The sequence below is a fragment of the Cibotium barometz genome, chromosome 3 (assembly GCF_041138505.1).
Source record: "Cibotium barometz isolate CiBa-2024 chromosome 3, ASM4113850v1, whole genome shotgun sequence".
Lineage (NCBI taxonomy): Eukaryota > Viridiplantae > Streptophyta > Polypodiopsida > Cyatheales > Cibotiaceae > Cibotium > Cibotium barometz.
The window spans coordinates 9,767,739-9,911,917 of NC_141048.1; the positions used below are offsets into that span (position 1 = coordinate 9,767,739).

General features: G+C 43.0%; 2 protein-coding genes across 5 annotated transcripts; both read left to right on the plus strand.

The window, feature by feature from the left end:
* The first annotated feature begins 21,577 nt into the window (after positions 1-21,577).
* LOC147639692 (3-oxoacyl-[acyl-carrier-protein] reductase 4-like) lies at positions 21,578-117,896 on the plus strand. 2 transcript variants are annotated; one of them, XM_086772813.1, is made up of 5 exons: positions 21,578-22,460; positions 22,590-22,670; positions 22,836-22,881; positions 117,538-117,609; positions 117,691-117,896. In XM_086772813.1, exons 1-4 carry the CDS (start codon positions 22,458-22,460, stop codon positions 117,591-117,593), a joined length of 186 nt encoding a protein of 61 aa, XP_086628939.1. In that variant the 5' UTR covers positions 21,578-22,457; the 3' UTR covers positions 117,594-117,609; positions 117,691-117,896. The 2 variants fall into 2 exon arrangements, with proteins under 2 accessions (XP_086628939.1, XP_086628930.1); XM_086772804.1 differs by lacking the exons at positions 21,578-22,460; positions 22,590-22,670; positions 22,836-22,881 and adding an exon at positions 116,503-117,448.
* LOC147639693 (uncharacterized) lies at positions 41,044-61,393 on the plus strand. Of its 3 annotated transcripts, none has more exons than XM_086772786.1 (8): positions 41,044-41,123; positions 41,723-42,343; positions 42,448-43,026; positions 43,116-43,187; positions 43,269-43,337; positions 59,806-59,874; positions 59,964-60,004; positions 60,177-61,393. In XM_086772786.1, the coding sequence occupies exons 2-8, from the start codon at positions 41,915-41,917 to the stop codon at positions 60,178-60,180; spliced, it is 1,263 nt and encodes a 420-aa protein (XP_086628912.1). In that variant the 5' UTR covers positions 41,044-41,123; positions 41,723-41,914; the 3' UTR covers positions 60,181-61,393. The 3 variants fall into 3 exon arrangements, with proteins under 3 accessions (XP_086628912.1, XP_086628918.1, XP_086628905.1); XM_086772792.1 differs by lacking the exon at positions 41,044-41,123 and having other exon boundaries at positions 41,137-42,035; positions 42,153-42,343; positions 60,177-61,392; XM_086772779.1 differs by lacking the exon at positions 41,044-41,123 and having other exon boundaries at positions 41,137-42,343.
* Positions 117,897-144,179: the final 26,283 nt, after the last annotated feature.

Sequence of the window (144,179 nt, forward strand, 5' to 3'; positions counted from 1 at the left end):
GTTGAGCTGCATTGATTGTGCTACCTACAAGGAATCTATAATATCAAACACACACAAGGTGAGTGACACATCTTGACCACATTGCGTTGATATTTTCTATGGCTTATTAGTTTTTTAATTGAGCATTTTAATGCTCCCAACGATAGTTTAAGAAAGTCCCCATGATAAGTTAAAACTTATGTCTCTCTCATGGCATAAGGCATTCACATAAATGACTTCATTGTCAAAGATTTAGCTTCATTGCTAAGATCCATTTTGTATTGTGTGTTTGTATCTCATCTAAAATTATCATGTCATAACAAGGGTAGGACTAGGGGGAGTTGGGTGGTTCAGGGGAGTCCCGACTAATGTGTATGGCCAAGGCTATAGTTAGCCGGCTAGGGTCACGAGTCCCGACTAATGTGTATGGCCAAGGCTATAGTTAGCCGGCTAGGGTCACTATATCCGGTGGTTGGGTGGAGTGTTTCCCTATTCTCTTCTAGGAGGTTGCATGAGAGACCCCAGGTCTTACACTGCTATTAGAGCATGGTTCATCATCCTTCACTTTCTCTGCATAATCTCCAATAGGTTGTGTATATCGCCAACATGGATGAGAGTAATTACAGTCGCATACGACTGTTTTCAGTCTTTGCACAATTGTCACACACGAATTGTCACACACGGCTGAGAACAGTCGTTGCATGGCCGGCGGCCTTAAGCGCGCAACCACTACAGCCGCTCTGCAGAGCTGGGCGCCAAGACACAGGGGAAAAAGTAGGAACCCAAGTGCGGTCCGCTTGCATACCAGAGCGGACAGAGCCTATCCCAGCATCCACAGTAGCGCACACAAAACCGGCAAGCAGCCGTGCCATCAGCCGTGTAGTTGCCTTCAAAAAGCTATGCATAGGGCCGAGGGTTATAGATCTATCTTCTTTACGGTAGTTTGGAGATCTGTGGAAGCAGCGCGAGATTTTGTTCTTCCCTTCTTGTCGAAGCAACATCTCTCTCTCTCTCTCTCTCTCTCTCTCTCGTCGGTGGGAGGAGAGAAGCAACACCACAACTCCAGTAGCAGCAGAAGCACATCGAGGGGTGTCCACAAGAGCAACAGCAGTAATATCCCTCTTTTTCTGTATAGTTGACAAGAACAAGATGAGCCGGTTTTGGTTCGGTACTACTCATAATCTTATATACGAATTTGATTTGTTTATCACCTCTGAAGTTTTCAAGAACCCCGCGGGTCAGTAGCATGGAGGTCATCCATCTTTGGATACCAATATGGCTGGTCTGGATGTGGGTGATCATGGATTTGCACATTTACATGCACATACTTTATTAGAATCACACACATAACAAATTGAAAAAAATTTACTTGTTCTTTCTCAAAGTTTACAGACCATGCAAGAGACTCTTAAGCAGTTGGTCACTAGTTCAGGGTTTCGAAGTGTCCAAGTTGATACTCCAGGGGCATCTACTCCTGGTGGGTGAACTCAAGACATCGAAATGCTCGAGAATCAGGAAGTGGTAGCTATTCTCAAGAGCATAAAGCCTCCTGTGTTCCGTAGGAAAGAGAAGGAGCGTAATAAAGATGCAGTGAACACTTATTTACAAAAGTGGATGGACTTGCACCTTTGGAAGTGTTCTCCGGATGCTATTCGCGCGCTCAAGGCAAGTCTCACGCTTGAGGGCAAGGCCTACAAGTGGTGGATGAGCCTCGGCGAGAGTGATCGAACTGTCTAGCTGCTTTTGAGGTACTTTTTCGGAAAGAGTTCTTACCTGAGAACAAGAAGGATCGCAATTGGAATGCTTGGGACAACTGTAAGATGGAAGGTCTTACGTTGACCCAATATATTTCTAAGTATCGCGAGATAATTCTCAAGCTTGAGGGTTTGGATGATTTTCAGAAAGTATGAAGTTTTCTGGCGTGGTCTAGATAATAAATATAAGACTCATGCTAAAACTCAATATCCTAAAACTTTACAAGAGGCCATAAAGAGTATACAGATTTTCGATGATAATATTGAGAAGCAACGCACGGCCAAGACACCTTGGGTTGGAGCATCCGACTTCCATAGTTCTAAGGGAAATAAACTAAAGGGGGCCAAATAAGGTAGTGACACGGTTAAGAAGGCTAAGGGGCCAAAGGATCCCTTGTCTCTGCAAGATTATGAGCGAACTAAAAAAGAAAAATTATGTCTTATTTGCATGGCTGTTGATCACGATAAATATAATTGTCCAAAGAACCGTGACAAAGATGTCGATAAGGGCGGTAGTAAGGCAGTGCACATGGTGCAAGTCTTGCCACTTGAAGCTTCTCAAAAGTTTTCTGGAGTTCAAGTATACCACCATACCGATGCCACGCATGAGTGTTGTGTAACCTCTATGATGTGGGTACTCTCTTTCGAGCCTTATGATTTGGTTCAGATGCATGGACACATCAACGGATGAAGAGTTCGTGTTATGATTAACGATGGAGCTATACATAACTTTCTAAATTATCACTTGGTTAAAAATTTAAAATTACCACAAAGCCCCAGTGATCATAAATACATTAGGCGAAATATGGACTCTCATTTTTACCCTTGAGGATTTCCACACCTCCTCTCTCCAGAAAAATGGGCTCATGGTAAAATTTTTGTAAATCAACTCAGAAGTGAGTAGAGATTGCACATTTGGAATCTACTCGTCTCGAGACCTTTCCAATGATATATAGCATGATGGGTAATTTTGTATATTTTAGAAGTCCCCAAATTGGTGATGATGTGGCATGTTACAAACGGAGATTGCACATTTGGAATCTACTCTTCGAGACCTTTCCAATGATATATAACATGATGAGAAATTTTACATATTCAAGAAGTCCCGATATTGGTGGATGATGTGGCAACATTCATCACCAATTTAGGAACTTCTTGAATATTCAAAATTTGGTGGATGATGTGGCAACATTCATCACCAATTTAGGGACTTCTTGAATATTCAAAATTTTTCATCATGCTATATATCATTGGAAAGGTTTTGAAGAGTAGATTGTAACATGCCACATCATCACCAATTTGGAGGCTTCTTGAATATGAAAAATTACCATCATGCTTTATATCATTGAAAAGGTCTCGAAGAATAGATTCCAAATGTGTAATCTCCACTTTCTAAGTTGATTTGTAAAAATTTCACCATGAGCCCATTTTTCTAAAGAGGAAGTGTGGAAATCCTTAAGAAGGGGCAAAAATGAGAGGCCATATTTTGCCTAATGCATGGTATCTCTTGCTAATGGTCATGAAAAGGATATATAGGACACGATGGTTAAGTAAGTACCACTCATTATTAAGGGACATGAAATGCACTTAGATATTTAGGTTATGCCTATTACTAGAGTTGATGTTATTTTGGGTCATGATGAGTGAACGGTTGTTTCATTCAGGACCATCTCTTTCTCGTAGTTATCTAGATAATACTTTTGATTTTGAGGGCAATGGTAAATAAGTTCATTTGCAAGGTGAGTGTGATGTGCCCCCCATCTCCACTCATTTGTTCTGTTAATGAGAACCGCCTTGTACATGCTCATGAAATAGAAAATATCTTTTTGTGTTACATGTCTCCTTCAATTTTGTCTCATGATGATGCTAGTGGTGGTGATTTTAATTCCAGTTTGAGTATTAAATCTCTCAGTTCTATCATACGTGAACAACATATTAGTGCTATGCTTGATGATGAATAAACTTGAATTTTTCCTAAGCTCACTCAACAAGTTTCTACTTCTTTGCAAAGTCTTTTGCATAAATTTCATGATGTGTTTCCAAGTGACTTGCCGTTTGGTTTTTCCCCTGTGCACAATGTTCAGCATGCCATTGAAGTGCTTAAGGATGCTAAACCAGTCCGCAAGCCTCCGTATAGGCTTAGCGCTAGTGAAGCCAGTGAGGTAGAGCGTCAGCTTGCTGACTACCTTGCCAGGGGCTTCATTAGGCCTAGCAATTCGCCATGGGCATCACTAATTTTATTGGTGATGAAGAAGAAAGATGTGTCTATGCATTTATGCGTGGACTATCGTGGTTTGAATGCAATCACAATAACGAATAAGTATATGTTACCACGAGTTGATGAGCTTTTTGCAAGGTGCGCGATACTTTAGCAAGATTGACTAAAGATTGGACTATCATCAAGTTTGCATCCACATGGAGAATGTGCCTAAGACACCTTTTTATACCAGATTTGGGCATTATGAGTTTTTAGTTATGCCATTTGGTCTAACTAATTCTCTAGCTACGTTTATGACACTTATGGATAGCGTCTTACGCCCGTATCTTGGTCGATTTGTTGTGGTATTTCTTGATGATATTTTGATCTTTAGTCACACCGAGGAAGGGAATTTGCAACACTTACGATTAGTATTTGACTTGCTAAGGCAAAATGCACTTTACACGCTAAAGAGAGTAAGTGTGAGTTCTTTTCCTCGGAGATCCATTATTTGGGTCACATAATCTCGCCAGAGGGAATTCAGATGGATCCTGCGAAAGTAGAGGCAATCCTTAAGAGTGGCCTCATCTAGCCACTCTAGAGGAATTACAAATATTCCTTGGGTGGTAGGGTTCTATCATAAATTCATCCAGGATTATGCTAAGTTAGTGGTTCCAATGACGGACCAATTAAAATCTAAGGTTCACAACTTTGTTTGGGATGATGACCAACAATAAAGTTTTAATCGACTTAAGGTTGCCATAGCTACCGCACCTATGTTGGCAATAGTAGATCCTAATCAACTGTTTGTGGTTGAAATGGATGCTAGTGACCATGCAGTTGGTGTTGTGCTTCTTCAAGGAGAAAGACCGGTAGCTTTTGAGAGCAAGAAGTTGGATAGAGCTCAGCCGAATTATTCTGCGTATGAGCGTGAGCTTTATGCCATCATCTATGCTCTAGGAAAGTGGAGACATTATCTCTACGGTGCTAAGTTTGAGATTGTCTTTGATCATGAGATCATCAAATGGTTGACAACTCAAGTTGATTTGAAAGGTCATAAAGGTCAGTGGGTGGAAATCCTCCAAGAATTTGACTTTCAACTAAGGTATCGCAGGGTCGATACAATGTCATGGGTGGCTGACGCCTTAAGTCGCATGCCTCAAGTCGACTCGTTGAGTTTCTCGTAGTTAAAAAGTGAATTTTTAAATTCACTCAAAGGTAAGTGCGAACATGATCAACCATATACAAAGGTGTGGAAATTTGTTATATGTAGGGATCCCTACCACTCCACAATAGCGAGTGTAGATGATAGTTCCACACCCACCAGCACTTCTCTTTCTAGGGACAAGCTTAATCGTTGGAAGAATTTTTCCATTGATAATGGGTACTTGTTACATAAAGGGAGAGTATGTGTACCCTCAAACTCAGACACTAGGTGCCAAATACTTTATGAGTGTCATGATAGTCCAAATGAAGGTCATCCTAGAATTAGGATAACCTATGCCTTAGTCAGAAGGCAATTCTATTGGCCTAGACTTCATAGGGACATCCAAGAATATGTTTTGCATCGTCAAAAATGCCAGGTCAATAAGGCCGAGCGTCTTAAGATAGGTAGGCTATTACAACCCATAGAGATACCTGATGGTAAGTGGGAAAGCATCTCTATAGATTTTATTATAGGTCTACCTACAACTAGCAGAGGCCATGATGCCATTTGGGTTGTAGTGGATAGGTTGACCAAAATGTCTTGGTTTATTCTGACAAAAACCACGATGAAAACACCATAGTTAGCTCGACTTTTCATTGAGAATATCTATTGACTCTATGTGCTGCAAGGCCAATATAGTCAGTGATAGAGACCAGAAGTTTAATCGTCACTTTTGGTGAGTAGTGTTCAAAAGGTTGGACACAATGCTCAGTATGAGCACTGCTGTGAACACCCCCAGAGTGATGGCCAGACAGAAAAGGTCAACCAAGTACTCGAGGATATGCTAATGGCATATGTGAGTAAATGGCAAATGAATTAGGAAGATTACTTATGAATTCTAGAATTTGTCTATAATACTGCTAATCATGTCACTACAGGCTTTAGTCCTTTCATGCTTATGTATTCTAGGTTTCAGCCCCGATCTCTAGCAACTGTGGGGTTAGCTACTAAAAGAATTCAAAAGGTTAAATATTTTCTACAAGACCATCATGAGATGTTGAAGATCTCTAAGGAAAAGCTTAAATAGGCCCAAGATCGCTACAAGCATTATGCGGACGAAGATCGTAGAGTGGTCACGTTTGAAAAGGGTGACCAAGTATTTCTCAAGGCTCCCCCGAGTTCGAAAACTTTGAGGATCGAAAAAGTGCCAAAGTCACGTTGAGGTATTGTGGACCTTAGGCGTATATGTGAAGTTGCCTACAAGTTAGCTCTACCAAAACATTCCAAGGTTTACCCCATTTTTCATGTTAGTTGTCTGTGGAAACGACTAGGCGAAGATGCCAATGTGGTGGATATAGGTGTTCTTGTAGATTTGTAGATTTAATTAAACCTTTAATTTTACCACATCAGCCAGAGCGTATCTTGGATTTTCAAGAGAAGCTAACTCATCACAGAATTAGACAACACTGTCTAGTTAAGTGGAAGGATAGACTGGAAGAAGGTTCAACTTGGGAGGACGTTAGTACTCTCAAGATCCGATATCCTACCTTTGTTTTTTAGGACAAAAACTCTTCCAAAAGGGGGAAGTAATGTTAGGAAAAGGGTAGGACTAGGAGGAGTTGAGTGGTTCAGGGGAGTCCAAACTAGTGTGGACAACCAGGGTTATAGTTAGCCGGCTAGGGTCCCTATATTTGGTGGTTGGGTGGAGAGTTGCCCTATTCTCTGCATGAGAGGCCCTAGGTCTCACACATCCCACTTTAACTAATGAGGATGCTAAAAAGTAAGTGGAAAACTAACACCCACCCCCTTCCCCTCCCAAAAAAAACAATCATGTGTCTTTGTTAAAATTTGTAACAATTTTGTGTGTTTTTAAAAGCATTTGTTGTCTCTTGTCACCGTTGATCTTTGCAAAATTTTTGGCTTTCTTAATTAATTTTTCAAATTCAATTAATTAATGCACTCTTTATTTCTAGGAAAAAAGATCAAAACGCTCATTTGAGCCCCCAATTAGTGGAATTGGGTGAAACAACCATCATCATTACATCCATAGTGTACCAATTAATCTACCTCTTAGTGTGCGTGCGTGCGTGCGTGTGTGTGTGGAAAACTATAAAATTTGTACTTGATATTGGTGATTGGATTGAACAGGACACAAGCCTTGATTTTTTTGGTTTTTGCACAAAACCTTAAGCAATGTTGCTCATTTATGCCTAAAATTGTTGAAACTGGGACAAACAAACACCATCACTACATTTGGAGCATATCAATTAACTTATGTGTGAGTGCAAAACGATAAAATTTATGTTTAATTTAAGTGCTTGGATCAAACAGGGTTATAAGACTCAAAAAATATAGTGGTTGCATCGAAATCAAGAATTTTAGTTGCTCATGGAGCTCAAAGTCATTGCATTTTGTTGAAACCGACATTGCCATTATGTTGATAGCATGACATTGCCATTATGTTGATAGCATGTAAAATGGTCTATGTGGTCATGTGTGAGCACAAATCGCTATCATTTTTTCTTCAACTGGATGCTTGAATCAAAGAGGGCTATTCTTTAAAAAATCTACTTTTGTTATTCAGAAGAGATAAAAACACTCATTTAGGCCTCAACTTGGTATATTCATGCAAAACAAACACTGTTGTTGTATTTATAGGGGGGAAATTGATTATTTACTCGTGTGTGTGCAAAAATTAGTGAAGCTTTTGCATCTTCAAGGCATTACATAAGAAATTATAATTGGGGATTAGTTGAAGGATCTTTGCATTGAATAGAGAATTGAATTTGGTGGGAAGCCCATGTGAAAGGGTCAAATTGGTTGGAGTAAATGAAAAGGGTAAATAGAATGGTGAAAAGGCGATGTCTATTTTCTCTCTACTACTTCCACTTTCTCAAATTTTTCTCTATTCTCCTCTTTCTTTTTTATCTTTCTTTTTCTCTCTCTACTCTTTTTCTCCTCTCTTGAATTTCTCCCTCCTAATCAAAACAAAGGATTCTATTTTATTTTATTTTATCATTTCTCTCTCTTGTTTCTTTTTTCTTTTTTTTTCTTTCTTTCTTTTTGTCTCGCACACTCTCTCTCAGACAAATTCTATGAGATTTAGATGCCTCTATCTCTGTCACACTTTGGGGCAGATTTTTTGGTGACTTGCACTCAGTTTTGCAGGCTTCTTTGGCCTAGATTTAAAGTCATATTGTTGCAAGAATTTTGTGACAGTTTTGGGACTGTTTGTGCATTCAAAAGTTGAAGCTATCTTGGCTGTAATTTTTTCGTTGGTGGACAGATTTTACTTGCCCTTTTGTTTCTTCATTTTGGTCTTTTATTTGCTAAAATATGGCATCTAGTAGCAGTGAGGGTTCACTACTTAAGATCAGAAAGTTGGAGGGATCACATAATTTTACAGTTTGGCAAAAACAATGCTATAATGTGCTCCTCCAATTGCACCAAGCCCGTCCTATCAAGGAAAAGGGAGTAAAGCCAGCAAATATGACAGATGAGGATTGGGAAGATATGGATGAGTTGGCTAAATCCACTATTTAACTCTCTGTGTTGGATATTCTCTTGTCCAACATTGAAAATGAAAAGACAGCTTGGGCTATGTGGAAAAGGTTGGAAGAGTTGTATGCCCAACAAAGTGCAGCAAGTAAGGTTTATTGGCTCAAGAAGTTAATGGATCTTAGGATGAAGGAGGGCACAATCATGAATGTGCACCTCAATGAGTTCAATTCCATCGTCAAGTAGTTGGCCAATCAAAAGTTCAACATTGATGATGAGTTTAAAGCAACATTCTTGCTTTGTACACTTCCTGAGAGCTGGGATATATTCCAGACATCTTTGAGTAATTCAAATCTAGTTCATGTTTACTCAGATGTTGAGAGCCAATTGCTTATGGAAGAAATGAATAGAACAAACAATGCTGCGAATAAGTCTTCCACCACTTTGAATATAAGGGGAAGGACCTCTCAAAGGGGTAGTGACAACAGGAACAGATCCTGAAGTAAGTCATGTTCTAAAAAGGACATTGAGTGTTTTCATTGTCATAAAAAGGGCCATTTCAAGAAGGATTGCTTCAAATGGAAAAAACAACAGCAAAAGCTCAATCAAGAGGGTAGAAAGAACAAAGGAAAAGAACATGCTGAAAGAAGCAGTGGTGTGAAGTTTGAGGAAGTGAATGCAATCACTCAGGATGATAGTGGTGATGATGTTTTGTATGTTTCCTCTCACTTTGATGCACATGCTTTGGTCACTGAGGATGATGGTGACATGAATACTTGGATCATTGATTCAGGTGCTTCTTTTCATGTGACACCACATAGAGAGTGGTTTTCTTCTTACCATGGTGGTTCACAGGGATTTGTGCATCTTGGAAATAATTATGCATGCCCTATTGCAGGAATTGGAGATGTGAAACTTGTATTTTCTGATGGCACTCACTTTATGCTTCATAATGTGAGAGATGTGCGAAAGCTGAAAAAGAACTTGGTTAGTACAGGTCAATTGGATAATCAGGGCTATTACACCATCTTTGGTGATAACAAATGGAAGATAACCAAGCGAGCCATAGTTATTGCAAAGGGTCATAAATGTGATACATTGTATGCTTTGCATGTTTCTGATGTAAAAAATCATGTTGTTCCCGTGATTGAAGCGCCAAAGACTTCATTGTGGCATGGCCAGTTGGGACACATGAGTATTAAAGGAATGCAAGTACTCTCTAAGTTTGGTTATATTATGTCTCTTAAATTTTCTGAATTTAAGCATTATGAACATTGCATATTTGGGAAGCATTCCCAAACACCACATAGAGTGACACTTCCACGAAAGTTGGCACCATTAGAATTAGTACACACAGATGTTTGTGAGATGCCTGAGTTGTCTTATGGTGGCCATAAGTATTTTCTTACTTTCATTGATGATGCCACATGGAAGGTGTGGGTCTAATTTTTGAAAAAGAAAGATGAAGTCTTTAATGCATTTTAGAATTTCGTAGCCATGGTTGAAAACCAGATTGGTAGAAAGCTGAAATGTTTGCACTCTGACAATGGAGGAGAATATGTCTCCAATGCCTTCAAGGAATTTTGTGACAAGAAAGGTATAGGGAGGGAACTCACAACTCCTTATAATCCTTCACACAATGGAGTTTCAGAGCAAAGAAACCAGACCATTCAGGAAAGGGCCCGTAGTATGATGTCTCATGCTACATTACCCCATGGATTTTGGGTAGAGGCTATTCAAACAGCCGTACATATTATTAACAGGTCACCACATAAAAGGTTGGATGGTAAAGTACTTGAGGAAATATGGACTGGCAAGCCACCCTCATATAAACACTTGAAAGTGTTTAGCTGCGATGCATATGTGCACGTGCGAAAAAGTCAGCGCAACAAACTCCAACCAAAGTCAAATAGATGCATCTTTGTTGGTTATAGTGAAAGTGGTGAAATGGGGTATAAATTGTGGGATCTTGTTGCAAGGAAAATAATACGCAACAATGATGTGGTTTTTCATGAGGAATGCATGCACCTGCAGCCCACGCAAAGACCAGATGGTAGAAGGGTTGTATTTGATGAAGTCACAGTTTTTAGACATCAAAATATGCCCAATAATGTGCAGCCAAATGCAACTGCAAATGTTCCTAATGTAGAGGGAATATTGGCTGAAATCAGCCACATGATGTTGCCAATGATATGCCACAGAATGAACCACAAAATAATGGTAATGGATAGCAAGAGGAGGTATTACAACCACCACAAATGGTTGATTTGTAGGCTGGACAGCCAGCTAATATGGAGAATTGGGTGAGAAGATCTACCCGTGTCTCAAGACCTCCTGACAAGTTTGTTCCAGGACAAAACTATGTTGCTGATTTTGTCATGTTGACAGACTATGGTGAGCCTTCATGCTATCAGGAAGCAATGAGAAGGCAAGACAAAAGAAAGTGGGAGAAGGCCATGCAATCAGAGATGGATTCTCTCCACAAAAATCAGACATGGGAATTGGTGAACCTACCAACTAGAAAGAATGCCTTACAATGCAAATGGGTTTACAAGATCAAAGTCACTCCTAATGCGGAGAACAAATACAAGGCAAGGCTTGTTGCAAAAGGGTTCAAGCAACAGAAGGGCATTGACTTTGATGGAATATTTTCTCATGTGGTTAAAATGACCACTTTGAGGGTTGTTTTGGCATTAGTTGCACATGAGGACATGGCTTTAGTGCAGATGGATGTCAAGACTGCTTTTCTTCATGGTGATTTGCATGAGGAGATTTATATGGTACAGCTAGAAGGGTTTGTTGTTGAAGGCAAAGACAAGTTGGTATGTAAGCTCAAGAAGAGCTTATATGGTTTGAAGCAGGCTCCAAGGGAGTGGTACTTCAAGTTTCACACTTTCATGAATTCTCAGGGGTATAAGAGAAGTGATGTTGATCACTGTCTCTACACCAAGAAAGCCAAGGATGGTAGCCTTATTTTGCTCATCTTATATGTTGATGACATGCTTATTGCTGGCAAATCTCGGTATGAGATTGATGCATTGAAAACGGGATTGCATAAGAACTTTGATATGAAAGATCTTGGTGATGCAAATCACATTTTGGGGATGCGAATCATACGGGACATAAATCAGCATTTGCTTTATTTGTCTCGTAAGGAATATATTGGCAAAGTTTTGCAGTGTTTCAATATGGAGGGGGGGAATCATAAGTACTCCGTTGCCTCCATATGTGAAACTTAGTCAAGAAGACAGCCAAAGTCAGATGATGAGAGGGCTGAAATGGCCAAAGTTCCTTATGCAGCCGATGTTGGTAGTCTCATGTATGCTATGGTGGCTACACGTCCAGATATTGCCTTTGCAGTGGGCAGTTGTGAGTAGATACATGGCAACACGTCCAGATATTGCCTTTGCAGTGGGCAGTTGTGAGTAGATACATGGCAACACCGGGAAAGAAGCATTGGGAAGTCGTAAAAGGTATCATGAGATATCTTAATGGCACCATGAATTTGTGCATTTGTTTTGGAAAGAAAGACTTGGTCATTCTTGGGTATACATATGCAGATTTTGCAGGAAGTGTAGACAACCGAAAGTCTACTACAGGATATGTTTTCACCTTTGGTGGAGTTGCTATTTCATGGATCTCTCGGTTTTGCAGAAATGCATAGCAGTGTCTACCATAGAGGCAGAGTATGTTGTAGCCATAGAGGCTTGCAAGGAAGCCATATGGTTATCTCGTCTAGTGGGAGATATTGGTTTATCAGGAGAGGTTCCATTTTTGCATTGTGATAGTGAGAGTGCTATTTAGCTAGCACGTAATCCTGTGTTTCATGCCAAAATGAAATACATTGAGGTGAAATATCATTTTATCAGAGAGGTGCTTGATGATAAGCGCATTCAGCTTGTCAAAGTGTACACTGATGATAATCCTACTGATCTTTTGACCAAAAGTCTTGATCCACAACGCTTTGCACATTGTAGAGTATAGATGGGTGTTGGCTGAGTTTCTCATGCTGAGATTCTCATTTGTGTATGTATTTATGTACATATATCTCTTTGCTTATGGGCACATTTGCCTTTAAGTGGGAGATTGTTGGGGATAAAGGCATAATGTGCAATCCCTTGTAAAAGTGGTACAATGCCACATCATCACTCATTCTTTGGTTTATATATAAAAGGCAATAAGGGAAGTCTCATTTGGACTTTTGCTTCCCACTAAAACTTGTGTTCTCTCTTTCTCTCCTTATCCCTTCTTGCATTCCTGCTTCCGCTTGCCCCCTTTGCTCCCTCAGACATGCATTACATATCTACCCATACTAGGTGATCTTGTTGCAACACCTTGTTTGGTTTGGATGGTGGTAGGTAAGTGTTCCCCAACCATGGAGCGAGGACATCTATTAGATTCTATCACTTATGCATGGAAGGAAAAATGATTTAAGTTTTTATGGAAAATAATTTTACTTGAAGTTCTAAGAAGTTCTATATATGAAAATTTGAGGAGTCTTCATGTGTTGTGTTGGGGTTTGTAAATTTAAAACATGCAAACATAAGTGGAGCTACCTTCATGCTTCCTTTATTCTTTCAAATGTCCCCCCCCTCCCTCTCTCTCTCTCACACACACACACACACACACATCTTCCTATGTATGTTATGCCTAAATATGTATGCTTTGAATATATTTTCACCCTTTGCCCCTTTCTCTCTCTTTTGTAAGCAAGGATGTTTGCGATTGCACCATCTTCTAGTTTGTTTCTTGTCTCTGTCTTTTATTTTTGTCTCTCATCTAGTTGGTATTACACGCACGCATGGACGCACACACACACACACACACACACACACGACGGGTGTAATAAGTGACATACTTATAATTAGTTATGTGTGTGTGTGTGTAAGAAGTGCCATACTTATAATTACTTACGTGTGTGCGTGTGTGTGAAGTGTCATACTTATAGTTCAGTTGACTAATTATAAGTATGGCACTTCTTACACTCGTGTGTGTGTAAGAATTGCCATACGGATAATTACTTATGTGCATGTGCATGTGCATGTGCGTGTGTGTGTGCGCATGTATGTGTGTGAAGTGTCATACTTGTCGTTCAATTGTATGTGTGTGTGTGTGTGTGTCTTTCTTGCTCCCCTTTCACCCGTCTCCCTTTTCCACTCCCCTAAAGTATTGGCATGTAAAATTGCATTCATGCTAGGTTTTGGCAATGTATTATGAACATGTTGATAGCCTTCCAGCACCATTCCATCCTCCACCTCGATGTTACCTTACAAACATTGCACTACTTGGAGAGGTGGTTGGATCATATTGTCTCCTTTTGACCCCCTTTCTTTCCTTGACCTAGGTCTTTCCAAAGTGTATCTCTAATCCTTGTTATGTCCCATCTTTGTGATGCCATTCTAGGATAGTGTACCATTTTTTACCATGCTAGTGAGTTATTAAATAATTATCTTATTGCAACATTAGTGCACACATATTATCTCTAAGTGAAATAGGTTGACAAATTGATGGTTGTTATGCCAATGGGGTTATAGCCTAGTGGTAAAGCATGCACGTGTGAGTGAGGGTGTGTTGAGTTAAATCCCTAGCTATGCTCTAGATGCATTTAAAAAAAAGGACGTTGACGGTTTAGCTTTGTGAGGATGGAACGGAAGCGAAAGACAAGAGAGTGAGGAAGCAAGAGCGAGAGAGTAACATAGTTTTTAGTGGGTGCTAAATCACCCTTATCTTCTATGTATTTCATATATATACTTTGAGTATTGTGTACATGACCAGGGTTAGGGCACAGTGACCTTTAACCCTGACAACCTCCCACTTAAAGGGCAATGTGCCCTTAAGTGAGGAAACCTAGTGGACATACTAGCCTATGCCCATCAAAACAACAATACTCAAACCGCTGACTAGCTAAACTCTTAGTCAGCATATCTGCAGGGTTCTCATCTATATGAACCTTGACAAGCTCTAAACACTTGTCCTCAAGCACCTCCCTGATGAAATGGTACCTGATCTCAATGTGTTTGGTCTTAGCATGAAAGACTGGATTCCGTGCAAGATAGCACTCAACCAAAGACCCCTTCTGAATTTTCCAACTCTGAAAACTGAAAGTGGTATGAAAACCAACATCATCAAGCTGACCCACTGAAATGAGACTCTTAGTCAGCTTAGGAACATGTCTGACATTTTTCAAAACAAAAGCAGACCCATTTGCAAGAGAGAATTTAATGTCACCAATTGCTACTATGTCAGGCATAGTCATTTCCAAGATGCACATAACCTTTCTTTCCACTGTCATAAGTGGAAAACCATTCCCTACCCTATGGTGGGGAGTAACATGAAATGAAGCACCAGAATCCAGAATCCAATTCTGGGCATATGCATCATCAGCAGCGGGGTGAGTAATTCTATAGGTAAAGCGAAGGCAAAGAGAACATCATCATCACTGATCTGGGTGACAGCATTTATCTCTTCTATCTTTGCTTTTCCGTTGTCCTCCCTTGTATTCTGCTCATTCTTGTTTGCATTCTGATTGGCATTTCTCTTCTTTTCTCTCTGCTCTCTTTTCAATGATGCAAAACAATTCTTTTTAATGTGTCCCTTGTTGCCACAGTGATGGCACTCAATGTTGCGCATACTGGATTTGCTGTGGGACTTTCCTCTTTCTTGGGACTTTTCTTTGAACTGAGATCTGCCTCTCTGCACACTTAAAGCTACATCCTGTTTGTTGCTCTCCATAGGCTTCTGTCTAATTTCCTCAGCCAGCACGCTTCCAACAACATCATCATAATGCAGCACTCCACCAGGTGCGGAGTTGCTGATAGTTGTGCAAAAAGTATCCCAAGAAGGCGGTAATGAGCAGAGAAGAAATATCACCTTTGTCTTTGAATCAAAAGGCATCTTCTGTGCCTGAAGTTGGCTGAAAATGATACTGAAGTCATTCAAATGTTTACCAATAGAAATGCCTTCCTGCAATTACAACTGAAATAACCTCTTCATGAGGTATACCTTGTGGGAAGCTGTTTCCTTTTCATAGGTATCACAGAGCTTCCTCCAAAGAGCTCTAGTAGTCTTTTCTGAGACTACTCTAAAGTAGATTGTTTCAGCCAAATACAGTCTAATGGTAGATCTTGCCATTGCATCCAACTCTTCCCAGTCTGCATTTGACATTTCTTCAGGCTTGGCCTACAGCCCTCCCAAAGGCTTGAGCTACTTCTTCTGGATTAGCACATCTTGTATTTGCTCTTTCCACAAAGCAAAGTTTGTGCCATCAAACTTCCTGATGCTGTAAAACTATTTTTCTGAAGAGGAACCCATGATGCAGATACATCAAAAAAATCAGAAATCAGACCAAGTTCTGGTTACACCCAAAAGTGTATGCCACAGTAGCAACTGCAATGTGCATAAACTGCAATGTGTATTCAGAGAGCCTGCCTAGTATCCACTGCAGCCAAATGCCAGAAATGAGCAAACAAGGCTCAAACTGCAACACAGCAGTGACCTCAAAAAAACACCCAAAATGCGCTTGCACAGCGTCTCCCTTACACAGGTAATTTCTGCACAAATTGCGAAAGTGGTATGCTACCACTCAGAGTCACCTTCCGTGACTGTTTGGCATAAACTGACAGCATACACAAAACTGTCACTCCCAAAATCTCTGCGAAGTTACAGAAGACTGATTTTCTACAACCTGTGTGAGCCGAATCGCTAAACTCAGTCGCACTACCCAAAAACGGCACTTTTCGACAGCGCACTGTTGGGAACTTCGGACTGCGAAACGGGGCCCGAATCGAGCTCATATCAAAATTCTGAGAATACCAAGGGCTATGCCCTTGCCCCGAGCATACATGATGGCCTCTTGCCGCTCCACGAAGGGCGTCTCAAACAGAGATGGCGCACTGTTGCACCTTTGGCTGTGCTCTTGCAGAGATATATACCCAAAATCGAAAAAGAAAGCAAATGACGCTTCTCTTACCGAAGGCTCGTGCTCCACCCAAGTGCTTCACTGCATACCAAGCTCTGATACCAGTTGTGAGGATGGAACGGAAGCGAAAGACAAGAGAGTGAGGAAGCAAGAGCGAGAGAGTAACACAGTTTTTAGTGGGTGCTAAATCACCCTTATTTTCTATGTATTTCATATATATACTTTGAGCATTGTGTACATGACTAGGGTTAGGGCACACTGACCTTTAACCCTGACAAGCTTAAGGTCCCAAATTGACAAAATTTTAAATAAGAAACATAAGAGATAAATAATAGATTCATATTCTCCTTATGTCTCTTCCCCACCTTTCCTCCTGGAACTATGGGTGCATGGAGTGTCCCTCATGCTATTTATTGTATGATTCATATTCTCTATAGTGCATCGTCTCTTTGTATGATTTATTGTCTCTTTGTATGATTCATATTCTCGATAGTGCATCCTCTCTATGAGACCAAATTCATGACTAGTATGCAAATATTGTCAACAATGTTAGATCTCAAAATGAATAAAGTTGACATATTTATGGTTGTAAAGAATGGATGGTTGGGGTTTAGTCTATGGCCCCAAAATGACCAAATTTTAAACATGAAAACTAATACAAGCATATTCTCCTTATGTCACTTACTCTCTCATCCCCTTTGCCACCTTCCTCTACCTATGGGGATGTGCAATTTCCCTCTTGTTCTTTGTTGTTTTGTGTGTGTTTTTGTATGATTCCTCTCTTTCAAAATCTAAGGGTTTGTAGAGTTACATGATGTAGGGTGACTTATGATGCTTCCTCTCTCACTTTGTTCTTGATAGTGTATTCTCTTTGTAGGCTTGGGTTGGTGGAGCTACCTTGACAATGTACGATGATTTCTCATGTTGCAAAAAATGCATGGTTGTGTTGATGGGATTATAGCTTGGTGGTAAAGCGTGTGTGTGCCGAGTTCAATCCCCAACTATGCCCTGACAAATTGACACTTGCAGAAATGGATGGTTGGGGTTTAGTCTAAATCGACCAAATTTCAAATATGAAACACATAATAGATTCATATTCTCCTTATGTGACTTACCCCTTCTCTTTGTGTTGTTTTGTGTGTGTCTCTGTATGATGGATTCCGCTCGTAGGGTGATTCCTCTCTTGTTTTGTTCTGGATAGTGCATTCTCTTTGCAAGGTCGGGTTGGTAGAGAGCTTCCTCGAGGGATGGTGTAGGGCGATTTCTCATGTTCTCATGTTTCCTTTCTTATGTTCTTGTTGGGTAGTTTGGTAGTTGAGCTACCTTAGGGAGGTTTCTTCGTCAAACTTAGTTTTGTTTCATAGTGAGGGGCATTGTAATTGTCGTGGGGGACGATGTGGACCAGGAGTGAAGGGACAAGGCAAGGCTAACAACCAACAAGCATTCAAATGAGAGAAAAGAGCCTGATCGAGCAAAAACCCACAAAGCCAAGGGAAAGAAGAAGACCACCTCTCTGTGTGAAGAAGCTCTTGCTCTGAACCATGGCTATGGCTGCCTCCTCCCTCACCTCCCCCCCTCTACCTCCTTCCTCCTCCATGTAGCTGCTTCCTTTGCCTCTTCCTCTGCTTCCCGCCTCTCCTTCCTCTCCAAGCTCCACCCCCCCTCCCCCCTCTTCTCCTCCCGCCCCTCTCTGTCTCCCCAATTTCGGTACCCCCCCCCCCCCCGCCCTCAATTCGTTTTTGAATCATGGAATCCGTCATGGGTCCTACGTGTTTGCAAGCGTCGAGGCCACTTGCGTGAGAAAAGTATAGAACTGCAAGAGTGAGAGCATGATATATGTGTAAAAATATGGCGCATTTCAGTCAGTCACTTTGGTGAGAGCCTTACGCTGCATGAGTTCCCACTCCTCGCATGCACCTGTCACGAGCTTAGGAAGATCAGATATTGGTAGTATCGTGCTTATCTCTCACTGTAGGAATTAATGCTAGAATGCCCGCATGTGTGTGAACGCATGTGAGCAATGAACGGAAGAGGCACAACTCAATAACTATAAATAAATGTATTCTCTCATTAATAATTAATAACGATTCACAACTGTGAGCGCGTCTCTCTCCTTCTCCCTCTCGCTCTCGTGTATGCTGCAGCCATGGCAACACCAGCATGGCTGTAGCCTCCTCTTCGTTTCACTACATGGTATCTCGCACCCTCTTGCTTGTTGAAGGTCCTTCTTGAGCTGGTCTATCTTCTCTTGATTGAGCGTCAATTCTTGTGCTGGTTAGGGAGCTAATTCTGTAGGTCTTTCGCCGAATCTTTGATGGATCTCTCTCTCTTATACTGAACGCCGACTGCTAGGAGATTATACTACTGTTTTCGTCGCCGAAAGTCTTGTCTACCTAGTTGAGCATCGACTTTTTGCTTGCATGGGGGGATCTTTACCAGTTGGTCGTCGAAAATTGTTCACCTGTCATCTTCTAAGCTAATCGTTGACTTTCGGGCTGTCCTGGAAGTACATACTGCTGAATTATCGCCGAAAGTTGCTGCATGGTGTCTCTACATTGTTTGTTTAGAGGGTTGTAGGCTGATCGATGAAGGTTTGGTCTTTTTCTTGGTTGTGCGTTGACCTGCTGGCAATGGTAGACCCCTATTCTAAGTGCTCATCAATGGAAGGCACACCTATACGTGAGGGTAACTCAACTTGTTCAATTGGAATACCTAATCGTGTGGAGCCTTCCATTCCTTTAGCTGTAAAAAGATATGCTTTGGAATAGCTTCTCATGGCCAACCACCATGGCCTGGTGTTTGGGTGAAATGTGCCTTCAACCTTGTAAGGCTGCCATTGTGTACATCACCACCAAAATTGCACCATGGCACTGCCACCTGCTTGAACAAGAGCCTACAAACTTGCTTTCAAAGGTGACATTGCTCCACAATGAGTCTTGTGTGCGAGGCATCCCGTAAGAGCAGTTGCAACTTAGACTTGTTGGAACTTGGCAGGCTAGACCCTAGAGCAATCAATAGAAATAGGTGCATGCAGATGTCTATGACTCGTCAGCCTATTGATTGAGGCATATCTCCAAAAGGGGGTCTTGGAAATTGGAGGCTTAGTGTTAGTGAACTAGAGTCCTAGTGTTGAGTGAGTGACATGTGGCACTATGAGACTGGTACCACTTAGTGTCATATATCAATGTGTATGTAAGCTTATATAAGGTTGTACTTACATTGTGTCAAATCAATAAACATCAAGCATGCTTTGGGTCAAGTAAGTACTTTCTGACGATTGTCATTTCATTTTGGTTCCGTTGCTCTCTTTGGATTCTTGTGTGTCGTAGTGTAAAAAACAACATCTTTGTTAATGTAAGCCTCTCGCTCCTAGAAATCCAGTCCTACAAACAAGCACAAACAATCGATCATAGAACCATAAAGAAAGGGGTAGGCAAGCTCACCACCCAACCATGAGGCTCACAAGTCTAGGACTCTTAGAATCTGAGCATCCCTCCGAGCCATGGAATGAGCTATTGCACAACATCTATATCCAACTAGTCCACAACCATCCTGGCGTCCCGTACCACTAGGATGGCACTGGAAAGGCCTCAGGATTGTGTTGGGAATCTGGGCTAGCTAGATAATAGGTGTGCGTCCCCACTGGTCAAGGATCAGATCCTCTGGAGAGAGCAAAACTCTTGCTCCCACATAGCACTCTGCCACAATTAGACCCCTAGGCTCTCCTATATAGGCTAGAGTTCCACTGCACCCCCGAAATAGTGGAAAACCTTAAGTTACATGTGCTCCTGTAACTCAGTCTGAGAATCGCTTGCATACCTCCCCAAGCCTACTAAGCTAGTCATGTGTGTCTAAGCACACGTCAGCCTACTGTCCATGTGCACGTGACAATACCATTGTAGGTCCACACAACCATACTCAATCAGTTATGTATCCCATCCCATAGGCCCAACATTGTCATGTGTTGCCTGCATCCCTCTCTTCTATTTCTACTTTTCTCTAATAATTACCTTGTTGGCTTTGTATGCAGTCCACTTCCCCTCCTATCTTGTTGCCATCACCCGGATCATCCCCTTCCTCCAATGCTCTTGCTGTAGGAGCATGAGGTCATCATCTAAGTATGTCCTTGTCCTCCTTCAATGTTGCCCTCATACTCATGAAGGTGAATCTAGTCCATTGCTGTATGGAATCTCACTACCAATTGGGCTTGTTGGTGCATTGGCCTTACCCACTCCTTAGTGTGGCAATTTGGATCTCCAGAGGGATGGTGACTGTTTTTTGCATCCAATGTTTGGACCATTTCCTCTTGCTTCTTGCTTAGCTTAGATCCCAGGTGTACCTGTATGTCTACCTTCCACTTGTCCATCTCCTCTTGCCTAGAGCCACACAACCTACACATAAGGTCATCAGTATCCTTTATGTCCCTGAGCTGCTTTTGTAGGTGCTCGATGTCTGTGTCCTGTATTTTGCATACTTCTCTCCTAGTGGTCATGCATAGTTTGATATTGCTGTTGTGTATCTTCTGTGTGCTTGACCAAATTGAGTTGTATTTCCTCTCTTTCTCACCTCTAGTTCTTGTTCCTGGCAAGCTGTCCATGTTAGTCTGACCTATAAAACAGTCCAGGTTCAGGTCAGGCTCAGTTGGTCTACATTTCCATCTCCAGCTCATCGCCTACCGGCATCAGCCGCAGCACAAGTGCCAGCCAGCAGAGTCAACAGCGAGACCAGCAAAGGTCGAATAAGGGTCAAATCAAGGTCGAATCAGCAGGAGGAAGAAGGGGATCAAATCAGCAGGAAGGGGAGAAAGAAAGATATATTAACATCTTCGGGAGGCCTCACGGGCCTATGAGACAAAGTACAAATAACAAAATAACTCATACATGCCACTATGGGCTGAAGCATAGGGCTCACTAAGGCCCTAGCTGAGAAACTAAGCTATACTAATGAACTCATACGTTCAGAAATACAGAGAGTCATAAATCCCCCCCCCCCCCCCCCCCGTGAGCCCTATGCTGAGAAACTAAGCTATACTAATGAACTCATACGCTCAGAAATACAGAGACTCATAAATCATCTCCCCCCCCCCCCCCCCCCAAAAAAAAAAAAAACTATAAGAGAGTAGTCTCTCTGAAAAGATGAAGACACTCTAGTAGACAATGTGGTGTCCCTCCGGTAGGAAGCAAGGATGTTGCATATCTGTAGCTATCTAGTTGTCTCCCGACGCATCAGGCGGCGCGGTCTCCTGGATCTTTGCATGCGGCGAGCGACATCAAGAGTGACCCATCGAGTCGGGTGGTCCTCCCTGAGTAGGGTGTCGATGGGTTGGTTCTCTTTCGTGCGTGCTCTGACCATCCTCTGTGGTGGCTGTTCTGCTGCTCTACGCCGCCTGTGTCCACTAATCCATGCAGCCCTCATGTCGGCTATCTCCTCATCCTCCACTCCGATGTGTCTTGGCGCTGACTAGAAGGCATAGAAATCAGTGACGTGTGCCTAGGCATGGTCGGGATCCAGTGGTGATGTCTCCTCTTGCTGTCTAATTTGGTGTAGCAAAGTCTCTCTGTGTTGTTGCATCTCTTACTAAAGGCAAAGTGTCCTATGAGGCCCAAAAAATGATGCAACTAAAATCTGGTGCCTATCGCAGCCTCTAAGAAAGGAGGAAAAATCATCACGATTTAAGAGAAATCTAGAAGCTATTTGTGCACAGTGACCCCTTAGTGAGAAAGGATTAGGTATCTTGCTCCACTGGGATGAGCTGTAGCTTAACCTGACGACTCTTGTGGTCTCAAAGCGTATTGTCAATCCTTTGGATGACATTGGTGATGAGCCTTGATTTAACTGGACCTAGGTTTTTGTTAACTTATCATGTACAGCTCTTTTGCTTAAAATGAATGGGTTCTAAAAGTTTAAGAAGAGAGAGAAGCCTGAAAAGGCAGTTTGGAACTTGTATCTTGGATTTGCATAAACATGGTACTTCAAAGCCTTTACTTCAGATTGTTCCTTTTTTCACGCGCATGCATTATCTTATGTGTGTATGTGGAGATGCTAATTTAAGAGGAGTATTTCTTACGTTGTAACTGGATACATGGATTTCCTTAGATTGAGGACTTGGGTGGGGCAGCTCTTGTTTGCGGAGGCGATGTTTCAAAAGAGGAGGATGTCGAAGCTATTATGAAAGCTGTGAGTTGGAAATCTATGGAGTGAGCTCTTGATTATAATAAGGTTTTGTGACTTTTTTGTCTTCTTTGGTTCATTTCAACTTGTACAATCTGATGCGAGATTCTTGTTTGACAAGGCATTTTATTAATCTCATGTATTTTTTTCCCCTCTTGTTGTTCTATGCAGGCTGTTGATAAATGGGGCACAATTGATATTCTGGTGAACAATGCAGGTATATTGGTTTTCCATTGTCTGGGTGCTGTAATGGTGAGTCATGTGTGATGTAATAGTTTACCAGGTCTTGCTGACAAGATAGAAGTGTGAGATAAGGATTAGTATCATTGGTGACAACACCAGCAAGATTTGTGCTGTATAGCTACATAAATTTGATAGGCAACATAAATAAATGGTGATAAGCTCTGAGAGTCTTACAATTACTATGGTGGCCTTCCCCGGTTATGGGAACCTTGAGAGAGAATGGGGGACAGTGCACTTGAAGGATGGGGGTGAACTTTTGTTCTTTTTTCAATCCTGGGAAAGGTGTGCAGTTCTGGAAAGGTAGAAACAGCCTTTTGGATTTAGGGCTGTAATAACCTCTACATGCGGTGGAAGATATTGCGAAAGGTCCCCTAGATTGTCACTTTTTGTACAGCCAATCAAACACACTTAATTATCAGCAACATGGCAGCAGGCTAATGTAGAATTATGCAAGAGGTTCCAGCAACATGGTACCAAACTAATGTAGAAATATGGAAGTGGTTCCAGCAACAAGGGGAGAAAACGTATGTTCAAGGCTGACAAATGACCAAGTTAGGGATGTATACCATCACTCAAGTGGCATCAAAAGTCTGCTCCTGAAACTGCTCCATCAGGCTGAAGTTAGATGAAAGCTCTGTGTATGCCCTGATCTTGCAGGTTAAGTAGGGCAGAATCTGATCTTGATGCTGGGCTCCAAGGGGCCTGACACATGGCTGTTGGATGTGGAACTCGTGGGGGGAGGCTTTGACCCATCTTATAGGCCTTGAAGAGGCCTAGAAATTGGCTGGCCTGATGCTGTAACTGGCCAACCAGAAGCTTGCTACATCTGCACCCATTGGTTGGCTGGGCCTAAAGCTGGCCAAACAGCTTGAGTGTGTCATGCCTTTCTTGCATGGCTAAATAGACCCACATGTTTCACCCATTTGGTACCACTGCAGTGCTCTCAAACATGTCTTGTCTTGTTCTTTGGCTTCAATGGCCCTGAAGATTGGACTCAGTCATCACAGGTCCTAGTTGAATCATTTTTTTCGTTTACTGACTTTTGATCTCCTACGTGGTTCCCCAATGTGTCTTTGGTATTGAATGAGCAGACCTGTCTCTACCTGTCATGAATCCATGGTTGGGGACCTCCGACCTTTGCTTCTGAAATAAGTTTCCGTTATATGATTGCTCAAATGAATGAAAAGAAATCCATTTCCAAGGGATGCTAGGACACAATTATTTGAGATAGAATATACTATGAAAAAGGTTTCTAACTACTATTGAATCATGTGGCAAAGCAAGCTTTATAGATTTTATTAGTCGAAGAAAAGTAATGAAGAAAGTACACATAATCTTAGATAGGACTCTTTTCTCTATGGTGTTTCAGCCTTAGGTATGTTTAGAACGATTGAACAAAAGCTGAAAACAAAAAGAGGGGGGCTAAACAGCCTGCTTTTGTTTTAGCTTAGTTTAGTTTAGTTTAGAGAGAGAGAGAGAGAGAGAGAGAGAGAGAGAGAGAGAGAGAATTTCTGTTTTTTGCTCTCTTTTATTTCTTGATTTGTTTGTTTATTTATTGATTGATTGATTGGTTGATTTATTTATTATTTATTATTTTTTAAAAGTATTTCATTTTATTTTATATGTGCTTAGTCAAATTCTATCTTTTTTCTTCATCTCTTGTTTTCCTTTCCTTTTGTTTAGTTGACGTATTTTAGTGAGCACTAGGTTTGCCTAGGAGACTCTGTAGATCGAAACCTAGTATAGTTGGTTATGCGAGGGCACTGATGACGACATAAGCGTTTCTTTGCTTACTAAGTACGTCTACTTTATATATTTATTTACTCATTTAGCTCTCATTTTTCTTTTGTTTCTTTTTATGTTTTCATTGTAGAAATTTAGACTTTAGAACAACAAAAATCTGAATTTGTATGATTAGATAATTCTTGAATCCCGGGCTGCATACCAATATTGCCATACATAGGATTTTGCATTTGTGGCTGCATATGCATTCCAGGCATTTGTCCCATTCCTAACGGTGCTTGTGTTACCATAGCATGAAATACCGAACCACCACCAAAATATCCATGATGTGTACCCATCAAAGGGTAGGCCTGCTGGCCTTGCATCATTGTTGGAAAATTATTCGCTTGAGGAGTAAGAGTACCCATTCCAACACCTTGGATGGGATGTCCTCCATGAGCATCTTTAACCACAGGCATCACAGGAGATTGTACAGTAGTTGACTTGACCTATGATTCTTTAAGCGGGAGTTCCGCGTGAGAAGCATGTGCATGATCACTCTCTTGCTTCCGATGCTTTGCTGATTTCTTCTTCCCCCTCTTAGCTTCCTTTTGTGCTATTTCTGCCAAGTTCTGACTCAATTGATTTATAGCATTTGCTGCACTTGCAAGTTGTGCTTTAATCATTGAGGTTTCATCTGACTCAGTACTAGAATCATTCACAATATTAGGCTGAGTGGTTGCCTCCTTTGTGGGCTATACTGGAGACATTTGATATGCACCAATGGGCTGCTCTTGTGTCGGGTCTTGTGGCTCTTCTCCTTGGAGGAGGTACTGGGGGTGTAGAGGAGCTTTCTTACTCATGTAAACTCACCATTGTTCTGGCTGTAGTAAATGACTGTCAAGAATTACAGCAAAGGATATGCTTTCCTCAGATTACCAAGGCCCACCTCTTGAGAAAGAGTGTGTGGATCCCGGCAATGGAACCACTGAAACCGGCCTCTAATACACAAAAGGGCGGTAGATCTCAATCAAACACATCATTTATCCAAAAAGTATAGCCAATTACCTTCATTTATAGCCAATCATATTTTTTTTCTTTTTCTTTTTTCAAAAAATGGGCAGATATATTGATGAGAGAGAGAGAATCCGATGTTACAATGGGGGCCACGTGTCTGTCATACAAAAGACACGGCGCATGTGTTACAACTAGCACTATGCACGTGTCTGCATGTGCTTACGCGTGGGAGGGGAAGAGACTGTTGGACGTCTGTCTAATCCAACGCAGATCTGCATGTGTTCTTTCTCCTCTTTCGGCTTGCATCTGGCTATTCAGCCTTACCTTGATCAAAGGCGACCGGCAAGCTGGTTGGCTTCACAGCTAGCAGGTGCCTCCCCTTTGATAACGGGCGCCGACGCCAGCCTAATAGTTTTCTGCAGGTGCATGCAGTGGAGGATGGTGATACCTGAGGCCTCCGCTGAGCGGGATCTCTTCTGCTTCCTTCCTATTGTCTCCTAATTGCTTGTCTCCCTGAGGGATGGCGGGGGGAAGGGTGAGGAGTATCTTCTTGCATATTGGCGTATACCCTCTTCCTGCAACTCTTCCAGCGGCGGGTGTCCTTCATCACGGGCTTTCTGCTACTTCATGGCGACGTCCCCGGTCAGGAGGACCTGCATATTATGTTCAACCATTTGCCCTACAGAAATCAGATTTTTTGTGATATTCGGCACATGCAACACATCCTTTAGGCTCTTTGTCTTACCATCCTGCATAGACAAAGGCACACTGCCAATCTGCGCAATCTGATGCACAGTATCATCGCCAGTCTCAACCACTCATGGCCTATCTGGTTTCCTTGCATCTTGAAACCATTCTGCATGACCTGTCATATGATTCGAAGCACCCGAATCAACATACTAGACATCATCATGTGTCGCATTTCCTGTGCTGGCTGAATAAATCTGATGCTGCACCATAAACAAGTGCTCATTCCTGTCATCGCTTGTGGATGCATAATTGTTTTGCTACGACTTCCAATTATTCTGCCTTTGATAGCAGTCCTTTGCCATATGCCCTCTTTTCCCACAAGAGTAGCATTCAATGTCCTTACTGTAGTTTGCATTTTGGCCTCTCTGCTGCCATCCTCCACGACCTCTTTGGCTCCCCCGTCCTCTTTGGCCTCCTCGTCCTCCTGCATGGGACTGATTTTCCTGATTTTGCTGATTTTCTGCCTCGGCCACCAAATCGGCCTCCTCTTCCTCTGCCTCTTCCTCCACCTGCATCATTGTAGAAGACAAATTCCCTGGAAGTTCCTGAAGATGATGCACCACCTCCAGTTCTTTGCTCTTCAGCAAGCAATAACGTGATCAGCTCCTGAAAATCAGGAAAGTTTTCTCGGACACTAATGGACGTCCGAAACTGAGCATACTCCTTCCCAAGACCATTCAAGGTCACTGACACCAAATCATCATCTTCCACTGGTGATCCAATGGAAGCAAGTGAATCTGCAAGCTTTTTCACCTTGTTATGATACTCATTGATGTTCAAATTCTGCCTCTGCACATTGTGCAACTCTTGCTTAAGCTGCATCTTACGCGCCTGCGTATTTGTGTTGTACAGCCTATTCAGATTTTCCCATGCTTCCTTTGGTGTCTCGGCATGTTGAATATGCACCACGTAGGTGTCATTCATACTGATAGACAACTAGGACAAAATCTTACTGGACTTTTCATGCCAGCTCTTTCATGCGGCCAACCGTTCTTGTGTAGGAGCAGCCGGGGCAATGGGCAGCACTGGTTCTGCTTCATCTCCAGTGATGAATCCCCATAAACCTTTCCCCATGATGTAATTTGTCAATCTAAACTTCCATGCTGAGAAGTTAGTGCCATTGAGCTTATCAGCAACAATCTGTGACAGTCCATCTCCTGACATTGTGAAGCCTGCAAGTAAAAAACCCAAAAAATGTACTCGCACAGTTTCTGCCTCACACAGGCAATATCTGCAAAACTGGTGAAAGTGGTATGCTACCACACAGTCACCTTCCGTGACTCTTTTGCATAAACAGACTACAGGCAAGAATCTATCACTTCTGAGATCTCTGCAAAACATGAATACAACGCGTTTCTGCACAGCGTTGGCACCGAACAACAGAAGTTCGACACACAGCGGAAATCTTCCCTTTTCTGCGAGACCGCTCCGAGAACTTGCGGCTACAAAATGGGCCCCGAAATGGCCCCAAGGATATATCGACCTCTCGCCGCACCGCGAAGGGCGTTCCTTGATTCAACAGTGCACACCTGCACCTGTCAGCTGTGGTCCTACAGAGATATGCTTCCAAATCTGAAATGGAAAGTTGAAATAGCTCCTCTTACCGAAATCTCTTGCTCCCTTGAGCTCCTCAACGCGAACCGAGCTCTGATACCATGTGAAGATAGTGGGAGAGAGAAGAGGATGCTCTCAGGAAGCTTTCTCACTCATAAAACAAAAGGGGAAGGCACACACAAAGATGGAGGCTGAAACTGTTTCTCCTTCTTACTTCTTGAAAGCCAAAAGAACATAATACAAAGGAAAGATACCAAGCTATATCTTGGTTAACCAAACTCAAGTAAACTATACTAGTGGTATACTAACTAACCCACTAGCTGCATGTCAACATACATAGCTGTCAACCAACTGTTATTCTGATATGGTGTAACAACCATATCTTACCAACACGTCGGTGACATCAATGTACAACGGTCACTGTTGCATGCAAATGAAGATCAATACAAGGATGCCGAGGATGCAACAAAAAAAAGATACTTAGGGCTCTTGTAAAGAGTTCCACTTTGTAGATGTATGTGGGAGAGGGCTTCACAATAATCCCACATGGGGACTTATGGGAGTCCTAGAATTTTTGTATAAAAGGTGGCTCATTTGAGAGCTTAGACACACTTTGGGCTTAGTTCATGCAAGAGCTCCTTTGAGAGACCTACTCTCCCTCTTCTCCATAGAGGTGAAGACTCTTCTCTCACCCCATCTACATTATTGTATGAGGTAAATCTCTTCATTGAATCATTAGCAATGTCATGAGTCTTTCTCATCCTCTTCTCTAATCATTTTACTCTTATGCATGCTTTTAGTATTTCATTTTTGAGTACATGGATTGATTTGAAGCTTTCATGGAAGCTTGATGCTTGAATGTATGCATGCTTGTAGGAAGATAGGAGTGGAGTGAGGTCTTTCTCTTTGCTTGAGTGCATAGTGATTGTATTCCTCTTGCTTGTATTTGTGAATGAAGGGGTGTGTAGGAATGAGGACAAGTTGAGCTTGTGTGTGTGCTTAGTCTAGTGTCAAGTGGTGGTAGCCATGAGCATTCTCTCCATTTGTGGATAAGCTCTTGTGCACCGGTACGGGTCGAATCCCTAGCTCCGACAGGGATGCAAATCCCATTGGATTGAGCTACACGTGGATCGTGCTACTCTTACTACAAGTGAGAGAGTTTTCCGTCTCTCCATTGGCGCCGCTGCCGGGGAGAAGACTCAAATCCGGTTGAGAGTGTGTGGAAACCACCACTATTTCCTCTTTTGGTTGCAAAACCATTGAGTGATTAGATTAAGTTTGGGTGTGTGATCCCAGTGTGAGTGGATAAGGTTAACCATTAAGCGGTTGAGATTTCTCCCGTATTGTTTTTTTTTTATGTTTTATTGTTTTATTGCTTTTCAAGTACCGTCATTATGCTTACATTCATTGTTTTTTGTCATTTCATGCTTTCATGCTTTTCGCTAAACATGTAATTAGTAAAGAAATAAAAAAAAATAAAAATAAAATAAAAGAGGTGCATTGCTAAGCTTTTCCATAGCTTATGCAAGCCCCATAGACTCCCAAGCATGAAGTCCGCTTAAGGATGAGAGGAGAGAGGTAGGTTGAAAGCGTAGAAGGCGACCTTTCTTCTATTGTTTTGATTGTGTTGTTATGGTGTGGGGAGGCGCTTCCATCAAGCATAGCAAAGAAATCTATTTCATGTGGCTGTAAGGCGGCCAGTTGAAAAGCTAAAGTGTAGGCGGCCAAACACTAGATATATATATATATATATATATATATATATATATATATATATATATATACGTTGACGGCGGCAGAGGCGAAGGAATAGAAGACGTAGAAAGGTTTGCTTTGCGAGAGGAGGGGGTCCTTCTTGATGATCAGGATAAGGCGTCGACCCCACTCTACTATAAGCGCGCCTCCTTCTGCAAGTTACGCAGAGCTCTATCAAGAGTACCAGCGCCGGGATCGAGATGTATACGTAGCCCGTCATCTTTGATTATCAGAAACGGCTAATGATAATAATTAAACCTACCAAGCTACGTTGAGATACAAATAGCAGAGTTACCAGCTTTGGTGCAGCAAAGCTAGTGTGATTTGTAGTGGGGTTATCAAAATATATAAATATATATATACACTGAAGGAGGCGCTGTGGTCGGCGTCTGCATTGGGCACACTGCAGTAGAGGCGGTGAAGGCATCAGCGCCACCTGGCCGCCGCTGAAGGCAGCAGAGAAGAGTGGCCAGTGTGGAAACGTTGGTGTAGGCGTTGTGGAAGCGCAACAGCTGGGCGACGAATCCGGCAGAAGGCGATGGAGTATTAAGCGCCGGCAGAAGACGACTGACGTGGCCGGCTGCAAAGGCTGGTCGTCGGCACTGGACGTGGCCGGCTGCAGCTGTCGAGGAAGGAAGCGTAAGAAAGCGTGGAGAGTGGAAGGCGGCTGCAGGCGAAAGAGGCGGCTGCTCTGCGGGCTGGAAGAAGTGGCCGCGTGGAGGTAAGGCGAGTGCAGAAGAAAAAAAGAAGGCCAGCCGTGAAGTGGAGGCGATAAGGTGAAGGGGCACCTGGCCATTAAGGGAAGCAGAGGCGGTGGTGAGACTAGCGAGAAGGGCGCCTGACGAAGCACGTGAAGGCGGCTGCAGCGGCGTACAGTCCGGAGACGATAAGGAATACAAGGTTAGTTATTTTCTTTATATTTTTTTTATTTTTTTATTTTTGTTAATTGCCTTATTAATTGCATTTTTTTTAAAAAAAAATAATAATAAAAATAATAAAAAGAAAAAAAATTAAAAAAAAAGAACAATAATTATAAAAAAAACAATAAAGAGAAAAAGAGATTTTAAAAAAAAGAAGAAAAAAAAAGAGAATAGTGGAAAATTAAAAATATATATATATATATAGAGAGAGAAGAAAGAAAGAAAAAATTAAAAAAAAATAAAATTAAAAAAAAATTTTAATTTTATTTTTAGGAGTCCATATTGTGTGTATATTTTTTATTTTTTCATTTCTGTATTTTTTAGCATATTTAGAGTAATTTGCATTGTTTTAAATTTTTGTAATATATATTAAAAAAACAAACAAAACAAAACAAAAGGAAAAGAAAAAAACAGAAAAAGAAGAAAAAATAATTTTTATTTTTTGAATCCACTGTTCATTATTTAAATTTTTGTACAAAATTTTGCATAATTTAAGGTAGCCTGCATTTTTTATTTTTATTGCATGCATAATTAGTAGATTTATAATTTTTTATTTGGCACGAAATTTATTCATTTTATCAAAAAAAAAAAACAAACAAACAAACAACCAATAAAAACCAACAAAAGGAGAAAAAAACAAACAAAAGAAAATTTTTGATTTTTTTTAGGAGTCTATTATTTTTTGCAGTTCTTCATTTTTTTTAATTTTTTGCATAATTAGTTTAACTTGCATTTTTTAAATTTTTGTAACTGTGTGCATAGTTAGTTTTTTTTTTAGTGTGATTCATAATTTTTGTGTATATTATTAAAAGAGGAAAAAAGTACAAAAAATTATAAAATCATAAAATCATTAAAAAAAAAGATGACAAAAATATTATTAAAAAAAAAATAGGTTAGATAATTATGACACACATTTTCTTTTTAGTTGCCTTTAGTGGTTAGGTAGGGAGAAATATATATATATATACATATATATATATATATTTTTATCAAAAAAACAAAACACAAAAACCAAAACTAAAACAAAACACAAACACATAAAAAAAAAAACCAAAACAAAATTTTGACCTTATGCACTTACGGTCAGGACGTCTGATAGATTCTGCCATAGGGCCTAGGGCACCTTCTAGAGTACCTACGCAAGAAAGTGGGACCCAATCGATAGGAAATTTGGCAGATATTGCTGAAACCCTTTCTGAATCCCAATCCGATACCCTTTCCTCCAGAACAACTAGTTCATTGTCCATGGACAATCTAGGGCCATCAACTAGTTATCCCGGAGCCCAAAATAGGACACCCACACGATCCTTTAATCCATGTGAAGCTGACACCATGGGGTTAACACTCAATGTGAGACTCCAATATGTCTACACAAATGCTCAAGGAGCTGAGATCTTTAGGGATCCTCAACAACGGTATCTTGTTAAGATAGCCGACATATTCTCAGAACTTGATAGAGCACCTCTAGTCAATGACCAGGGTAACATGTACATGGGTGGAGATGGTGTTCGCTACAAAGTCACCTACCATCCAGAAAAGGTCGACAAATTAGGGGAGCTCTCTAAAACTGAGTTGCTAGACTATTCAAAACTTTCCAGAGCAAAAGAGTCTAGAGATGACTGGCTTATCGAGCCGGACATGCCTGGACCATCCAATGCCCAATCCTCAAAGCCATCCACCATAGATGATTTACTTCTTGTAGATCTAAATTTGGACAAGGATAGGAAAGGCAAGTGTAAAATGGATCAGGGGGATGAAAGCCAATGGGAGTTTGTACGACAAATTCCTGTGACTAAGGTCTTACAGGATAACCCACTTCAAGAGGTCTATAAGGACTCGTTAGAGGGATATTATGCCACGACTAAATTGCCAGAGCTGGATCTTCCTCTAGCTTATGTAGTGGTAGTTGAGAAGTGTGCAGGACACATGAACAGAATAGTTGATAAATGGGCTAATGAATATCGAACGTTAGATTGGAAAGAGATTAGGGAACTCACGTGGAAAGGACAACCATTATTTATGGAAGTGTTCTCAGCACATACAGCCAAACCAGGAGAGACAGCCTTTCTTGGAGAAACTGTTGCTCCTCCCCTACGAGAGTTCACTAGAGAGGGACCTTCAACATCTAAGTGGACCTCTGCTAGTAGCCCAACTCTAGCACCACGATATCGTCCTACACCAAATGTGCGACCACAGGTCACACCACCACAACAACATCTTTCCCACTATGACAATCGGATGAGAAGGGAGCCAACTCGGCCTCCTATAAGTGCACCTCCTGAAATGAGGGTGACAAGATCTTTGGAAGGGTTTGGTGAGGCTGGTAATAGGGTACCCACACCAATTTTGGAAACATGTGGACCATCTTTCCAAAGAGAGGAACAATTTCCACTAAGAGCGAGGGGCCGTAGGCCCTATGATGAGTATTCACGACAAGTAAGGCCATCAACTCTTCAGAAACTGGTAAAGAAATATGAAGGGTCGGGAGATCCATACGACCATGTAGCAGCTTTTAGGCAAGCAGTTCGAGCTGAGCAAGTAGCTGATAAGCATACTCAGATAGAAGGGTTTGGACTCACTCTTGAAGGAAAAGCCCTTGCGTGGTTTCAGGCATTAGAAGCTTCTGACAAAACTTCTTTACGAGTTTTGGAAGAGAGATTCATTGCTGCTTTTTCTTTGATGGGAATTCAACATGACACGGTAGCACACATCTACTCTTTCAAGCAAGGAGAGAATGAGAGTGTTAGAGACTGTGTAAATAGAATGAAGCAGTACATTAATCGTTGCCCAGAAGATGAGAAGCCCGCCCAAAGTCGATTAATTTCTCTCTTCTTAAAAGGCCTCAAAAATTCAACACTGCATACACATCTCTATGCGAAGAAACATACAAGTTTCAATGAGTGTTGCCATGATGCTATGGATTTCACCGATAATTTCAAGTTTCAAGATGGTTCTGGCCCTGAGGTGAAACCTAGAAATCAATGGGGTGATGATCAAAGTTCAGGGTCTAGCGCATTAGTAAATCCAGACCAGATAGCTAACCTAGTCCTACGGAGATTGGGACAGACTTATCGTCCACCCATGCAGCCACAACAACAGCAGCAGAGAATGAGGAGTATACTTCCTACAGGTCCTCCTCTTATCTTGCTCAAATTCCTCGACAATTGATAAAATTCCCACCCAAGAAGGACATACCTAAAACCAAAGATAAGGCATTAGCACTACAAATGAAGCTCTTTGGTAGATCAATGTTTGAATAGTGTGGTGCCTTACGCCTTTAAAGGATTATGTTCTTTTTGAGATAATCTCCACCACCAGCGCAAGGGTAAGATCAGTGAATCCACAATAAGATCGACAAGCCAGGGCACTTTTCTCCCATTGGGTTTTTTCCCCTTGGCTATATTTGGTGATTGGCACCACTAACAAATTTTATTCTTTTGTTTTTTCTTTGTTTGTTAATAAAACTTTTTGCAGAGATCTCAGCTTAAGAAGAGCATCAGATACGCCCCTACAGTCCACCTATCGTGCACACAAATTAGGAAGGGGGGAGATATGCTATGCCTACAGGGATCAAGGAGAAGCAATCTGCACAAAATCAGCAATTATTCAAGGCAAACGAACAACATCAACAGGGCACTACATCAGGTGTATGCACATCTTAATCTTTATTTCTTTAAGTGCTCTTATCTTTCGAATATATGGTTTGCATGTACACAATATTGGCTGGTTTGAGTTTTTGATTTGTAGTTAAAATATGGTGAGTGCATTCTAGAGTCTTAGAAGACTTAGTAAAAGATATGTCTATCCAAAGACAGTGTAGGATATATACCAAGGGAGTATGCCAAGTACTTATGTCTTCAAGGTATATTAGTTATCCCTAGTGGTAGTTATCTCTTAGATATGAGCTAGGTGCTACGAGTAATAAAAATTTATGAAAATATACCCTACAAAAATATATATACAAGGTGAATTGCGACATGAAGTGTCTACCGCCATGCGAAGTGCTTGGTAGGACCTGGGGATGTCTCAGCACCTTGGGGCCGATGCCTTGGTTTCCATGGGGTGAACACTGATGTCTAGAAGCTTCAATAGAGGACCTTTGAGGAATCTATCGCCTTGATAGATGTTGGTAGAACTCGGGGGTACACTATGGGCCCTCAAGACCGATGCCCTCATCTTCAAGGGGTACTCCTTAGGTCATAAAAGAAAGAAAAAGGGTCTGTCGCCCTTGAGATACTTAGCGGTCTTTAGATTCTCTTGGCGGAGGTCTCTTGGCCATTGCTTGGGTCTCATGGGGATAGAACCTTAATCTTTATCACCTTCTACACACATATCCAAAAAAAAAAAAAAACAACAAGAGAGAGCTCCAATCACCTTTGCTCATACTTAGGAGTAGGGTTGCCACTTAGAAGTAACTTACATACTGATAGGACATTGAGACTGCGGTCATAACCGGAGGTGTACAAAGGCACTTGCCTTTGCATAGCATTATCTACTACCTAAGTCTCACTTTGACTAGTTTTTACTCACCTATTTTAGTACTAATTAAAACTATAATCAGCCCTGCACTTGTATGCTCACGTGTGAAAATTATCATTGCTGATTTTTCTTTTCTTTTCTTTTCTTTTCAATAAAGGACTTTACTCGTATCAATTGTTTTTTTGTTGCAGCTCTTGCTACTACCGCGCTCGAGGACGTGCGCAAAATAGGAAGGGGGGAGTGTTGCATGCAAATGAAGATCAATACAAGGATGCCGAGGATGCAACAAAAAAAAGATACTTAGGGCTCTTGTAAAGAGTTCCACTTTGTAGATGTATGTGGGAGAGGGCTTCACAATAATCCCACATGGGGACTTATGGGAGTCCTAGAATTTTTGTATAAAAGGTGGCTCATTTGAGAGCTTAGACACACTTTGGGCTTAGTTCATGCAAGAGCTCCTTTGAGAGACCTACTCTCCCTCTTCTCCATAGAGGTGAAGACTCTTCTCTCACCCCATCTACATTATTGTATGAGGTAAATCTCTTCATTGAATCATTAGCAATGTCATGAGTCTTTCTCATCCTCTTCTCTAATCATTTTACTCTTATGCATGCTTTTAGTATTTCATTTTTGAGTACATGGATTGATTTGAAGCTTTCATGGAAGCTTGATGCTTGAATGTATGCATGCTTGTAGGAAGATAGGAGTGGAGTGAGGTCTTTCTCTTTGCTTGAGTGCATAGTGATTGTATTCCTCTTGCTTGTATTTGTGAATGAAGGGGTGTGTAGGAATGAGGACAAGTTGAGCTTGTGTGTGTGCTTAGTCTAGTGTCAAGTGGTGGTAGCCATGAGCATTCTCTCCATTTGTGGATAAGCTCTAGTGCACCGGTACGGGTCGAATCCCTAGCTCCGACAGGGATGCAAATCCCATTGGATTGAGCTACACGTGGATCGTGCTACTCTTACTACAAGTGAGAGAGTTTTCCGTCTCTCCCCTGGCATCTCATGATGCCCTGAGCTTGATATATCAACACTCAACTCATCTGGTATGTGTACATATGCAATGCATCCAAAAACTTTGAAATGGGAAATATGTGGTTTCTTACCAGTATACCTTTCTTCTGGAGTCATTCCATGAATTACTGTAGTGGGAGTCCTGTTAATAATGTACACAACAGTTGCTACTGCTTCAGCCCAATAATAATATGGTAAATTCTTTTCATTCAGCAAGGCACGACCAACTTCTGCAATGTGTCTGTTTTTCCTCTCAGCAAGGCCATTTTGCTGATGTATGACTGCATGAGTATTCCCGTTTGATCCCATGCTCTTCAAAAAATCAGAAAACTCATTTGAGAGGTACTCTCCCCCTCCATCTAACCTTAGGCATTTAATCTGCAGGCCTGTTTCTTTTTCAACTTTAGCCTTGAATGCAACAAAATTTCAAAACACATCACTTTTATTTTTCATAAAATAGAGCCACACTTTCCTAGTGTAGTCATCAATAAAAGTCACAAAATAATGATAGCCACCCATTGAGACTGTCTTGGTTTGCCACACATCTGTATGTATCAACTGAAGAGGTCTGGTAGTCTCACTTACATGACGTGGGAATGGTTGCCTTGCGTCTTTACCAAGTTGGCAAGCTTCACAAACCTTATGCATACCATCCACTTTAAATTTTGGCAAACCTGCAACAATGTTTTGTGACTGCATATTTTTCAGCCTTTGAATATTGACATGCCCAATCCTTTTATGCCAAATATCCATATCTGCAATCACTCCTTTTCCATGTGCAAACATTGCTGCATTCATTTGAGGCACACCTACATCCAATGTAAACATTCTGCCATTCCTTTTTCCCTTGGCAATCAAGCGATGACCATCTTTTATATCTTCCACAAAGCAACCCTGGGGGTTAAAGATGACCTGCATATTCTGTTCAACCATTTGCCCAACAGAAATCAGATTTTTTGTGATATTCGGCACATGCAACACATCCTTTAGGCTCTTTGTCTTACCATCCTGCATAGACAAAGGCACACTGCCAATCTGCGCAATCTGATGCACAGTATCATCGCCAGTCTCAACCACTCTTGGCCTATCTGGTTTCCTTGCATCTTGAAACCATTCTGCATGACCTGTCATATGATTCGAAGCACCCGAATCAACATACCAGACATCATCATGTGTTGCATTTCCTGTGCTGGCTGAATAAATCTGATGCTGCACCATAAACAAGTGCTCATTGCTGTCATCGCTTGTGGATGCATAATTGTTTTGCTGCGACTTCCAATTATTCTGCCTTTGATAGCAGTCCTTTGCCATATGCCCTCTTTTCCCACAAGAGTAGCATTCAATGTTCCTTACTGTAGTTTGCATTTTGGCCTCTCTGCTGCCATCCTCCACGACCTCTTTGGCTCCCCCTTCCTCTTTGGCCTCCTCGTCCTCCTGCATGGGATTGATTTTGCTGATTTTGCTGATTTTTGCCTCGGCCACCAAATCGGCCTCCTCTTCCTCTGCCTCTTCCTCTACCTGCATCATTGTAGAAGACAGATTCCTTAGAAGTTCCTAAAGATGATGCACCACCTCCAGTTCTTTGCTCTTCAGCAAGCAATAAGGCGATCAGCTCCTGAAAATTAGGAAAGTTTTCTCGGACACTAATGGACGTCCGAAACTGAGCATACTCCTTCCCAAGACCATTCAAGGTCACTGACACCAAATCATCATCTTCCACTGGTGATCCAATGGAAGAAAGTGAATCTGCAAGCTTTTTCACCTTGTTATGATACTCATTGATGTTCAAATTCTGCCTCTGCACATTGTGCAACTCTTGCTTAAGCTGCATCTTACGCGCCTGTGTATTTGTGTTGTACAGCCTATTCAAATTTTCCCACGCTTCCTTTGGTGTCTTGGCATGTTGAATATGCACCACGTAGGTGTCATTCATACTGATAGACAACCAGTACAAAATCTTACTGGACTTTTCATGCCAGCTCTTCCATGTGGCCAACCGTTCTTGTGTAGGAGCAGCCGGGGCAATGGGCAGTACCGGTTCTACTTCATCTCCAGTGACGAATCTCCATAAACCTTTCCCCATGATGTAATTTGTCAATCTAAACTTCCATGCTGGGAAGTTAGTGTCATTGAGCTTATCAGCAACAATCTGTGACAGTCCATCTCCTGACATTGTGAAGCCTGCAAGTCAAAAACCCAAAAATGTACTTGCACAGTTTCTACCTCACACAGGCAATATCTACAAAACTAGCGAAAGTGGTATGCTACCACATAGTCACCTTCCGTGACTCTTTTGCATAAACAGACTGCATGCAAGAATCTGTCACTTCTGAGATCTCTACGAAACAGGCATACAACGCGTTTCTGCACAGCATTGGCGCCGAACACCAGAACTTCGACACAACGGAAATCTGCCCTTTTTTGCGAGACCGCTCCGAGAACTTGCGGCTACGAAACGGGCCCTGAAATGGCCTCAGATCAAAAATCTGAGCGTACCAATGGCTTTTCCCTTTCCCCAAGGATATATCGACCTCTCGCCGCAACAGTGCACACCTGCACCTGTCGGCTGTGGTCCTGCAGAGATCTGCTTCCAAATCTGAAATGGAAAGCTGAAATAGCTCCTCTTATCGAAATCTTTTGCTCCCTTGAGCTCCTCAACGCGAACCGAGCTCTGATACCATGAGAAGATAGTGGGAGAGAGAAGAGGATGCTCACAGGAAGCTTTCTCACTCACAAAACAAAAGGGGAAGGCACACACAAAGGTGGAGGCTGAAAACTCTTTCTCCTTCTTACTTCTTGAAAGCCAAAAAGAACATAATACAAAGGAAAGATACCAAGCTATATCCTGGTTAACCAAACTCAAGTAAACTATACTAGTGGTATACTAATTAACCCACTAGCTGCATGTCGACATACATAGCTATCAACTAGCTGTTATTCTGATATGGTGTAACAACCACATCTCACCAACACATCGGTGACATCAATGTACAATGGTAACCCTGCCATCTCATGATGTGCTGAGCTTGATATCTCAACAATATTTACCCTCACCCTTTGAAGATTGACCCTTCTCATAAGGCATCTCACTAGCCTCTTCAAAATTGTCCTCATCTGAATTTTCATAAACATCAACTTTCCTTTTGCCTTTGCCTCAACATTCTTGAGTTCCTTTCCTATCCTTAATCTTCCACTCCAAAGGTTTACACTCCCAATGCTTTCCCTTGAAAGTGATGGACCTATCATAGGCTTGCTAATAGCCCTTTTTTGTTGTAAATTATCACTGCACTCATTTGCAACGTATTCATCTTCCAAGGTCAGTTGCTTGGGTGCATACCAAGCTTCATCTTCCATAAGATTCACATCCCTACTAATAAAAAAATGCCTTGTAGTAGGGTTGTATCATTTATAACCTTTATTTTCACTAGAGTAGCCCATAAATATGCACTTTTTTGCTCTTGCATCAAGCTTGCTTCTTGTCTTAGCTGGAATGTGCACATAAGCAACACTTTTATCCTTTTGCTACCACTTGCCTCACCTATTATCACTTCATCCACTCCTTCATCTTGCATCTTTGTCTTCCGCACCACATGTAATGCTGTGATTGCTAAACCTGGTTTGGCAACCAATATACAGTTTCCAAAGTTCTTATTTGAAGAGTCATACGTGAAAACAGCATTTAACAATCCCACCACCAGTATAAAACTTTTTGTATATTTCTTCATCTCACCTGGATTGGCAACCAATATACAGTTTCCGAAGCTCTTATTTGAAGAGTCGTCTGTGAAAACAGCATTTAACCATCCTTAACATTTCTGCCAACCTGTCTCTCTCTCTTCGGAGAGCTAGTTTTAATTTCACTGCGTCAACACAGGAGATTAGGGTGGGGGCCAAATTGCTTATGTCCAAATTTGAACATTGGAGTAGTAATTCAAGATCAAATCCACTATTCTGTAAAACTTGTAACGCCTGCACCACAGCGGGATCTTGTAGATTGATCTCCATCTGCAAAACAATGAGTTCCAAATTCAGACTCTCAACAAAGAACCTGCAGTTTAGGGACAAATGAGCAATAAGTTAAGAGTAAATACTCATCCCATATACATAAAGAGAACAAGAGACGAATATAAATAAAATAGCCGACGTAATGAGTTAATTAAGATTGAGATCATATGTAAATGATTTTGTGGTTAAGACGTGAATTACGCCCCATTTACATAACATATTCTAGAATGAAACTAATCGATCAATATTGATCACAGATTTGTGGCTTTGTATAAATGTAAGGCACAAATCACGCCTATCTATACTTTTATGTAATGTGGCACAAAATCCCCTATCGAAATATTCCTCTATCATAATGTGTCGAAGAGAAGTAAGGAGAATTTTTTGCAAGGATTGCATGATCCTTGCAAACGATGCCAAGAATCATGCAAAAATATTGCATCATACATAACTTCTTAGATCACAATGTTTGATGAATAGGCCTGTTACGTGACCGGACAGGCTTGAGATAAGACCAGATTTAAACGTGAGATAGAAAAGGGATCTAAAATGTGCGGATATATAGAAACATGTCGTGTATGAAAACAACGTGAACTTACTAGAGCGGACACTGCTCAATAAGGCCGATTTAAAGGTGAGACAGAAAGATGGAGCTTGTGTTCCACCGAAATTGTGCCTGAAAGAAAGACGAAAAGTTGTGAGACCAAAAGAAGAGGACCAAATACGTGAAAGAAACCAACAGGACCGGGAAGAAAACGAGATCAGTGCATGAAGAGAGACGATACTAGGTGTGTGGAAGAAACGAGGAAGCTCTGGTATCGTCTCTCTTCATGCACTGATCTCGTTTTCTTCCTGGTCCTGTTGGTTTCTTTCACGTATTTGGTCCTCTTCTTTTGGTCTCACAACTTTTCGTCTTTCTTTCAGGCACAATTTCGGTGGAACACAAGCTCCATCTTTCTGTCTCACCTTTAAATCGGCCTTATTGAGCAGTGTCCGCTCTGGTAAGTTCACGTTGTTTTCATACACGACATGTTTCTATATATCCGAACATTTTAGATCCCTTTTCTATCTCACGTTTAAATCTGGTCTTATCTCAAGCCTGTCCGGTCACGTAACAGGCCTATTCATCAAACATTGTGATCTAAGAAGTTATGTATGATGCAATATTTTTGCATGATTCTTGGCATCGTTTGCAAGGATCATGCAATCCTTGCAAAAAATTCTCCTTGCTTCTCTTCGAGACATTATGATAGAGGAATATTTCGATAGGGGATTTTGTGCCACATTACATAAAAGTATAGATAGGCGTGATTTGTGCCTTACATTTATACAAAGCCACAAATCTGTGATCAATATTGATCGATTAGTTTCATTCTAGAATATGTTATGTAAATGGGGCGTAATTCATGTCTTAACCACAAAATCATTTACATATGATCTCAATCTTAATTAACTCATTACGTCGGCTATTTTATTTATATTCGTCTCTTGTTCTCTTTATGTATATGGGATGAGTATTTACTCTTAACTTATTGCTCATTTGTCCCTAAACTGCAGTTTCTTTGTTGAGAGTCTGAATTTGGAACTCATTGTTTTGCAGATGGAGATCAATCTACAAGATCCCGCTGTGGTGCAGGCGTTACAAGTTTTATAGAATAGTGGATTTGATCTTGAATTACTACTCCAATGTTCAGATTTGGACATAAGCAATTTGGCCCCCACCCTAATCTCCTGTGTTGACGCAGTGAAATTAAAACTAGCTCTCCGAAGAGAGAGAGACAGGTTGGCAGAAATGTTAAGAGATGAAGAAATATACAAAAAGTTTATACCGGTGGTTGGATGGTTAAATGCTGTTTTCACAGACGACTCTTCAAATAAGAGCTTCGAAAACTGTATATTGGTTGCCAATCCAGGTGAGATGAAGAAATATACAAAAAGTTTTATACTGGTGGTGGGATTGTTAAATGCTGTTTTCACGTATGACTCTTCAAATAAGAACTTTGGAAACTGTATATTGGTTGCCAATCCAGGTTTAGCAATCACAGCATTACATGTGGTGCGGAAGACAAAGATGCAAGATGAAGGAGTGGATGAAGTGATAATAGGTGAGGCAAGTGGTAGCAAAAGGATAAAAGCTTCCAGCAACAACAGCAGGAGGAGCAGCAGCAGGAAAGGCAATAAGAAAAAGGTTGAGGTTGAAGTTCAGCTCCAACAGATAGAGGTAACTTGACCATCAATAAGTACGTTTCTTAAAGAATACAATACGAAAAAAGTCATGTTTCTTAAATTTTTTCATGTTAAGAGGTGTAAATCATCCATGTGTAGGTACATTTCCCAAATACACATGGAGGAGTCCTTACATATAATGCAGAGATAATTGCATCATCATTGGATGATGATTTGGCCCTCATTGGTCCAGCCCATCAGTCCCTTCCCTTCCCACCTCAGTTTCAAAATTTACAGCCCCTGCATACATGGGTTCCATATGAGCCGCAAATAAATGATAAGCTAATTCTCATTTCTTTCCCAGCATGTAAGGGAGAGGGTCGGTTTCTGAATGGACCTACCATGCATAGTGATTGTCCTTGGTTTACAAAAGAACATCTCTCTTGTTTTGATCTAGTAGGGGCCCAGGGTTTTGGTACCTTTTCTTCTTTTGGGGGAGCTTCAGGGTCTCTAGTAGTGCACCCTCTGCGGGATGAAGGCTTTAGGGTGGCTACACACTTAGGAACATATCACGAGAGTGAGGATATCACTAGTTGGCATACATCATCGCTTCCTTTGTTGAATGAGAGTCTATCCCAGAAGGCATACAACGGTTATTTCACATTGCGGACGGGGCAGTTTTTGACATCCCACTTCAATACAAGTCACAATCCCGTTGCTCCGTATTTGCACCCTCAGGTACATATTGATTGCTTTTTTATTAATTTAGCTGAATGTTTCAGAGAGTTAGATGGCATTCAATGACATTAAACTTTTATTGTTTTAAGGTGGGGCATGTAAAAGGAAAAATAAGGATGCAAAAGGCGAATTCAAAGAAGGATAACTCCTTCAAATCACCGGTAAGTGGTTCACAAATGGACATAATTTCGGACATAGTTTCTTGTAAAGTTTAGCTTTTAATTTCTTCTCCTTGAATTTAGGAATTGGAGCATGATGTTCAGCCAAAGGACGAGCCTGAAGTTTTACATCACCCATGGAGTCCATGGCCAGTAAGTGGCTTTCTTATTTTTTATTTTTCAAAAGTAAGACTTCTTATTAATTATGAAAAAGAAGATCTTTGGGCCAAAATAGCCTCAAGGAATCAACACACCATGCAAGGCATGGAACATCCAACATTCTAGCTGAAAATGCCAGCACATACCAGTAGGGGACTCTGAAAAGAAAGGGGAGTCCTTCCATTCTTTTAGGAAAGCTTGTTGCTTCCTCTTTGCAGTCTTAGAGTGTCCTTGGATTTTGTTCCAAGTAGCCATTAGAGTATGTACCATTTCAACCCAAATGCTGTAGAGAACCTGAGATGGGTGGACTTGTGTATCCTATAAGGCCTCAATACATCTAGCCTTAGCCATAGATGTAGGCTCTCTCTCGTAGAAACCCTGTGGGCATGTATGTGAATGAGAACCATATAATCGTGAAACCGATCCCGTCAAGTGGGAAAGACTCCGTTGGACACCCACACGCTTAATAGCACAACTTTAAAACCACAAATTTGAAATGGACAACTTAATACAACTTGAAATTTAAATGAAATGAAATGGAAAGATGGACACCAGCACTGGGGCCGGAACGGGCCGACCCCCCCCTCAATATATGATATATTTATTGGGAGTATTTAATAAATACAATGCTCCATGGGTTCCAAGAACCAGATAATGTCCATGTACATATGAAAACAGTACCAAACAAATAGGCTCGAAGTTCGATGTAGAAGCTCGAAGCAGAACGACCACTAGTGTGGCCCAATCTCTACGGTCCTGTGCTTTCACTGGACTCCGCGGAGAGCGCCTCACTGGTGTTCCGAGACCACGCACAAACAGGCGCTCTCGTACTAACGCTTGGCTCTCCCGATCTCAGCACCTTTGGACCGAGGTTCGCCAATATAGCTTGGACAACCCGGCACCGAACGGGTGTGGCCGTAGAGGGATGAATCCCTTATCAGATTTAAACATAAAATGCTTTACTCAAATCTGAAAATCACTTACTTGTAGATGGTTGATAGAAGACCAAAACTTGTGGTGTTTGTGTAGACTTTGAAACCACCCAAGAGATGTGAAGACTTCTTGTAGCCGCCAATGGAAAAGAAATACAACCTTTAGCCAAAAAGAAGATGGAGCTGCCGCCTTAGGAGAGGTAAAGTACTCTTGTAGGAACACAGCTACCAACAGAAGCAGCTACGCATGAAGATACAACCACCTGAGTAGCTGGAGCGTGGCCTGCTGGTGATGGAACAACAGCCCGGCTGCAGAGTGCAGCGTGTTGGAGAAGTATGTTCACGATCGGCTGGTGATGGTCACACAGCTGGGTGCTGTAATATGCTGTTGAAGATGGCCTACGTCTGCCTGTAGAGGAACTAGGCAGCACAGCCTGTGGGTAAACAGCCGCCAGAAGCAGATGTAGCCGTACAGTAGGAGATGGCAGCCAGTTTGCAGTAAGTTTAGTCGCCTGGCGAAGAAGGCAGAGAGAATACACAGCTACCATCAGCAGAGGTTTAGTGCTTTGGCGTCTGCATGAAGAAGAGTTGTGGAGGGGCAGCCGACTGTAGTAGCACAGAGGCAGGTAGCCTTCAGGTGGTGGCAGCCGGCTGCAACACAGTAGCCGCCTATGCACAGTAGATTCAGCAGCCGCCTGTGGTAAACATGCGCAAAAGAGATAGTCGCCTATTGTCTCACGTAAGAAGGTGGAAGCGTGAAAACCAGTATACGCTGAAGGGAAAGGCCTTTCTTTTTAATAAAATTAAAGTGGAGTTGTACTATTGATGATACCCACGTTTGCATGTGGGGAACTAGTGGGAGTAGGTGACCATGCCCACCCCCACACTCACTTAAAAGTGGGGCTCCCCACCTTGGCCCCTAAGTGGGTGCCCAAAGGGGGTGCCCACTTTTAAATAAGTGTGAACACCTAACCTTATAAAACAAAGGGGTTAGAATAAAATATTAAAACAACATGTGTAACATACTTACCACCTGTTCACATGCACTAAAACTCGTCAGAATACAGAGCAGACTTCACGACTCACTGGCAGGCGTCCCCGCTCAGTAAGTAACACGTCAGGCAGGCAAGCACACAAATACATGTCATGCGAAAACAGTTTCAAACATGCAAAATATGTGTGCATGTGCAAATAGTAACATGGACATATCTCCCGTTCATGGAACAAGTACAAAATATCTGTCGGCACAAAACTGGCACAACATAAAACATAAAAACCTGGTCTTCCTATGGAGTGACAGTCCCATAGGTAAGACACAGTTCCAGGCACGAGTCTCCCTATGGTGTGACAGTCCCATAGGCAAAACACGGCACGAATACTGGCTCTTCCATGGCGTGACAGTCCCATGGATCGAACACAGTCCAGGTCATACACGGGTGGCACTGATCTGGCTCCCGTTCATACGACACCATCCTGCTAACACACGGGTGGCACCAGTCTGGCTCCCGTCCATGTTAGCAAAATACTGGCCTCTTCACATGAGACACCGGCCTGGCCTCAAGTGAACGAGACGCAAAAACTGGAGATGGACCAAATGGTCGGTCAATTGGTGACATCCCCCCGGGCTTCTAAAGAGTTGACCTCAACTGAAAAGCCTCAAGATATGCCTGCAACAATTGCGGATAATCTGCAAAATAATCCTCATTTACCCATTTGGCATCAATAGGCAAATAATTCTTAAACTTCACAAGGTATCTCCTGGAAAGCTTTCCTGCAGGTAGCTTTCTCTCCTTGTGAAAAACAATCTGTTCTGGCTGGAGGATCTCCTCAAGCTCTTCAATCTCTGGCGGATCTTCTGTGACAGGCTCATCAGGATCTGGCCCCACATATTTCCGAAATAGACTCACATGAAAAGCATTGTGAATCTTCCAATGACTAGGTAAAGCAAGCCTGTAGGACACTTCATTGATCTTGTGAATCACCTTGAAGGGTCCATAATAGCGAGGAGAAAGCTTAAGATATGATCCTTCTCGTCCTGGCCTCTTTCGAAGCCGAGCCTTCTCAAATTTCAGCAATACCCAATCACCTTCTTTGACTTCCATGTCCCTTCTATGCTTGTCAGCAGCCATTTTATGCTTATCCTGAGATCTTGCAATGGCTGTCTGCACCTGACCAAAGGCAATATCCAAGTCACGAACATATTCATCAGCTGCAAAAATCTCATCCTTTGTACGAAGGATGGGTGGCAAGACCACTCTGCCATAAATAATCTCAAACGGAGCCTTTCCTGTGGAAGCATGGATCGTATTGTTGTAGGCAAACTCAACAAGTGGAAGATATTTCTCCCATGCAGTCTTTTGATCTGCCACATAACATTTCAATAAATCCAACACAGCTGAATTTGCAGCTTCACTTTGGCCATCCGTTTGGGGATGATAAGCTGATGAAAACTCAAGTTTAGTACCCATATTATCAAACAAAGCCCTCCAAAATAGGCTTGTAGTCCTGGGATCTCTATCCCCAACAATGGATTTAGGCATACCATGATGCTTGAAAATATTAGCAAGAAAAAGCTTTACCATATGATCAGCTTTGATGGTTTTCTTGACGGGCAAGAAATGAGCTTGCTTGCTAAACCTGTCCACAATAGTCCAAATAGCATCATTCCCATGCTGGGATCTAGGCAAATCCATAATAAAATCCATTGTGATACTTTCCCAAGGTTGCGAGGGAATAGGCAATGGCTGAAGCAAACCTGGAGGCTTTTGCCTGTCAAATTTCACCTTTTGGCAAGTAATACATGCACGCAGATAAGCCTCAATGTCTTTACGCATGCTTGGCCAAAAGAAATACCTCTGAATCATGCGAGTAGTAGGCATAATACCTCTATGACCAGCATAAGGTGAAGCGTGACATTCGTCCATAACCTTTGGATGCAAATCCTTCACCACACATAGGCAATTATCCTTCATGAGATAACCCTCGTTGATAACATAAGAGGCATGTGAATGACCAGCCATCAAATCAATCCATATATGGCAAAAATCAGCATCCAAATGATACAAATCTCTCATAGCAGATAGATCTCATGGAAAGAAAATTTGCCATTCTCATCTGCTTCTCTGAAAGCTTTGTTTGAGATAGAAAGTATCTCAAGCTTTGATGATCTGTCTTGACTACAAATTCAGCCCCAAGAAGGTAATGTTTCCAAATCTTTAAGGCGTGAATTACAGCCAAGAGCTCTTTCTCATAGATATCCATATGAAGCTCGGCATCATGCAAACGACGGCTCTCGTATGCAACTGCATGTCCTTCTTGATTTAGGACAGCTCCTATGCAATCACCACAAGCATCACATTCAACCACGAATGACTTGTGCAAGTCAGGAACAATCAATACTGACCCACATATGATCGCATGCTTGAGTTGCAAGAAAGCATCCTATTCCTTTGAAGTCCATTTAAAAGCAGTTTTCTTATTCGTGAGATCATGTAGAGGAGTGGCAATCATGGCGAAATGCCTTATGAAACGCCTGTAATACGAACATAATCCCAGAAAACTACGTATTTGATGTACGTTTTGCAATTCGGGCCAATTCCGAATAGTCTCTATCTTTGCAGGATCCATTGTAACTCCGTCCTTGGATACAATATGTCCCAGATAATGAATCTCTGAAAGGAAAAACTCACTTTTCTTGGCATTGACGAAAAGTTTATGCTTCCGCAACTCTTCGAACACTGTGACCAAATGAGTTCTGTGTTCCTGCTCATTCTTGGAGAAAACCAAGACATCATCAAAGAAGACTCGTGTGAACTTGCGATGGGGTTGGAATATCCTATCCATCATACGATTAAAAGTAGCAGGAGCATTGGTGAGACCAAAAGGCATTACCAAGAATTCATATAATCCGAAGGCTGTCCTGAATGCAGTCTTATGGACATCTTGTGGCACCACGCGTATCTGGTGATAACCACTCTTCAAATCAAGTCTGCTAAAGCAAGCTGAGCCATCAAGCTTATCCAAGATATCATCAATACGTGGAATTGGAAATCTGTTCTTGATGGTAAGCTTGTTCAAAGCTCTATAGTCCACACACATACGAAATGATCCGTCCTTCTTTTGAACAAGAAGCACAGGAGAGCAGTAAGGTGAGGAACTGGGCTGAACCAAACCTTTCTCTAAAAGCTCGTTTACCTGCTTCATAATTTCTTCTTGTTGTGCAGCACTCACTCGGTATGCGGGTTTGTTAGGAGGAGAACTACCTGGCACAAGATCTATGCGGTGATCTTCGGACCTTTGGGGAGGTAATTCACCTGGCAACGAGTCAGCAAAACAGTCGTTGAATGCATTAAGAAAATTCAGCCTATCATTAGACATAGCATCCACATTTTGATGATTTGGCACAAGACTATCACGCACAAAAACCAAGTACGCTGAAAGACTCTTTTTCATTGCTTTATTAATTTGGATGTGTGATACAACTGGGATGGAATCCCCTTCTTTGCTAGCATCAATAAAATGCATGCGGCCTTTATGCATACAAGAAATCATATTAGACTTGTAGTCTTTGCGGGGCTCAAGCCTATGGTGCCACGGCTTGCCCAACAATACATCACATCCATTCAGTGGAGCAACTAGAAAATGCTCATTATCAAGGTAGCCCTGGATATGGATGCGCAACTTCCCTATCAAAGGGGTAACCTGCACCTCTTTACCAATAAATGCAGCTTCGGCTTCAATCTGAGGTTCCATATACTCGACCTCAATACCCAATGCAGCTGCCATTTGCATAGAGATGAAATTGTCAGTTGCACAGTCATCAAACATGAAGAGTGCGGGCTGATCCTTAATTTTCCCCCAAGCCTTGCAAACCATACGCTCTTTTGCATCATGACCTGTATTTCCTTGCACATCAGGAACTGCATGTACATTATCTTTGGTGTGCTTGTCCTCGTGCTTTGATTTGCGATCTGGGCATTGCCGAAACATGTGGTCTTTGCTACCACAAGAAAAGCATTTTCCATCCTTGGCATATTGCTCTCTTTGCTCCGGGGTTAATCCAAATTTGTTCTTCCTTGGGCCCTGTTCTTTAGATGTGTTATTTTCAGCTTTACCACCCTTGTAAGGCTCCCGGAAGTTCTTTTTAGGTGGCTGTCCACCCTTTTGCTGATTTGGGACAGCCTTGTCCTTCCCCTTGGAACCTCCTTGATCCTGCTTAATCTTGAGCACCAATTGCTCTGTAGCAAGAGCAGAAGCTGTGAGTTGTTGCAACGTATGTTTTGGGTGCAATTCAATACCCGATCTATATGCTGGTTGCAGTCCAGAACGAAACTTCCTCTTTCTTTCATCCTCTGTGATTTGCATGAAGGGAGTGACTTCTAGCAACACTTTCCAAAATTTGTTAACATACTGTTGCACACTCTCATTGTCTTTTTGTTCCAGCCTGTCCCACTTTTGAGTGAGAGTTTGCTCTGCATTGGGTGGCAAGAACTGAGCATAAAATCTATCTTTGAATTCCTTCCAAGTAGAAATGGGATCCTTGGTGATCTTTACAGTGATCCACCAATGAGCAGCAGTCCCTTTCAAAAACATGCTAGCATGGCGCACCTTCGACTTTTCTGTAAAGTCCTCATCGCTAAAAGCAATGTCGAACTGTGCCACAAACGCTAACACCTTAGAAGCATCATGTTCACCATGAAAAGCATCAAATTTGACAGATTTATCACCTGCTTTGAATTCCTTGAGCTTCCTGGCATGAGGCTCATGGTCTTCTCTTTTTCTTTTTCCCTTATCCAACGGGGTAACCCTATCTGCATGGGCTCCATGGGCCGTCATAGAAGCTTCATGGGGCACGGTGGCATGTGCTCCACGAACTCGAAACTCAGATGCATGTGACTTACCTGCATATGGCATGGTCTCTCCATGAGACAACTCAGAAGGCAAAATTTTTCTGGAAGCAGACCTGTCACCATGAGATACATGTCTTGCATGCATGTGACTTTCATGCCCTCCATGAGCACTGGCATACATATATCTGTCAGGCTTAGTGCCTTGGGGAGAAGATGCATGTCGAGAGGTGACAGTCACCTCTTCCTTTTGCATAAAAGATTTCAGCCTCTGGGATGCGGGATCTCCATGCTTCAAACGAGGTGGATTTCTGAATTTCAGCTCTCCGTCATCCCCCTCTTTGATATCACCTTTGCGAAGGAGATAGGCAAGTGCCAACTCCCTTGGTTTCTTGCCCACTTCACGAGCCATTGATTCAAAAGTTACATCAACCATAGCATCAGCCTTCCTGGCTTCAATAGCACTTTGCAGATGGGGATCTTCATGCAAAAACTTTAACTCTTGCTCTTGAGCCTGCAAAAGTTTTCTCATATGTTCCATTTCAGCCCTCATAGCATCAAGCTCTTGTTCAAGCATAACTGTCTTTCCTGGAGACAGTTGACCCTTGGATTCACTATCCATAACCCTTTCAAGGGGCTTGTGTCTACCACGCAGGCATCAGACCCACGAGAAGCACTAGATGGACCCCTCGAATTTGGCACTTCCAAAGGGTTGCCTTGGCTGTCCATTGTGTTTTAAGTTTGCTAAAAGCGGGATGTCCAGTACACAGGTTCGTTTCCCCACTAGGAAGAGGGAAACAACCGTGCTCTGATACCAATGAAACCGATCCCGTCAAGTGGGAAAGACTCCGTTGGACACCCACACGCTTTAATAGCACAACTTTAAAACCACAAATTTGAAATGGACAACTTAATATAACTTGAAATTTAAATGAAATGAAATGGAAAGATGGACACCAGCACTGGGGCCGGAACGGGCCGACCCCCCCCTCAATATATGATATATTTATTGGGAGTATTTAATAAATACAATGCTCCATGGGTTCCAAGAACCAGATAATGTCCATGTACATATGAAAACAGTACCAAACAAATAGGCTCGAAGTTCGATGTAGAAGCTCGAAGCAGAACGACCACTAGTGTGGCCCAATCTCTACGGTCCTGTGCTTTCATTGGACTCCGCGGAGAGCGCCTCACTGGTGTTCTGAGACCACCACAAACAGGCGCTCTCGTACTAATGCCTGGCTCTCCCGATCTCAGCACCTTTGGACCGAGGTTCGCCAATATAGCTTGGACAACCCGGCACCGAACGGGTGTGGCCGTAGAGGGATGAATCCCTTATCAGATTTAAACATAAAATGCTTTACTCAAATCTGAAAATCACTTACTTGTAGATGGTTGATAGAAGACCAAAACTTGTGGTGTTTGTGTAGACTTTGAAACCACCCAAGAGATGTGAAGACTTCTTGTAGCCGCCAATGGAAAAGAAATACAACCTTTAGCCAAAAAGAAGATGGAGCTGCAGAGTGCAGCGTGTTGGAGAAGTATGTTCACGATCGGCTGGTGATGGAACAACAGCCCGGCTGCAGAGTGCAGCGTGTTGGAGAAGTATGTTCACGATCGGCTGGTGATGGTCACACAGCTGGGTGCTGTAATATGCTGCTGAAGATGGCCTACGTCTGCCTGTAGAGGAACTAGGCAGCACAGCCTGTGGGTAAACAGCCGCCAGAAGCAGATGTAGCCGTACAGTAGGAGATGGCAGCCAGTTTGCAGTAAGTTTAGTCGCCTGGCGAAGAAGGCAGAGAGAATACACAGCTACCAACAGAGGTTTAGTGCTTTGGCGTCTGCATGAAGAAGAGTTGTGGAGGGGCAGCCGACTGTAGTAGCACAGAGGCAGGTAGCCTTCAGGTGGTGGCAGCCGGCTGCAACACAGTAGCCGCCTATGCACAACAGATTCAGCAGCCGCCTGTGGTAAACATGCGCAAAAGAGATAGTCGCCTGTTGTCTCACGTAAGAAGGTGGAAGCGTGAAAACCAGTATACGCTGAAGGGAAAGGCCTTTCTTTTTAATAAAATTAAAGTGGAGTTGTACTATTGATGATACCCACGTTTGCATGTGGGGAACTAGTGGGAGTAGGTGACCATGCCCACCCCCACACTCACTTAAAAGTGGGGCTCCCCACCTTGGCCCCTAAGTGGGTGCCCAAAGGGGGTGCCCACTTTTAAATAAGTGTGAACACCTAACCTTATAAAACAAAGGGGTTAGTGTCATGTGCATCAGCAATGCCATGGACCTTCTCAAGGCTAGATCCAGAAGAGGCAGACAGATAAAAGACTAGGAACCAGATAGAGTCAGACTGTGGAGCACAAGATGCAGTAGTGGACAGGTTGGACTTGGAGAAGCACCAGGGAGCAGTCGGCTGAGGACAAAAGCTGTCGGCTGAACCAGGAAGAAGGCGCATGAAGTCGGCTGATTTAATAAGCATTTAATGCTTTTAGAACTGGCCGACCAGCAGTCGGCCAGTTTCCAGCAGTTCCTACCTTGTCCAAGGAGCATATAAAAGGCATCAAGGGCCCATAGCATGAATCATTCACTCCCACTAGGGGTGTGGGTCACTTAGAGGTCCCATAGGGACAGATTTAGGGATTAACAACCTTTTTATGAAGGCAGCCCATGGCTGTACAGATTTGTACCTTTTTTGTACATAGTATATACTGAAATTCCAGCACTTCTCACTCTCTCTCTCTACTCTCTCTCTACCTGCGTTTTTGCATCAGAAGGTCTTCAAGAGTGTTTAGGGCTGAAAGAAGACTACCCAGAGCTTCCGCGCGTTACATTGGTATCAGAGCATCAGGCTCAGCAAAGCTAAACACTGATTCAGTCCCAGATGATGGTGTACAGGTCCAAGGTACAGGAAAGTACACGGATTCGAAGCCCAAGGCGAGAACACAGATCGGGAAGAACTCCCAGGAGGTTTGTTGGTGGTGTTCCACAGTGCCAGATGGGGATGGCAGTTCCGTGAGCCAGATGGGTTCTAAGGGAACGGTCCCAAGGGAGGTTGATCCTCCAAGGGTGATGTGAGAGTGCCAGACTCAGGCTCGTGCCTCCCTGCATCTCCATGAGTCCACTCCGCAGGGATACCTGCAATAATCTGTGTGATCCTCCTATCATATCCTCTGAGTCCCTGAGTAATGTCCTGCCTCTGGTTCATAGGAAGATCAATGAAATTCTTCCATGTGCCAAAGGAGGAAGTTGGTCCTCTGTCCGACTTGGACCACTGCATGTAATCTGAAGCACCTAGCGGCCTACCAAACTCATCCAGAATAACGTCGTTCCAAATGAGCGGCTGTCTATCAACCTCATCTGAAGATGTGGGTAGAATCGTCCTCAAAGAAGATCTAGAAGTAAGCCAAGCAGTAATGATAGCCTCATGAGAGGGGATCTCGGCAACTTGACCCTCTACTGGTGAGAAGATCTATCTAGAAGTGGCTTGCCAATCACTGTCCGCAGAGGGGGTGCAAAGCTGAATACTATGCATGAAAAAAGCTTTCCAAGGCTCCTTTCCTGGTAAGAAGCCTTTGGCCGCAAGCTTGCAAAGGAGAGCACTACACCGGAAATCTGGATTAATAATGTTCAGGCCTCCTAAATGGGTGGGTAAAATCAAAGTGTCCCATGTCACCGTCACTCTAGAATCAGACGATCCATCAAGACCACTTCAAAGAAAGTTCATGATGGGTTTCTTGAGCTGTGCAATGGACTTCCTAGACCTGCACCAACATGAGCATTCAAACCAGGCAGTGGCTAAAAGAACTTGGTTAACCACCACCACTCTAGAAGCCAAATCAAGATTCGCTGAGCTCCAAAACAAAAGCTTCTTCCTGATGTGTTATGTCCAGGCTTGGACATAACGTTGGCTAGACTGAGTGATCAGGTTGACCTAATTTTGGGACGGTTAGGTCATGTTTACTATTTATAGTAAACACCAGCCTCTATAGTGAGGGCCATTACTCACTAGAGGGCAATCTTAGGAGTGGGGCCTCCTAAGTGACCCAGCTTGACATAGACCAGTCCAGGCCTAAAGACAGCCGGATTGGTTGGGGCTACGTAGTATGGGATGCGTAGCCTTACTTGGGATGGACTACGGTCGAAGGTTGCCTGATCACTAGCTCGGGGGTGGCTCGGATGAGCCTACGGCTGGGTGGTGAGTCTCTAGCCATTCACTAGCAGTCCCCGGACTGCGTAGACTATCGCCAAGTTAGCCTTGGTCAGATAGAGCAGAGTCTTCCCTAGTTGAGGGGTTGTGTCAGTTGGTATCAGAGCCAATCTCTGTTCTTCTGATCCCTTTGATAGGTGAGATTTGTAGGAGAAGAATTTGGGATTTGATTTCTGATCTTCTCATGCTTCTGGCAGAGGAAGAAGTTCACTCTTTTGCTGGAAAGGAGAAATCGAGGAACCTTGAACTTCGTTAACTTGGTTACTCGACATAATTCTCTTGTATTTGGAGAAGATCTGTGAGACCAGGGTTCTCGGAGTAGACGTTGCTTGGTTCTTGACTTCCTGATTCTCGTCGGCCCGTGAGCCTGGCAAGAAACATGATCTTTGGCGAATTCTCCTGGTCCTAGTTTCCGAAGGGAATCTTGATTGGTTGCCTGGCAACTGGTAGGTTTCCTGTTGTCGGAAACCGACAGAGATGGTTCCCCTCACTTTTGGTTCCTGAGGAGCCGATGGTGCATCGGTTTTCCCTAGCAACTGTTAGTTCTACCAATCCCTAGCATGGAAGGGAGGTAACCGGGAGGAGGCGGGCCTCCTCGAGGCGGTGGGTTGCTGCCGAAAGGCAACATCCTGCAACCTCCTTCTTTGGGGCTGTTGCTAGAGGGTGGCGACCTGCTGGTCGTCCCCCTTTGGGCTGCTACAGGGCGGCTTTGTGCCACCTTGTTGTTTGGTGAGGGGAGGGTAGCCTGTCAGCGCCCCCTCTCCCTGCTGGTTGCTGTTTGAGTGGGGCGTCGACCTACTGGTCGCCCCCTAGGCAGCAGGCGAGAGAAAAGAAGAGAAATGCCAATCAGAATTCAAATAAGAATGAGCAGAATGCAAGGGAGGACAAGGGAAGCCTGTTGCATCCTTTGGAAATACCAGAAAAGAAATGGCAGAGTATTTCCATGGATTTTGTGGTTGGATTACCACGAACATCTCGGGGACATGATGCTATTTGGGTGATCGTGGATCGATTAACTAAATTAGCAAGGTTTATTCCCACGTGAGAAACTATTACAGCCACTCAACTTGCTCATTTATTCGTTGAGAAACTATTCAGTTTGTATGGTTTGCTAGCTGAAATAGTGAGTGACAGGGATCCCAAGTTTATTGGGCATTTTTGGAGAGCTGTGTTCAAGAAGTTGGACACTAAGCTCAGTATGAGTTCGGTTGATCATGTTGAATCTGATGGGCAAACTGAGAAAACGAACCAGACTATGGAGGATATGTTATGTACTTACGTTTCTATCCGCTAGTTTGATTGGGAAGAGATTCTTCCGATTCTAGAGTTTGCTTACAATAGTGCTAAGTATTCAGCCACTAAGCATAGTCCATTCATGTTAATGTATGGCTATCAGCCTAGTGCCCCGTGGGTTATTGGCTTAGAGAATGTAAATGTCAATTCTGCATCTGACTGGTTACAGGATCAGTAGGATATGCTGAAAGTAGCCAGAGAAAGCATAAAGAGTGCTCATGATAGAGCTAAGTTTTATGTTGATTAGAAGCGTTCACTGCGAGTTTTCTCTGAAGGACAGTATGTTTATTTGAGAATCCCTAAGGATTCTTAGGTTATGCATACTGGTCCTATTTATAAGTTGTCTCCTCGATATTGTGGCCCATACTTAATCCTTAAAAAGATAAATGATGCGGCTTACAAGTTGAAATTACCTGATGGAGTTTGGGTACACCCTGTCTTTCATGTCAGTAGACTGAAGGAAGCTTTGGGTGCTGGAGAGAATGTGGTAACCGATGAGGAACTCGTTAGGTTGGAAGATCTTTCCATCTTTGTGCCCCATATTCCAGAGCAGATCTTGGACACTTGTCCTTATGCAAGGCTGCAAATAACTCCTCTTTGGAGAAGGGAGCATCCAAGATCGACCTCATCTCTGGAGTCACCAAATGGGGAACAGAGTCCCAGACCCTACTCCTAGTTGCATCTATATTTGGAGAATAGGGTCTGTTGAAAGAAGGGATGCATAAAACTGCGTGGCAATATCAGGTACCCTATGTGGCTCTGTTTGCATCACCCCCTCGGAGTCAAGAAGTTGCCACAATGTTTCCTTGCTGAGGCGAGGACCCAATGAAGCAAAGAAATACTTGTTGACTCTACCTACAATCTGGATCTAGAAGGATTCTCTAGCATAGAATGAGAATTCAGCCTTCTGATCTAAAATAGCCTGCTGCTCTGTCCTAGCCACTGCAAGTCTCTCATGAGTCCACTGATCACTTGGCCTTCTTTCCTCTTCTCTTTGAAGAGCTGCAAGTTGCTTCCTGTTTGCAATCTCTTTGCCAATGACCTCTTGCTTTCTCTTCCTAGCAGTGGCCTGAAAAAACGTACTGATCTCCTGCATGGCAGCCTCTAAAGCAAGAGATGGAGAGGTAGCATCAACAAAGTGCCTCTCCCAAGTCTGTCCCACTGCTGTCCTCAGCAAATAAGGCATCAGGAATCGTGATAGAGGGCATGGCACCATGTCTCTGAGGGTCAAAAATGACAAGAGAAACTGGGGAGTGGTCCAAAGTAGTGGTCCTAGGGGCAATGTATATACATCCTCCTCTGTCCAAAGCCCAATCATCCGCATAAAATCTGTCAATCCGTGAAAGAACGGAACCAATTGTCCTCTTGTTTGACTAGAAGAAAGAAAGTGTGTGACCCTGATGAAGGAAAGCATCATCCGTCCAGCAGTCCCTGCCTCTGAATTGAAGTATAAAATCATTCTAATCACGTCTCTCAAGAGAGTGAATGCCTCCTTCTAATCCTCCTTTTTTATCGCATGGCTGTTCTACCATGTTGAAATCTCCACCAATAATCCAAGAATCTTCAATATGTTCCTAAGTGGAGAGAAAGTGCCAAAAGGAGGTCCTGTCACCCCTATGGTAGGTGCGTAAACATTCAGAATGCCAACCTTGCACCCATCAATCAATAAAATGATCCACTGTGCTCTAGAAGGAATGATGACACCATGACCAATGACAAGAAGAAGTACTGAGGAAGAAACAACAATACAAGTACCTTCACTGGAACCAATGGCTCATGACCAAAAGCAATGTCATGAGAGAAGCTTGCCTGACTTACTGCACGCAGAAGCCACAAGCTTATGTTCCTGAAGCAAAAGGACATCAATCGGTCCACCAACAATGCCTGGATGCAACTAATTGCAAACCACCTTTCCGTCTTCGGCGATGTGGTACATTACCTAGACCGTGGACGTTTCATGAGACAATTCTCTAAGGATGAGTGAAATGGCTTCCCAATCTCGTGGTGGAAGCTCTGTTGCAGTAGAACCCTGTCTCCTAGAATATGCATGAGGCAAAGCTGGAAAATCAATGGGAGACAAATGAAAAGCCTCTCTCTGGCTGTGGCTGTGCACCTGTGGAGGTTCCATCTGCATGGGAAAAAGTGGATTGAACAACCTCCATCTTGCCATCTGTCAAAGGAGTAAAGGGGCTATGGTGCACAAACTGATTAGCATGAGAATGCATATGTGGCGGAACATAACCCCTAGTAGCAGGATAGCCAATTGCATGTAAAATAGACTGGAAAGCCTGGAAATGATGCGGTAAGAGGCTATATGTATCCAAAGTAAACTTGCCCTTTGCCAGGGTCCTGGGGGATCGTCAAACATCCATTTGAGTCAGATGAGTGGCCTGAACTGGTAAGGGCACAGTATCGGTAAGAGCTCTCTGGCCATTGAAGTGGGAGAAGTAACCCGTGCTGGAAAATTAGCAGAATCTATCCCTTGTGCCTCTCCTTGTGCCGGCGATGACACAACAGAGGAGGTGACTTGAGCTAGAATAAAAGCAACCTCCTGTGCAACACCCACAACCTAATCAGACTGAACTGAAGTTTGGGCTGGTACTGTGGTATCTCCGATTGCCTGCCAGTATTGCCTCCAAGCTAGTGGCCTCCGAGTGGATGATCTCTGTGGGGGGTGAGTCTTCTTATTCTTCTTCGGATGCTTCCTCCTCCTGGAAAAATCTCTTGCAAAGTGACCAAGCACCTTGCAAATCGTGCACGGATCAATGCGTCCCGCGATCTCGATGCTCTGAGTGGAAAAGGATCCATCTAGTCTCTCGATCCGAACATGGTCATCTGCGATGTCACTGAGACACAAGAACTCTAACCCTTGGTACCCCATCCTCCTTAATTGCATGAGTGGCTATCAAGGGTCTATCTGGGCTTGGCAACGGTGGCACCTCGATGACCTCCCCGAAGGCTCCACTAATGGTCGGAAGAAGTTGGTGTGGTAGCCTTGGGAATCTGATGAAGATCGAGAAGTACTTCTTTTCCTCTACCACTGGGTCAAACCCAATCGAGAAAGGGTAGAGGAAAATTTTATTCGATCAAGGGGCAAAGGACTTGCCCTTAGAGCTGTCGAAGTAGCCTCGGATGAATTAAAGACTATCTAGAAAAAAACCCTTGCCTAGGAGCCGGATATCTGTGATGTGGGTAGCTACCTCCGAAGGCAGGGCTGCAATCATCCAATCCCTCGCTTAGCTCCTTGACGGGTGAGAACCATGAATGCGAGCGAAGAGGGATAGGTAACTCTCGATGTTTGCATCTCGTTGAAGCTGTTGCAACTCGTCTTTAGAAAAAGATATTGATTTCACAGCCACTGGTGTGGGCAGAGGATTGACTGAGGTCATCTCGCCGATCAAGTATGGAAGGCCGACTCGAACACAATGAAAAATCCTTCCGAGTCCTATTGCACGGGATTCCAAAAGGGCTAAGGGATGAAAAAGTACAATAACAGGTGGGAAAGGAATTAACAAACGAGGGCGGGCTAGGACATGGCAAAGAAAGGCTAAGGGGGGGTAACCTACAGGCAAAGGGTCTAGGGGTGGATTAGGGGCTAGAATAGGGCTGGCTATGGGGGCTATGGCTAGAAAGGGGTGCTTAGGGGCTGGCTGCAGGTAGAATAAGGCTTTTAGGGACGAGATTAGGGATTAAGGGAGAGGCTAAGGCTGTGAGGGGCGGGTTTAGGCTGTGAGGTGGTTGGTTTAAGGCTAAGAGGGGCGGGGGATGCTGTAAGGGGGGGATGTGAGCTGGTAGAAAGGGGTAGGGTGTACAATGGGTAGGGTAGGAAGAGGCGACTGTATGGTAGGAGTAGAGGGGGATGCTGGCAAGTTTTGCACAGGTAGGGAGTAGCGGCCTACATGGAGGGGGTACGGGCTGCAGGGAGGGGGTAGCGGGCTGCAGGGAGAGGGTAGCGGGTTTAGAGCTATGGGTAGAGGGGTGAGGCTGCGGGTAGGCTAGGGCAAGCTACGGATAGGCTGAAGGTAGGCTGTAGGTAGGCTAAGGGTGGGAAGGGAGGGCAACAAGGAGATGGGGAGCAAAGCAGCTTGTTTTTGGGTTTTTTATCTCCATTTGGCTTTCTTAATTTGGACATAGAGTCTTGTGAAGTTCAACTTTTAATTTCTTCTCCTCAAATTCAGGGATTTGATGATGATGCATTGCCAAAGGAAGAGGCTGAAGTCTTGCATCACCTTTGGAGTCCATGGCCAGTAAGTGGCTTAAGATTGATCTTTCTATAATTTTAATCAAGAGAGTTTTTGACAATTCACACTTTTAATTTCTCTTCTTGGAAATTCAGGGACTGGATGACGATGGAGTGGATGGTGGCAACACAGAGGAGTGAGTAATTTAATTTAATGCTAAGATTTAAGATTGTTCTATATCAATTTATGTGATCTGTCTTTATGTAAAGTTTTATATCCAAAATCTACTAAGCTCTAACTATCTCAGTAGGAATTCCAAGCTTTTCCCAATTATTACATCTAATATTGAAGCTGTTGGTTTGTCATAGGTGAACCTTTCAAGCTTGAAAGGTTGAATGCTTGGAGGCTTACAACATGCTGTCAGTGGATGAATGTTGCTATAGATAGGCATGGGAAATGCCTATGGAAATGGTGCAGCTTTGTAGTCGTGCAAGCACAGTTATTGGTATCACATGGACAGTTATGAGATTCTGTCAGCCCACATACATTTCGATGTACCAGCACGTTGACATACCATTGTTTGCTTTTTCTTCGAGACCTTACAAGGTGTCTCTATTGGCCCACATGTTTAAATGTAAATAATGAACCATATAAACAGCTGACGTGCATGCGTCTTTTGCATGGCAATGATGGCAATGACTCTCAATGCTGCCTGCCCAAGTGGCAACACGCAACATAATGTTGGATTATTGGTAGCTAACTTTGTGCTCACATTCAGTTGGTTCTAAGTAGAGGCATATTCAAGTCTTCTGAGTGGAAGCATATGCATCATGTTTCAGTTGTCTTATGTTTTCCCTCTGTAGAGAATATATTTTTACTTCACTCAGGAAGGTGCTCATTGATGGAAGAGTATATAATTCCTTGTGCCTACAAGATTGCTGCTTGATTTCCTACAATGAAGATGAAGCATATGTGTCTTCTTGATGAAGCTCGCTCACACCAAGAGCACTGCTACATATCTATGGGCTGACTGAATGGAGAGAATGCTGTGAACTATACTGCTGAATTGGAGCTATGGTCTGCAGGTTGAATTTTTATGTCTGGCTTACTGAAGGAGGGCTACAAACTGAGACTAATGGCTCAATATTGTCGGAAGCAAGCCCAAGATCAGCAGGACAAGAGATAAGACTGTTTACTGAACTGGGAAGCTGCAAAGGAAGCCTGATTGCTGCTGGCCGTAGAAGGCTGCGTGCTGTTTACTGTAGGGGATGGATGCTGCTGGCTTTGACCAAAAAGCTTCAAGGCAGAAGATCTGGTGCCTGGCTGAATTGCAAGCTGTTGTCTGCTGGTTGTTTGCGTCAGAACTGCAGGTGTTCAATGACCCTGAGAGCTTCTATTTATAGGTTGGTTGATGGCCTTGCTGGTTGGCCAGCTAACTACTTAACTAGCTGCCTGACCTGGTGCTGCCTGGCTAGCCAACCTATAGTCTTCTTGGTTGCAGATTTGTTGCTCCAGTAGATGCTCAGTAAGCGGATGTGTATAGGGCATACTACTTTTCAATTGTGAACTTGATTGTCCAGTATTGCTCAATGTAGCTATAGGTATCTACATGAAATTATTATTGGCCATAAGTATCTAATTGAAATTATTATTTCATCTATATTTATTTATTATCTTTGCTATACACATGATATAAATTGGTCTTTCGATGTTTCCACATTTTTTCACAAAATCCTAGGTGCTGTTATTTTACCATTTTATCTCTATGCGATTATGATAGGTTGAAGAGAAGCATTTACAAAGTCATGTGTTAAATTGAATTTGAAATAAAGGGATCTCCATTTAGTAAACAAGTATTATAGTTATTTCTCTATCTACGCTGAAGAGATGGTGGTACCTCTTATTTCAATGGCATCACAGTTTTTTTATTGTGTGAACTACTTAGTGGTCATGGTGTCAACGTTGGTTTCAGGGAGATGAGCATTTCATGGGATGTTTCTTTATAATTTTTGACAAACCCTCTTTGCTGAATAAGATCTGGAAAATATCGTCATAGCCCAGCTATGTCTGAAATCCCCCGTCTGCCCATTAGAGTCTAGCTGACCCAGCAGTTTTTGTGAGCATAAAATTATGTGAGATTCTAGGAAATGGGTGCCTTACAAATTTGTGATGAGGTGCTAACACCTTCAACAAAGTGATTTCTGCAGCAGTCACTCTGTCAACCCCTGGAAAACAGTTCGAAATGTGTTGCTTTCAAGCTTCTTGTATTATACATGATTATAAAATTACTGGCCTAAACCAGTGTATCTGTAACAAGCCCAGTAAAGAGAGATCTTGTAGGTGCCTGCATTTCTTAGCCATTTTCTTATAGTGCATTTGCGCTTCTAGAATGAGATATATCAATGGGACTAGGAGAAAGTTAAGGGCCATTTTATTTTTCATGATCACTACCAATTTCAGCACAGGTATCATGAATTTTTAGACTACTTTGAGGCATCTGAGGGACCTGTATTTCTGTGGAGAATCCACCCACTCTTTCAAAGAGAGTCATGTTCCCTCCATAATATGATAAGGAGCTTAAACATTACATTCCTATAGTAGACAGCTAAATTTGTTTTAATATTGCAGGATACTTCACAAAAACTCAGAAAAAAAACAAAACAAAACAAAAACAAAAACAAAAACAAAAACAAAACATGGGTACTTAATCACAATCTTGTAACTGATGCAGTAAGATTCTCATCAAAGGATTGGTGATTGGCCATTATAGTCATTGCTGATACCTCCGTGTATCAATCATTTATGACTATAGTAGATCCAAAGGTGAATACAAGATTATGTATGCTGTTATGTGAGAGTGAACAGAATAGGTGTTGGTGTAAAAATGTATAGATATGTATACAAACAGATTCATTTCAAGAGTGAAAATAAGATTCAGAAAGCATTTAAATTCTATATCTATCAAGGTAACATGTTCACAAGATGACCTCCTAATTATATTTTAAACTCCTTTAACGTTTACCTCATTCATATGGCTCTAAGATCAGTCTATTGTGCTAACATGACCAGTCAAGCTTTGTGTCTCCCCTCTAATATGCCTAATTGATTGAATGTATGGGATTCCGAATTCTTTTGCTTTATGGATACTTAAACCAATTCAAGGTAGCTATGGCAAGTCTTTGGACATATCCCCAACTTTCGTAGAACTTCAGGAATGGAACTTCCATATGATGCAAAGGAAGTTTAGTTGAAGTTGTTCAATGTCGACAACCTTTCTCCAAGTGCCAATGACAAGCCACTTTATTCAACCAATCACTTGATGAAACTTCTTCTTCTATATCAATTGTAGGATTGTGCTTATTGTAAAAGTGGACCATTAGAGAGTCTTAGAGTAATCCACTCCTTACATTGCACTCACCACACCCACCCTAGGCCTGGCTACCTCAATGGTTGTGTGTGTTGCTTAGTGACTTGTAGACTTGCTTGGTGTGATAGTCTTGCAAAGCCATCTCCTTTGCTCCTACTTGTGCCGTCTCTACACTCACCCATGGCCTGCTCTCCTTGCACCCTTACCATAGGTACATGTAGGAGTTCTTGCAGTGTGGAAGAGTGACATCCCTTGTTACTCACACCAAGTGGCTCTAGGCCATTGACAATGGAGGGCAGATTAACTTTAGTACAATATGGAGTAGTCAGCTTCAAGCCGTGACAATGGAGGGCACATGGCCTCTATTGACAACTCTTGGCGAGTGGGAGTCCATGTAGGAGTGCTTCAATTGTAGTATGTAAGTTTTTCTGCTTGAGCTTCTTTGCCCCCGATATCCATGTCGAACTTTATTTCAGGCTGGGCAGTTTGCAATGCCTTGTTATGCATCATTGCAATGCAGGCTAGCGTACATCTTCTAGAGTCGAATGTTGTCTTGGCCGTCTTGGCATCAAGGAGAAGGTGGAAGGCCTCTCATTACTTCTCTTGAGCAGCACATCCAATGGCTTGCTCTTTTCATACAAATTTTGGCACCTATATTTCATGTTGGAGGATGTAGGTTACCACAATGCAAGCAATATTTGGTTTCATGGGTGGCTTTAGTGGGCACGACATGCATTTACTCCTTATTTGGAGCTTTTGGGAGTTGGGCATGTTATGATGTACTTTTTTGTTTGTTGATGGTCTTGATTGGGATAGAATCTTCATTTCATGTCTCATGAGAAAGCTTCTACAGTATAGGAATAGAGACGTACTTCACTTCACTATTCTCCTATTTTGTGAAGAGGTTAGGGTTTGAATCCACACTCTCACCCTTATGTTTATTCCTCCCCAAGAAAGTAATAATATATTTCGTTCAAAATGGCCAAATGGCGATGACAACAAAAGTGGGAGAGTAGTCTCCATCCCACAAACTCCACAAAACCAAAACAGTAGAGGTGGGAGGTAATGTCCAGCCCACAAAGTCCACAAAAGCCCATTACAATTCCATAGCGACTCGGGACGGGGGGCGAGAACGGTTAGGATGGATTGGAATAAGAAAAGCCCAGGATGGGGAACAGTTGGGACAATTATTTTTTTAAAAGCAAATATTAATTATTTTCTTATCAAATTAATTAAAATCGCGAGAAGAATACACAGATACTTCATGGTTCACCATAGTTAGTTTCATAATCAAAAGAGTCAAGGCATTCATTGTTTCATAGTGCACCATACATTTATGATTTGTGGATTTGCCGTTTGGAATGACATAAAACTTTAAAAAAGACATTACTTAAATTTAAAAAGAGACATGGTTGCATGCCGTAAATGATAAACCATATATAATAGGACCCAAAAAAAAAGAGAATGTTCTAGGCACTTGTGTCTCCAACTTCTCCAAAATAGAGATATGCGAGCATTCAGGGCTTTTTTCCTTGCCTTCACCATCTTGTGATCTACAAAATGGAATTTAGAAATTAAATTATTAATGAAACCACAATACTATGTGTCAATTGCATTCCAAGCTCCATAGATTGTGACTCACCTAATCTTGTAGGAATTGTCGATGACGACGTCTTGGTGCACGTCTGCCTTGCTATGCTTCCTCGTACGCAATATACAAAGGGAAGTGTCACATGCACCATGCTCCTTGGTGCCATGTGTCATTCTAGTCTCGGCTCTAGGTTAGATTAGTTTGCAAGTTTAGGATTTTTGTCGTATGCCGGAAGTCCCTTTGTGAGCCCTCAGTCCGAGGGACAGTCAGAGGCTCTGAGCTACATAGATATTCTACAGCCCTACAAGTAGGAATGCTCATGCCCACTAGAGAACCATGTTGACATATAGTTAGCTTGCCTACTAGGATAGAAGTGTTAGTCAGAGTCAGAGAGATTCTCGAGAGAGGAACTGTTGTACAACAGACAGGTCATCATCATTTACAGCAGCAAAAGTATGCAAGGATGGTAGTCTACCTGGCAGAGGAGGAGCATCAATGTACATCAGAGAAGGGGCGACACATTCAGACCAAGATTGGCGGCCAAGTGTAGCTCTTTAAACGCTGATTTTCTGCAGCAAAACAGTCAACCATGTGGGGCAGAGGAAGGACTGGTTGCAGCCCTACAACAGCCAGCAAAGAGGAAGGGCTGGTTGCAGCCCTACAACAGCCAGGGGGGCAGCTTTATAGGCCCCCAGCCAGCCAGCCAGCCAGCCGACTTTAGGACAACCCTATATAAGGGGCCCTTGCCCTCCCATTTTCAGCAAGTCAGGCAGCAAGTTTCCAGCCAGCAAACTCAGCCCTTTTTGCTAAGCAAAGCTCCCAGTTTTCCCCTATCCAGTCCAATAGCTCCCCCTCAATTTCCTGATCCATTTCCCCTCAGCTCTCCTCAGTTTCCAGCAGACCTATCCCTCAGCCAGGAGCAGCAAATCTAGGAGTAGCCAGGAAAATACATGCAGCCAGAGATTCGGAGTGAAGAGACGGAGTAGCCAGCAAGGGAAAAGGTTACCAAGACATGCTTGCACAAGGTCTCAGTGGGTAACGTAGTCATTTCTCAGCTTCTCTCTCTGGTTCTTATCTCTCTCTATTTCAGAGTCTTGATCGTGGCACCGACTCCTCTTGTAAGGTCCGCTCCAAATTTTACAAAGTATGATGGTAAGTCCGACCACTCTGTCATTTTGCAATTCATTCATCAATTTGTTGCTCATTTTCCGCTTGCTTGCATTACGAACGATTAGGATAAGGTCCATCTTGCAGTCCCACACCTCACTAGTGAGGCGGTTACTTGGTGGCAGCATTGGTCTTTCCAGTACACAGACCCCATTACCCAAGTGACTTCATTCACTTGGGATAGATTCGTCTCTGATCTTACAGCTAGGTTCCTTCCCTCCTTCCCCCTCAGTTCATGACCAGCTTAGAGGATGAGTTTACCAGATTGTCTCAAAATGGTACCCTTGTGCTTAGTTATAGCGATAAGGGCATTAACCTAGCCCATCGGTTAGGGATTAAGGGCATTAACCTAGCCCATCGGTTAGGGATTAAGGAGGATGAGAAGCTCAAGCAATTCATCAGAGGCTTAGACCCAAAGATCAAGTTTATGGTCCGCAATTTCAACCCTAATGGTTATGAGACAACTCTCTCTTTAGCTCAGAATCAAGAATTATGGTTGAATGATGGAAGGGCTAAGCAACTCCCACCCAAAGCCCCACAAGGCAGAGTTTCGACACTATCAGTGGGTAAAGGAGAAGGAGCTAAGTATCAGAAAGATTCTAAGAGAGATCAAGGACCCAAGAAAGACAATGGCTCTAAGAAGGATCATGGCTCTGGGAAGACTCCCAAGGAAAAGGTAAGGGAAGGCATTGTAGGTGGTTATTTGACCTCCGAAGAACAAAAGAAGTATCATGCGGAGCGTAGATGCTTCCACTGCCACGACATAGCAGATCATACCAAGAAGACTTTGTGAGGGTTAAAGGTCACTGTGCCTTTACCCTAGTTATGTATACAATACTCAAAGTATATATATGAAAAACATAGAAGATAAGGGTGATTCCGCATCCACCAAAAATTGTGTTACTCTCTTGCTCTTGCTCCCTCACTCTCTTGTCTTTCGCTTTCGTTCTATCCTCACAACTGGTATCAGAGCTTGGTATGCAGTGAAGAGCTCGGGTGGACCGTGGAGCACGAGACTTTGGTATGAGAAGCTTCATTTGCTTTCTTTTTCGATTTTGGGCATATATCTCTGCAAGGCATAGTCGGAGGTGCAGCAGTGCACCATCTCCGTTTGAGACGTCCTTCACGGTGTGGCGAGAGGCCATCATATGCTTGGACAGGTCGTTTCGGGTCCCGTTTCGCAGTCCAAAGTTTCCGATAGTGCGTCCTCGAAAACAGGTTGCAAAAAATCAGTATTCTATAATTTCACAGAGATTTTGGGAGTAACAAATTTGTGTATGCTGTCAGTTTATGCCAAACAGTCACGGAAGGTGACTCTGAGTGGTAGTATACCACTTTCGCAATTTGTGCAGAGATTACCTGTGTAAGGGAGACGTTGCGCAACACATACAAGATGTGAAAGAGGTCTTGCAGCTTCTTAAGCAGAATACTTTGTATATCAATGCTAAGAAAAACGCTTTTGGGTTGCAAGAGGTCCAGTACCTAGGCTATATCATTAGTGCTGATGGTATCAAGTTGGATCCAGAAAAAGTTCAGTCCATCCTTGATTGGGAGGTCCCTACCAATGCTCAAGAGATCCGGTCATTTATATGTTTAGCTTATAGTTCTCATATTGAGAAATTCGCAGAGAAAGCTGCTTCCCTGATAGATCTTCTTAAAGGAGTAAAGGTTAAATGACAAAAGGTATCAGTTAATGGCAAAGCGCTTACATCATTCTATGAGCTCCGCAAAGCCATAACTGAAGCACCGGTTCTCAAGATGGCATCTTGGGATGAACCTTTCGAGGTAATCACTGATGCAAGCAATTATGCAATCAGTCCGGTCCTCCAGCGGAGTCTCCTCCCGGGGGGATTCACTAGTAGTAATAAGGAGACGTCACCTGCGTGCACCAAATGTATGAAAATTTCCCTTATCTACCCCCTATATACGGTACCCAACCTTATAAAATGTACCTTCCTACCCTTTTATGACCCCCCTCCCTTGCACTCACGTGATACCGTACGGTGAACCCTTGTGGATCCCCTGAGGTCTCCTCCAATAGCCTCTTATAGTTGAAAGTACAACGACGCTGAGAAGAACTACTTAGTGTATGACAAAGAGCTCTTAGCTGTCCTTCAGGCCATCAAACATTGGAAACACTTTCTTTATGGGCAAGAGTTTCTAGTGAAGACTGATCACCAAACTCTCAAGTGGCTTCAAACCATGCCTAGCTCTCATTGGAGTGACAGGTAAGCTAGATGGAGCCAAACATTTCAGCAATTTGGTGGAATGATAGAATATATACCTGGATGTAACAATCCGGTAGCAGATGCCGTGAGGATAGAACGGAAGCGAAAGACAAGAGAATGAGGGAGCAAGAGCAAGAGAGTAACACAGTTTTTGGTGGGTGTTGAATCACCCTTATCTTCTATGTTTTCATATATATACTTTGAGTATTGTATACATAACTAGGGTTAGGGCACAGTGACCTTTAACCCTCACAACCTCCCACTTAAAGAGCAATGCCTTTAAGTGAGAAAACCTAGTGGACATACTAGCCAATGCCCATCAAAACATGACAATACTTAAAACGCTGACTAGGTAGACTCTTAGTCAGCATATCTGCAGGGTTCTCATATGTATGAACCTTGACAAGCTCTAGACGCTTGTCCTCAAGTACCTTCCTGATGAAATGGTACCTGATCTCAATGTGTTTGGTCTTAGCATGAAAGACCGGATTCCGTGCAAGATGAATAGTACTCATGGAATCACTATGCAATGTCCGTTCAGTGGTATGAATCCCCAAATCTCCCACTAGCCGATGAAGCCATATAGCCTCCTTGCAACCCTCTGTGGCTACAACATACTCAGCCTCTATGGTAGACAAAGCAACGCACTTCTGTGCACGGGACATCCAAGACACTACACCTCCTACAAAGGTGAACACATAACCAGAAGAAGATCTCCTGATATCCACATGCCCTACATAGTCTGAATCTGTGTAACCAAGTACACGCATGTCTCCTCTACCAAAGTAGATGCACATCTCCTTGGTTCCCTTCATGTACCTCATGATGCATTTGAATGCCTCCCTGTGCTTCTTCCCTGGATTTGCCATGTACTTGCTAACAACTCCCACTGCATCTACTGTGGTGTACGAGGAGTTGTGAGCTCCCTCTTTATTCCATGTGCATCACAGAATTGCTGAAATTGATGAGAGACATACTCTCCACCATTATTTGTCTATAAGCATTTGAGCTTTCTACCGGACTGATTTTCAACTAAAGCCAGTCAATTGTGAAATACTTGAAACACATCACTCTTTCGAGCGATAGCATAAGCCCACAGTTTCCTAGTTGCATCATCAATAAAAGTGACATAGTGTTCTGACATAGTATTCAGCCTCTCCTAATGACTTTGTAGGCATGGGACTGCATACATCTGAATGCACCAAATTAAGCATTCCAAGATCTTTCTTTGCTTTTCGTTTATGGGCTGATTTAGTCTGCTTTCCATAAAGACAATGCTCACAGAATTCAAAATCAGAGAAACTGAGAAGCGACACATAACCCAAACGACATAGTTCTTTCATTCCATTTTGGCTCATATGGCCTAACCAGCTATGCCACAAAGAAGTACTTGGCTGTTCGGTTATTGCTACAACATGATTAGATACCCCTGATACATGCAAGGGATAAAGAGTCCCACACTTAGCACCCCTAGCCAAAAGCAAAGAGCCCTTTTGAATTTTCCAACTCTGAAAAGTGAAAGTGGTCTAAAAACCAGCATCATCAAGCTAACCCACTGAAATAAAACTTTTATTCAGCTTAGGCACATGTCTAACATTTTTCAAAACAAAAGTAGATCCATTTACAAGAGAAAATTTTATGTCACCAATTGCCACTATGTTACAAGCATAGTCATTTCCAAGATGCGTAGAACCTTTCCACCGTCATAAGTGGAGAACCATTTTTTGTGGGGAGTAACATGGAATGAAGCACCAGAATCCAAAATCCAATCCTGGGCATATGCATCATCAGTAGTGATAAGTAATTCTGGAGGTAAGGCAGATGCAAAGAGAACATCATCATCACTATTCTGGGTGATCACTATTCTGGGTGACATCATTTATCTCTTCTAACTTTGCTTTTCCCTTGTCCTTCCTTGCATTTTGCTCATTCTTATTTGCAGTCTGATTGGCATTTCTCTTCTTTTCTCTCTACTCTCTTTTCAGTGCAAAATAGTCCTTTTTAATGTGTCCCTTTTTGCCACAGTGATGGCACTCAATGTTGCGCATATTGGATTTGTTGCGGGACTTGCCTCTTTCTTGGGACTTCTCCCTGAATTGAGATCTGCCTCTTTGCACACTTAAAGCTGCATCATCCTACTTGTTTCTCTCCATAGACTTCTATCTAATTTCCTCAGCCAGCAGGCTTCCAACAACATCATCATAATGCAGCACTTCACTAGGTGCGGAGTTGCTGACAGTTGTGCAAAAAGTATCTTAAGAAGGCGGCAATGAGTGGAGAAGGAATATTGCCTTTGTCTCTGAATCAAAAGGCATCTTCTGTGCTTGAAGTTGACTAAAAATGATATTGAAATCATTCAAATGTTTACCAATGGAAATACCTTCTTGCAACTGCAATTGAAATAACCTCTTCATGAGGTAAACTTTATTGGAAGGTGTTTTCTTTTCATAGGTATCTCAGAGCTTCCTCCAAAGAGCTCTAGTAGTCTTTTCTTCAACTACTGTAAAGTAGACTATTTCAGCCAAATACAGTCTAATTGTAGACCTTGCCATTGCATCCAACTCTTCCCAGTCTGCATTTGACATTTCTTCAGGCTTGGCTTGTAGCCCTCCCAAAGGCTTGGCTTGCAGCCCTCCCAAAGGCTTGAGCTGCTTCTTCTGAATCATCACATCTTGTATTTGCTCTTTCCATAAAGCAAAGTTTGTGCCATCAAACTTCCTGATGCTATAAAACTATTTCTCTGAAGAGGAACCCATGACGTAGATATAGCAAAATCAGTTATCACACGAAGTTTTGGTTACACCCAAAAGTGTATGCCACAATAGCAATTGCAATGTGCATATACTGCAATGTGCATTCACAAGGCCTGCATAGTATCCACTACAACCCAATGGCAGAAGTGAGCACACGGGGCTCAAGCTGCAACACAATAGTGACCAACACTATGCAAAGACCTGCAAAAACACCCAAAATGCACTTGCGTAGCGTCTCCCTTACACAGGTAATATCTACACAATTTGCAAAAGTGGTACCACTCAGAGTCACCTTCCGTGATTGTTTGGCATGAACTGACAGCATACACAAATCTGTCACTCCCAAAATCTCTGCAAAATTACAGAATACTGGTTTTCTACAACCTGTTTGAGCCGAATCGTAAAACTCAGTCGCACTGCCAATTGTGAGGATAGAATGGAAGCAAAAGACAAGAGAGTGAGGGAGCAAGAGAAAGAGAGTAACACAGTTTTTGGTGGGTGGTGAATCACCCTTATGTTCTATTTTTTCATATATATACTTTGCGTATTGTATCAAAGAGAGGGGAAATGTGTTATGTCTGGTCCCTTGCTATCCCTGGCTCGTGTCTCCAAAGTCAATGATCATGCTCTAATTGGGCATTGTTGGTCTCCCCTATGCACTCCTTTGTGCACGTATGAGGTGATCTTTGTGTCTCTAGGCCTCATGGAGAAAACTAGATGTGTGTCTCATGCCAAGAACGCTCTAAGTGGACAAGAGAAAAAACTAGAAAGATAGTGGTATCATCATCCTCTGATCTCATAGTACACTGGACATTTGAAAGCAAGTTTCTCCTTTGTCTCAATCTCTTGCATATTGCATAAGGTGTAATTATGTTTCTCTCATGGGATGCCACCTGTTCTGCTAATCTTGACTTAGAGCCTATGTGAGGTAACCCACAACTTACCAATTGTGATCCTCAATGTGTGTGGGAGATGTTATGAGAATGGAAATTATCCCATTACTTTAAATCCTACATTATTTATGTGAGTGAAATCTAGAAATTTCATCATACAGATGATGCATGTGTTGCTCGCTATTAGAGGTCACACAACTAATGCATGTGTTGATGCTATTGAAAGTCAAGCAACTGATGCATATGTGTTGCTCGTTGTACATAGTGATGCATGTCTTGCTCCTACACGATTGGATATATGGCTACAGCTATATGATGTGACCATGGTATGTGTTGCATGTGTTGCTCCTACATGATTGGATATATGGTTGCGGCTATATGATGCGGCCATGGTATGTGTTGCACCATGCGTGAGATTTATTCTCGATCTATTGATGTGTTGCATGTGTTGCACCATGCGTGAGATTTATTCTCGATTTATTGATGTGTTGCATGTGTTGCACCATCCATCTATGATATACTAGTTTTACATCATTTAAATACTGAAGGATTATTAATTGTGGTGATCAATTCCATGTTGAGATATCAAGCTCAACGCATCATCAGATGCCAGGGTGACTCTGGTGCATTGATGTCACCGACGTGTTGGTGAGATGCGGTTGTTACATTATATCAGAATAACAGCTATGTATGTCGACAATGCAGCTAGTGGGTTAGTTAGTATACCACTAGTATAGTCTACTTGAGTTTGGTTAACCAAGATATAGCTTGGTATCTTTCCTTTGTATTAAGTTCTTTTGGCTTTCAAGAAGTAAGAAGGAGAAAGGTTTTTCAGCCCTCCACCTTTGTGTGTGCCTTCCCCTTTTGTTTTGTGAGTGAGAAATCATCCTATGAGCATCCTCTTCTCTCTCCCACTATCTTCACATGGTATCAGAGCTCGGTTCGTGTTGAGGAGCTCAAGGGAGCAAGAGACTTTGGTAAGAGGAGCTATTTCAGCTTTCCATTTCAGATTTGGAAGCATATCTCTGTAGGACCACATCCGATAGGTGCAGGTGTACACTGTTGAATCAAGGAACGCCCTTTGCAGTGTGGCAAGAGGTCAATATATCCATTTCGGGGCCCGTTTCACAGTTGCAAGTTCTCAGAGCAGTTTCGCATAAAAGGGCATATTTCTGCTGTGTGTCGAAGTTCTGTTGTTCGGCACAAACGCTGTGCAGAAATGCGTTGTATGCCTATTTCACAGAGATTTCAGAAGTGATTCTTGCATGCAATCTGTTTATGCAAAAGAGTCATGAAAGGTGACTGTGTGGTAGCATACCACTTTCGCCAGTTTTATAGATATTGCCTGTGTGGGGTAGAAACTGTGCAAGTGCATTTTTGGGTTATTGACTTGCAGGTTTCACAATGTCAGGAGATGGACTGTCACAGATTGTTGCTGATAAGCTCAATGGCACTAACTTCCTAGCATGCAATTTAGATTGACAAATTACATCATGGGGAAAGGTTTATGGGGATTCATCACTAGAGATGAAGCAGAACCGGTATTGCCTATTGCCCCTGCTACTCCTATGCAAGAATGGTTGGCCGCATGGAAGAGCTGGCATGAAAAGTCCAGCAAGATTATGTACTGGCTGTCTATCACTATTAATGACACTTACGTGGTGCATATTCAACATGCCAAGACACCAAAGGAAGCGTGGGAAAATTCGAATAGGCTGTACAACACAAAGACGCAGGCACGTAAGATGCAACTTAAGCAAGAGTTGCACAATGTGCAGAGGCAGAATTTGAACCTTAATGAGTATCACAATAAGGTGAAAAAGCTTGCAGATTCACTTGCTTCCATTGGAGCACCAGTGGAAGATGATGATTTGGTTTCAGTGACTTTGAATGGCTTGGAAAGGAGTATGCTTAGTTTTGGACGTCCATTAGTGTCCAAGAAAATTTTCATGATTTCTAGGAGTTGATCGCCTTATTGCTTACTGAAGAGCAAAGAACTGGAGGTCGTGCATCATCTTCAAGAACTTCCAAGGAATCTATCTTCTACAATGATGCGGGTAGAGGAAGAGGTTGTGGAGGATGGCAGCAGAGAGGCCAAAATGCAAACTACATAAGGACATTGAATGCTACTCTTGTGGGAAAAGAGGGCTTATGGCAAAAGATTGCTATCAAAGGCAGAATAATTAGAAGTCATAGAAAAATAACTATGCATCCACAAGCGATGACATGAATGAGCACTTGTTTATGGTGCAGCATCAGACTTATTCAGCCAGCACAAGAAATGCAACACATGATGATATTTGGTATGTTGATTTGGGTGCTTCGAATCATATGACAGGTCATGCAGAATGGTTTCAAGATGCAAGGAAACCAGATGGGCCAGGAGTGGTTGAGACTGGCAATGATACTGTGCATCAGATTGCACAGATTGGCAATGTGCCTTTGTCTATGCAGGATGGTAAGACAAAGTGTCTAAAGGATGTGTTGCATGTGCCGAATATCACAAAAAATCTAATTTCTGTTGGGCAACTGGTTGAACAAAATATGCAGGTCATCTTTAATCCCCAAGGTTGCTTTGTGGAAGATATAAAAGATGGCCATCGCTTGATTGCCAAGGGAAAAAGAAATGACAGAATGTTTACATTGGATGCAGGTGTGCCTCAAATGAATGCAGCAATGTTTGCACATGAAAAAGGAGTGATTGCAGTTATGGATATTTGGCATAAAAGGATTGGGCATGTAATCACAAAACATTGTTACAGGTTTGCCAAAATTTAAAGTGGATGGTATGCGTAAGGTTTGTGAAGCTTGTCAACTTGGAAAACAGGCAAGGCAACCAGTCCCACGTCATGTAAGTGAGACTACCAGGCCTCTATAGTTGATACATACAGATGTATGGCAAACTAAGACAGCCTCAATGGGTGGCTGTCATTATTTTGTGACTTTCATTGATGACTATGCTAGGAAAGTGTGGCTATATTTTATGAAAAATAAGAGTGATGTGTTCAGGAACTTTGTTGCATTCAAGGTTGAAGTTGAAAAAGAAACAGGCTTGTAGATTAAATGCCTAAGGTCAGATGGAGGGGAAGAGTACCTCTCAAATAAGTTTTCTGATTTTTTGAAGAAGCATGGGATCAAATAGGAATACTCATGTAGCCATACACCTCAGCAAAATGGCCTTGCTGAGAGGAAAAATAGGCACATTGCAGAAGTTGGTCATGCCTAGCTAAATGAAAAAAATTTATCAGATTATTATTGGGTTGAAGCAGTAGCAACTAATGTGTACATTATTAATAGGACTCCCACTGCAGCAATTCACGGAATGATTCCGGAAGAAAGGTATACTGGTAAGAAACTAGATATTTCCCATTTCAAAGTTTCTGGATGCATTGCATATGTACACATACTAAATGAGTTGAGGACCAAGTTGGATCCAAAGGCAGAAAAGTGTGTCTTCATTGGGCACTCTCTGCAATAGAAAGGGTATAGATGCTATAACCCTTTGACACACAAATTTCATGTAAGCAGAGATGTGGTCTTTGATGAGATGAGTAGCTGGTATGCAAAGTCAACAAATGTGGTTGATGTTGGAGATGCAAGAAATGGGAATGTTGTAGAAAATATGCAGCAATAGTCACAAGCTGTTAGTGGTCCAGGAGAGTCCTCCACTACTTCTCGTGCATCGCCATGGTGTGGCGGGTTAAGATCAAGTGGATCTCCACAAGCAAGTGGAAGCAGTGATACACAGGTGTCACAAAAGGGAAAGGCGAAGGTGGATCATCCCACTTTTGATGTGTCTGCAGGTCACTCCATTGTGGATGGAGAATCAAGTGGCTCTGATTAGAGTCTTGATGAGAAATTGGGAATTCCTTCAGTGGTTACGCCTCGTGTCAGAAAAACCAGGGATGATTCTGGCTTGCACAGATCTTCAAGGGTAAGGCACCCGATTGATAGATTGAGGTATGATGGTTTTTTTGCTCATCACTATGCATATATGGTGAAAGTTATTAAAGAGGCTGAGCCCACTGCTTTGAAGAGGTTGTTGGAAATGAAAAATGGGAGAGCGCCATGGATGAAGAGATGGTTGCTCTTGATGCAAATAACACTTGGGAATTAGTGCCTGCACCAAGTGATAAGAAAGCAATTGGCTGCAAGTGGGTATATTAAGTGAAGCATAATGCTGATGGAACTGTGAGTAGATACAAAGCAAGGTTGGTTGCAAAAGGGTTTGCACAAACCTATGGTATTGATTATGAGGAGACCTTCAGCCGGGTTGCAAGGATGGCAACTGTGAGAGCTGTCATTGCTATGGCAGCAGCAAGGAATTGGTCCCTGCATCAGATGGATGTCAAGAATGCCTTCTTGCATGGTGATTTGCAAGAAGAGGTATATATACAGTAGCCAGCAATCATGTCTTTCATGCTAGAACCAAGCACATTGAGGTGCATTATCACTTTGTGCAAGAGCAGGTTCTAGCAGGTCATGTGGATTTGGTTTATGTCAGCACAGAGGATCAAGTGGCTGGCATTTTCACGAAGGCATTGGGTGCAGAGAAGCTGCGCAAGTTTAGAGACGTGCTTGGTGTGTAGGATATGGATTTGAGCTTGAGGGGGAGTGTTGAGATATCAAGCTCAATGCATCATCAGATGCCAGGGTGACTATTGTGCATTGATGTCACCGACATGTTGGTGAGATGCAGTTGTTACACCATATCAGAATAACAGCTGGTTGATAGCTATGTATGTCAACATGCAACTAGTGGGTTAGTTAGTATACCACTAGTATAGTCTACTTGAGTTTGGTTAACCAAGATATAGCTTGGTATCTTTCCTTTGTATTAAGTTCTTTTGGCTTTTAAGAAGTAAGAAGGAGAAAGGTTTTTCAGCCTCCACCTTTGTGTGTGCCTTCCCCTTTTGTTTTGTGAGTGAGAAAGCTTCCTGTGAGCATCCTCTTCTCTCTCCCACTGTCTTCACATTCCAAAGTTTTTCGATGCTTGAAATATTTCATTGCTATTGATCTTTGAGTATTCATGGGAATATTGATTGATGGGGAGACGGCATTTTTGCCATTCATTTTGATGCATACATGTAGCTCCAATGATGTAGAGGATGTACAAGGCATTTAGCCTAATTTTTGCTAGACTATGGTTCTTGTACATATTTCTATTTTTGCTTCAAAGAAGGCTAATCTAGGCAAATAAGCTAAAATAAGAAGAAGGCCCTATTTTTGTAAGAGCAAGCTATTTTGAGGAAGGTTGCACACAAATCATGTAACTATTTTTGTTGAAACTCTATCATTAATACATTATAAATACATAGGAGTTGGAAGAGAGCACCAACTCGTATGGGGGGAGATTGTACCCAGTGTGCTTATACTTAGTCTCCTTCTTGTTTGTGAGTTTTGAAAGATCATCTTCGTTGTGCTTCTCGAGTATTTGTAAGTTCCGCCAATGTTTTGCATTACAAGAGATGACCTAGGTATAGCCTAGTGGTTTGATAAACCCTCCTGAAAGATCTACAAGCAATGATCTATGTAGAAGCTAAGTTTAATTGAAATCTCAATGCGAGCCAACCTGGTCCTGAATGTATAGAGCTATTGAATATCCTTTTTGATGACCTGATTCATCTCTTGGTAGGTGAGTGGGATGGATGGAGCCTCAAGGCTATATTGAAATGGTGGCAATATGTCCATAAGTATCCCCAAACCTGCCAAATGTCTCCACGTCCAAGCATACCAACTCCTTCGATCCCTCTCTATCTCCACTACCATATATGAATTCAGGGGTAGGCATGGCAATATATGTCAACCAGATGTCATGGTACCAAAGTCCCTAACTCGATAGAGATATGTGACTACCTTGAAGATTGCATCAAGTTGTAGAGGTGTCACCCTGAACTCTGCTAGCACTATCTGATGTAGAACCAATGGCTTGCTACAAATCATTTGAGCAAAAAGTAAAACCTGGAGTATCTCTATATGGGACCACTTTATCCATGATAAGTCTTCTCCCTACTAGAAGGGACTCCCCTACATCCCAACAGGCCAAACTAGTGAATCAAATAGAAGAGACTTGGTACCATGATCCTGAAAATGTGAGTGAAAGCACTGACACTCAAGTCTACTAATGATGTGTACCCTTTGCTCAAGTGAGTCAACATGGCTTGATGCATCATGAAGATTGGGCTTGAGAAAAGGACCCACATAAAACCATAGCATGAGACAATCTCCCTTGGTGCCCCATTAAAACTAAACTACTCTTGGTGTGCAACTGCTTGGACTGTGTTGAAGATCATAACCTTAGTTTTACCAAGGTGCATCCAAATTCTATTGGAGGCCCTTGGTAGAGGAGAGTAGAATGGCATATTAAGGTCAAACTAAAGGAGAACCTACACCTCCCAAGGACATGATAAAAGACCTAGTCTCGTCAATGTAGAGGCCAAACAAGGACATGATAAAAGACCTAGTCTCGTCAATGTAGAGGCCAAACAAGGTCGGTGATGATGGGCAACCTTGCTTAACCCCAATCATGCTCATGATCCAACCTGTCAATGTGTGGACCATGCTTGATACTGATCACAACGTGTCAAGATTGCCATGGGATTTCCATATGATGTCCTCATTGTATCTAAGATCAAGTATTCATTTGAAGAGTTAGGCATGGCTACAGTATCAAAGGCTTTGCAAAAAACCACAAAGCACACAAGAGTAAACTCTTTCCTTCCAACTCCTCAATGAAAGCTCTTCATGTGAAGATGTGATCCAATGTCAAGTGATCCATTCAAAAGCCTACCTACCGTCTTGCTTTGAATCCCTCACACACTCTGCAACTCTAGTAACATGGGCATCAATTGTTGCAGCATAAATCTTGGACATAACACGTCTATCATGTGAGTAACATGGGCATCAATTGTTGCAGCAGAAATCTTGGACATAACATGTCTATCATGATGGTCCTATAGTTTCCCAAATTCATGGGATCTCCTACCTTAGGGATTCAAATAATATTGCTAAGGGTCCAAATATGGGGAAAATTGGTGTAAATAGATTTGTTGAATAGCTTTACCAAGATTGGGGCTAGAGTATGGATACCATGTTCAATGCACTAAGTGCATAGTCCCTCATGATCTTTAGCTTGGCCATTGTGAAGATTGATTGTTTCTTGTTAGATGCCACCAATGGGTGAAGAGAGAATAGGAAGTAGGGCATGAACTATGTAGGAGGTTTGAGGGATATCATAGAGTGTGCGTGTAATTGTGCTAGATAACCGGATCAATCAAAGGAGAAGTGGAACTCCACTTGAGAAATCCTTTGAGGTACTACTAAATAGAAGACTTAGTAATTCATCCTCACTCTTGTGAATAAAGTATCTCTTTTTCCAATGAACCAAGCAGTGGTACTCTCTCTTAGCCTTAGTCTCTGTAGAAGGTGATGCTTGGTCTTAGTCTTAGTTGATGGTGGGTTGATGGCATGATGCCTTATACTCATCATCATACATATATTACATGAGACTGATCCAATGAGTGATGGCTTTATAAAGGAAATGAGTGATAAATGCAGCTCCATCCTCTAAGAGTGGGATATCATTGAGATCTAGAAGCACACTCAAGAGGTGGGTGGATTAGGCCGGGTCTAATTTGTGTTCATGTAAGTGGGGTCTAATTTGTGTTCATGTAATTTCTACGTCAGCTTCCAATGGAAATACATGTTAATTGCTTCTATCCACACAAATAAGATCCATTATATAGTAGAATACTCAATATTTATGTGGGATTATATGTGTCAGAAATTCTGCTCAGTTCTTGTAAAATGTCAAGATTTTGAATACATACATGAAACAACCAATGTAGGAAAGCTATTTTATCCATAGACATTAGGACATTCCTTCATACTCTTAGGAAACTTAGAATATTGCCTCCCTAGGAAACCTCTTATGGAGACTAAATCATGGATTAGTGTCAAACTGAAAGTATGGCTTAGTGAAAAAATTATGTAAGGAAAAATCAAGAGAAGAGCTTATTGAAGGCTCCACCTAAAGTATGGCAAGATGTAAGACATTTAAAATACCATTTGGTGTGTACTTTTATTACAAAAGAGATAGTTGGAGACCTCTTGCATACCTATCTTTGGTGAGCAATTTTGAGTGCATGTATTGGATTCTTCATCACTTGTTTGATTGTTGTTTATTGAGGTAGTGCTATATTTCCAACGAAGGGAAATATCCAAATTTGTTGGGAACTATATTGTGTCTCTATTATATCAAATATTTACTTTCTATGTTATTTATATTTGCTAAATCACGTTTATGTTATGTCACATTTTAGCTACTCTTGGTTATGATGTTATGATGCAACGAGTGCTTACATGCATAGAGAAGAGAGTCAAAATGACTACATGCCTTCTCACACTCCATTGAGTAGATTACCACTTTCCATGGACTAAATATTATGTTGAGAGGGGAAAAGGTGATCTAAGGGCTCCTCTATTGCATGGTCCAAAATTGTATATATTTTAGTATGATATGCATGGCCTCTTAAACCAGAGCGAAATATTTATATACTTACAGTAAAAGTTCTTATTACAAAATCCCTTGGAACAAGTTCATGAATTTAGCAAATATTCAACATAACAAGTATAGAAAAGATAGTAGGCAACAGTGGCCATATTCTGAGTAGAAAGGACAATAACAATCAAACTTGTAGCATCATATCTTTGACCCCTTCTATTCCCCCAGGTTGAAGGGCTATTTTGGAGTTGTACATATGTGATCGGTGTAACTTGACATGATTGCTGCGAAGTTGTTACTGAGGAAGATGCTAACACTGTCGGATAGTTGGTCAAGTCGCAATGACTTTTTGAGAAGTTCTTCCATGATTACTTTACTATTATCCCTTCTTCAGTAATGCCATAGACATTGCCTCTACTACTATGGAGTGAGATATGAGTGTAGTACTAGTCCAATGAAGCAATTGTATCCTTACTCTCTTGGTCCTCCTGTGGGGGGCAAGGCATACACATCATTTAATACATGACGTTAGTTAATCACTTACAACGGAGCCAACCTACTCCATACTATACGTTTTTCCTCTTCTCTAAATTCACTAACAACTTCTACTACATCGGTGCTTTGAACATCTGTAATGGGTTGATGTCTTCGTTGTTAAAGAGCTTGATACACCTACATCTCCAAAGGGTCCACGCTAGTGCATCCCTATATGCTCTCTCTTTGGGGTGTTTGATGTCCCCGTAGAATAGTTCCTTCTAGTGAAATTTTAATTTCTTATCTTGCATAACTAGTGGCTAGGTGCTTTCCCAAATTTGTTGTGCTACCTTGCAACTTGCCAATAAATGGTGGAGGTCTTCTCTTTTTTTGTAGTGTTGGCAAAGCCCCTATCCTAAATTCTCATCGTTTCTCCTCTCTAGAGTGGTTTAAAGCTGCACATCCACGTGAACACATTGATCTTTTGTGAGACACTGCTCAAAATGTTCTTGAACCTCTTATGCGATTGTTTCCTTGTATCTCTTGCCATCCACTTTTTATTGAGCCAGCAATGTACTCTTACATTGGGATCGAATCTTGGGATACTCTTTACTTCCCTCCCATTTTTCTGGTAGAATTTGGATATTCTCATTTGGCCCTAAGTGTTCATTTTGCAAATAAGTTCTTATGTCCAGAGAGTTGTTCTCCCCAAAGCTTGAGTCTATGTCAAGTGGTGCCTCTACTACAACTCTTCTCAGCTAAGCCATCTCCTCTCCTACCGGTGCCATAAGTCTAGCATTTACACCCCTTTTGAGCTATTCTATATGCCCTACTAAGGTCCCTCCTTAGGATTTGATTATTAGGAAATATTGTTGGAAATAAACGGAGACTACTTCTAATGTTGGGGATCTTATTCTCTCCACCCACTTCCATCTAATGTCTTTCTTTATTGATGACCATGCACTCCACACTCACTCCACATTGGTGAACCCCTTGCCTTGAAGTTCATTGTGCACATTAGGGAGTGAATATTGTAAAGACTTTTCAAAGAGGCGAACCCGGGGGATGAACTGAATCTAGGTTCCTAAGGATTAGCTTGGCCCAAAATTTTTAGTGTCGGTTGATTGCTTTAATAATCCACCCTCCAACTAATCTTATGTTAGGAGGTTTTCTCCCCAAACTAATATTTCCTTGGAGATTTTCTAGGCAATGAGGAAGTGGGTTCCATCATGAGACAAAGTAGATTAGTTCCCCAACTAGAAAGTGTTTGAGGACCAAGGCCCTGCCATCCAAATGAGTTTGGAAACCCCTCCACCTCTCTAGCTTCTCATGTACTTACTCTAAGGTCAATCCCACCTTTGCTCCTCTATTATGTTAAATCCCATTGACATGCATAAAATTGAGCACTTATCACTAATCCATATGCATGAAAGATAGTTTCAAGGTTTCTCCACAGGTGCATGATGTTGTCATCTTTGCTATTGATAGTGAAGTTGGTATTAGCTACTGCAAAATAGTTCCTTCACTCGCTACTCTTTTGAATTAGGGATTTGAATGCCATTTATCTTGCTATCCCTTATGTGTTTGTATACTAACCATCCGAGAGCATCCACAATGATTGTGAATAGAAGGGGGAATAGGGGACCTCCTTGCCTGATGTAGCATGAGAGGGAGATCTCCTCCATTACTATTCGATTCACACTAATCCTTGTTGATGACCCTCTTGATATGGCCTGAACTCTCCTTCTAAAGGTTTCCCAAAACATGCATCCTGTAAGCTATGGTCTATAAAGTCCCACTCAATGTGATCATATGCTATTTCAAAGTATATTTTAATGAAGTAGATGTCCTACTGACTTTCTTTAGCCCATTTTGTGCCCTCCCACAGAGCTAGGATAGCCTCCATGATATGCATGCCCTTGATAAACCACTTTTGTTCTTTTCTGTAGAACAAGTCCATTAGACATATGACTGGCCTTGGCAATGATTTTGTTTGGGACATTCAGTGGTCTCCAATTACTTAGGAGCTCTTTCCCATTATTTTTGTGAATCGGTTTGATAAGGCCTATATTTTGTCAGTGGATGCAGGGCTCCTTCTTCAAATGATTTGTTCATCATCCTTTTGAGATGTGGGCCCATTGTCTCCTATAAGCTTTGGTAGAACTCCACCATCAGCCCATTCGATCTAGGTGTTTTGTTACCATGCATTCCCATTACTAAATTATTCAATTCTTCCACTATAATTGGGTCTTCCAATATGTCTAACAAATCCTAGCATAGTCTTCTCTCTCATATTCATGCATCTCTCCCCCTTATTGCTTCCTTTCTCCCTGTTGAATTATATACTTCCCTATATTTCTTTAAAATGTATGTATATAAAGTCTATGTTTTCTGTAGGACTCCTTGTTAACTCCCCCTCCTTGTTTTGGATCATGGGAATAGAGTCCCTCCTCTACTTGGTCTTTAACATCCTAAAGACCTCTTTGTTCGGTCCATCCTGCTTCCCACACTCCCTCATTTGGACCCTTTTCTATAAAAATTGCATGAGGTCCATTTTCCTCAATTTCTCCTTAAGTGCTAGAACCTCCTCTCTTACTTGTAACTCTCATTGATTGATCCTTGCTTGCAAATTAGTTAGCTACCTAATTATCTCCTTATGGACCCTCCCCCTCCTCCTTGCTACCTCCCTACTGCACACCATCAATATTTGTCTTGTGTCTTCTACTGCCATCTCCCAAAAGTCTTTTGCACTAATCACACTCATTTCTGTGTTGTTCCACACCTCCTCAACTCTCTTCCTCACCCAGGAGTACTTTAGAAGAGACAAGTTGCACTTGAAAGTGGGTTTCTTGAAGTTCTCCTCTAACACAGCCACTTGCACTAGAATTGGAAGATGGTCTGATAAAAAGCAACTATCCAAAGTTCTCATCTTCATTTGGAGATTTATTTGAAAACAATTAGAGGCATATTCTCTATCCAAACTTGCTTGCACTACTGGTGTTCTATTTTCCTCTACCAGCCCAAGTGAAATTTTTTTCCCCTTTGACTTCGGCAGTTCCAATCTACTTGTCATGTCTTGCCATGTCTCTCTTTCTGTCCTTTGATAATGTTATTGATGCTTCCTATTCTATCTTATGAAAATTACACAACATTGAAATCTCATGATACAATCATTGGTTTACCTCCCCTAATTGAGTCCCATAATCTAGTTCTTTCTTTAGACTTGTTTCCCACATACACCATCATGACAAATGACTCTGCGCGTCAAGAAGTTTACATTTACAGCTGATCTAGCTCTCTTCCCTATATATCTCCTGGTTGATAGCTTGACTTAATCCTTACCAAAACCTATCGATGTGCCTCCTCTAGGCCTAGAGTGATTGGTGAATATCCAATCCATGTCTTTATCAATGTTTTGAGGATTCTCTTTTAATGAACTCCTAGCAAATGATAGTTGGCTTAACACTGTCCTTCTAAGCAAACTTTTGAATCTCTCAACTATGGAGCTGTCTACCAACCCTATTATGTTATAACTTAGGGTGGATGTCATCTTCCCCTTTTACCTCCCCTTTTAGCCTCTATCCTGCCTAGACTTCTTTTGGAGGAAATCGATGGGATCATGTTGAGCATCTTTACATTCCCTCCCTTTACTTCACACAAAGCTTCCAGTCATCGGAGTTCCTCCTCCACTATCCTATCCATCTCCTACTCAATAGACTCTATGAGAGTCATTTTCTTATTTCCTCTAGCCAAATGCATGTGCATAGTTTGGGGCAGAGTGGAGTCGAATAAAACATTCTTGAAGACCTACTATGGCGTTTCTCGCACCTCTTCAACCTCCTCTTCCATCTTAGTTGATTTTCTTGCTATGGCATTTCTCGCACCTCTTCAACCTCCTTTTCCATCTCAGTTGATTGATCATTTTCCTACTAGCCCTTGCCCTCCTCTTCTTTCTTCTCATCACCCTGCGCTTGCTTCCCCTCCCTCTGTTCTCTCCTTCCTTGGTCTTGACACTCTTTGTATTGTATGAGCTATCCCCTTTGTTATTCTCTCTCGAGTTCACCTTATAGCCCCATGCTAGATGATCCTTTCTTCCACAACTAAAGCACCCCTTGACTATATTTTTGTAGCCTCTATAGGTAAGAATACCCATTATCCAGCTTCATGTCAATGTAGTTGGGTAGCTCTTTATTAAGATCCAACACAAGCTCGTGGGTGTGGCCTTAACATCAGATACTGATCTTGCTCAATATATTTTACTTCTCTAAGAGTTTCAACTATTTTTCTAATGAAGGGGCATAAAGCATAAAGAAAGAACTGGGAACTCGACCCAAACTACGTTCTTTTTGTCTTCGTCCAAGAAGTCATGGAACCATGAAAAAACGACCATGGGTTGACCTCTAATAGTCCAAGCCGTGTTTCTCAAAACTCTCATAAATTGAGCTTGTGACCCAAGTATTATGATGGTGTATCCATTTCTTAATAGTCGTATTCTACCAACTGTAATGCCTTTGGCCCCCCATACATTTTTGACCCAGCTTGTGAAAATGTCTATTGATTGGTGAATAACAATAGAGGGAAAAAGAAGACAAAGACTTACTCTTTTGTACATTTCCACGTCTCTCACTATCTCCTGCATTCGCAGTGTGGTCCTCCTCATAATCTTTTGGAACTCTAGATCTTCCTCCTCCTCGCAAGATTTATAATACAGCTTGTTTCCCAAAGTTTTCAAATAGTTTAAGAGAGAGGAAAATCATGGAGGAGGTGGAGTTATGTCATCTTGGTTCAGAGCACGGTCCTCTTTGAGAGCCTCAATATAAGACTTCCTACTCCACAAAGGCACTGGGCTTTTCACCTTCCCCTTATGGTTTCTCTACAAGTGGATCTATTGGCACCGATTTCTTAGTAACAGTGACTTTGTCCTCTTCACTACCAGATTCCTCTCCATGCGACATCTCATCACCGTCCATTTCAATGTCTCCCCACTTGGCATGTTGGCATTCTGTCCATTCCTCCCCATTCCGTTCTGTCATCTCTCCTCTCTACTCTAACCCAAGGTCCCTCTTGAGTCCTAGATTCATATGATATCTTGTGTGTTTAGTTCTTATGTTCAAATATTCAAAGCACCATTGTAATCCATATGCTTCTAATGTAATCAAAGGTAACATATGATGCATCTATTTGTTTTTAAACTTCAATGTGGAATAATTGAAAGGCAATTTCCATTCCCTATATGCTCATGTATTCTTTTAAAGGGACAAATGCATTACAAGGGGGTTTATCTCATGTCTATGTTTTTTAATAATATTTGCATGCTAAAAGGATATGCACATAAGATACACATTTTGATATCTTTTTACATTGGGAATTTTCTTAATCTTTGTTGATGAACTTGGGTATGTAGTTCTATTTTATAAGTCAAATATTATTTTCTACATTCACTTAAGTGTGGTTGATGAACTTAAAGAATTTGGGCATGTAGTTCTCTTTCAGTATGCCTATAAGCCAAAGCTTCTTTTATCTAAATAATCATTATTAAATAGGCACCAAAGAACTCTAGTTTGGGTATATGTTTGGAAATATATTCTACATACTATGATTATTACTTTTATTTATGATGCACATAAAGTTTCGTGTGGATTCAAAGCTATGTAGCTCCTTCTTGATGTATGATGATGATGGTTGGGATATTATGACCATGGTTGAGATGTTTTACAACTATGGTTGAGATATTAAATATTTCAAACCTACACGACTCCTTCTCAATGCTACATCTACTATTCCTTAGTTCTTGTACAATTAAATATATGTCATTTAATCCTTGCCTAAAGATTCATGGGCTCCTTCGTGAGGTAACAAATATGTTATCCCTTATACCCAGCTCATCTACAATGTTGACTAAATTCGCATAGCATTGTACAAATAGATTGCAAGATGTTTTTACACATTTTCATGTGGATGCACCACGATCTAACATGTCATTTTGATGGAATTTTGCATCTTGCACACCTCTTGTACTTCAATCAAGATAGAAGATGGAACTTCAAGCAATAACTTTATTCCATAAGAATGAGTGAATACAAGGCATAGCAACATAAAGAATAAAGGCTTTCATAAAGAAAAACAATTAAAACCAAATTAAGAGCATCTTAATTCAAAATCTTAGACTCTATTGGTGGCTTCCGACATATTGTAGGTGGTTCTCCCTTGTATGTTTGGACTAGTCTATAAATTCTACATAGTGTTATTCAAAAAATATTGGCATGTACATAATGAATTTGAAAAATACATCTCATGAACCTCCAAGGAAAACTTTCACTATTAATTTTTCAATAGATATTTAAGATTGAATAATGAAACCATGAGTTCAATGGTTACTAACATATGCAAGTTGTAAACTATGAATATGTAATATGCCATGTATAATGTTCTCCTTCAATTCAGGAGTTGTGCTCATAGGGGATTGACTCAATTCTTCAAGATGTCCACATGGTAAGGATTCTAAGTTTGGTAGGTGTTGTTATCCCTTCGCATAGGAGGCTACTATTTTAGTTTTTGGGTACATTCTAACATGTGTAACATTATTGAGATGTTGCATCTCTTGTTCCTACTTGAAAAGGCCTTATTTATAGCTTTTCTAAAAGGATTGTACAAAATAATGTAAAATGAGGTATTTCATCCTTGTGCCACAAATTGGTTTGGGGTATTTACAGTTGTGTGGCTCCTTGTTGAAGTATTGAATTAATCTATATTTGCAAAAAATGTGGATACCAACAAGGATATACAAAATCTTATAATTTTAAGATAGAAACCAAACTAATTTAGGTTTGGGTTGTTACACAGTATAAGTATTGGTGCATTTTAAATAGAGAGCTCACCCTTTGGCTTATATTGTACATGTACGTTTGGAAATATTCAATGCTACACAAATCCTTCTTGATGTACTGCAACTATTGCTACGTTATTGAATTTATTTAAATCTTATTGCTTCTATATGAAGGATTAAATATATAATTCCTTTAACTGGTCCATCTAAATATAGCTCTTTTGTAGCCTTGTATAAAGAACTAAATGATTCTTTTCGAGGCATGGAATTATTGTCCCTCATCTACAACTCCTTGCCTAGAGCATTAAATGGTATAGCTACCTAACACTTGGCATTGTTGAATATGCTTTATTGCATTGTACATTTTGATGGCATATTAAGTATGCACTTTAATCTGAGAAATATTGCAAGCTTTTGCTTCTGCCTACGATACTCCAATTTTAAATTTGTAACGCCACATAAATGTTGTTTTGCAACACAAGAGATAAGAGTTTTGATACACAATGCACAAGGCCTTTCTTATGTGTTGATGTGAAGAGAGATAATATGATACATGGCACACAATTTTGCATACTATATGATATCGAGGAAGTGTCTCCTTATGTGTGTGTGTATGATAGCATGTATGTATGTAGGTACACACACACACATGCATATGTCGTATGAACATACATACATGCACATGCACTCACCCAAGCTATAAATATGAATAAATAAATAAATACACACATACTTTGAGTACATACATGGAAATGTGCATTAGGGTGGGAACATTGTTATATGCACAAAGGATATGTCTTTTGATGTATTTGTGTGTGTGAGAGAGAGGTATGCATGTATATATGTTATATATGTGTATATATACATACATGTTGTTTGAACATACATACATGCACACGCACACACACCCTTAAATATAAATATAAATTAACAAATCAACAAATCAATATACACACACACTTCTACTACCCACGTGGATATATGCATATGAGTAGGACTATGGTTACTCCTTTTGGTAGATGGAATGTTATTTTTAGAGCTTGACCATTCGCTTTGAATGGTGGTGTGAAGGTGGGGAATGTCCTAATGAGTTGGGTAGATGCTCACCTTGATGCCTTCATCCTTTTTGAACCACTCTTAGAAAGGCTCCACATATAATTAACTTGCTCAATCTATGACCTCAGGGAAAAGAATGTTGCTCTCAATAAACTACGAAATGAACTCGAGAATTTCTAAAAGAAAAAAGAGCTTGGGATGCTCAAATTGAAGGAAACCGCATCAAAGTGAGCAAAGTTCCAAATGAATGCAATAGGGCAACTCATATGAATAATTCCAGTGAAGCATAATTGGAGCAATATCAAAGCCCTCAAGTTGCTAGAAATGCAACTCTCTCACCACATGTCATTGGAACTTGCCTCTTCTCTCTCTCTCTCTCTCTCTCTCGTTCTTAGCAATGCCTTGTTAGTATTAATTATTTATTTATTCATTCTCATATATATGTAATTTATTTAATTTTGTTATTATTTTTACTAATTTCTCTTATTTGTTTTATGTATTATTTGTATTTATTTATTTTATTTTACTTTATTTATGTTTTTGTATGATTATTTGCGTGTTTTTTTACATCTTTATTTATTTATTTATTATGGATTATTTATGATGTGTATATGTAGCATGACCCATCTACAATAGGTTAAGGACATACCTATGTCAGGTTTCAAGGTTGGGATCCTAGGTTGTCATTGCATGAATCTCTCCCTCTATCTTTTCTATGTGAAATTGATTGGATATATGTATCAAATATCATCCTTTGGGATCACTAATTATGTATCAAATATCGTGCTTTGTAATCACTAATTATGATAATTTCAATAGTTGTTACATGTTACATTATATATGTATCCAAGATTGGAAAACTTGTGGTGGGACACACCCCACATAGATGCAAACTATGAAGGGCCAAAGTGAGGATGATAAAGTTTTCACAAAGTGCGTAAATCTCCCTAGTACCCATAATAGTATGATATAAATATTCCCATTGTCACTCTGTCATGGGTTGTGAAGTCCTTCTCTATAGTAATAATCTTCTCTAGTCTTTCCACTATCACAACTCACCTCTCTCAATGCTTCTATCTATCCATTGGAAATCTGGATGGTAACCCAAATTTCCATTTGCTTCCCTTTTCTCTCTAGCATCCATGACTGCTTCAATGTTTTCCTTCTTGTTCTCTAGAGTCCTTCGAATCCTTGGCCTAGCTTCCCCTTGCTCATTCCTCTGACATATGAACTTCATATATCGATACACCTCTTGCCAACACTTTCAACCTCTCACTAAGTAACATTAGAGTAGATGCCCTCCATGGCATCTGTTGAAAACTACTAGTTAGATTCTATAAAGATATTTATTTGTTGCATTTCTAGCACCTTGAGGGCTTTTATGTTGCTCCAATTAGACACTTGTGGGTTTTGCTTCACTAGAAAGTTTATTGAGAGCAACATTCTTTTCACTGAGCTCTAATAAATAGATTGAGCAAGTTAATTATAGGCAGAGGCCTTTACTAAGAGCGGTTTAAAAAGTATGAAGGCATCAAGGTGAGCATCTACCCAACTCATTAGGACATTTCCCACCTTCACACTACCATTCAAAGCGAATGGTCAAGCTCTAAAAATAACATCCCATCTACCAAAAGGAGTAACCATAGTCCTACTCATATGCATATATCCACGTGGGTAGTAGAAGTGTGTGTGTATATTGATTTGTTAATTTATATTTATATTTAAGGGTGTGTGTGTGTGTGTGCATGTATGTATGTTCAAACAACATGTATGTATATATACAAATATATAACATAGATACATGCATACCTCTCTCTCACATACAAATACAACAAAATACATATCCTTTATGCATGTAACAATGTTCCCACCCTAATGCACATTTCCATGTATGTACTCAAAGTATGTGTGTATTTATTTATTTATTCATATTTATAGCTTGGGTGAGTGCATGTGCATGTATGTATGTCCATACGATACAGTGGGTACGATGGCTACTAGAGGGCCAGTCAAGCAATGAGATGAGCTTGACTTGGGAAGGGCCAATGGCATTGGCTTATTTTTAACTCAATGGGGGGGGGGGGGGGGGGGGAGGGGGGGGGTCTTAATGGTGGGGAGGTATGGCAATAGGGTGAGGTTGTGAGAGGTGTGAATGATCAGTGGTGCACTCCAAAAATCACACAGGTGTCGCTCCTTGATCGACCATTGAATTCATTATTTATATTACTGAAACCAGTACAGAAGGCAAAAATTGTGATGGAGTGACTTGAAATATAAGCTTATTCCTTATCACCCGTGTTTTCTCCCACACACTGAGCCTAACCCATCATACACGACGAGTGAGTGGCTTTGCATTTCTCATTCGTCGTGGACCGTTTCCCATGTGTTAACGGTATGCTCCATTATGTGGGAGATTTCAATTCTGTCATTTGTTTTTTAGAATATAATAATAATAATAAGATTTTATATGTCATTTGCTTTTAATAATATAACAATAGTTCCTAATCTTAATAAATATGCAAATTCACCACGCTGGTATGGTTTAGTTTCTGCCCAAGTGTTGGCCAGTCTATTGGATGTAGGCGACTACTTTGGGTAAGAGTTATACTTTGTTGTTACAATAAGTTTACACCCTAAAAACTGTTCGAAATCTACTTCATTACATAGAGATTAATCAACGTTCATCTTTTAGGATGCTTCTAGATGAAAATGAGTTTCTCTTCTCTCGCTTGTGGAGATCCACTTGATCTTCACCTGCCAGACCATGGCGATGCACAAGAAGTAGCGGAGGACTCTCCTGGACCACTAACAACTTGTGACTGTTGCTACACATTTTTTGCAGCATTCCCATTTCCTACATCTCCAACATCAACCACATTTGTTGACTTTGCATACCAGCTACTCATCTCATCAAAGACCACATCTCTGCTTACATGAAATTTGTGTGTTGAAGAGTTATAGCATCTATACCCTTTCTACTGTAGAGAGTACCCAATGAAGACACACTTTTCTGCCTTTGGATCAAGCTTGGTTCTCAACTCATCTGGTATGTGTACATCTGCAATGCATCCAAAAACTTTGAAATGGGAAATATTTGGTTTCTTACCAGTATACCTTTCTTCTGGAGTCATTCCATGAATTGCTGCAGTGGGAGTCCTGTTAATAACGTACACAGCAGTTGCTACTCCTTTAGCCCAATATGAATCTGGTAAATTCTTTTCATTCAGCAAGGCACGACCAACTTCTGCAATGTGCCTATTTTTCCTCTCAGCAAGGTCATTTTGTTGAGGTGTATGACTGCATGAGTATTCCCGTTTGATCCCATGCTTCTTCAAAAAATCAGAAAACTCATTTGAGAGGTACTCTCCCCCTCCATTTGACCTTAGGCATTTAATCTGCAGGCCTGTTTCTTTTTCAACTTCAGCCTTGAATGCAACGAAATTCCTGAACACATCACTTTTATTTTTCATAAAATACAGCCACACTTTCCTAGTGTAGTCATAAATAAAAGTCACAAAATAATGATAGCCACCCATTGAGGCTATCTTGGTTTGCCACAAATCTATATGTATCAAATGTGGAGGCACGTAGTCTCACTTACATGACGTGGGAATGGTTGCCTTGCCTATTTTCCAAGTTGGCAAGCTTCACAAACCTTATGCATACCATCCACTTTAAATTTTGGCAAACCTACAACAATGTTTTGTGACTGCATATTTTTCAGCCTTTGAATATTGACATGCCCAATCCTTTTATGCCAAATATCCATATTTGCAATCACTCCTTTTCCATGTGCAAACATTGATGCATTCATTTGAGGCACACCTGCATCCAATGTAAACATTCTGCCATTCCTTTTTCCCTTGGCAATCAAGCGATGACCATCTTTTATATCTTCCACAAAGCAACCCTAGGGGTTAAAGATGACCTACATATTCTGTTCAACGATTTGCCCAACAGAAATCAGATTTTTTGTGATATTCGGCACATGCAACACATCCTTTAGGCTCTTTGTCTTACCATCCTGCATAGACAAAGGCACACTGCCAATCTGCACAATTTGATGCATAGTATCATTGCCAGTCTCAACCACTCCTGGCCTATCTGGTTTCCTTGTATCTTGAAACCATTCTGCATGACCTGTCATATGGTTCGAAGCACCCGAATCGACATACCATACATCATCATGTGTTGCATTTCCTGTGCTGGCTGAATAAATATGATGTTGCACCATAACCAAGTGCTCATTCCTGTCATCGCTTGTGGATGCATAATTGTTTTGTTGCGACTTCCCATTATTCTACCTTTGATAGCAGTCCTTTGCCATATGCCCTCTTTTCCCACAAGAGTAGCATTCAATGTCCTTACTGTAGTTTGCATTTTGGCCTCTCTACTGCCATCCTCCACGACCTCTTTGGCTCCCCCTTCCTCTTTGGCCTCCTCGTCCTCCTGCATGGGACTAATTTTCCTGATTTTGCTGATTTCTGCCTCGGCCACCAAATCGGCCTCCTCTTCCTCTACCTCTTCCTCTACCTGCATCATTGTAGAATACAGATTCCTTGGAAGTTCCTGAAGATGATGCACCACCTCCAGTTCTTTTCTCTTCAGCGAGCAATAGGGCAATCAGCTCCTAGAAATCAGGAAAATTTTATCGGACACTAATGGACGTCCGAAACTGAGCATACTCCTTTCCAAGACCATTCAAGGTCACTGACACCAAATCATCATCTTCCATTGGTGCTCCAATGGAAGCAAGTGAATCTACAAGCTTTTTCACCTTGTTACATGTGCACATTGTGCAACTCTTGCTTAAGCTACATCTTACGCGCCTGCGTATTTGTGTTGTACAGCCTACTCAAAATTTTCCACGCTTCCTTTGGTGTCTTGGCATGTTGAATATGCACCACGTAAGTGTCATTAATACTGATAGATAGCTAGTACATAATCTTGGTGGACTTTTCATGCCAGCTCTTCCATGCGGCCAACCGTTCTTGTGTAGGAGCAGCTGGGGAAACATGCAATACCGGTTCTGCTTCATTTCCAGTGATGAATCCCCATAAACCTTTTGCCATGATGTAATTTGTCAATCTGAACTTCCATACTGCACATTGACTTACTGATAACTAACAAAACAAAAGAACTAGAGGTAGCCATTAGCCTTATTGAGTTCTCCTAAGAGCAGCTTTTGCAATCGACCTGGAAAACACCTGCGTCCTCTTCTTCTATCCCAAGTGCAATCAAACTATTGCTTTACCGTCAAAATGGGTGTTTTCATGACCGCAACATAGGTATGAAGCAAAGGAGAAAAGTTGGTGCCATTGAGCTTATCTGCAACAATCTGTGAGGACAGTCCATCTCCTGACATTGTGAAACCTGCAAGTAAAAAACCCAAAAAATGTACTCGCACAATTTCTGCCTCACACATGCAATATCTGCAAAACTGGCAAAAGTGGTATGCTACCACACAGTCACCTTCCGTGACTCTTTTGCATAAACAGACTGCAAGCAAGAATCAATCACTTCTGAGATCTCTACGAAACAGGCATACAACGCGTTTCTGCACAGCGTTGGCGCTGAACAAGAGAACTTTGACACACAGCGATAATCTGCCCTTTTCTGTGAGATCGCTCCAAGAACTTGCAGCTGCGAAATAGGCCCCGAAATGGCCTCAGATCAGAAATCTGAGCATACCAAGTGCTTCTCCCACTCCCCAAGGATATATCAACATCTCACCGCACCGCGAGGGCATTCCTTGATTCAACAGTGCACACCTGCACCTGTCGGCTGTGGTCCTGCAAAGATATGCTTCCAAATCTGAAATGGAAAGCTGAAATAGCTCTTACCGAAATATCTTACTCCCTTGAGCTCCTCAACGCGAACTGAGCTCTGATACCATGTGAAGATAGTGGGAGAGAGAAGAGGATGCTCACAAGAAGCTTTCTCACTCACAAAACAAAAGGGGAAAGCACACACAAAGGTGGAGATTGAAAACTCTTTCTCCTTCTTACTTCTTGAAAGCCAAAAAGAACATAATACAAAGGAAAGATACCAAGCTATATCTTGGTTAACCAAACTGAAGTAGACTATACTAGTGGTATACTAACTAACCCACTAGCTGCATGTCGACATACATAGCTGTGAACCAGCTGTTATTCTGATACGGTGTTAACAACCGCATCTCACCAACACGTCGGTGACATCAATGTACAATAGTCACCCTGGCATCTCATGATGCGCTGAGCTTGATATCTCAGCAGTGTGGATTCCATTTCTTTAAATTTTTAAGGTTTTCAACAAACCAAAAGAAAGTTATGGAGCATGTCCTCGGATGGGTATGAAAAATGTTAGCACAACATGGAGCTCCCTTAAACCATACCATATGTTCTCAATTGGATGTGTCCTATGGTTGAGGAGAAGCTCGTGTAGTGTACTTTAGAATGATTACTCGGTTGCATGTATGTGCATAACAATTTTTTTGTTTTGGCATAAAGTGTTATAACATATGCTGTTTAGAACACATACCTCACATGCCACAGAATGTGTAATAATTTAATGATCACATTATAAATTTTGCTTCTTTGTCTTTTTGGTCTCATTTTGAAGATTGGAATGTGTATTATTGTTTGGATACGTAGACGCTGAAGAGACTGCGCCTGCGAGCTCCGCCTCTCCCCCTCCCGCTGCTTCTCGCCGTCGCGCCCCCCTCTCCCCCCCGCCTGTCCCCTGCCTTCTCCTCCGTCCTCTCCCCCGCCTCCTTCCTCGCACCCTTCCTCACCTTCTCTCCCCCGCCTTCTGCCTCGCATCCTCCCCCGCCATCGCTCCCCCGCCTCCTTCCTCGCATCTTCCCCCGCCTCCTTCCTCGCATCCTCCCCCGCCTTCTCTCCCCCCCCCCCGCCTTCTCCTCCTCCGCCTCCTTCCTCGTTTCCTCCCCGCCATTTCTCCCCCCCCGCCTCCTTCCTCGCTTCCTTCCCCTGCCATCTCTTCCCCCCTCGCCTTCTCTTCCTTCCCCCTACGCCTTCGCTTCCTCCCCCACCATCTCTTCCTCCCCCCAACATCTCTTCCCCCGCCTTCTCTACCCCCCACGCTTTCTCCTCCGCCTCGCTTCTCTCCCCCGCCATCTCTCCCCCCCCCCGCCTTCTCCTGCGCTGCGCGGCTCTTCCCCCCCGCCTTCTCCCTCTCCTCCCCTTCCGTCTCGCCCCCCCCCCCCCAAAACCGCTATCCCCCGCCTCAGCTCCCCCCTCCCCCCCCCGGCCCCGCCCCCGCTATCCTCTAACCTTCCGCCCCTCCGTTTCCTCGTAGGGCTGTGTCCCTCCCGTTGGTGACCCCGGTTTCTGGCCTTTTCCCTCTGGAGGACTCCATGGAAGCCGCTCCGACTACCCTTGCCGATTCCGGTCTCCGTCTGGAGTTCACAGCTGCAGATCATCAGCTGTTTGTTTCCACAGTATCCGCTCTTGAGGCCTCCTCCTTGGTCTGCAAGATAGTGGGTAGCCGTCCGATGCGGAGAGAGCTTCGCGACCTTCTGCAAGGCAGCCTCGTTGGCGTGCCTGCCAAGATCGTCAGCGTCGATTTTTTGGGACGTGGCTACTACCAGGTGGATTTCGAGTCTCCCCAGGCAGCTCAGATGGTGCTGGCTCGGAGCCCCATTGCCCTCCGCTCATCCCGCGCGTTCCTAGCGCGATGGACTCACGGTTTCGACCCCGCTTCTGACCCGCTAGCAGGCGCGATAGGTTTTCCCATCACTATCTGCTTTCCTGGACTCCGTAGGGAGTACTTGCCCCTCTTGTCATCCATTGGCAAGGCGTTCGGGCAGGTGGTGGAGACGCCTCAGACAGCGGCTTCAGTGATAGCTCGGGCAGCAGGACTCCCGGCCAATCGTGTTCTGGTTCCGTCACCGGAGTCCCTCCCGAAGACGATCCTCCTCCCTTGTCTTTCTGGAGGACATCTGATATAGCGCGTGGAGTATTCGGGCCTCCCCGGCCAGTGCTACACCTGTCGGGAGATGGGCCATCTCGCACGTGCCTCTCCGCGCAAGGGGGTTCATCCTTCACGCTTTGCCGCCTCTGGACCCCCAGCAGGAGACCCGAGGGGTGGCCATCCACCTCAGAGACCAGACATCCCTGGCTCGTCTCAGCAGGCGCCATCATCTGATCAGCAGGCCCTGACGGAGGAGGCCGCGTAGACCCAGGAGGCTGGCGGATGGCAGGAGGTTCGCCGGCGGAAACGCCCGGCCCGCAGGGACCGTCGCAGACGCCAGCAGGCAGCACAGGCTGGCGGACAGGCACCTACCCGCACTTATGCTCCAGTCAGGGATAGGCGGCCAGCAGGTTCCACCCCGATGGACGAGGATTCAGACTCAGCGCCCGTTGAGGCCGCCGGTGGAGCCCCCCCACGTGGAGACCCCGCTCCCGCCTCCCCCCGCGGGGGACCCCGCCCCCTCCATGGAGCAGATTCCTGAGGATCTCGGGCCGCACTCTGCGACCCCCGGCTCCTCTTCCCCTCACCCGGAGAGCACTCCTTTCACCCTCCCCTCTCCCCCCCCAGCCCCCCCTCCCGCCTCCCCCGGCGGCCCCCCCTGACACCTATCCTCTGGCAGATGCCTCTCCATCCTCTCCTCGCTCTCCCCCCTCCTCTCCGCGAGCCCCCATCCCTCCATCGGCCTCTCCAGGATACTTCGCCAGACCACTCACTGCCCCCGGGCAGCGCAGCTGGGTAGGCCAGAGTTCAGTCCAGCGGCTGTTCCACCGCCACTCCGGGCCGGTGGAGATGGCGATCCTAGCTTCGCCTGCCACAGAGTTCTCTCCGGCTTCCCCTGGGGGCCCCCCGCGAGTGATGGGGCTCCCAGTGGATTACGGTTTTTTCAGGTGCCTCCAGCTGGATGCTGGCCCTTTCGAGACACTGGTCGCGCCCTTGCGAGTTTGCGTGGTGTGCCATCCCTCTCGTTCTCCTTCAGTGGTGAGCAGCATGGTGGCCTTCTCCTTTCCTCTCAGTGTTGTCCCAGACACAGCATGGGATTGCAACTCTGTAGAGGAAGTTTTGCGTGATCAGATACTGGAGTTTTCTCACCACTTCAGTGACTTGGGGCTCACGGACCTATTGCAAACCGGATTACACTCAGCTCGCATGAGCTTGTTTGGTATAGGAGATTGGCGGGCGGATCCGGTCCACACCTCAGTTGAGGCGGTGCTACTGATTCTCGTCCATGCCGCCCCGAGGGTGCAGCCTACCTTTAGATACATATATGCAGAGGACTGGTCTCACGCCTATGCCCTGGACAGGGCGAAGGCGGAGTGGGGCTGGACACAGAGACAGGTCACCCTTTTTTTGGAGAGACTCCGCACCCGGACAGACAGTGACTATTCTCCCTCCAAGCCGGCGCCCAAGACTCACAGAGTGGAGGGCAGATCATCCGGGCCAGCTGAGAGGGGTGAGCCAGTGGCGGCTGCTTCACTTGCCATAGCTCATCCATGAGGATCCTCTCATGGAACATCCAGGGTCTCGGTGGACATCACTGCTACATTGGTCGGGGCAGCCTTCGCCAGGAGATCCAGAGGGCTCTCGTTGGAGGACCCATAGATATCCTTTTCATCCAGGAACACCACCTTTCTGCCGGGCGTACCCGCACCTGTGCGAAGATCTTGCCAGGCAGGAGTCACACTTTTTGGTCACCGGCATATGGCTCCCAAGGGAACCAGGGTGGAGTATGCATGAGCAGCTTCTATCCGAGGTTGTGGATTCTGGCACTCTGGTCCAGGGTCGAGCGCAGTGGACCATCCTTCGGGTTGGGGAAGACCGCATTGGCTTCCTCAACTTCTACGCCCCTAATGGGGCGACCGGGAGAGCCGAGTTCTGGAGCACCATTAGGCAGTCCCTCCCCATGGCAGACCATTGGTGCCTAGGGGGGGATTGCAACATGCTGGAGGATGCAGAGGACAGGATGGGTGGCAGCCAGGAGACCATTCATGGGCCGGAGCTCGCTGCTTGGGAGGAACTAGTGCTGCAGGTGAGAGGCCAGGATCCGTGGACTCTCTCGGAGTTTGGCAGGTTGCAGGGGAGTTTATCTTTCTCGCGCTCGGATAGACGGGCCACAGGAGTTAACCTTTCCCGCATCGACAGGTTTTACATTGATGAGTGGGCTTGTGATAGAGGTGGCACGGTGGGCATACTTGCAGGCTCCTCGTTTTCAGACCACTTTCCGGTGCTTCTCCAGATCGAGGACCCTACGAGAGGAGAGCGAGGCCAGAGCGTCCGGATTCCAGATTGTCTCATAGAGGAGCCCGAGATTGCGACCAGAGTTGAGCAGGTTTGGCAGGAGCTGCAGTTCAGGAGAGGATCGGCAGCCAGCGATCTTGCGAAGGGCTTGCAAGAGATCAGTAGGATGCTCAGACAGGCTGCCCTGGACCGTCTGGAGGCCTTCAGAGAGCAGGAGAGGAGCCTGCGGAGGAGTCTAGCGTCCCTTCAGAGACTCCAGGAGAGGGATCCTACGAGCCCTTGGATCTTAGAGCAGTTGGAGTCAGCTCGCACAGAGATCAGATCCATCGAGGAGAGGAGGGTGGAGTTCCGATTCCATGCTCGGGCTTCTTTTTGGACACAGGCAGGAGACAGAGTGACTCGAGATTTCTTTGAGGCGACAGGGCCCCACTTCAGACGAGAGGGTCTCAGGCGCCTTCGGCAGGCTGATGGCCAGGTTGTGGTGGATCCCCCCAGGGTTCGGGCGAGAGCCACAAATTTTTACAGGGATCTGCTCTCTGCTAAGCCAGCAGATGACAGGGTGAGAGAGGCTCGGGAGGCAGTCTGGAGCTTCACGAGACCGGTTGTGCCGGCCCATTTGCAGCACTCCCTTCTCTCCCCCTTCTCGGATACGGAACTGGAGGAGGCTCTTCAGGCACTTCCTCGGGGCAAATGCCCAGGAGAGGACGGTCTCTCAGTGGCTTTCTTCCAGAGGTACTGGGGTCTCTTACATAGGGGGGGTTTCAGATTGGCATTCCAGGAGATTATGGAGTTGGGAGACATGCCGGACAGCATGGCAGAGGGGTTGATTCACTTGATCCCCAAAGAGGGAGGAGACAGACTGGAGATTAGACAGTGGAGACCGATCACCTTGCTAGGCACGGCCTACAAGGTCCTAGCTAAGGCGATCAGCAGGCGGCTTCAGCCTCACCTTCCGGACATCATCCACTCCACGCAGACAGGCTTCATCCAGGATAGGAGCATCCTGGATAACATCTTCTCTTTCTGGGAGGCTACGGCTTTGGCTAGATTTCGGCAGGAGGATTTGGCAGTGCTCCTTCTCTACTTCGAGAAGGCTTATGATCGGGTGGACTGGGCCTTCTTGGAAGGCACTATGGAGAGGATGGGCTTCCCCCCTCAATGGATCCGTGGGGTCTCTGCACTCTACACATCGGCTCATAGCCAGGTGCTGATACAAGGCGTGCGCGGAGAGAGGTTCCAGCTCTCGCGCTCGGTGCGGCAGGGGTGCCCCTTGGCGCCCTTTCTTTTTCTTTTTGTGGCGGAGGCCATGAGCACTTTTTTGACGGCACAGGACACAGGTTTGTGGGGGCCTCCAGCTCCCCATCCGCACCTCGGAGGAGCTCCTAGACTCGGAGTTTGCGGACGACACTGCTGTCTATCTTCAGGGAGGAGAGGAGAACCTCCGCCGCTTCGCCTCAGCCATGGACAGGTTTTGCAGAGCTTCGGGCGCTTTGATCAACTGGCACAAGTCGTGTGGGTTGTGGGTCAGTTCTATGCCCCCCCCGACTTGGAGGCCAGTTGATGGTTTTCAGTGGCTGCCCCCTCGGCACTACAGTGCGCTATTTGGGATGCTATGTGGGCATTGACATATCTCTGGAGTAGCAGATAGCCCCCCTTCTTCTGAGCATTCGGAAGAAGCTTCTGTATTGGAGTACCGCTCGTTTATCTCTGGCTGGCCGAGTGGTTGTGGCCAACCAGGTTCTGCTTGCTACCATGTGGTACATCACTTCTTGCTGGGCCTTCTCTCGGGCATGCATTGGCCAGGTGCAGAGGCTCATCAGGAACTTTCTTTGGTCCGGTGGCGACGGGCGGCCTGCCAGGGCCAAGGTGGCATGGGCTGTGATCACTCAGTCGAGGAAGAGAGGCGGCCTGGGCATTGTTGATCCTATTTGCCAAAGCCGAGCTTTGCTTGGCAAGTTGGTGGTTCGTGGCCTCCTACCAGGCGCTGAGCCGTGGAAGGAGTTTCTTGTTTCCAGGATTCTCAGCCGCACTCCTTCTCTTAGCGGCCCCTGGACCCCCAGCATCAAGTGGATCTTTTCAGAGCAGCGATCCAGAGGAGTGGGCCTTGGCTTCGAGGAGCGTTTTGCAGCTAGCCTTCTGAGGGCCTGGGCGCATCTGAGGCCGTCACTCTTCCAGACCCCCCCGGGCACCGATGAGGAGCGCCTGAGGCAGCCATTGATCTGGAACCCCTTGATCCGACTTCCCAGTGGTCATATGGTTGGATCGCGGTCTCACGTGTCGTGGGGCCCGTTGAGCTCCGGCCCAGCCCAGTCCCTAGACGATTGGATATGTTTTCAGCAGCTGCCTCTAGAGGCTCCTCAGGAGAGGAGACTCAGCGGGATGAGGGGCAGAGAGTTGATGAGACAGGACATTGAGGCGGCCATCCCCCGGGAGTGGCGGACCCCAGTACAGGACCCTCCACCTCCACAGTGGATTGGTGTCTTTACTCGGCATGAGATCCTTCTAGCGGTCTGCGGCATAGCAGAGAGAGTCGCCCCACTCACTTTCGAAGTGGGAGAGGGTGGCCAGCTTCAGAGGACACGACTAGATTTGGATGAGCTCCAGGGTTGTATTTTTCAGAGGGTGTGGGTGGTCGGCTTTCATCAGAGACAGTGGCATGTAGACCCCTCACCGGCCTCGATAGGGGAGGACTGTTCTTGGAGATTATGGGCTTGGGACAGCACGCCTCTTATTCGCCTTCAGTGGGATCCAGGTGAGTGGTTTTGGCGAGATCCCTACTCGGCCCCCACCAGCCCAGGCATCCCCTTTTTTCAGTACACAGCGAGGCTGGGGCGGCGGATTCAGAGGCACAGGATAGCGGGCACCCCGGCGGCGGCCGAGCATTGGCGGCGACAGGGGCTCTCCCCTGCCTTTCTTAGGGACTTCTGGCAGCGCCTTTGGGCCAGCTTCCGGCCCCGGAAGGTGACGCTTTTTCTCTGGCTTACAGCGCATAGAGGACTGGCTGTGGGGGCCTGGCTAGCTTTTGGCAGACACCCAGCGTCCTGCCCTCGATGCGGCCATGCACAGGAGTCGCAGCGGCATTGCTTATGGGATTGCCCACAGGCACAGCAGGTCTGGCAGCGCGCTCTCAGGATGGTTTTTGCAGGCTCGCCAAGTGAGATGATGGTGACGTGGGGTGCGGTGACTTGGGCCACGGACAGCGGCCCGGCCCTTGGATATGAGGATGTCCCTGGCAGTGCGACCATCCAGGTCTCTGACAGGGCGATGGCGGTGGTTCCGACGCCAGACTTCTCTTCGGCAGTCTCCCAGGAGGGGGACGGGCACAGATAGGAGATGATCAGCAGCATGACGGCTTGGCACATATGGAGAGCCCGATGCAGGGAGGCCATTGACCGCCAGGCGACTCCACCGGCGGAGGTCATACAGGCCCTCTGGGTGGACATCATTCACACCTTGAGAGGACACTGGGGGAAACTTCAGGGCGACTCGGATCGCATGAGAGGTCGCCGCAAGGCTTTCCTCCGCACTTGGTAGCCTGGCCCTTTCCTCATCGCGAGGGGCGAGGATGTCACTTGGCACTATAGGCCTCCAGTTTGGCTCTTCTCACCTCCCACATGTACTACTAGGTAGCCCCCCCCCAAAGAGCGGCCAGCCCCACGGGGGTGGAGCTCAGATGTTCACTGTGTGTTTTTATCCCTCCTTGTGAGGTGAGCTTTGTAGCCTTATGGCGCTTTCTCATTAACTAACGGAAGGAACGTTTTTCCCAAAAATATATATATATATATATTGTTTGGATACCAATTTTTTTGAATTCCAATTAGCAATGCAGAATTACGGGTCGAGCAAGTTAACTATATACAAAAAATGCATTTTGTACACTGTCAGATCCTCACCCTAAGGACAAGAAGTTCTAGCCAAGCCTAAGCTAGAAGGAGGCCTATTTCCATCAGAAGGAGGAGAAAGGAAGTGTACAACATGGTAGACGGTGTATGGGTCTACACAGTTTTGGCCTGTTCGCCATGGTGCATGGTCGAACTTAGCTCACGAGGACCACGCATGGCCCATGCACACCATGGGTGACCTCTTAAAAAGGAAGGCAAAGCAATCGCACCGTGGGCAACTCTATGAAATTGCCAGATTCTTCTTGCTAGCATCACAAGTGAAGCAGTTTGGCAAAGTGGAGGGCTCGATTGACAGGGGTCTTATCTTGCATGGCTAGTTCGCCCACGGTGCGTGGTCGACCTTAGCTCTCGACCACGCATGATGTATACGGACTGTGGGTGACCCAGGAGGCATGTAGCTTGCTTTATTGCTCCCCTTTGATACATATGTTCTTATTCATTGGTTTTTTATGTTTATAGTAGGAATGGCTTGTACAAAGCAGACGATGTGGCCTTTAATAGCAAAGGAGATCCAGCATCGGAAGAAAATGGAAGAAGAAATAAGAAAGAAGAAAGAAGGAGGAGGAAGGTGGAACTTCTCAAGAAGGTGAAAAGGTAGGAGAGAAAGGAAGAACAAGAAGGTGGCGAAAATACAAAAGTTACAAAGAAGGCTAGTGTAGGAAAGAAGGATCATATAGGAAAAAAGCCTCTTGTAGGAAAGAAGCCTCATGTAGGAAAGAAGCTGCTTGTAGGAAAGCAGCCCATTGCAGGAGTGAAGAAGTCTCTTGTAGGAAAGAGTCAAATGAAGGCCAGGGCAGCTATAGTACGACAAAACAAGTTGTTTCTAGAAATACAAGATGCACAAAATGCATTGAATATGGCTATTCCTAGGGCTCCCTTTATGAGAGTCTGTAAGGATATTGCTCAAAGAGTGAAGCATACATTTAGATGGCAAACTGCAGCAATCATGGCACTTTAGGAGGCTGCATAAGATTTTCTTATTGATTACATGACCTCTAGTAATATCTGTGCTACTCATGCTAGCTGTGAAGTGGTCAACAAAACCTGGTTGACCATGACCACTCTGGAGGCAAGATCCAACCTTGCCAATCCCTAGAAGAGAAGCTTCCTCTTGATACTCTCTAGCACAGGAACAAACTGTTGAGAGGAGGATATATCCAAACCCACCTGACAACCCAAATACCTGACTCAGTCACCCCTCTAAATCCATGTGAATCCAATGTCAAGTCCCTAGTCTGAAGTGTCCTCTCATCACTAATCCAAAATCCATTTGATTTATGCCAATTAATAATTACATCTACAACCAAGAAAAATAAATCCAATGCTTTTCTAAAGGAGGTGTGTCCTTAAAGAGTCACTTACAAATGAACTACCGTGCCATCTTCCAAATAAACTACCGTGTCATCTGTCAACTCACTGTCTAGTAGCTCCTCCTTGTGTCTGATAGGAAGTATCATCCCATGGATATCAACTTGAGATATAAGGTAGATACTCATAGCTACACCCACAAAAAGAAAAAGAAATGGGGCAAGGGGTATCCCTGACGGATTGATCTGGAATCTAAAATCTATCTCCCCTAGTCCCTCCAATAAGCATATGGCCATGGACTGATAAGTACAATGAGGCAACCCCTCTGATCCAAGAATCTATGAATACAAAACTTCTGAGGGTTCCCTCCAAGAAGCTCCAATCTACTCTGCCATAAGATTTCTCAAAGTCCAGGAGAAGAATGGAAAGCTTCTAACCACCATGCATAGCAAGCTCTGCAGCTTCCCAAAAGGAAAAGATATTATGAAACATGCTCCTTCCATACACGACTCCCATCTGTGTTTCATGAATCAAGGAGGGAAGTAATGGATGCAACTGCAAGATGATTGATTTTGTAAGAATCTTATAACATGAGCCCAAAAGTGTAATCAGTCTCCTATAGCCTCCTTTCAGAATCAGATGAATAAGTCCCTCAGAAAATGACTAGGCATCTCTTCTAAGTCCTAAATGCCCTACAGGGTTGTAGTAATATGATCCCCAATGTGGTCCCAAAATGAAATAAAGAAAGTGGGGGTGAGGCCATATGATCCTCGGCACTTTCCCTTGTAAAGGGGTGAAAGTGCATCTCTAAAGTCGGTGTTGGTGAAATGTGCACCTAGAACTCTATGCATTCCATGTTTCACCAACCTAGGAATGCTTTGCAATATCACCTATCTAGCATCCTCCCTGGCCGGTGAATCTAGATGAGCCATCATTAATAATCTGTGGAAATGCACATGACTGTATCCGGACTCATCTGTAAAACTCTCTCAGAGTCAATAAGCTAGGAGACACTCTCTCTGCTATGTCTAGGGCCCAAAGTAAAGAAGAACTTCTTATTGACTCTACCACCCATCTAAATCTAGAAGGACACTTGTGCATGAAATGCATACTCTTCTCTATGATCCATCGATAATTGTTGATGATCCCTTCTTGGAGCAAGTTGCTTCTGAATCCAAGCATCAATAGGCCATTTTTGCTCTTCCCTCTACAAAGCTGCCAGCTACTAGCGGATACAAATCTCACGTCTAAGAATATCCAATCTCCTATCGAAGATAATTGAACTATAAAAATCACTAATGGCTTCCAATGCATCACCCAATAGTGAGGGAGATGACTACACCACATCCTCAAAATAAGAAGACCAAATCTAAGAGGCAGTCAATGTGGGATCATCCTTTGTATAAAAGGCATGTGGAGTCCTGACATTAGAGGAACTGCCTCTCCTATGAGAGTCCGATATCTCCAAAACCACCGGAAAATGATCTGAAGTGGAAACCCCAGCAACAATGCATATCGAACCAAATCTGTCAAGTGCCCAATCATCTACATAAAATCTATCAAGCCACTGATCAAAAGGCAAAGCCTCAACCAAGAGATCTTGGGGTTTGTGGCTGAATATGAAAGGCATAATCCAGCCAAGCATCTCTAGAATAGAACTACAAAAGAAAAGCATCCCAGGAAGCTCTCTCTAAGGAATGAAGTCCTCCCTCTCTTCCTCCTTTTCCGTCTGATGGCAATTCAACCATGTTGAAATCACCACCAATGATCCATGAATCTACAGTAGAGGCCCAAGAAAGAAATTCCTTCTACAATATGACATGGTCCCCTCTGAAATTGGGAGCATAAAGGTTGAGGGTGCCAACTTTATGCCCTCCTATCAAAAGAAAAATCCATTGAACTCTGGATGGGATAATAATGTGATGTCCAATCACTAGGGGAAGAATAGAATGAGAAATTGAAATGTAAGTACCTCACCCAAGGTAGGGGACCAAAAGGTATGACCAGAAAGTATCTTCCCTGACTTGGTAAATCACCGAAATCTAAATTGTGATCCTGAAGGCAAAGAATGTACATGGGGCCTCCAACAACATCTGGATGAAGTTGATTCCAAATCATCTACCTACGTCGACAATGTGGAACATCACCCATGCCCTGAATATCCCAACTCACAATCCTCATCGACCAGAGGATGGGTGGAAAACCTTACCCAACCTGGTGGCCATGACCAAACCCAACCTAGTGGAGATTGGAACTCCAATGTGTGGGCCATGAAGGCCTCTAGGATGCACCGGGTACAAGGGGTCCATGTGAAGATAAAGGGAGAGAGAAGACGATGCTCATGGGAAGCTTTCTCACTCACAACACAAAAGGGGAAGGCACACACAAAGGTGGAGGCAGAAAACTCTTTCTCCTTCTTACTTCTTGAAAGCCAAAAAGAACATAATACAAAGGAAAGATACCAAGCTATATCTTGGTTAACAAAACTCAAGTAGACTATACTAGTGGTATACACTAACCCACTAGTTGCATGTTGACATACATAGCTGTCAACTAGTTGTTATTCTGAGACGGTGTAACAACCGCAGCTCACCAACACGTCGGTGACATCAATGTACAACAGTCACCCTGGCATCTCATGATGCGTTGAGCTTGATATCTCAACACTCCCCCTCAAGCTCAAACCCATATCCTGCACACCAAGCAGGTCTCTAAACTTGCGCAGCTTCTCTGCGCCCAATGCCTTCGTGAAAATGTCAGCCACCTGATCCTTTGTGCTGACATAAACCAAATCCACATGACCTGCTAGAACCTGTTCTTGCACAAAATGATAGTGCACCTCAATGTGCTTGGTTCTAGCATGAAACACAGGATTGATGGCCAACTGAATGCTGCTCATGTTGTCACAATAAATGACAACGGGTCCCTGTGCTGACACTCCCATATCTGAAAGTAGCTTTCGAAGCCAAGCTACCTCACATGCAGCCATTGTTGCACCTCTGTACTCTACCTCTATGCTCGAAAGAGCCACTATAGGCTGCTTCTTGTTGCTCCAACTAATCGCAGCACTCCCAAAGGAAAACATAAAGCCACTAGTAAATCTCCTATTTGTAGCACTACCAGCCCAGTCAGCATCTGCGTACCCATGTAGCTCCACCTGCAATTTAGACTCATAAACAAGTCCATACTGAAGGGTGGACTTGATATACCAAAGTATGCACCTGGCTGCGTCCAGACGTGGCTTCTGTGGTGCCTGCATATATTGACTCACCAATCCAACAGCATAACTCAGATCTGATCTGGTGATAGTCATGTAATTCAAGCTTCCTACTATGCGCCTGTACATAGTAGGGTCTTCTAGCAGATCTCCTGTATCTGCACTCAGCTTGATCCATTGGCACAGAAATGGGCAAACATGCTATCATCCCATACTTTGACAGCATATCCAATGCATACTGCCTTTGCAAAAGACAAATGCCCTCTGAAGTTCGAATCACCTCAATGCCCAAGAAATACTTCAGCTCTCCCAAATCTTTCATCTCAAACTTCTGTTCGAGAAGCATCTTAACATGTTGGATGTCATCATCACTGTCCCCTGTCATAATCAAATCATCCACATCAATGACAAGGAGCATGATCCCATTTTCTGTTTTTCTCACATATAGTGAGAAATCTGCAGTGGAAATCTGAAACCCAATAGTGACAAGATACTGCTCTATCTTGTCTGACCATGCTCTAGGTGCTTGCTTCAAGCTATACAAGGCTTTCTTCAACCTGCAAACATACTCAGGATGGACAACATCAACATAGCCCTGTGGCTGCTGCATGTATACCTCTTCTTGCAAATCACCATGCAAGAAGGCATTCTTGACATCCATCTGATGCAAGGACCAATTCCTTGCTGCTGCCATAGCAATGACAGATCTCACAGTCGCCATCCTTGCAACCGGGCGAAAGTCTCCTCATAATCAATGCCATAGGTTTGTGCAAACCCTTTTACAACTAACCTTGCTTTGTATCTGCTCACCGTGCCATCAGCATTATGCTTCACCTTATATACCCATTTGCAGACAATTGCTTTCTTATCACTTGGTGCAGGCACTAATTCCCAAGTGTTATTTGCATTAAGAGCAGCCATCTCTTCATCCATGGCACTCTCCCATTTTTCATTTCCAACTGCCTTTTCAAAGCAAATGGGCTCAGCCTCTTTAATAACTTTCACCATATATGCATAGTGATGAGCAGAAAAACCATCATACCTCAGTCTATCAACAGGGTGCAATGCCCTTGTAGACTTACGCAAGCCAAAATCATGCCTGGTTTTTCTAATACCAGGCGTAACCATTGAAGGAATTCCTAATTCCTCATCAAGACTCTGATCTGAACCACTTGATTCTCCATCCACAAGGGAGTGACCTGCAGACTCATCAAAAGTGGGCTGATCCACCTTCTCCTTTCCCTTTCGTTACACCTGTGTATCACTGCTTCCACTCGCTTGTGGAGATCCACCTGATCTTAACCTGCCAGTCCATGGTGATGCACGAGAAGTAGTGGAGGACTCTCCTGGACCACTAACAACTTGTGACTGTTGCTGCACATTTTCTGCAGCATTCCCATTTCTCGCATCTCCAACATCAACCACATTTGTTGACTTTGCATACCAGCTACTCATCTCATCAAAGACCACATCTCTGCTTACATGAAATTTGCATGTTAAAGGGTTATAGCATCTATACCCTTTCTGCTGCAAAGAGTACCCAATAAAGACACACTTTTCTGCCTTTGGATCCAACTTGGTCCTTTCTGGTATGTGTACATATGCAATGCATCCAAAAACTTTGAAATGGGAAATATTTGGTTTCTTACCAGTCTACCTTTCTTCTGGAGTCATTCCATGAATTGCTGCAGTGGGAGTCCTGTTAATAATGTACACAACATTTGCTACTGCTTCAGCCCAATAATAATCTGGTAAATTCTTTTTTCATTCAGCAAGGCACGACCAACTTCTGCAATCTGCCTATTTTTCCTCTCAGCAAGGCCATTTTGCTGAGGTGTATGACTGCATGAGTATTCCCGTTTGATCCCATGCTTCTTTAAAAAATCAGAAAACTCATTTAAGAGGTACTCTCCCCCTCCATCTGACCTTAGGCATTTAATCTGCAGGCTTGTTTCTTTTTCAACTTCAGCCTTGAATGTAACAAAATTCCTGAACACATCACTTTTATTTTTCATAAAATACAGCCACACTTTCCTAGTGTAGTCATCAATAAAAGTCACAAAATAATGACAGCCACCCATTGAGGCTGTCTTGGTTTGCCACACATCTGTATGTATCAACTATAGAGGCCTGGTAGTCTCACTTACATGACATGGGAATGGTTGCCTTGCCTGTTTACCAAGTTGGGAAGCTTCACAAACCTTATGCACACCATCCACTTTAAATTTTGGCAAACCTGCAACAATGTTTTGTGACTGCATATTTTTTAGCCTTTGAATATTGACATGTCCAATCCTTTTATGCCAAATATCTATATTTGCAATCACTCCTTTTCCATGTGCAAACATTGCTGCATTCATTTGAGACACACCTGCATCCAATGTAAACATTCTTCCATTCCTTTTTCCCTCGGCAATGAAGCGATGACCATCTTTTATATCTTCCACAAAGCAACCCTGGGGGTTAAAGATGACCTACATATTCTGTTCAACCATTTGCCCAACAGAAATCAGATTTTTTGTGATATTCGGCACATGCAACACATTCTTTAGACTCTTTGTCTTACCATTCTGCACAGACACAGGCACACTGCCAATCTATGCAATCTAATGCACAATATCATAGCCAGTCTCAACCACTCTTGGCCTATCTGGTTTCCTTGCATCTTGAACCCATTCTCCATGACTTGTCATATGATTTGAAGCACCCGAATCAAAATACCATACATCATCATGTGTTGCATTTCCTGCGCTGGCTGAATAAATCTGATGTTGCACCATAAACAAGTGCTCATTCCTGTCTCATCGCTTGTGGATGCATAATTATTTTGCTGCGACTTCCAATTATTCTGCCTTTGATAGCAGTCCTTTGCCATATGCCCTCTTTTCCCACAAGAGTAGCATTCAATGTCCTTATTGTAGTTTGCATTTTGGCCTCTCTGCTGCCATCCTCCATGACCTCTTTAGCTCCCCCTTCCTCTTAGGCCTCCTCGTCCTCCTGCATGGGACTGATTTTCTTGATTTTCTTGATTTCTGCCTCGGCCACCGAATCGGCCTCCTCTTCCCCTGCCTCTTCCTCTACCTGCATCATTGTAGAAGACAGATTCCTTGGAAGTTCCTGAAGATGATGCACCACCTCCAGTTCTTTGCTCTTTAGTGAGCAATAGAGCAATCAGCTCCTGGAAATCAGGAAAGTTTTCTCAGACACTAATGGACGTCCAAAACTGAGCATACTCCTTTCGAAGACCATTCAAGGTCATTAACACCAAATCATCATCTTCCACTGGTGTCCCAATGGAAGCAAGTGAATCTACAAGTTTTTTCACCTTGTTATGATACTCATTAATATTCAAAGTCTGCCTTTGCACATTGTGCAACTCTAGCTTAAGCTGCATCTTACGCATTTGTGTATTTGTGTTGTATAGCCTATTCAAAATTTCCCACTTCCTTTGGTGTCTTGGCATGTTGAATATGCACCACGTAGGTGTCATTGATGCTGATAGACAGCCACTACATAATCTTGTTGGACTTTTCATGCCAGCTCTTCCATGCGGCCAACCGTTCTTGTGTAGGAGCAGTCGGGGCAACGGGTAGTACCAGTTCTGCTTCATCTCCAGAGATGAATCCCCATAAACCTTTTCCCATGATGTAATTTGTCACTCTGAACTTCCATGCGGGGAAGTTGGTGCCATTGAGCTTATCAAGAACAATCTGTGACAGTCCATCTCCTGACATTGTGAAACTTGCAAGTCAAAAACCCAAAATAATGCACTCGCATAGTTTTTGTCTCACACAGGCAATATCTGCAAAACTGGCGAAAGTGGTATGCTACCACACAGTCACCTTCCGTGACTCTTTTGCATAAATAGACTGCAGGATAGAATCTGTCACTTCTGAGATCTCTACGAAATAGGCATACAATGCATTTCTACAGAGCGTTCGCACCGAACAACAGAACTTCGACACACAGTGGAAATCTGCCCTTTTTTGCGAGACTGAAAACTCTTTCTCCTTCTGACTTCTTGAAAGCCAAAAAGAACATAATACAAAGGAAAGATACCAAGCTAGATCTTGGTTAACCAAACTCAGGTAGACTATACTAGTGGTATACTAACTAACCCACTAGCTGCATGTCGACATACATAGCTGTCAACCAGCTATTATTCTGATACGGTGTAACAACCGCATCTCACCAACACGTTGATGACATCAATGTACAACAGTCACCGTGGCATCTCATGATGCGCTGAGCTTGATATCTCAACAGTCCCAACCCCCACCCCCTAGCTAGGCAGTCTGTCTCTCCACTCCTGCAAAAGGTCCCGGGAGGGATGGGAGTGAGAGGCACGTATACACTATTATATATCACATTATCTACTTTCTCATTTTGCATATGGGATTACTCTATCATTACACGTATCATGCTTGAGATTTTCACCAATTTACCATGCTCCTATTTGCCAAGTGACCTTGGGGGTTTGGCACACACCAACAATCCCCCCATGGGCCAAACACCCAACAATTAGCCCCTTTTTTCAACACTAGGGATACTAATATGTGGAACATATTGCCCTCCCTCCACACACAACTGGGAGTCCCCCTACACACGGGGTCCAAGGGGACTAACACATGGCTTGCCCACAAAACTGACAGGTATGAAATACAGGAGCATTTACAAATTCGTCGCACGTATGAGTCATCAGCTCTTGTCGTGCCGTAACAGTCGCGTCGAGCTCACGGCTGAGCAAGTACATCACATAGGTCTGTTCGACATGCTGTTGTTGCAGGTCTGTTCACAGTCGCCCATCCACAGGCTTTCATAGATTTGTTGCCCGATTTCCATTTGCTGGTTCGCCAATTAGTTATGCAGGTCTCTCAGTTCTAAACTGCTTTGATACCACTATATGCCACGAAGGCCTCTAGGATGCAATCACTCCTTTTCCATGTGCAAACATTGCTGCATTCATTTGAGACACACCTGCATCCAATGTAAACATTCTGCCATTCCTTTTTCCCTCGGCAATGAAGCGATGACCATCTTTTATATCTTCCACAAAGCAACCCTGGGGGTTAAAGATGACCTACATATTCTGTTCAACCATTTGCCCAACAGAAATCAGATTTTTTGTGATATTCGGCACATGCAACACATCCTTTAGACTCTTTGTCTTACCATTCTGCACAGACACAGGCACACTGCCAATCTATGCAATCTGATGCACAATATCATAGCCAGTCTCAACCACTCTTGGCCTATCTGGTTTCCTTGCATCTTGAACCCATTTTGCATGACCTGTCATATGATTTGAAGCACCCGAATCAAAATACCATACATCATCATGTGTTGCATTTCCTGTGCTGGCTGAATAAATCTGATGTTGCACCATAAACAAGTGCTCATTCCTGTCATCGGTTGTGGATGCATAATTGTTTTGCTGCGACTTCCAATTATTCTGCCTTTGATAGCAGTCCTTTGCCATATGCCCTCTTTTCCCACAGGAGTAGCATTCAATGTCCTTATTGTAGTTCGCATTTTGGCCTCTCTGCTGCCATCCTCCATGACCTCTTTAGCTCCCCCTTCCTCTTAGGCCTCCTCGTCCTCCTGCATGGGACTGATTTTCTTGATTTTGTTGATTTTTGCCTCGGCCACCGAATCGGCCTCCTCTTCCCCTGCCTCTTCCTCTACCTGCATCATTGTAGAAGACAGATTCCTTGGAAGTTCCTGAAGATGATGCACCACCTCCAGTTCTTTGCTCTTTAGTGAGCAATAGAGCAATCAGCTCCTGGAAATCAGGAAAGTTTTCTCAGACACTAATGGACGTCCAAAACTGAGCATACTCCTTTCCAAGACCATTCCAGGTCATTAACACCAAATCATCATCTTCCACTGGTGCCCCAATGGAAGCAAGTGAATCTACAAGCTTTTTCACCTTGTTATGATACTCATTAATATTCAAAGTCTGCCTTTGCACATTGTGCAACTCTTGCTTAAGCTGCATCTTACGCACCTGCGTATTTGTGTTGTATAGCCTATTCAAAATTTCCCACTTCCTTTGGTGTCTTGGCATGTTGAATATGCACCACGTAGGTGTCATTGATGCTGATAGACAGCCAGTACATAATCTTGCTGGACTTTTCATGCCAGCTCTTCCATGCGGCCAACCGTTCTTGTGTAGGAGCAGTCGAGGCAACGGGTAGTACCAGTTCTGCTTCATCTCCAGTGATGAATCCCCATAAACCTTTTCCCATGATGTAATTTGTCACTCTGAACTTCCATGCGGGGAAGTTGGTGCCATTGAGCTTATCAAGAACAATCTGTGACAGTCCATCTCCTGACATTGTGAAACTTGCAAGTCAAAAACCCAAAATAATGCACTCGCATAGTTTTTGTCTCACACAGGCAATATCTGCAAAACTGGCAAAAGTGGTATGCTACCACACAGTCACCTTCCGTGACTCTTTTGCATAAATAGACTGCAGGCTAGAATCTGTCACTTCTGAGATCTCTACGAAATAGGCATACAATGCATTTCTGCAGAGCGTTCGCACCGAACAACAGAACTTCGACACACAGTGGAAATCTGCCCTTTTTTGCGAGACCACTTTGAGAACTTGCGGCTACGAAAAGGGCCCTAAAATGGCCTCACCGCGAAGGGCGTTCCTTGATTCAACAATGCACACCTACACCTGTCGGCTGTGGTCCAGCAGAGATATGCTTCCAAATCTGAAATGGAAAGTTGAAATAGCTCCTCTTACTGAAATCTCTTGCTCCCTTGAGCTCCTTAACGCAAACCGAGATCTGATACCATGTGAAGATAGTGGGAGAGAGAAGAGAATGCTCACGAGAAGCTTTCTCACTCACAAAACAAAATAGGAAGGCACACACAAAGGTGGAGGCTGAAAACTCTTTCTCCTTCTTACTTCTTGAAAGCCAAAAAGAACATAATACAAAGGAAAGATACCAAGCTAGATCTTGGTTAACCAAACTCAGGTAGACTATACTAGTGGTATACTAACTAACCCACTAGCTGCATGTCGACATACATAGCTGTCAACCAGCTATTATTCTGATACGGTGTAACAACCGCATCTCACCAACACGTTGATGACATCAATGTACAACAGTCACCGTGGCATCTCATGATGCGCTGAGCTTGATATCTCAATAGTCCCAACCCCCACCCCCTAGCTAGGCAGTCTGTCTCTCCACTCCTGCAAAAGGTCCCGGGAGGGATGGGAGTGAGAGGCACGTATACACTATTATATATCACATTATCTACTTTCTCATTTTGCATATGGGATTACTCTATCATTACACGTATCATGCTTGAGATTTTCACCAATTTACCATGCTCCTATTTGCCAAGTGACCTTGGGGGTTTGGCGCACACCAACAATCTCCCCATGGGCCAAACACCCAACAATTAGCCCCTTTTTTCAACACTAGGGATACTAATATGTGGAACATACTGCCCTCCCTCCACACACAACTGGGAGTCCCCCTACACACGGGGTCCAAGGGGACTTACACATGGCTTGCCCACAAAACTGACAGGTATGAAATACAGGAGCATTTACAAATTCGTCGCACGTATGAGTCATCAGCTCCTGTCGTGCCGTAACAGTCGCGTCGAGCTCACGGCTGAGCAAGTACATCACATAGGTCTGTTCGACATGCTGTTGTTGCAGGTCTGTTCACAGTCGCCCATCCACAGGCTTTCATAGATTTGTTGCCCGATTTCCATTTGCTGGTTCGCCAATTAGTTATGCAGGTCTCTCAGTTCTAAACTGCTTTGATACCACTATATGCCACGAAGGCCTCTAGGATGCACCGGGTAACCTCTGCCCCCTAGCACATTATCTACTTTCTCATTTTGCATATGGGATTACTCTATCATTACACGTGTCATGCTCGAGCTTTTCACCATTTACCATGCTCCTATTTGCCAAGTGACCTTCGGGGTCTGGCACAAAGGAAGTTTTGGATGAACAAATGAGTGGAAAATGCATGTGGTTGATGCAAAAATACATAACTTCCTCGTTTCTTCCACACACCTGGTATCGTCTCTCTTCATGCACTGATCTCGTTTTCTTCCCAGTCCTGTTGGTTTCTTTCACGTATTTGGTCCTCTTCTTTTGGTCTCACAACTTTTCGTCTTTCTTTCAGGCACAATTTCGGTGGAACACAAGCTCCATCTTTCTGTCTCACCTTTAAATCGGCCTTATTGAGCAGTGTCCGCTCTGGTAAGTTCACGTTGTTTTCATACACGACATGTTACTATATATCCGAACATTTTAGATCCCTTTTCTATCTCACGTTTAAATCTGGTCTTATCTCAAGCCTGTCCTGTCACGTAACAGGCCTATTCATCAAACATTATGATCTAAGAAGTTATGTATGATGCAATATTTTTGCATGATTCTTGGCATCGTTTGCAAGGATCATGCAATCCTTGCAAAAAATTCTCCTTGCTTCTCTTTGACACATTATGATAGAGGAATATTTCGATAGGGGATTTTGTGCCACATTACATAAAAGTATAGATAGGCGTGATTTGTGCCTTACATTTATACAAAGCCACAAATCTGTGATCAATATTGATCGATTAGTTTCATTCTAGAATATGTTATGTAAATGGGGCGTAATTCATGTCTTAACCACAAAATCATTTACATATGATCTCAATCTTAATTAACTCATTACGTCAGCTATTTTATTTATATTCGTCTCTTGTTCTCTTTATGTATATGGGATGAGTATTTACTCTTAACTTATTGCTCATTTGTCCCTAAACTGCAGTTTCTTTGTTGAGAGTCTGAATTTGGAACTCATTGTTTTGCAGATGGAGATCAATCTACAAGATCCCGCTGTGGTGCAGGCGTTATAAGTTTTACAGAATAGTGGATTTGATCTTGAATTACTACTCCAATGTTCAGATTTGGACATAAGCAATTTGGCCCCCACCCTAATCTCATATGTTGACACAGTGAAATTAAAACTAGCTCTGCGAAGAGAGAGAGACAGGTTGGCAGAAATGTTAAGAGATGAAGAAATATACAAAAAGTTTATACCGGTGGTTGGATGGTTAAATGCTGTTTTCACAGATGACTCTTCAAATAAGAGCTTCGGAAACTGTATATTGGTTGCCAATCCAGGTGAGATGAAGAAATATACAAAAAGTTTTATACTGATGGTGGGATTGTTAAATGCTGTTTTCACGTATGACTCTTCAAATAAGAACTTTGGAAACTGTATATTGGTTGCCAATCCAGGTTTAGCAATCACAGCATTACATGTGGTGCGGAAGACAAAGATGCAAGATGAAGGAGTGGATGAAGTGATAATAGGTAAGGCAAGTGGTAGCAAAAGGATAAAAGTTTCCAGCAACAACAGCAGGAGGAGTAGCAGCAGGAAAGGCAATAAGAAAAAGGTTGAGGTTGAAGTTCAGCTCCAACAGATAGAGGTAACTTGACCATCAATAAGTACGTTTCTTAAAGAATACAATACGAAAAAAGTCATGTTTCTTAAATTTTTTCATGTTAAGAGGTGTAAATCATCCATGTGTAGGTACATTTCCCAAATACACATGGAGGAGTCCTTACGTATAATGCAGAGATAATTGCATCATCATTGGATGATGATTTGGCCCTCATTGGTCCAGCCTATCAGTCCCTTCCCTTCCCACCTCAGTTTCAAAATTTACAGCCCCTACATACATGGGTTCCATATGAGCCACAAATAAATGATAAGCTAATTCTCATTTCTTTCCCAGCATGTAAGGGAGAGGGTCGGTTTCTGAATGGACCTACCATGCATAGTGATTGTCCTTGGTTTACAAAAGGACATCTCTCCTGTTTTGATCTAGTAGGGGCCCAGGGATTTGGTACCTATTCTTCTTTTGGGGGAGCTTCAGGGTCTCTAGTAGTGCACCCTCTGCGGGATGGAGGCTTTAGGGTGGCTACACACTTAGGAACATATCACGAGAGTGAGGATATCACTAGTTGGCATACATCATCGCTTCCTTTGTTGAATGAGAGTCTATCCCAGAAGGCATACAACGGTTATTTCACATTGCGGACGGGGCAGTTTTTGACATCCCACTTCAATACAAGTCGCAATCCCGTTGCTCCGTATTTGCACCCTCAGGTACATATTGATTGCTTTTTTATTAATTTAGCTGAATGTTTCAGAGAGTTAGATGGCATTCAATGACATTAAACTTTTGTTGTTTTAAGGTGGGGCATGTAAAAGGAAAAATAAGGATGCAAAAGGCAAATTCAAAGAAGGATAACTCCTTCAAATCACCGGTAAGTGGTTCACAAATGGACATAATTTCGGACATAGTTTCTTGTAAAGTTTAGCTTTTAATTTCTTCTCCTTGAATTTAGGGATTGGAGCATGATGTTCAGCCAAAGGACGAGCCTGAAGTTTTACATCACCTGTGGAGTCCATGGCCAGTAAGTGGCTTTCTTATTTTTTATTTTTCAAAAGTAAGACTTCTTATTAAGTATGAAAAAGAAGATCCTTGGGCCAAAATAGCCTCAAGGAATCAACACACCATGCAAGGCATGGAACATCCAACATTCTAGCTGAAAATGCCAGCACATACCAGTAGGGGACTCTGAAAAGAAAGGGGAGTCCTTCCATTCTTTTAGGAAAGCTTGTTGCTCTCTTTGCAGTCTTAGAGTGTCCTTGGATTTTGTTCCAAGTAGCCATTAGAGTATGTACCATTTCAACCCAAATGCTGTAGAGAACCTGAGATGGGTGGACTTGTGTATGCTATAAGGCCTCAATACATCTAGCCTTAGCCATAGATGTAGGCTCTCTCTCGTAGAAACCCTGTGGGCATGTATGTGAATGAGAACCATATAATCGAGCCCCATGTAATGAAAAAAGAAGAGTGCATTAGCCTGCCCATAAGAGTGGCAATCCTTGCCCAAACAAATCTGGCTTGTCTACAATGTCAAAGTTAGTGCTGAATGGATTTTACCATGTGAGAACAACGAGGGCAATGTGGGTCTACACCAAAGTCCTCTCTCCAACTGTTCACCGCAATCCCTCTATGAATGCAACACCAAATAAAAAGAGAGATTTTTCGGCTCCTTAAGGAACCCCAAAGCCTCCTCCAATATCATGTTTGAATATCCTCAAAAATCTCGAAACTCTCCCAATGAGGAGCTTTGGAAGGCCCACTGTAGATACCAATGGGGACTCCTCCAAACAACCAAAGTCTCCAGCCACCTTGAAGGGCATACTCTGGTCTAGATCAAGCAAATAAACTTTGGAGGTCATCCTTTCAACTCTGACAGGAAAACCGATGCACCATCGGCTCCTCAGGAACCAAAAGTGAGGGGAACCATCTCTGTCGGTTTCCGACAACAGGAAACCTACCAGTTGCCAGGCAACCAATCAAGATTCCCTTCGGAAACTAGGACCAGGAGAATTCGCCAAAGATCATGTTTCTTGCCAGGCTCACGGGCCGACGAGAATCAGGAAGTCAAGAACCAAGCAACGTCTACTCCGAGAACCTTGGTCTCACAGATCTTCTCCACATACAAGAGAATTATGTCGAGTAACCAAGTTAACGAAGTTCAAGGTTCCTCGATTTCTCCTTTCCAGCAAAAGAGTGAACTTCTTCCTCAGCACGAAGCATGAGAAGATCGGAAATCAAATCCCAAATTCTTCTCCTACAAATCTCACCTATCAAAGGGATCAGAAGAACAGAGACTGGCTCTGATACCAACTGACACAACCCCTCAACTAGGGAAGACTCTGCTCTATCTGACCAAGGCTAACTTGGCGATAGTCTACGCAGTCCGGGGACTGCTAGTGAATGGCTAGAGACTCACCACCCAGCCGTAGGCTCATCCGAGCCACCCCCGAGCTAGTGATCAGGCAACCTTCGACCGTAGTCCATCCCAAGTAAGGCTACGCATCCCATACTACGTAGCCCCAACCAATCCGGCTATCTTTAGGCCTGGACTGGTCTATGTCAAGCTGCGTCACTTAGGAGGCCCCACTCCTAAGATTGCCCTCTAGTGAGTAATGGCCCTCACTATATAGGCTGGTGTTTACTATAAATAGTAAACATGACCTAACCGTCCCAAAATTAGGTCAATCCATAGTTGACCTGATCACTCAGTCTAGCCAACGTTATGTCCAAGCCTGGACATAACACATCAGGAAGAAGCTTTTGTTTTGGAGCTCAGCGAATCTTGATTTGGCTTCTAGAGTGGTGGTGGTTAACCAAGTTCTTTTAGCCACTGCCTGGTTTGTATGCTCATGTTGGTGCAGGTCTAGGAAGTCCATTGCACAGCTCAAGAAACCCATCATGAACTTTCTTTGAAGTGGTCTTGATGGATCGTCTGATTCTAGAGTGACGGTGACATGGGACACTTTGATTTTACCCACCCATTTAGGAGGCCTGAACATTATTAATCCAGATTTCCGGTGTAGTGCTCTCCTTTGCAAGCTTGTGGCCAAAGGCTTCTTACCAGGAAAGGAGCCTTGGAAAGCTTTTTTCATGCATAGTATTCAGCTTTGCACCCCCTCTGCGGACAGTGATTGGCAAGCCACTTCTAGATGGATCTTCTCACCAGTAGAGGGTCAAGTTGCCGAGATCCCCTCTCATGAGGCTATCATTACTGCTTGGCTTACTTCTAGACCTTCTTTGAGGAGGATTCTACCCACATCTTCAGATGAGGTTGATAGACAGCCGCTCATTTGGAACGACGTTGTTCTGGATGAGTTTGGTAGGCCGCTAGGTGCTTCAGATTACATGCAGTGGTCCAAGTGGGACAGAGGACCAACTTCCTCCTTTGGCACATGGAAGAATTTCATTGATCTTCCTATGAACCAGAGGCAGGACATTACTCAGGGACTCAGAGGATATGATAGGAGGATCACACAGATTATTGCAGGTATCCCTACGGAGTGGACTCATGGAGATGCAGGGAGGCACGAGCCAGTTTGTTGGTTGGGTGCCTTTTCAGGTATAGGAGTTCCTCTCCGAGTTATTGCTATTCTTTGGAGGACAAGTACTACAGCCACTTTCTCCATCTTAACAGGCGGTAGACTACAGAGAGTCTCAAAGGACCCATTCACTAATGCCAGATTGGAGCCGGTCAGAGTTGAGAGGATGACCTCCAAAGTTTATTTGCTTGATCTAGACCAGAGTATGCCCTTCAAGGTGGCTGGAGACTTTGGTTGTTTGGAGGAGTCCCCATTGGTATCTACAGTGGGCCTTCCAAAGCTCCTCATTGGGAGAGTTTCGAGATTTTTGAGGATATTCAAACATGATATTGGAGGAGGCTTTGGGGTTCCTTAAGGAGCCGAAAAATCTCTCTTTTTATTTGGTGTTGCATTCATAGAGGGATTGCGGTGAACAATTGGAGAGAGGACTTTGGTGTAGACCCACATTGCCCTCGTTGTTCTCACATGGTAAAATCCATTCAGCACTAACTTTGACATTGTAGACAAGCCAGATTTGTTTGGGCAAGGATTGCCACTCTTATGGGCAGGCTAATGCACTCTTCTTTTTTCATTACATGGGGCTCGATTATATGGTTCTCATTCACATACATGCCCACAGGGTTTCTACGAGAGAGAGCCTACATCTATGGCTAAGGCTAGATGTATTGAGGCCTTATAGCATACACAAGTCCACCCATCTCAGGTTCTCTACAGCATTTGGGTTGAAATGGTACATACTCTAATGGCTACTTGGAACAAAATCCAAGGACACTCTAAGACTGCAAAGAGAGCAACAAGCTTTCCTAAAAGAATGGAAGGACTCCCCTTTCTTTATTTGAAGAGTCGTCTGTGAAAACAACATTTAACCATCCAACCACCGGTATAAACTTTTTGTATATTTCTTCATCTCTTAACATTTCTGCCAACTTGTCTCTCTCTCTTCGGAGAGCTAGTTTTAATTTCACTACGTCAACACAGGAGATTAGGGTGGGGGCCAAATTGCTTATGTCCAAATCTGAACATTGGAGTAGTAATTCAAGATCAAATCCACTATTGTGTAAAACTTGTAACGCCTGCACCACAGCGGGATCTTGTAGATTGATCTCCATCTGCAAAACAATGAGTTCCAAATTCAGACTCTCAACAAAGAAACTGCAGTTTAGGGACAAATGAGCAATAAGTTAAGAGTAAATACTCATCCCATATACATAAAGAGAACAAGAGACGAATATAAATAAAATAGCTGACGTAATGAGTTAATTAAGATTGAGATCATATGTAAATGATTTTGTGGTTAAGACATGAATTACGCCCCATTTACATAACATATTCTAGAATGAAACTAATCGATCAATATTGATCACAGATTTGTGGCTTTGTATAAATGTAAGGCACAAATCACGCCTATCTATACTTTTATGTAATGTGGCACAAAATCCCCTATCGAAATATTCCTCTATCATAATGTGTCGAAGAGAAGCAAGGAGAATTTTTTGCAAGGATTGAATGATTCTTGCAAACGATGCCAAGAATCATGCAAAAAATATTGCATCATACATAACTTCTTAGATCACAATGTTTGATGAATAGGCCTGTTACGTGACCGGACAGGCTTGAGATAAGACCAGATTTAAACGTGAGATAGAAACGGGATCTAAAATGTTCGGATATATAGAAGCATGTCGTGTATAAAAACAACGTGAACTTACCAGAGCGGACACTGCTCAATAAGGCCGATTTAAAGGTGAGACAGAAAGATACCAGGGTTGCTTTGTGGAAGATATAAAAGATGGTCATCGCTTCATTGCCGAGGGAAAAAGGAATGGCAGAATGTTTACATTGGATGCAGGTGTGTCTCAAATGAATGCAGCAATGTTTGCACATGGAAAAGGAGTGATTGCAAATATGGATATTTGGCATAAAAGGATTGGGCATGTCAATATTCAAAGGCTAAAAAATATGCAGTCACAAAACATTGTTGCAGGTTTGCCAAAATTTAAAGTGGATGGTGTGCATAAGGTTTGTGAAGCTTCCCAACTTGGTAAACAGGCAAGGCAACCATTCCCATGTCATGTAAGTGAGACTACCAGGCCTCTATAGTTGATACATACAGATGTGTGGCAAACCAAGACAGCCTCAATGGGTGGCTGTCATTATTTTGTGACTTTTATTGATGACTACACTAGGAAAGTGTGGCTGTATTTTATGAAAAATAAAAGTGATGTGTTCAGGAATTTTGTTACATTCAAGGCTGAAGTTGAAAAAGAAACAGGCCTGCAGATTAAATGCCTAAGGTCAGATGGAGGGAGAGAGTACCTCTTAAATGAGTTTTCTGATTTTTTGAAGAAGCATGGGATCAAACGGGAATACTCATGCAGTCATACACCTCAGCAAAATGGCCTTGCTGAGAGGAAAAATAGGCACATTGCAGAAGTTGGTCGTGCCTTGCTGAATGAAAAAAGAATTTACCAGATTATTATTGGGCTGAAGCAGTAGCAAATGTTGTGTACATTATTAACAGGACTCCCACTGCAGCAATTCATGGAATGACTCCAGAAGAAAGGTAGACTGGTAAGAAACCAAATATTTCCCATTTCAAAGTTTTTGGATGCATTGCATATGTACACATACCAGAAAGGACCAAGTTGGATCCAAAGGCAGAAAAGTGTGTCTTTATTGGGTACTCTTTGCAGCAGAAAGGGTATAGATGCTATAACCCTTTAACATGCAAATTTCATGTAAGCAGAGATGTGGTCTTTGATGAGATGAGTAGCTGGTATGCAAAGTCAACAAATGTGGTTGATGTTGGAGATGCAAGAAATGGGAATGCTGCAGAAAATGTGCAGCAACAGTCACAAGTTGTTAGTGGTCCAGGAGAGTCCTCCACTACTTCTCGTGCATCACCATGGACTAGCAGGTTAAGATCAGGTGGATCTCCACAAGCGAGTGGAAGCAGTGATACACAGGTGTAACGAAAGGGAAAGGAGAAGGTGGATCAGCCCACTTTTGATGAGTCTGCAGGTCACTCCATTGTGGATGGAGAATCAAGTGGTTCAGATCAGAGTCTTGATGAGGAATTAGGAATTCCTTCAATGGTTACGCCTGGTATCAGAAAAACCAGGCATGATTTTGGCTTGCGTAGGTCTACAAGGGCATTGCACCCTATTGATAGACTGAGGTATGATGGTTTTTCTGCTCATCACTATGCATATATGGTGAAAGTTATTAAAGAGGCTGAGCCCATTTGCTTTGAAAAGGCAGTTGGAAATGAAAAATGGGAGAGTGCCATGGATGAAGAGATGGCTGCTCTTGATGCAAATAACACTTGGGAATTAGTGCCTGCACCAAGTGATAAGAAAGCAATTGTCTGCAAATGGGTATACAAGGTGAAGCATAATGCTGATGGCACGGTGAGCAGATACAAAGCAAGGTTAGTTGTAAAAGGGTTTGCACAAACCTATGGCATTGATTATGAGGAGACTTTCGCCCGGTTGCAAGGATGTCAACTGTGAGATCTGTCATTGCTATGGCAGCAGCAAGGAATTGGTCCTTGCATCAGATGGATGTCAAGAATGCCTTCTTGCATGGTGATTTGCAAGAAGAGGTATACATGCAGCAGCCACAGGGCTATGTTGATGTTGTCCATCCTGAGTATGTTTGCAGGTTGAAGAAAGCCTTGTATAGCTTGAAGCAAGCACCTAGAGCATGGTCAGACAAGATAGAGCAGTATCTTGTCACTAATGGGTTTCAGATTTCCACTGCAGATTTCTCACTATATGTGAGAAAAATAGAAAATGGGATCATGCTCCTTGTCATTGATGTGGATGATTTGATTATGACAGGGGACAGTGATGATGACATCCAGCATGTTAAGATGCTTCTCGAACAGAAGTTTGAGATGAAAGATTTGGGAGAGCTGAAGTATTTCTTGGGCATTGAGGTGATTCGAACTTCAGAGGGCATTTGTCTTTTGCAAAGGTAGTATGCATTGGATATGCTGTCAAAGTATGGGATGATAGCATGCTTGCCCATTTCTGTGCCAATGGATCAAGCTGAGTGCAGATACAGGAGATCTGCTAGAAGACCCTACTATGTACAGGCGCATAGTAGAAAGCTTGAATTACATGACTATCACCAGACCAGATCTGAGTTATGCTGTTGGATTGGTGAGTCAATATATGCAGGCACCACAGAAGCCACGTCTGGACGCAGCCAGGTGCATACTTTGGTATATCAAGTCCACCCTTCAGTATGGACTTGTTTATGAGTCTAAATTGCAGGTGGAGCTACATGGGTACGCAGATGCTGACTGGGCTGGTAGTGCTACAAATAGGAGATTTACTAGTGGCTTTATGTTTTCCTTTGGGAGTGCTGCGATTAGTTGGAGCAACAAGAAGCAGCCTATAGTGGCTCTTTCGAGCATAGATTTAGAGTACAGAGGTGCAACAATGGCTGCATGTGAGGTAGCTTGGCTTCGAAAGCTACTTTCAGATATGGGAGTGTCAGCACAGGGACCCGTTGTCATTTATTGTGACAACATGAGCAGCATTCAGTTAGCCATCAATCCTGTGTTTCATGCTAGAACCAAGCACATTGAGGTGCACTATCATTTTGTGCAAGAACAGGTTCTAGCAGGTCATGTGGATTTGGTTTATGTCAGCACAGAGGATCAGGTGGCTGACATTTTCACGAAGGCATTGGGCGCAGAGAAGCTGCGCAAGTTTAGAGACCTGCTTGGTGTGCAGGATATGGGTTTGAGCTTGAGGGGGAGTGTTGAGATATCAAGCTCAACGCATCATGAGATGCCAGGGTGACTGTTGTACATTGATGTCACCGACGTGTTGGTGAGCTGCGGTTGTTACACCGTCTCAGAATAACAACTAGTTGACAGCTATGTATGTCAACATGCAACTAGTGGGTTAGTGTATACCACTAGTATAGTCTACTTGAGTTTTGTTAACCAAGATATAGCTTGGTATCTTTCCTTTGTATTATGTTCTTTTTGGCTTTCAAGAAGTAAGAAGGAGAAAGAGTTTTCTGCCTCCACCTTTGTGTGTGCCTTCCCCTTTTGTGTTGTGAGTGAGAAAGCTTCCCATGAGCATCGTCTTCTCTCTCCCTTTATCTTCACATGGACCCCTTGTACCCGGTGCATCCTAGAGGCCTTCATGGCCCACACATTGGAGTTCCAATCTCCACTAGGTTGGGTTTGGTCATGGCCACCAGGTTGGGTAAGGTTTTCCACCCATCCTCTGGTCGATGAGGATTGTGAGTTGGGATATTCAGGGCATGGGTGATGTTCCACATTGTCGACGTAGGTAGATGATTTGGAATCAACTTCATCCAGATGTTGTTGGAGGCCCCATGTACATTCTTTGCCTTCAGGATCACAATTTAGATTTCGGGGATTTACCAAGTCAGGGAAGATACTTTCTGGTCATACCTTTTGGTCCCCTACCTTGGGTGAGGTACTTACATTTCAATTTCTCATTCTATTCTTCCCCTAGTGATTGGACATCACATTATTATCCCATCCAGAGTTCAATGGATTTTTCTTTTGATAGGAGGGCATAAAGTTGGCACCCTCAACCTTTATGCTCCCAATTTCAGAGGGGACCATGTCATATTGTAGAAGGAATTTCTTTCTTGGGCCTCTACTGTAGATTCATGGATCATTGATGGTGATTTCAACATGGTTGAATTGCCATCAGACGGAAAAGGAGGAAGAGAGGGAGGACTTCATTCCTTAGAGAGAGCTTCCTGGGATGCTTTTCTTTTGTAGTTCTATTCTAGAGATGCTTGGCTGGATTATGCCTTTCATATTCAGCCACAAACCCCAAGATCTCTTGGTTGAGGCTTTGCCTATTGATCAGTGGCTTGATAGATTTTATGTAGATGATTGGGCACTTGACAGGTTTGGTTCGATATGCATTGTTGCTGGGGTTTCCACTTCAGATCATTTTCCGGTGGTTTTGGAGATATCGGACTCTCATAGGAGAGGCAGTTCCTCTAATGTCAGGACTCCGCATGCCTTTTATACAAAGGATGATCCCACATTGACTGCCTCTTAGATTTGGTCTTCTTATTTTGAGGATGTGGTGTAGTCATCTCCCTCACTATTGGGTGATGCATTGGAAGCCATTAGTGATTTTTATAGTTCAATTTCCTTCGATAGGAGATTGGATATTCTTAGACGTGAGATTTGTATCCGCTAGTAGCTGGCAGCTTTGTAGAGGGAAGAGCAAAAATGGCCTATTGATGCTTGGATTCAGAAGCAACTTGCTCCAAGAAGGGATCATCAAAAATATTGATGGATCATAGAGAAGAGTATGCATTTCATGCACAAGTGTCCTTCTAGATTTAGATGGGTGGTAGAGTCAATAAGAAGTTCTTCTTTACTTTGGGCCCTAGACATAGTAGAGAGAGTGTCTCCTAGCTTATTGACTCTGAGAGAGTTTTACAGATGAGTCCGGATACAGTCATGTGCATTTCCACAGATTATTATGCTTCTCTTTTGATGGCTCATCTAGATTCACCGGCCAGGGAGGATGCTAGATAGGTGATATTGCAAAGCATTCCTAGGTTGGTGAAACATGGAATGCATAGAGTTCTAGGTGCACATTTCACCAACACTGACTTTAGAGATGCACTTTCACCCCTTTACAAGGGAAAGTGCCTAGGATCATATGGCCTCACCCCCACTTTCTTTATTTCATTTTGGGACCACATTGGGGATCATATTACTACAACCCTGTAGGGCATTAGGACTTAGAAGAGATGCCTAGTCATTTTCTGAGGGACTTATTCATCTGATTCTGAAAGGAGGCTATAGGAGACTGATTACACTTTTGGGCTCATGTTATAAGATTCTTACAAAATCAATCATCTTGCAGTTGCATCCATTACTTCCCTCCTTGATTCATGAAACACAGATGGGAGTCGTGCATGGAAGGAGCATGTTTCATAATATCTTTTCCTTTTGGGAAGCTTCAGAGCTTGCTATGCATGGTGGTTAGAAGCTTTCCATTCTTCTCCTGGACTTTGAGAAATCTTATGGCAGAGTAGATTGGAGCTTCTTGGAGGGAACCCTCAGAAGTTTTGTATTCATAGATTCTTGGATCAGAGGGGTTGCCTCATTGTACAGATCAGTCCATGGCCATATGCTTATTGGAGGGACGGGGAGATAGATTTTAGATTCCAGATCAATCCGTCAGGGATACCCCCTTGCCCCATTTCTTTTTCTTTTTGTGGGTGTAGCTATGAGTATCTACCTTATATCTCAAGTTGATATCCATGGGATGATACTTCCTATCAGACACAAGGGCAAATAGACTCACCTCTTTCTTTAGGAGTCTTCTAAGCTGTTTAGCATTTTTGAGGTTGAATTCCAACTAAACAAGCTTTCTTGTCCCCATCTTGGAAAGTCATGGTCATGCCTTTGAAGTCCATAGTGAACTTACCAAGTGTTCCAAGCCAATCACAGCGAGGAATGATATCTATAGGACCAAGATTTAGTGCAAACAAATCCACAGCACAAGAATAGTTTGAAGAAAGCTTAATATCCACATCTTGCAAATCCTTTGACTGGTAATGTGGGCTCCATCAGCCACTTCCACGTTTAAGGTATCATGTAACTCAGCACTTGGAAGCGTAAGTGATTGGATAGACCTGGAATTTATGAAGCTGTGGGTACAAACATATACATCTCTGCCCTAGACTTGCCCTTCGATTCTAAAAGTAGTAGGTCCACTTATCCCACTTAAAGCATTCCTGGAAATGACATACAATTCTGATTGAGTGTCCCATGCCATTTCCTCATCTCTAACAGTTCCATTGCCATCAGTTTCTTTGCTGCTGAGTTCACAGCAAGCAAGTGAATCCTCTAGGTGATATGACTTGTGCCCACTCCTTGTTGTAGTTGCATTTGAAGCTGATGGGCCAGCATAGGATAGTAAATTCCATGTCCTAGAGCTATGCATGGCTCTCAACTCACCATGATTGGAACCAGTAGGATTAAAGACATAGTTCTCATCCTCTATCTCATCATCCCTTGGAGTCTCTTGACCACATTCATGGTACTCCATCAGGGTCATCCTCTGAATTTGAGACTTCAATATCAGTCCTCATATTCCTTAGCTGAGTGAAGGCAGTGTCAAACCTAGCCTTAGATTCTCTTTGCACCCCTTCAACCCTTTGTTCCAGCATAGTAGTAAGCTGCCCTACTTGGCCACAAAGCTTCTGCTGTTGTTCCACAAGCTGTTGCATTAGCAAATTTTGCTTACTCATCATTGATTGCTATTGTTCCATTATGATGGTCAAAAATCCCTCAAAATCTAGTTTGTCCTTGTGGTGAGGAGTTTTGGAAGGTGATTGATTAGGGAGTATTGGAAGACTTGCCTCCCCTTGCTCTTGGTCACTAGTATGACCCTCATCAAAATGGACCAACGCCTCTGCCTGTTCCATTAAATGTGCTTCTTCATACTCCATCTCCACTCTGATATCCTGAGACATCTTCCCCTTCCTAGAATTAGGGCCAGTCTTGTTGGAAGCCATAACAAAAAAATTTATGAACAAGCTATCCCCCTGTCCCAAATTAAGACCAAATTCCAACTCTGATGCAAACCAAATTTCAACTCTGATGCAGATCAAATTTCGGAGTCAGTACTCAAGTGCTTCCCTGAAGTCTTCAACTCTGATGCAGATCAAATTTCGGAGTCATTACTTGTGCTTCCCTGCAGTCTATCACATGTTGACGTAGATTTTCGACCTAATTGACAGGGTAATTACAACTTTGATGCCAGCCAAACTTGGGAAATGAGATTTTGCAGCTAAAGTGACCCCTAATATGCTAGTTGCTTGAAATTCGTCCTTCAGGAGCTGTAGATCGCACGAGATCATAGTTTACAGGCTGTGCAGTGTAAGAAATAGCTCACAACTCTTCCATTAGTGCTCAGATTTCCACGAAACTATATGAGCAGCATCTATAGGCTGGGGCGATCAGAAATATAAAAGGATACCATGAATTACTGTCAGAAGAACTAGATCAGGGCATCTTCGTGATTCAGCCTGCGTCACTGAATCTGAGGCAATTTTTGCTCAAAAATGAAAATTTCTGGAAATTTAAGGTATGCCTAGAATCAGGAGATCACGAGGAACACACTGATGTGAAAACCCCCAATTCTGAGCACCCTGAAAAATTAGGGTTCCTGCGAGCTGACACGTGGCACCTGCTGAATGGATGACCTGTCCGTGACAGATTTTTGCAGAGAGGTAGCCTTAGGCCTCAGGATATGATGCTCTGATTTTCAGAAGAAACTAATAAAATCTTGACCACGAAATCCCAAGGATAGTGCTCTGATACCACTTGAAACAGGACGTCAACTAAAGACTGTTATGTCCCTAGTTTAGTGACTGAAATTAGCAGAGAATTGCAGAAAAGGTAGGGTTAGGGTCTCTCTTACTAGAAGAGGGCATGGGGATATGCAGCTCCCATGTAGGCTGGCTAGCGTGATGCTAGATTGGATGTCCTTCTTGCAAGTACAGCTTCTAGGCTGGTGCTTGGAAGCAAAACACTCAGTGAATTGGAACGAGTACTTGCATTAATGATCGAATGCCCCAAAGTACAGCTGAAGCCCCATTTATAGTTTTAGGCAGCACACCATTGCTTATGGGATTACTCAATAGAGTAGCCATGTGGCATCACATGATTAAAAGGAGCATTTACAAATGAAAAATAGTAGTTTCCTACTAAAAACAGAGCCAACTACCAAACTAGAGATGGCTACTGTTACATAGTGGAAGAGATTGTGTGTGAGTAAATTACCAACAGCTTCGATTCTTGCCGTTTTACTTGAAATCATTGCTTATAAGTTAAATAGTTGAGGTTTTCATTGACTGAAATTTATTACTGGAAATGCACCTCGTTTTAGTGCTCCAATGAGGAGTGTCAAATTTAGATGTATCCTCTTATGTGGATGGCTTGTACTCACAAAAGTGACTCACAAAAGCTTGTCTTGTCAAACTTGTTCGACTACATGTATCGGAGCATTTCTTGACATCAAATGTGACAAATTAACCCCTTTTAATGAGGATTTTGTTCTGACTGGCCAGAATAATGCTGAGAATACTTGGACATTATTTGCTCAAAAATAGTCTTCTAATATATAAGTAATTTGAAGCGATAAATGAGTGTATGGAATAGATGAAGCTGTACTAACCACCTGTTCAGAAGAAAAATGCATCAAGATGGGATTCAAACTTGTCTCAGCACATATTCAACATGAGAACCAACTAAGGTGTGCGTTGTCATGTACTTCAGCTAGGAGCCAATGGTTGATAAGAACCAAAATTGTGTTAGACATGTAAGGGATCAGCGTCTTCCTTGGGTCTTTATGCTAGAATCACCTAGCTCTATGTGCCAATTAGCCTCTCTTTGTTTATATATATATATATATATACATACAGAGAGAAAGAAAGAAAGAAATAAAATTTATTAAAAGTCTTCGGAAGACCAAAAGGGTCTATGAGACTATGTGAAAGCTGATACCATAAACTCATGGGGTGTGGCCCAAAACAAGCGCATCACCCAAGATGCAGAAAAAAGAAAAATGCAAGAATAAGTATAGGAGCACCATGGGCCCCAAGCTGCAGATCCTCTGATATTCTATCATCAAGTGGAGAAGAAGCCAGTGATACATCTCTGACGGCGATCGGCCTGTGTAAGCCGCTGGGATTGTTCGTTGCTCTCTGTCGAACTGCTGCAAGTGTCACTCCGGATGGGTCTACTCTTGGTCTAGTATGCCTAGTGGTTGGGAGAGTCCCTGAGCTCGACCACATCTCGATCTGCGGACGGGTGTATCGTATCTCTGGCTCTGGTGTCCTGTCACGGCATCTCCTCAGAGTGGGGTGGTGCTGGTAGTTGTCATCGTCATGTCGGAAAAAATTCGTGATCTCTGGACGGAGTCCAGATGTGTGGTGTCATAGTCCTGCCTCCATGATCGGAGCATCCTCTCCCTGTGTCATGTAAGCTCGTGGACGAAAGCAGCTACACATTGCTGGTCTGGGTATGAGAGGAAACTGGAGAGCGGGCCATGGCCATCCCTGAAGAGACAGTGGTAGCGACCTCTGATCTCGTAGTAGATAGGGCATTTGAAAATGAAATGCTCCTCAGACTCGACCTCCTGAAGGTCACATAGGTACAAGTACGGCCCTCCCGTGGGATACCCTCGGCACGGCCACTCTCAATACAAAGCCTGTATGATGATGTCCAAAGCTGTCCGAGTGAAATCCTCAGGGAGTGAGGCAAATGAATCTACGTGTACCCTGGTGGGACAACAAAACCCTCCTCTGGAATATGCAAGCAGTGATCTCTGTAGAAGCTAAGCTTCGTGGGAAGCTCAGTGGGTGCTAACTAGGTCTTGAAAGTGTATAACTGTAGGTGGTCCTCTCTTATCACCTGGTTAACCTCATGTCTAGAGAGTCTCGTGGTGTCCTCATACTGGAGGGAAGGTAGCTCATCCATATGTAGTCCTAGTGTGTTGAACCAATTGGAGATGCGTGCATACCAACATCTCTGATCACCTGCTGCTGCTAGGACCATGGAGGAAGATAGTGCCAGCCAGGGTAATCTGTGTCGTCCAGAGATGGGAGACCGGAGAGCTCGAACCCTATCTAGGTATGTGATGACTTGAAATGCTGCATCAAGCTATAGTGGGGTGGCCCCAAACTCTGCAAGAAGTGTGTGACGTGGGGTCGAGGCTTTACTGCGGATCATACGTGATAGTAGAAGCACTTGAAGCCTCTCAACCCGGGCCCAATCTGTCTTTGAAAGGTCTGGTTCCCAATAGGGGCTGCCATACATGCTTGCTGCACGTATTAATGAGTCGAAGAGGAGGGATTTCGTCTGGGGATCCTAAAAGTGAGAGGTGAAGCACTGTCTCTCTAATCTGGCGAGTGCTGCATGTCCTCTACTCAGTCTGGCTTGCATAGTCGTGAAGATGGGGCCGATGAAAAGAACCCCTAAGTATGTATAGGATGTAACAATCTCTACCTCTGATCCATCGAAAGTGAAGTGATCCCTGTGCATAACTGCTCTCGATGTATTGAAGGTCATGACCTTAGTCTTGCTAAGGTTGACCTTCAGCTCATGCGTCTAACAAAAAGTGTGTAGGGCTTCTAACTGTCTCTGTAGCCCCTCTGCTGAGGAGGAGAGTAGAACCACATCATCTGCATAGAGCAAAATTTGGACACGAGAGTCTGCTAGGTGGCAACCTGTTCCACCGGAGGTAGCAATAGCCGTCTCAAGCTCGTCTATGTAGAGGCCAAACAAAGTTGGGGAGAGTGAGAGAGAGAGAGAGATTTTTGTGTCTTACGAAAGGTCATGTGGCTAATAGGCCCGAACCTCTCTTAGAAAAGGAAAGGGTACCCCCTCTCATCATAGTGGACTGGACATTAGCGTACCATGAGTCTCGTAGTGGAGTGGACATTAGCGTACATAATGCTCCTTGGAATCCATCTCTCTGTTGCATAATCTGCAAATTCTATCTACCTTGGGTATCATTGCAGCTCTGTGCAAATTCTATCTACCTTGGGTATCATTGCAGCTCTGCCGGCCTCAATCTAAAAGGTGAGGAATGAAACTTGGAGCTGACCAATGGAACAAATCATGCCATGAAAATAATATATCCATGTATCTTGGTCTTTGTATGAGCCCATCCTTAGTAAGTCTAAGGAATCGATCTTAATAATATTGCATCTTGATGGGCAAGGGCTGCGTCAAGGTAGACCAAATATCCCTAATGTGTGCTTGAAGCAAATCATTTTGGAGCACTTGGCTACCTTCCACATGGGGGGAGAGAAAGAGAGTAGGAGAGAGAGATTATGATGATGATTAATGTCCATGGAAGGCTGAATATGGCTATTGGAATGAGGAAAAAAAGTACAAAGCATATTAATGGAGACTCTATCAAGTAGAGTCGTGAATGGTAACTAGTGGTGGGTGTGCAGTAGCGGTCATAGTGAACCCAAGTTGGTACTAGGTGGAGAGCATGTGAACCGAGGTTGGTACTAGTTGGAGCCATGTGAGATCTTGCTAGGACAAGGGGGGTGTGTATGTCTATCGTGGAACCTGCAAGCTTGTCATATTATGATCCTATGACTATGTATGAATTAATGATAAACAAAAGAAGAATTAATCGTAAAGACCTACTTAAAAGGACAACACCCTTCAAGAGACACATGCCCAAGGGTTATGCATTTCCTGTAAAGGACGTGTCTATCCCTAAAATGACTCACCTTTATATTATATACTATTTGTTATAAGTTGTAACACTCTTCAAGAGGCACAGCTTCTACTAAAACCCTAATTTCTGCAACCTGTGCAGAAATCCTAAAAATCTGGAAACCCTAATTTATGCACTGTTAAATTACTCTCACTTCAGATATCCTCTCTTCAAACAATGTCCATCCCTGGGCTTCCCAAACACCCTCCTACCAAAGCCCTAAGCCTCCATGAAAAGTTCCTAAAAATTTTCAAAACCTTAACCCTAACCCTAAAATTTTGACACAGGACCTTTGTCAGGTTATTTCCAGAAATTCCAGCAACTGAATTCTCGATCTCCAACATTTGATGGACCCAATTTGGGAGTAGTTGCACAATGCCGTGAACTAGAGCACAATCCGATTACAATAACAACAACGGTGACCCCCCCCTCCAGATATGGATTCACCTTGTGGACCCAACATGCAAGCACTACAAGCTCAAATATCTCAACTTTAAGAAAGTATCAATATCATAATTGATCACAATAAATGGCCCACTTTCCTAGCTACTAGTGATTCCACTGGAGAGGTCCCCTGTGAACTAAAAGACTCCAATTTAAGGCAACTCTATCAACTTCTGCACGCAAGACGTGCCTCCAAACTACATAGAATAAACAATTTTTGAATTAGAAAAATACGGGATTATTTATCCTCAAGTCCATAAATTCGCTTGCCTTTTGTACAGCTAAGGAATCTTTTCTCTCTCAATGTAGTAATTTGATCAATATGCTAATACGTAAGGGGTATAATCCAAGAAAAGTACTGAAAAAAGTACACAAAATCTTAGATAAGAAGTTTTTCTCTGTGGGGTTTCGGCCGTAGGTATGTTTAGAATGATTGAACAAAAGCTGAAAACAAAAAGTGGAAGCTGAACAGCCGGCTTTCCTTTCCGTTTAGTTTATATTTATACATATATATATATATATATATATATATATATATATATATAGAGAGAGAGAGAGAGAGAGAGAGAGAGAGAGAGAGTCTTGCTTTCTTTTATTTCTTGTTTATTTATTGGTGGATTGATTAGTTGATTTATTTATTTTTTTAAAATTTTATTTATTTATTTATTTTTGCTTAGTCAAATTCTACTTTTCTTCTTTGTCTCTTGTTATATTTCCTTTTGTTTTGTCTAATGTATTTTTGTAAGCACTAGGTTTGCCAAAGAGACTCCAGGGGTCTTTAGAAACCTAGTATAGTTTGTTATAATTGGGCACTGATGATGACATAAGTGTTGCTTTGCTTACTAAGTAAGTCTACTTATTTATTTATTTACTCATTTAGCTCTTAGTTTTCTTTTGTTTCTTTTTCTTTTTTCAATGTAGAAATTTAGATGTTAGAACAACAAAAATCTAAATTTGTACGATTAGATATATTCTAGTCTTACACATATCAAACCTATTGAACACTATGAAGGACAACATAACAGGCAGGCAGTGGACCATGACCCCTAAATATGTATACGATGTAACAATCTCGACCTCTAAGCCATTGAACGTGAAGTGGTCCCTGTTCATGGCTGCTCGTGATATGTTGAAGGTCATGACCTTAGTCTTGCTAAAGTTGACCTCCGGCTCATGTGTCTGATAAAAAGTATGCAGGGCATCTAATTGTCTTTGGAGCTCCTCTGTCGAATGGAATAGGAGAACCATGTCATCTGCATAGAGCAGAATTTGAACAAAGCAGTTTGCCAGTCTGCATCTTGTCCCTCTGGAGGTAGAAATAGTCACCTCAAGCTCATCTATGTAGAGGCCAAACAAGGTTGGGGATAAGGGACAACCTTGTTTGACCCCTATCGTGCTATGTATCTCCTCAGTCCATCATGTGCTTGTGCGTATCCTGCTTGAGACTCTCTCATACAAGGCCATGACAACCCACATGATCTCTTGGCTATATCCAAGATCTTGCAATCAACCTAAGAGTTTAGTCCTCGGCACATTGTTGAAAGCTTCGCGGAAGTCCACAAAGCAGCAATATACTCTTTGTCTCCTCGAGCTCGCCTCCTCAATGAATCCTCTTAGAGTAAGGATCTGGTCCAAAGTCGAGTGGTTTGCTCTAAAGCCTACGTGTCCCATTGCCTTGATGCCCTACGTCTTTGCAAAAATGCTAAATGTTGTATCTAGAATTCAGGCATATATCTTGGGGAATATGCTTGAATATGCGTGCTCGAGAGCTTGTTCATGTCTCATAGCCTGGCAAGCAACTAGCTTCTCAGATCGACCCAAGGTCGAGTTGGAGGATGCTTCGATATGTATAATCGATAGCTCCTCAAATCGACCCAAGGTAGATTTGCAGAATGCTTGCAAATGTTTTTAAGTGTATCAATTAGCCAGCTTCTCAAATCGACCCAAGGTCGATTTGGAGGAAGCTTGAATATGTGTGCTCGAGAGCTTGTTCATGTGTCACAGCCTAGCAAGTAACTAGCTTCTCAAATCGACCCAAGGTCGATTTGGAGGATGCTTGGATATGTATAATCGATAGCTTGTTTATTTGACATATCCTTGCAATTAAGTACCTCCTCAAATCGACCCAAGGTCGATTTGGAGAATGCTCGCAAATGTCTTTAAGTGTATCAATTAGCCAGCTTCTCAAATCGACCCAAGGTCGATTTGAAGGATGCTTGAATATGTGTGCGCGAGAGCTTGTTCATGTGTTACAGCCTAGCAAGTAACTAGCTTCTCAAATTGACCCAAGGTCGATTTGGAGGATGCTTGGATATGTATAATTGATAGCTTGTTTATTTGACATATCCTTTCAATTAAGTACCTCCTCAAATCGACCCAAGGTCCATTTGGAGAATGCTCGCAAATGTTTTTAAGTGTATCAATTAGCCAGCTTCTCAAATCGACCCAAGGTCGATTTGGAGGATGCTTGAATATGTGTGCTCAAGAGCTTGTTCATGTGTCACAGCTTAGCAAGTAACTAGCTTCTCAAATCGACCCAAGGTCGATTTGGAGGATGCTTGGATATGTATAATCGATAGCTTGTTTATTTGACATATCCTTGCAATTAAGTACCTCCTCAAATCGACCCAAGGTCGATTTGGAGAATGCTCGCAAATGTTTTTAAGTGTATCAATTAGCCAGCTCCTCAAATCGACCCAAGGACGATTTGGAGGATGCTTGAATATGTGTGCTCGAGAGCTTGTTCATGTGTCACAGCTTAGCAAGTAACTAGCTTCTCAAATCGACACAAGGTCGATTTGGAGGATGCTTAAATATGTGTGCTCGAGAGCTTGTTCATGTGTGACAGCCTAGCAAGTAACTAGCTTCTCAAATCGACCCAAGGTCAATTTGGAGGATGCTTGGATATGTATAATCGATAGCTTGTTTATGTGACATATCCTTGCAATTAAGTATCTCCTCAAATCGACCAAAGGTCGATTAGGAGAATACTCGCAAATGTTTTTAAGTGTATCAATTAGTCAGCTTCTCAAATCGACCCAAGGTCGATTTGGAGGATGCTTAAATATGTGTCCTCGAGAGCTTGTTCATGTGTCACAGTCTCGCAAGTAACTAGCTTCTCAAATCGACCCAAGGTCGATTTAGAGGATGCTTGGATATGTATAATTGATACCTCCTCAAATCGACCTCGACCCAAGGTCGATTTGGAGAATGCTCGCAAATGTTTTTAAGTGTATCAATTAACCAGCTTCTCAAATCGAACCAAGGTCGATTTTGAGGATGGTTGAATATGTGTGCTCGAGAGCTTGTTCATGTGTCACAGCCTAGGAAGTAACTAGCTTCTGAAATCGACCCAAGGTCGATTTTCAAAATGCTTGGATATGTATAATCGATAGCTTGTTTATTTGACATATCCTTGCAATTAAGTTCCTCCTCAAATGGACCCAAGGTCAATTTGACATACCCTTGCAATTAAGTACCTCCTCAAATCGACCCAAGGTCGATTTGGAGAATGCTCGCAAATGTCTTTAAGTGTATCAATTAGCCAGCTTCTCAAATTGACCCAAGGTCGATTTGGAGGATGCTTGAATATGTGTGCGTGAGAGCTTGTTCTTGTGTCACAGCCTAGCAAGTAACTAGCTTCTCAAATCGACCCAAGGTCGATTTGGAGGATGCTTGGATATGTATAATCGATAGCTTGTTTATTTGACATATCCTTTCAATTAAGTACCTCCTCAAATCGACCCAAGGTCCATTTGGAGAATGCTCGCAAATGTTTTTAAGTGTATCAATTAGCCAGCTTCTCAAATCGATCCAAGGTCGATTTGGAGGATGCTTGAATATGTATACTCGAGAGCTTGTTCATGTGTCACAGCCTAGCAAGTAACTAGCTTCTCAAAACGACCCAAGCTTGATTTGGAGGATGCTTGGATATGTATAATCGATAGCTTTTTTATTTGACATATCCTTGCAATTAAGTACCTCCTCAAATCGACCCAAGGTCGATTTGGAGAATGCTCGCAAATGTTTTTAAGTGTATCATGTGTCACAGTCTGGCAAGTAACTAGCTTCTCAAATTTTTTTAAGTGTATCAATTAGCGAACTCCTCAAATCGACCCAAGGTCGATTTCGAGGATGCTTGAATATGTGTGCTCGAGAGCTTGTTCATGTGTCACAGCTTAGCAAGTAACTAGCTTCTCAAATCGACCCAAGGTCGATTTGGAGGATGCTTGGATATGTATAATCGATAGCTCCTCATCGACCCAAGGTCGATTTGGAGGATGCTCACAAATGTTTTTAAGTGTATCAATTAGCCAGCTTCTCAAATCGACCCAAGGTTGACTTGGAGGATGCTTGAATATGTGTGTTCGAAAGCTTGTTCATGTGTGACAGCCTAGCAAGTAGCCAGCTTCCCAAGGTTGATTTGGAGGATGCTCACAAATGTTTTTAAGTGTATCAATTAGCCAGCTTCTCAAATCGACCCAAGGTTGACTTGGAGGATGCTTGAATATGTGTGTTCGAAAGCTTGTTCATGTGTGACAGCCTAGCAAGTAGCCAGCTTCTCAAATCGACCCAAGGTCGATTTGGAGGATGCTTGAATATGTGTGCTCGAGAGCTTGTTCATGTGTGACAGCCTAGCAAGTAACTAGCTTCTCAAATCGACCCAAGGTCAATTTGGAGGATGCTTGGATATGTATAATCGATAGCTTGTTTATGTGACATATCCTTGCAATTAAGTATCTCCTCAAATCGACCAAAGGTCGATTAGGAGAATACTCGCAAATGTTTTTAAGTGTATCAATTAGTCAGCTTCTCAAATCGACCCAAGGTCGATTTGGAGGATGCTTAAATATGTGTCCTCGAGAGCTTGTTCATGTGTCACAGTCTGGCAAGTAACTAGCTTCTCAAATCGACCCAAGGTCGATTTAGAGGATGCTTGGATATGTATAATCGATACCTCCTCAAATCGACCTCGACCCAAGGTCGATTTGGACAATGCTCGCAAATGTTTTTAAGTGTATCAATTAGCCAGCTTCTCAAATCGACCCAAGGTCGATTTTGAGGATGGTTGAATATGTGTGCTCGAGAGCTTGTTCATGTGTCACAGCCTAGGAAATAACTAGCTTCTGAAATCGACCCAATGTCGATTTTTAAAATGCTTGGATATGTATAATCGATAGCTTGTTTATTTGACATATCCTTGCAATTAAGTTCCTCCTCAAATGGACCCAAGGTCAATTTGGAGAATGCTCACAAATGTTTTTAAGTGTATCAATTAGCTAGCTCCTCAAATCGACCCAAGGTCGATTTGGAGGATGCTTGAATATGTGCGCTCCAAAAATTGTTCATGTGTCACAGCCTAGCAAGTAAGTAGCTTCTCAAATCGACCCAAGGTCGATTTGGAGGATGCTTGGATATGTATAATCGATAGCTCCCCAAATCAACACAAGGTCGATTTGGAGAATGCTCGCAAATCATTTTAAGTGTATTAATTAGCCAGCTTCTCAAATCGACCCAAGGTCGATTTGGAGGATGCTTGAATATGTGTGCTCGAGAGCTTGTTCATGTGTCACAGCGTAGCAAGTAACTAGCTTCTCAAATCGACCCAAGGTCGATTTGGAGGATGCTTGGATATGTATAATCGATAGCTTGTTTATTTGACATATCCTTGCAATTAAGTACCTCCTCAAATCGACCCAAGGTCGATTTGGAGAATGCTCGCAAATGTCTTTAAGTGTATCAATTAGCCAGCTTCTAAAATTGACCCAAGGTCGATTTGGAGGATGCTTGAATATGTGTGCGCGAGAGCTTGTTCTTGTGTCACAGCCTAGCAAGTAACTAGCTTCTCAAATCGACCCAAGGTCGATTTGGAGGATGCTTGGATATGTATAATCGATAGCTTGTTTATTTGACATATCCTTTCAATTAAGTACCTCCTCAAATCGACCCAAGGTCCATTTGGAGAATGCTCGCAAATGTTTTTAACTCTATCAATTAGCCAGCTTCTCAAATCGATCCAAGGTCGATTTGGAGGATGCCTGAATATGTCTACTCGAGAGCTTGTTCATGTGTCACAGCCTAGCAAGTAACTAGCTTCTCAAAACGACCCAAGCTTGATTTGGAGGATGCTTGGATATGTATAATCGATAGCTTTTTAATTTGACATATCCTTGCAATTAAGTACCTCCTCAAATCGACCCAAGGTCGGTTTGGAGAATGCTCGCAAATATTTTTAAGTGTATCAATTAGCCAGCGCCTCAAATCGACCCAAGGTCGATTTGGAGGATCCTTGAATATGTGTGCTCGAGAGCTTGTTCATGTGTCACAGCTTAGCAAGTAACTAGCTTCTCAAATCAACCCAAGGTCGATTTGGAGGATGCTTGGATATGTATAATCGATAGCTCCTCACATCGACCCATGGTCGATTTGGAGGATGCTCGCAAATGTTTTTAAGTGTATCAATTAGCCAGCTTTTTAAATCGACCTAAGGTCGACTTGGAGGATGCTTGAATATGTGTGCTCGAGAGCTTGTTCATGTGTGACAGCCTAGCAAGTAACTAGCTTCTCAAATCGACCCAAGGTCGATTTGGAGGATGCTTGGATATGTATAATCGATAGCTTGTTTATGTGACATATCCTTACAATTAAGTACCTCCTCAAATCGACCAAAGGTCGATTAGGAGAATACTCACAAATGTTTTTAAGTGTATCAATTAGCCAGCTTCTCAAATCGACCCAAGGTCGATTTGGAGGATGCTTAAATATGTGTCCTCGAGAGCTTGTTCATGTGTCACAGTCTGGCAAGTAACTAGCTTCTCAAATCGACCCAAGGTCGATTTGGAGGATGCTTGGATATGCATAATCGATACCTCCTCAAATCGACCCAAGGTCGATTTGGAGAATGCTCCCAAATGTTTTTAAGTGTATCAATTAGCCAGCTTCTCAAATCGACCCAAGGTCGATTTTGAGGATGGTTGAATATGTGTGCTTAAGAGCTTGTTCATGTGTCACAGCCTAGGAAGTAACTAGCTTCTGAAATCGACCCAAGGTCGATTTTCAAAATGCTTGGATATGTATAATCGATAGCTTGTTTATTTGACATATCCTTGCAATTAAGTTCCTCCTCAAATGGACCCAAGGTCAATTTGGAGAATGCTCGCAAATGTTTTTAAGCGTATCAATTAGCTAGCTCCTCAAATCGACCCAAGGTCGATTTGGAGGATGCTTGAATATGTGTGCTCCAAAGCTTGTTCATGTGTCACAGCCTAGCAAGTAACTAGCTTCTCAAATCGACCCAAGGTCAATTTGGAGGATGCTTGGATATGTATAATCGATAGCCGACCCAAGGTTGATTTGGAGGATGCTTGGATATATATAATCAATAGCTTGTTTATGTGACATATCCTTGCAATTAAGTACCTCCTAAAATCGACCCAAGGTCGATTAGGAGAATACTCGCAAATGTTTTTAAGTGTATCAATTAGCCAACTTCTCAAATCAACCCAAGGTCGATTTGGAGGATGCTTAAATATGTGTGCTCGAGAGCTTGTTCATGTGTCACAGCGTGGCAAGTAACTAGCTTCTCAAATCGACCCAAGGTCGATTTGGAGGATGCTTGGATATGTATAATCGATAGCTCCTCAAATCCACCCAAGGTTGATTTGGAGAATGCTCGCAAATGTTTTTAAGTGTATCAATTAGCCAGCTTCTCAAATCGACCCAAGGTCGATTTCGAGGATGGTTGAATATGTGTGCTCGAGAGCTTGTTCATGTGTCACAGCCTAGCAAGTAACTAGCTTCTCAAATCGACCCAAGGTCGATTTGGAGGATGCTTCGATGTGTATAATCGATAGATTGTTTATTTGACATATCCTTACAACTAAGTTCCTCCTCAAATCGACCCAAGGTCCATTTGGAAAATTCTCACAAATGTTTTAAAGTGTATCAATTAGCCAGCTCCTCAAATCTACCCAAGGTCGATTTGGAGGATGCTTGAATATGTGTGCTCCAAAGCTTGTTCATGCTTGAATATGTGTGCTCCAAAGCCTGGCCCTTTCCTCACCGCGAGGGGCAAGGATGTCACTTGGCACTACAGGCCTCCAGTTTGGCTTTTCTCACCTCCCACATGTACTACTAGGTAGCCCCCCCCTAGAGAGCGGCCAGCCCCACGGGGGTGGAGCTCAGGAGTTCACTGTGTTTTTTATCCCTCCTTGCGAGGTGAGCTTTGTAGCCTTATGGCGTTTTCTCATTAACTAATAGAAGGATCTTTTTTCCGGGGGGGGGAAGTAGCTAGCTTCTCAAATCGACCCAAGGTCGATTTGGAGGATGCTTGGATATGTATAATAAATAGATCCTATATGTATAATCGATAGCTCCTCAAATCGACCCAAGGTCCATTTGGAGAATGCTCGCAAATGTTTTTAAGTGTATAAATTAACCAGCTTCTCAAATCAACCCAACGTCGATTTGGAGGATGCTTGAATATGTGTGCTCGAGTGCTTGTTCATGTGTCATAGCCTAGCAAGTAACTAGCTTCTCAAATTGACCCAAGGTCCATTTGGTGAATGCTCGCAAATGTTTTTAAGTGTATCAATCAACCAGCTTCTCAAATCGACCCAAGGTCGATTTGGACGATGCTTGACTATGTGTGCTCGAGAGCTTGTTCATGTGTCAGCCTAATAAGTAACTAGCTTCTCAAATCGACCCAAGGTTGATTTGCAGGATGCTTGGATATGTATAATTGATAGCTTGTTTATTTGACGTATCCTTGCAATTAAGTACCTCCTCAAATCGACCCAAGGTCGATTTGGAGAATGCTCGAAAATGTTTTTAAGTGTATCAATTAGCCAGCTCCTCAAATCGACCCACGGTCGATTTGGAGGATGCTTGAATATGTGTGCTCGAGAGCTTGTTCATGTGTCATAGCTTACCAAGTAACTAGCTTCTCAAATCGACCCAAGGTCGATTTGGAGGATGCTTGGATATGTATAATCGATAGCTCCTCAAATCGACCCAAGGTCGATTTGGAGAATGCTCGCAAATGTTTTTAAGTGTATCAATTAGCCAGCTTCTCAAATCGACCCAAGGTCGACTTGGAGGATGCTTGAATATGTGTGCTCGAGAGCTTGTTCATGTGTGACAGCCTAGCAGGTAACTAGCTTCTCAAATCGACCCAAGGTCGATTTGGAGGATGCTTGGATATGTATAATCGATAGCTGGTTTCTGTGACATATCCTTGCAATTAAGTACCTCCTCAAATCGACCCAAGGTCAATTAGGAGAATACTCGCAAATGTTTTTAAGTGTATCAATTAGCCAGCTTCTCAAATTGACCCAAGGTCGATTTGGAGGATGCTTAAATATGTGTCCTCGAGAGCTTGTTCATGTGTCACAGCCTGGCAAGTAACTAGCTTCTCAAATCAACCCAAGGTCGATTTGGAGGATGCTTGGATATGTATAATCGATACCTCCTCAAATCGACCCAAGGTCGATTTGGAGAATGCTCGCAAATGTTTTTAAGTGTATCAATTAGCCAGCTTCTCAAATCGACCCAAGGTCGATTTCGAGGATGGTTGAATATGTGTGCTCAAGAGCTTGTTCATGTGTCACAGCCTAGCAAGTAACTAGCTTCTCAAATCGACCCAAGGTCGATTTGGAGGATGCTTGGATATGTATAATCGATAGCTTGTTTATTTGACATATCCTTGCAATTAAGTTCCTCCTCAAATGGACCCAAGGTCAATTTGGAGAATGCTCGCAAATGTTTTTAAGTGTATCAATTAGCCAGCTCCTCAAATCGACCCAAGGTCGATTTGGAGGATGCTTGAATATGTGTGCTCGAGAGCTTGTTCATGTGTCACAGCCTAGCAAGTTACTAGCTTGTCGATTTGGAGGATGCTTGGATATGTATAATTGATAGCTTCCCAAATCAACACAAGGTTGATTTGGAGAATGCTCACAAATCATTTTAAGTGTATTAATTAGCCAGCTTCTCAAATCGACCCAAGGTCGATTTGGAGGATGCTTGAATATGTGTGCTCGAGAGCTTGTTCATGTCTCACAGCCTAGCAAGTAACTAGCTTCTCAAATCGACCCAAGGTCGATTTCGAGGATGCTTGGATATGTATAATCGATAGCTCCTATATGTATAATCGATATCCTCCAAATCGACCTTGGGGCGATTTC

What these genes read in the sequence shown, in the direction of transcription:
- LOC147639693 (XM_086772786.1), top strand. Translation starts at nt 41,915, where the DNA reads ATGTTAAGAGATGAAGAAATATACAAAAAGTTTATACCGGTGGTTGGA. An exon ending in ATAACTCCTTCAAATCACCG is followed by an intron (nt 43,188 to 43,268) that starts GTAAGTGGTTCA and finishes CCTTGAATTTAG; the next exon opens with GAATTGGAGCATGATGTTCA. An exon ending in ACCTTTGGAGTCCATGGCCA is followed by an intron (nt 59,875 to 59,963) that starts GTAAGTGGCTTA and finishes TTGGAAATTCAG; the next exon opens with GGACTGGATGACGATGGAGT.
- LOC147639692 (XM_086772804.1), top strand. Translation starts at nt 117,113, where the DNA reads ATGCATAGTGATTGTCCTTGGTTTACAAAAGGACATCTCTCCTGTTTT. An exon ending in CTCCGTATTTGCACCCTCAG is followed by an intron (nt 117,449 to 117,537) that starts GTACATATTGAT and finishes TGTTGTTTTAAG; the next exon opens with GTGGGGCATGTAAAAGGAAA. An exon ending in ATAACTCCTTCAAATCACCG is followed by an intron (nt 117,610 to 117,690) that starts GTAAGTGGTTCA and finishes CCTTGAATTTAG; the next exon opens with GGATTGGAGCATGATGTTCA.